Source organism: Xenopus laevis, chromosome 9_10L (genome assembly GCF_017654675.1).
Source record: "Xenopus laevis strain J_2021 chromosome 9_10L, Xenopus_laevis_v10.1, whole genome shotgun sequence".
In the NCBI taxonomy this organism is placed as follows: Eukaryota; Metazoa; Chordata; class Amphibia; order Anura; family Pipidae; genus Xenopus; species Xenopus laevis.
The window spans coordinates 121908277-122039499 of NC_054387.1; the positions used below are offsets into that span (position 1 = coordinate 121908277).

The 131223-nt window shown below is 42.5% G+C and overlaps 6 protein-coding genes across 9 annotated transcripts; 2 read left to right on the top strand and 4 right to left on the bottom strand.

Annotated features, from left to right (window-relative positions):
- Window positions 1-2293: 2293 nt before the first annotated feature.
- On the bottom strand, window positions 2294-30707 carry flii.L (FLII actin remodeling protein L homeolog). The gene is made up of 30 exons (XM_018236617.2): window positions 30562-30707; window positions 22209-22319; window positions 19854-19925; window positions 18434-18514; window positions 17291-17376; window positions 16982-17143; window positions 16128-16231; window positions 15697-15872; window positions 15237-15394; window positions 15071-15155; window positions 14608-14764; window positions 14303-14436; window positions 13948-14160; window positions 13566-13745; window positions 13246-13328; window positions 10214-10288; window positions 10045-10128; window positions 9151-9322; window positions 8952-9056; window positions 8672-8863; window positions 8261-8446; window positions 7967-8106; window positions 7244-7481; window positions 6356-6510; window positions 6202-6262; window positions 5791-5919; window positions 4347-4453; window positions 3605-3710; window positions 3320-3385; window positions 2294-3067 (listed from the first exon to the last, which is right to left on the bottom strand). The coding sequence occupies exons 1-30, from the start codon at window positions 30622-30624 to the stop codon at window positions 2933-2935; spliced, it is 3816 nt and encodes a 1271-aa protein (XP_018092106.1). The 5' UTR covers window positions 30625-30707; the 3' UTR covers window positions 2294-2932.
- A 3084-nt stretch (window positions 30708-33791) lies between these two features.
- On the top strand, window positions 33792-38878 carry mief2.L (mitochondrial elongation factor 2 L homeolog). 2 transcript variants are annotated; one of them, XM_018236619.2, is made up of 4 exons: window positions 33792-34022; window positions 34874-35027; window positions 35150-35336; window positions 36041-38878. In XM_018236619.2, the coding sequence occupies exons 2-4, from the start codon at window positions 34881-34883 to the stop codon at window positions 37090-37092; spliced, it is 1386 nt and encodes a 461-aa protein (XP_018092108.1). In that variant the 5' UTR covers window positions 33792-34022; window positions 34874-34880; the 3' UTR covers window positions 37093-38878. The 2 variants fall into 2 exon arrangements, with proteins under 2 accessions (XP_018092108.1, XP_018092107.1); XM_018236618.2 differs by lacking the exon at window positions 33792-34022 and adding an exon at window positions 34028-34088.
- Window positions 38879-44236: 5358 nt separating this feature from the next.
- On the bottom strand, window positions 44237-69141 carry top3a.L (DNA topoisomerase III alpha L homeolog). 2 transcript variants are annotated; one of them, XM_018234323.2, is made up of 20 exons: window positions 69006-69141; window positions 65367-65641; window positions 63169-63228; window positions 62383-62456; window positions 57176-57251; window positions 56923-57031; window positions 55978-56121; window positions 55712-55882; window positions 55112-55212; window positions 54941-55015; window positions 53793-53875; window positions 53467-53674; window positions 52353-52538; window positions 51850-51979; window positions 50411-50524; window positions 46939-47104; window positions 46676-46819; window positions 46395-46517; window positions 44956-45671; window positions 44237-44687 (listed from the first exon to the last, which is right to left on the bottom strand). In XM_018234323.2, the coding sequence occupies exons 2-20, from the start codon at window positions 65559-65561 to the stop codon at window positions 44494-44496; spliced, it is 3069 nt and encodes a 1022-aa protein (XP_018089812.1). In that variant the 5' UTR covers window positions 65562-65641; window positions 69006-69141; the 3' UTR covers window positions 44237-44493.
- A 96-nt stretch (window positions 69142-69237) lies between these two features.
- smcr8.L (Smith-Magenis syndrome chromosome region, candidate 8 L homeolog) lies at window positions 69238-79459 on the top strand. Its single transcript, XM_018236620.2, has 2 exons — window positions 69238-71816; window positions 72798-79459. Exons 1-2 carry the CDS (start codon window positions 69238-69240, stop codon window positions 73249-73251), a joined length of 3033 nt encoding a protein of 1010 aa, XP_018092109.1. The 3' UTR covers window positions 73252-79459.
- Window positions 79460-82523: 3064 nt separating this feature from the next.
- Window positions 82524-84493, bottom strand: LOC108701681 (E3 ubiquitin/ISG15 ligase TRIM25). Its single transcript, XM_018236621.2, has one exon. It carries the CDS (start codon window positions 84174-84176, stop codon window positions 82608-82610), a length of 1569 nt encoding a protein of 522 aa, XP_018092110.1. The 5' UTR covers window positions 84177-84493; the 3' UTR covers window positions 82524-82607.
- A 5813-nt stretch (window positions 84494-90306) lies between these two features.
- shmt1.L (serine hydroxymethyltransferase 1 (soluble) L homeolog) lies at window positions 90307-115273 on the bottom strand. 2 transcript variants are annotated; one of them, XM_018234089.2, is made up of 12 exons: window positions 115165-115189; window positions 105240-105363; window positions 103250-103395; window positions 100175-100290; window positions 97850-98010; window positions 97490-97571; window positions 95870-96082; window positions 95028-95144; window positions 94696-94818; window positions 93914-94030; window positions 91830-91940; window positions 90307-90674 (listed from the first exon to the last, which is right to left on the bottom strand). In XM_018234089.2, exons 2-12 carry the CDS (start codon window positions 105336-105338, stop codon window positions 90502-90504), a joined length of 1458 nt encoding a protein of 485 aa, XP_018089578.1. In that variant the 5' UTR covers window positions 105339-105363; window positions 115165-115189; the 3' UTR covers window positions 90307-90501.
- Window positions 115274-131223: the final 15950 nt, after the last annotated feature.

The following is a 131223-nucleotide window of genomic DNA, read 5'->3' on the forward strand; positions in this document are numbered from 1 at the left end:
TGTATAGATGCTGGGTTTTCATTTGGACTTGATGGACTTTGTCTTTTTCAACCTTATAACTATGTAATAGCAGACTCGATGACTTGAGGCCTCCTGTATTTTCTCTCCAGTATCTCTTCTTGATCTCCTACATACATACATACATACATACATACATACATACATACATACATACATACATACATACATACATACATACATACATACATACATACATACATAGTGAGAGGATGGTCACAGACATATGAATGTTTGACATGGTTCACACCCCCCACCATCCAATCCCAAAGGTAACGCTCAATCTGTCTACAGGCGCTGGATGACCCAATGGTATGAGGCTTTCTAGAGTTGGTGGTCACTGGACTCTGTTCGTGGCTCCCACGTTGGCTTTAGGGCAGGGTTGTCCAGCTTGGTGTAATAACCTCTATGGGGCATACAAATGGCTTGAGGAGGCAGGTCAAGAGCTTTCCAGATAAAAAGCCTCGCTCATCACTGTCCAGCAGAGATTCTAAAACCTTTCCCTGAGCCACATGCCCTTAGTGACTCTGATGCACAGAAGTGGCGTCAGCTGTCAGAGTTCAATAAATGGGTTTTTTTGTGAATGCTGGTGGCTTTTAGGGCCCAAACAAGCACCTACAGCCACTGGAGAATCTGCTCATCCACAAATAACTAAAGAAAAGATTTACGTGAAGTGCAAATTTATTAAAATGGTATAAAGCTCATACAGTAAATATCCCACAGCTGGAGCTGGACCTCCCCACCCCGTTCCCCTTACCACCATGCTAGACACGGAGCACCCTGAGCCCGGCCGCTCATATTGTTGAGGGATTTAGCTCAGCAGTTGCTGGAGCCCCACAGGGTGTCTAAGGTGTGACCTTGTTATATTGGCCCCAAAACTGCCTGAAAGTAACGATGGCTCCAACACAATCAATTCCTTCAGCAACAGTTGCTGACTCAATAAGAACCTGCTGCTCTCATCTTTATTGGGGTTGTCCGGTCTGACGCCCACAAACCATTGGACTAAATCCCCCGACACCAGCACTAGGCTCAGAATGATGGACATTAAAGGCTGGACCATCAGTTGGGTACAAGCAAAAACAGTCTAAAATAGAAAACACTTGGGGGCAGATTTATCAAGGGTCGAAGTGAAAATTCAAAGTAAAAAATTCAGATTTTGAGCTATTTTTGTGTACTTACAATATCGAAATTTATCATGTACTGTCTCTTTAAAAATTAGACTTTGGCCATTCGCCATCGAAAACCTGCCCAATTGCCGTTTTAGCCTATGGGGGACCTCCTAGAACCGATTTGGAGTCAATTGGCGGACTTTGAAAATTCAAAGTTTGTCTGAAAAAACGTTGAGTTGAATATGGCGTTATTTCGATTCAAACGAATACGTCCTATTCATCCTCAGAAAAGAACTTCGAATTTTCTATTAAATTTCGGTTGGTCTTTTTTTGTTCGAATTTCGATGTTATGGCAGTTCAAAAAAACTTCCATTACTAGAAATTCAACCCTTGATAAATCTGCCCCTTAATATTGTGTGATGCTCTATAAATTATGTTTGCAGACCTACAACTCCCAGGTTCCCCGGTGGTGCGAGCAGCCGGTAGCCCTGTCACTGTCCTAGAACGCTGAATACTAAACCGGAAAGCAAAGGAATTCCACTTCCACCATTGGGGCAATAAGCATCACTGTTATTTCATCTCTTCCTCCTTTTTATACAGAGCGCCCCCTACAGGCAAGTATTTCAGATCCTTATATATAAATATTCATTTGTATAAATAGAGTATAGTGGTGATTTAATATATTTATGGTTCCTCGGCCAACTTGCTGCCCCTCCTTCTATAGAAAGGCAAACGCTTCTCCATGTTGTGACGGAGCCGGCCGAGATTAATGGTCACAACTACAGGTAAGGGGCAGCGGTGAACTTGTGCTTTCGGACGACTGATACTGCAGCAAGAACTGCAGCCCTAGGACAGAGATGGGCAGTCTAACACCACCCTGCAGATGACATTGAAATACAACGGAGTTTAAAGGTTAAGAAAACCTTTAAAATAAGTGAATATGAAATTGACGAGGGTGTGATTCTAAGCACTTTTGTAATTTAACATTCATTATTTATTTTCTTTTTATTCCAAGCTATTAAGGGATACATGAACTGTTACAACAGCACCACCTGCTCGTCATTTTCCCACCAGTCTGGTGGAAGGGAGGGGGGTGATATCACTCCAACTTGCAGTACAGCAGTAAAGAGAGACTGACGTTTATCAGAGCACAAGTCAAGTGACTGGGGGCAGCTGGGAAACTGACAATATGTCTAGCCCCATGTCAGATTTCAAAATTGAATAAAAAAAATAAAAAAATCTGTTTGCTCTTTTGAGAAATGGATTTCAGTGCAGAATTCTGCTGGAGCAGCACTATTAGCGGATGTGTTTTGATAAAAAACATGTTTTCCCATGACAGTATCCCTTTAATATCTTGGAATAAAAAGAAAATAAATAATGAATCTAATTACAAAGTGCTTAGAATAACCCACATTGATTATACATCCACTTATTTTACAGGTTTACTTATCCTTTAAAGTGGGAGTTGAAGCTTAAAGTCATCTGGAGCACCAAGCCTGCCCTATTATAACGCCCGACTCATCCTATCCCAGCAAAGAGCGCCACCTAGTGTAAGAATGTGTTACACACCACCTCTCAATATAAAACCACACGCAGTAGCAGTGAGCGCCAATGCCGTTTGGAGGGTTGGACAATATATAAAATATTTCCCCACTAAGGTGCAGACGCCTTCATGATGAGACCCGACCACTGACCAGAGGTGCCATTTAACTTCCCACGGGTCGAGAACTGGTCACGAGCGTGGGATCATCTTCTTTGGGCACTAGAACAACTTGGTATAAAGTCTTGTGGATGGCGGGACGGATCTAGGCTGGCGGTTTGCGGAAAGCGCCCCAGGCGTGGAAGCAGCGCGTGAAGGCGTGAGGCTCGTTACCTTTGCGGACCAGGCGCAGTTTGCGCGGATGCTCAGTGTCCTTGGCTCTCATGTGCTGAATATAAACCTGGGGAGAAGGAAGAGAATTGCAGCTGTGTAATCAAATAAAGTACTCGGGGGGTACCCTGCCCACACCCCTTGATGATGATGTTGATAAATATGCCCCTCGCGTAGGACTGAGCAGTGTGCCACCTCCTGGACAGTTGCAGAATTGCGCACTGGAACTTGTTAAAATGACGAGCATTTCTTACATGTAAACTGGATCAATCCAAATCATCAGGCAGCACCTAAGGCTCAGGGTCCATGGGAGCAAACATACCTGACAGGCCTTTAAACTCAGCTTGATCTCCACCTGACTGGTCTGTGTTCCCACCCACATGTAAACCTGGAAAAGAGAAGCAACGACATCTCAAAGCGCAAGTCGGGATTGAGCCCAAATATCAAACTGAATGTCCTTCAGCCTTAACCCACCCCTCCTCCCCTGGCAAAGTATGGGCCCCCTCCCCCACACTGAGGCAGAACCACAGGCCTGATTGAGGGTTTCAGGGCACAGTCTATGCACCATAAATATTGGATGAGTCCGTTTTTTCACATTTTATTTTACCTCCCTGCCATTGTCCAGCAACATAATGTCATCATCCGCGAGGTCGTCCTGACAGAAGTCTGAGCACTTCTCCGACACCGAGAAATAGCCCTTCTCATTGGAACACCTGGGGGGAAACAAGATGGGAGGATCAATGGCAGAGGCCGCATGTCGGACACATTGTTATTAGGCTGGAACCAGGCGAGGAGGCAATAGGCCGGCTGTTTCTAGAACTCGCCCACGGAGCCTTTGTCGGGATGTCCGATTAATCATGAGTCTTAAAGGGGGAGTTTAATACAAGGTGTAACGTTTGCTACACATCTAGTAACCCATAACAACCAATCAGCCGCTAGTTATTGGTTAACTGTTAGAAAGTAGGGATGCACCAAATCCAGGATTCGGCCATTTTCAGCAGGATTCGTATTCGGCCAAATCCTTCTGCCCGGCCGAACCAAAACCGAATCCTAATGTGAATATGCAAATTAGGGGCAGGAAGGGAAATCGCATGACTGTCACAAAACAAGGAAGTAAATGTTTTCCCCTTCCCACCCCTAATTTGCATATGCAAATTAGGAATCTGTTCAGTATTCAGCCCAAATCTATCATGAAGGATGCAGGGGTTCGGCCGAATCCAAAATGGTGCATCCCTATTAGAAAGCAAATATCTGGTTGCTATGGGTTACTAGACCCAATCAAACGGTGTTATTCTTTTTATATTACCCCGTAAAAAGGTATCTAGAAGATGGCACAAACAAGCACCTACCTGAAGAGACGGGAATACTTCATGTATTCTGCATCCTCATCATAGGGTTTCTGGCCTCCTATGCCGACCCAGAAAAAATTCTCTGGTTCTTCCCCTTCATTTATCACCTACAAACAGAAATAAAGAAGAAGAAAAAATGATGATAGAAAGATCCAAAGCATCAGAATCCAGCACTGGAGGCCCATTAATCCAGTGGGAGTGGGAGTGGGGACTATGGAGTATAGAAAATCTCTATCTCCAATGGTTGGCTCCATGAACAGGGAGTGATGTTAAACATGGGAGTACTGCCTCGGGTTGAAGATAATTGGCCAATAGCAGGCACATGATTGCCCATCAAGAGGATCTGGACGAATAGGGACGTAGCACAGAGGAAGGAATTTTCTACAATTGAAGTGTGCCGTCTCCTAGTGGTGTAAGCTATAAACAAAGTCTTGTTACTGATACCCCAAAATCACAGCATTCACAGTGTATAAGGAGTATTTTCCACCCTCGTCAGGAGTTACTTTACTCTGTGAGTAGAGCCCTATTTGATTGGCCGCAAACCCTGATGTTCAAACATCCATATGATGCAAAGCGATGTCTGCTTTCTGTTTATAACACAACAGAAGAAGGTAGAGGTCAGAAAGCTGAGACAATGGAAACTTTGGCAAAGCTGAACCTGCAGGCTGAGCCAGTAAAAACCTAAAGGAACAGTTTGGCGTAAAAAATAAAAACTGGGAATATAGATAGACTTTGTAAAATAAAAAATATTTCTATTAGTGTTAGTTAGGCAAAAATGTAATGTATAAAGGCTGGAGTGACTGGATGTCTAACATAATTGCCAGAACACTACTTCCTGCTTTTCAGCTCTCTAACTCTGAGTTAGTCAGTGACTGTAAGGGGAGCCACATGGGACATAACTGTTCAGTGAGTTTGTAATTGATCCTCAGCATTCAGCTCAGATTCAAAAAGCAACAGTTATGTCCAATGTGGTCTCCTTCAAGTCACGGATTGGTTACTGCCTGGTAACCAATCAGTGGAAATCAAGAGAGCTGAAAAGCAGGAAGTAGTGTTCTGGCAATTATGTTACACATCCAGTCACTCCAGCCTTTAGTAGGGATGTACCGAATCCAGGATTCGGTTCGGGATTCGGGCGAATCCTTCTGCCTGGCCGAACCAAATTGGCATATGCAAATTAGGATTCGGATTAGGTTTGGTATTCAGCCGAATCTTTCGCCAAAGATTCGGGGGTTCAGCCGAATCCAAAACAGTGGATTCGGTGCATCCCTAGCCTTTTATACATTACATTTTTGGCTAACTAACTATATTGCACAGCCGATCTATTTACCCAGTTTTTATTTTTATACTAAACTGTTCCTTTAAAACCAAAAGTAAAGACGTTGCAGTGCCAACAGTTGGTGGAAGGAGTAAGAGGTTAACAGGACCAGAACCCTCTCGTTCCAACCTGTTTGCTGTAGGTGTCATCAAACATGTGATTCATGATGTCTTCAGAGAGTTTGGCTTCGTCGGGATCTGCGGCTCTGCCCACCCACGTGTACACGATTCCTTGGTTATCGATGCTCTCGAAGGGCACCTGGAAGATAGAACAGTGATGGGGTTTATGCATTACAGCCACATAGAACAACACACATATGGGTAGTTCTAATATAAAAATGGACAACCAATGGACTTCCAAGGGACTTGAATGGTCAGCTACGTTCTTCATAGACTGCTGTGTATGACATCATCACCTTGATCAAGTATGTCATAGAAACATGTCGTACTGTATATTTCGCCAGCGCTACATCGCGGTACACAGCAGGGATGAACTGTATATGTGAAAGCCAAAATGTAGAACAAGAGAGGACGGACTCACCTTGAGGATGAAGCAGAACTCAGAATTGAGCAGGCTGCAGTCTGTATTAATCTGGATGCACCTAGAGAGAGAGAGAGAGAGGAGAGAGAGAGGGATGAGCAGCTTCAGACTAAGCACAATACAGAGCAGTGATTGGAATATTTCTCAGTCCTACCTGGTGCACAGAGCACTCCCATTGGTGCGCACTTGGTACAGGCTTGGCTGAAGCCCCACGTCCTTTGTTTTCCTCTTCCCCTTGTGGATAATAAACTTCCTCTTAAAGTGTGAGAGGAACTTTGCATTTTCCTGCTGCTGGGTCATCCTGACCACCTAGAAAATGAAAAGTCGGTCTGTTTGTATGTACAGGGCATTTGGGCTCTCCCACTGTATACAGAATAAAATATACAGCAGTCAACAGTAACACCAAAAAAAATTAAAGTGTTTTAAAGGAGACATATAAGATAAATGAAAAAACCCTAAGTGTGTAGGCAATTATGAGTAATATATGGTGTTGCTTTTACATGGTGCTAAAAATTAATATTATCTTTACAAATAGCCCCTTTATTGGAGCTCCCTATAGATGTTCTCTGGTCCCTGTCAGTGTTTTAAATGAGGGGTGGGCGGTCCCTGCCAGAAGCACAGTAGGAGGGGGACAGCCAATCACAGCCCTGCAGTCACACCAGCACAGACAGGCTTCAGTTCCCTATCAGGTCCTGCTAGCTGCTGATTGGTTCCTGTCCTACAGTACAGTGAGCTGAGAGCCGCCGGCTCCCCTGCACAGCCTGGGAATTCAGGGAACAGGAAGTGGAAGAGAAGGGAGGGATTATTAGGGTTTTTGCAGAAATATTCAATAAATCAGCCCTAAACATTACTTTTTAAAGCACAATATCTAAATAAGTATAATGCACAGGTACATTTTTATTTTTTACACAATGTCTCCTTTAAAGTAATGACAATATCATAATAACACAGTGGCCCCAACAATACATGACACAGTGACACCACAGCACCCAAATCACAACAGGGACGAGTGAGCTGGAACTCAGAATTCAATGGGACATACCTCCAGCTTTCCTGGGAACAAGCTTTCAAACTTCTTCTGAAGGCTGAATGTGAAAGTCAACCAGCCCATATTGGAGGCCTCTCTGCCCTGCCAGAAATACACCACACACTGGAAATCTTCTTCTGGCTGCTTGTCTTCCTCATCCTCCTCGTCTTCGTCCTCTTCTCCATCTTGGTGGATTTTCCTCTTCTTGCTGTGCTGCTTCTCCTCTTCATCCTGCTCTATCGGAACCCAATACCTGCAAGTGCCACAATATCAGTACTGCACCTCTGCACAAGACCACATTAGTGATAGGTTGGATACAAGGAAAGACAAGGTGACCAGTCTTAACCAATCACATTCTTCCTTTAAGGGGTATGCACCCCAAATCTTGCTCTGCTCTGCCTAGCCTTCAGGCTGCTCCAGGCACCCCTGGGATGATGGGGGGGGGGGCAGCTCCACAGATTGGGAATTGCTCATCTACATAAAAGATCATAGTCTTATATGGGAAAAGATCACAGCTTAATGTCCACAAAGCAGGTCTGGACTGGCATTTCATATACAGAGACCCAAACAACCCCCCCACCAGCCCAATAAATAGTGACTTACAGCAGCCCCTCATTTGCCAGAATCTACAGATTGCCAGTCTGGGCCACTAATGCAACACCTAAACATCTAGATGCCTAGTTCTGCTAGTAACCGCTACACATGTAACTCATCCTGCCCACCAATTAGATGAGTTACCTGCACAAGAACACATAGCAGTCCTGGGTGTTAAAGTGCCCAAACTCTTCTTCGGGCAGACGGGCAAATTTCTTCCCTTCCAGTACAAAGCCTTCCATTCCATCCAGATCTTCGTTCCACTCCTCCGTCAGCTGCTCTGCCTGTAACATTCCCATGGTAAGTTTTGCTTCACTTTGGGGCAACGACTAAGAGCTAGAGATTCTGTTCCTTATCATAGAATGTACGCTCGTATCTATTTTTATAGCATCAAATTCAGGAACTTGTTATACAGTAAGTCCCAAAGACAATTCTCACCTCAGAAATCGGCATTGGAGGCTGCCGGGGAAGGAAGAGCGCGGTTAGATCGGCCTTCATCTGGTCCTTTTCCACGTCTTTCTTTACCTTGCCTGACAGGCCCTCTTTCTGTACCACACTCTCAGCATTCCTCGTGTAGTCAACCTTCAGAACATCATCCCAATTCCTAAACTTGGACTTGAACACCTGGTTAAAAAATAGGGACACAGATCAGCTGAGCGCAGCTACAAAGATGCAAACGTTTCATGTGAGGTGCAAACAACCCAAGGGTACCCCCACATTTAGTGACCCAAAACTCTATATCACATATATTGAGTATATTATGCATACCCGATATATGTGATAAGCAAATAGAGAAGTTCTCCCTACAAAGAATAATAGTGGGTCGCAGGGCAGCACAGGGCTCATCACCTGGCACTCGGTTCCCTCAAGGTTCCGGATCACTATGGCGTGTTTGGGTCTGTGAAGCATACTGCACAGCTCTTGTCCCAGCTTCAGAGCTGCCGCCCGGACCAGTCGAGAAGATTTTCTGCCGATCCAGATGAAGAGATCAGAGTGGCAATCGAGGATGTAAACGCTATTTGTCTCCAGCAGGGTGTGCAGCTGCAAGGCAGAAAGTAGATCCACGGTATGATATGGAGGAGTGTTATTCAACTTTAATATACAGGACAAGGAGGGTTAAAGGTCTCACCAGCCTCATCTCTGGTATCAAGTCGATCTTGGGCCTCTTCTTGTGCTCCACAGAAATCTTGTAATTGATCTGAGGCAACTCCAGGTAGCCCAGGCCAAGGCCAACCTAGGGGGAAAGCTGTAGTTTAGGAGACAAACCAAGGGGAGCAGATACAAGGCAAACATCCCCCACACACACATCACAGCCTGGATCTTTGTACCTTGTAGAGTTTGGGACGTGGCGGTTGGAAGTCGTCAGGAACACAGGGTTTGATCTCATCGGGCTGCCCGCCCAGCAACTCCCAGAAGTCAGCCGTCTCCATGTCTTGGGTGAGCAGTATGATCTCTGCCTTCCCCTTTCGCTCATTCTTATTGATCTTCTCAGCAAACAGCCTGAAGGAGACAGAAAGGGAGTGAGAGGTCGACCATTGCATAAGGTTAGAGCAAGGAGCGTCCATACTTTACTAATATGAGATCTACTTTTAGTGATGTTGTACCATTATGATCTACATCCATAATATCACTGTTAGCAGTCTGTTCCATGGGAAATATTACTTAAATATTCATTAATAAGAAAATGTATATTGTTATATTTAACAAACAACTATTTCTTATGTATCCTTAGAATAAATATCTGAATGAAAAGCATGAAATAGGAGGGTGATATAGACAAGCTGTTTCTTGACAGTTTCTTGAGATCTACTGATCACCAGCTAAAGGTCTTCTGGTAGACTCTGATCTACCTTTCAGGCACCCCTGGGTTAGAGGCATTTAGGGGAACTATGTAGACAAGAATAGGGGATCAGGGCATCTAGACCTCTTACATGTAAATGCAGGCCTCAAGATCCCCCTGTATAGCTGCATGCAAGCATCCAGGGCCCTCACAGTCTGCTATACTTTAAAGTGCATTTAGACCCTCCAATCACAGCAGAGTATTTATACAAGCTGTTGTGTTAGATCTAGAGATCTGCATGTGCAGTGGTATACACAAGTGCCCCCTTTATAGAACCCATAAAAATCAGCCCTCCGCTCTCACTCATATAAAAGGCTAGTGTGAGCGCTGTAAGTGCAGGAACCCTCCACCCCCTGCGTTACTTCTCTGTGCCGCTCCTTACCTGGCCTTGGTAGTGTTACTCAGAGTGGCCTGAGATCCTCTCCAGATGAAGATTTCCATGCCGTGGTCCAGCAGGTGCACAAACCTGGAGGAGAAGGACAGAGTAAGGCCATGCTTGGTGCTTAACACTTACAATTAGCTCTGGGTTATAATGGGCTGCAGGTACAAACCGAGGGTCCAAGGAGGAGGATTTTAAAGGCATCGGCTCCAGGCGGATATTCTTCTTGCCGTAAATTCTGTACAGCCTGAAAGAAGAGAGGGAAAGGAAGATTTATGTATTATTCATCGTTAAATCCTTTTCTCTCTAGTCGGAAGGGGGACACAGGAACTATGGGGTAAAGGGCTCCTCCCACCAGGAGGTAGGACACTGCAATGATGTCAGAATTGTGACTCCTCCTTCTCTCCTTAACCCCTTGCATGTTGCCCGACAGGCTCAGTTGCTTACAAAGAACTCAAACAGAAACGGTGAACTGGAAACATAACAATTCCACAAGAATGGCTGAACTGTGAACAGAATGGAGTTCCGGGAGAGAAGTCCTGTGTCCCCCTTCCGACTAGAGAGAAAAGGATTTAACGGTGAGTACATAAATCTTCCTTTCTCTTACGTTGGAGGGGGAAACACGAACTATGGGGACATACCAAAGACGTGTGTCTGCAGGGCAAGCTCTTGCAAGAGTTTAACTGCGGTGGTGCAAGGTTTTGGGGCTTGACAAAGGGGCGGAGCCCTGAAACGTTGCACCACCGCAGTAAAACTCTTGCAAGGGCTTGCCCTGCAGACACAAGTCTCGTGTGGTTATTTTCTATGCAGTTCACTGGGAGGTTGCCGTATCCTCCAATCACTGTGCACCGAGCAAACCCGAATATTTACACAACGGGTGTGCGAGTGTCCTCTTCAATTGACATACCAAAGCTGCCCCAAACCAAGGGAGGGAGGAACTCATTTGGAAACTACCGCTTGGAGGATTTTTCGGGCCTACTGCCGCCTTTGCGGAAAGGTAAGTGTTCAGTTGGTAACATTTTGTGAAGGTATGTAAGGAGCCCAAGTGGCCACCCTGCAGACCTGATCAGCAGATGCCAATTGGCGGTGAGCCCAGGAGGCTCCCAATGCTCTGGTAGAGTGGGGACGTAGCGGAATGGAAGGCGTCTCTTTTGCGCCAGGCAGGACTGCCTAATTGGGCCTGAGGGGATGACGAACAAGGTGTCAGTCTCTCTCAAGGGTTTTGTGCGAGTAACATAGGTCCTTGGCGCTAAAAATACATCAAGTTTCTGCAATTTGGCCTCCTTTTCATTCTGTGGATGGTTGCAGAATGATGGAAGAATGATTTCTGAATTTATGTGGAATGAGGAGACCACCTTAGGAAGAAATCCAGGAGCAGTGCGGAGGATAGCTCTGTCTTCCTGGAAGATGAGAAGAGGCGGTGAGCAGGACAGTGCCCCAATTTCGGATATGCGTCTAATGGAGGAAATTTCTACTAGGAAAATCATCTTCCACGTGAGTGCCGGAAGATCCAGTGAGTCCATTGGCTCAAATGGGGCTTCTAGAAGTGCATTGAGCACTAAGTTCAAGTCCCAGGGAGGAACGGGTTGTCGGAAGGGGGTTGCCAGTCGGGAAACCCCCTGTAGAAAAGTACGCACATCCTCTTGTAGAGCAAGTCTTTGTTGGAAAAGAATGGAGAGTGCCGATACTTGGGACTTTAGGGATCCTAGCCGGAGTCCCTTGGTTAGACCGGAATGTAGAAATTTGAGGAATGTTATATTCTCTGAAATCAATGTCGTGCTCTGAACACCATGACCAGTAGCAATTCCAGGTTCCGCGATAGATTTTTGAGGTAGTAGGTTTTCGAGCCCTTATCATGGTCTGTATGACTTGATGTGAAACCCCTTTTTCTTTTAGGATAGAGGCTTCAAGGGCCATCCCATTAATGCAAAGAGCTTGGGATTCCTGTGCCGAAGTGGACCCTGACTCAGAAGATCGCCTCTGAGAGGTAGCATGACTGGTGGTTCCAGGGAGAGAGCTAGTAGGTCTGAATACCATGACCTCCTGGGCCAGCACGGTGCGATTACTATGACCTTGCCTTCTCTGCAAATTTTCTTGAGTACCCGAGAAAGCATGGGAAGAGGAGGGAAGACGTAAGCCAGCTGGAATTGCCATGGCATCTATTCCCGCTGCTAGTGGGTCTCGGCATCGTGAGAAGAAACTGGGAACCTTGCAGTTTTGCCTGGTGGCCATCAAGTCGACTTGAGGTTTTCCCCACTTGTCTACCAGCAGTTGAAAGGCTTCATGGTGGAGTTCCCATTCTCCGGGATCTACTCAGTGTCTGCTTAGGAAGTCCACCTCCACGTTTAACACCCCCGGGATGTGAATCGTGGAATCTTCTGCCCAGGCTAGAATGGGGGTTACCTCTCTGTTTGCTGCCTTATTTCTTGTTTCTCCCTGCCGATTGATATAGGCCACGGCGGTGGCATTGTCTGTCTGTATGCGCACCGGCAGGTGTTTGAGAAGGTCATGCCACCTGTGAAGGGCTAGTCGAATTGCTCCGATTTCTAATAGGTTGATCGGGAGTAGTGCTTCTTCTGCCGACAATGTTCCTTGCACTGATCTTCCTTGGAATGTTGCCCCCCAGCTGTGTAGGCTGGCATTTGTCGTTACGATCTTCCATTCTGGTTCGGCAAACACACGACCCTGGCCTGCTTGTGTAGACTTACCTGTAGTCTATATCCTTAAGGTGCCCGAAGGTACTGTGCAGAGGGGAGGTCACGCAAAGGGGGCTTACGCAGTGAGTACAGACAAGCTGTTGACTCAGGTCTTACCCCTGTTGCCAGTGCTGTATATTGGCCCAAGTTAAGTCCTTGCATAGGGCCTCTCTAGAGGCCAGTCCTGAACCTCCTGTGATGAGGACACGGAAAAAACTGAGCCTGTCAGGCAACATGCAAGGGGTAAATGAGAGAGGGCGGAGTCACAATTCTGACATCACAGCAGTGTCCTACCTCCTGGTGGGAGGAGCCCTTTACCCCATAGTTCCTGTGTCCCCCCTCCGACGTAAGAGAAACACCAGAGTGATACCTGCAGGAAACAAGCTGCTGATAACATTGGATAGTCCTGCACCTCTTATTATTCTACCACACACTTCCTTCTTGTGACTCCATCTTTACTAAATAGTAATCTCTCTACTCCCAATGTAGCAGATTAACAGGATGTTACCTGGTGATGAACTGTGTATCTTCTACTGTATAGAACCCGCTGGCTGTTCCGCCTTCTATGTAAGTGATATCATTGTAAAACACCTACAGGGAAATCAATACAGACAGGCTGTTCCTTGGCAATCCATGTCCCAATGGCAAATCCCATCCACAATGGCACCCATTTCGCCAAACATATTTTTTCATGCATATGCTGCAATACCAACCACTTTGTGTGTCTAGATTCCCCCTTCAGTTGAACACCTTCAAAATCCACCGGGAAGTATTCCATTACATGGCCAGCATTCCCTAACCATTGTGTGCTTTTTTTTTAACCCTCACCTGACTGAACTCCTCACTCTCATCACCCATCTCCTCCCGAATTGTGCGACCTTCAGCCCCCAGACAGTTGCGCAGGTTGACGGAGTGGATGGCAGAACAGGCTTTCTTGTCCAGCGTGGCCTCCTGGCCAATCCAGTAGTAGATCTCCCAGTGAAGAGCCCCATTGCTGTCCAGGAACGTCTGGTTTACAGAGTAATAAAACATATTAGTGGTCAGAGTCTCAGAGCACCCAAAGGTCTTTTGGAGGTAGTAAAATTCATGGCATCAACCAAATAAATTAACTCTTTGTGAATATTTGTTTGTAAGTCGACAATCCCAAACGTGTGCTTTTAGGAGACTCTAAGGGTACAATGTGGCACTACCTATACAGAGTGTTCTTTACCTTTAACACAATGTAGCAGTCAGCCTCATAGAATCTCCCGTGGAAAGTCTCATCCACCAGAGTGGGTATAAAGTTCTCAATCTGCCAGACCGTCACGCCCGGAATCTGCCCAACATCCTCTGTGAAGAATTCAGAATAGTCCAAGTGGGGCTTCTCCAGCCCCTGATCCCAGCGTCTTGCCTTCAGGTCGGTGTATTTCATGTCGCCGTTCTCCTGGTGAGAGAAGAAAGAGACCAGTCTGGAGAGGAACATGGTGCACCCAGGAAAGTTTATCACTTGACAAGGAGATGAGCAGGTGCCAGGCTTGGATACATTACAAGGCTCATTGCTTGTAGGCTTTCTGGTTCCAACCAACCTGTATCTTCTTGTTCTTCTCCTCTGCTACATCTGACATTCCCTTCAGCACTTGCTTGGCCTGATCATCCTGGGAGGAATCTTTCCTTCTGCGCAGGCGCATCTTTCTGGCTGAAGGATCCTTTGTAGCACTGCCTGCATGGAGAAAAGATTAGGAAACAATTAAGGCAGAGGTACAGAGTATATATTGCTGGTAACCAGTCCAGTTCCCAAAGAGGTCCATTGAAGTCTATGCTAAACCCACTGGGTGCAGTGCATTACAAACGGTGCATCAACAAGACAAGATGGGGACACAGTTGTACTTACCCCCAGCAGCAGCGGCGGCGGCAGCAACAGTTGCAGGGGAGGCTCCTGCAAGACGGAGCTGGTTTTGCAATGAGAAGTCTATGTTGTAGAATTCGGATGTGCGGTCAGCTGGTTTCGGCGGCATCACCAAGTTGGGATTTTCTCTGACATCCAGCACCTGCAGAGAAATGTATAAGACTATAATTGGATATTGCTTCTTATTGTTTGTTCTATAGTGTCATTCCTCTTGGATGGGGCGGATCTAACTCCAGCATCAAGCATGTATCAAAATAGGGGTTTATGTTCTACATCACACGTTATTTATCTTATTTAAGTGATGGCTTTGTATGACAACAAAAAGAGTCCTCTAAGATTAATAGATAGGCTTTTCCATCTATCTTTGTGCATAATGTATGTTAAGAGCTAGCACCATCTAGTGGAGGCAGAAAGGCAACAGAATCCCCTGCTGAAGGTGGAAACAAACCTCCAAATCTGTCAAGAAGTGAACGGCCTCGGGCAATGTGACCAGACGGTTCTTATTCAGGACCAACTTCCGCAGCTTGCTGCACCTGTTATGGAGAGAAAGGAGAAGTGATTCCAATGAACTGGGTCTTTTTTTTAAAAAAGTTGATAATGACGACCATTTTTACCTGCACAGGCTCTCAGGGATGAGTTCCAGGTTATTGTTGGCAGCCATAAAGTCCTCCAAGTTGGACAGCTTGCCAATTCCCGAAGGGATACCATCAAAATCCAGCTTGTTGGAGTTAAGATATAGCTTCTTCAGCTTGGCTAGCTTACAGATGGCCGACTAGAAATGGAAAAGAGAAGAATTAGGGAGATGAAACAAAAGCAGGTCCTACCAATGCCACCATGTGCTGCTTCTGCTGGGTTCCTAATCCCAAGATCTACTGTATATATGAAATATCCAGAACCAGTAGAAGTTCTGTGGGGACAGAGACTAATTCAGGACTGACTCATGGATTTCTGAGACAGAGGACTTGGACAACCTGGTTCCAACCCAAGGAACCTACAGGGAGTGAGGTGATATTTAGGCCAATGAACTATAGGAATCTATAGGAAGGAAAGTTAGTTCTAGGCCAGGAGACTTACAGGGAGAGAGGTGAGTTGGTTCCGGGCCAGGTTGAGGGTCTCTAGTTGAGCCCACTGGTCGATGCACAGGGATATCTCGGAGATCTGGTTGCTACTGAGGTTTAGGCGCTTTAGGTTAGGAAGTGTGTAAAGGCACTCAGGGATACGCGTCAGTTCATTCATGGATAGGTCCACGTCTAGAAGGTGTAATAGAGAAGAATGAGCAGGAAAGAAACTTGCAAACTCCAGATTCCTCCAACATTGCTGTTTATATGAGAGTCCTTGGGGTTAAGGACACCCAGCAAAGTTCTATTGCAAGATCCATACAAGAAACTTTAGTTAACAAACATAAAAATATGATTCTCTTTTGGCCTGAGCCATTACCATCACCAATCCATGGCCTATTCCTTCAGATCTAAAGGATATAGGAATCTGCACATTTCCCGGCTCACCTGATAGATTGGTCAGGACTTCCAGTGAAGTAGGCAGATTGCTCTGGGTGCGCTGCGTATTCCTCAGGTGAAGGGTTTCCAAGGCGGTCATTGCAGGGAGTTGCCTGTTAAAAAGACAGGATTGATTTAAAGCAGGGATGCACCAAATCGAGGATTCGGTTCAGTATTTGGCCATGATTCATCCTTTTTCAGCAGGATTCGGCCGAATCCTTGTGCCTAGCTGAACCGAATCCTTAAAATCATGTGACTTTTTGTCACAAAACAAGTGTAAGACACGCCGGGAGATTTGCTGGAGTTCCTACCTCCCGGCGCGTCTCTTCCTGGCTGAGGGGCAGGCGCATCCAGCAATGACGTCACACATATTGAAGTGACGCTTACGGTGGTTCACCCGGTGCTTGACGCTGAGTGTCATGACGTCATATTTCACCGCAGAATTTGAATTTTTGGCGCCAAACATCTTTTAAAATGCCTATATTTCATTTTGACAGTGCCCAAGCTGGCTTCTATTTACATATCCTGCCAAATCTCGGAGCCCCAAAAGGGCGTCCGTGAACACCGGAATCCACAGGGATTCCCTGTGCATGTGAGTCTACCCAACACTGTTCAAGGTTCCAGATAACGTGAACATTACAATATGGGAGTAAAAAAAAAATGTATCTGTTTTTTTTGTCTCCCCACCGTCTTCATTTGATTATGCAAAGTAAGGTTCGCATTTGCGAAAGATTCAGCTGAATACTGAACCAAAGATTTGGGGGTTAAGCAGAATCCAAAATAGTGGATTCGTTGCATCCCTAATTTAAAGCCAGAATCACCTGATCCAAAGCTAGCTCCCATGCCAGTTCCCCAATGCTGACCTGAGCTGGGCATGCAAGAGCGGGTTGTTATTCAGGATGAGGGTCTGTAGGTGCACCAGCCGCCGCATCTGAGGGGGCAAACTGTCCAGCTTGTTATCACTCAGATCCAGATACAGCAGGTCCGTCAGGTTTATGAACAGCTGGTTGGGGATGTTGTCGATGCTATGGAAACACATTGAAAAAGAAAGTGTTAAAAAGCCGAGTCAATAATAAAAGATACCAATAAATAAAAATGCAGGCTCCCCCTGCTGCCTACAAGAACAACATGCAACCTCAGGGTAATAAATCACCTTTGTTTCTGCCTCTTACCTGTTGTGGCTGAGGTTCAGCACCAGCATGTTCTTGGCATTCTCTAGCTCCCGCGGGCACTCGCTCAGCTGATTGTGACTGAGGTCCTATGAAGAGACAATCAATGCCAACAACAGTCTGTAAATGGCTCGTAGCCTCAAAAAAGCGGCTCATGGGCCACTGTAGGACCTCTCCCCACCCCTTCCAGTGATGTCACAAGCTTTTTAAAGGGATTCTGATTTTTATGGTGTTGTTTTTATTTAAATATTACACTGTTTACACTACAAATAATTCACTCTACCATTTAAAATGTCATTCCTGAACCAACAAGAGTTTTTAGGTGTAATATTGGTTTGTAGACGCCATATCTGGTCATTTTGCCTGGTCATGTGCTTTCAGAAAGAGTTTCAGAAAAGTTTATCAGAGCACAAGTCACATGACTGGGGGCTCCTGTGAAACTGACAATATGTCTAGCTCCATCTCAAGAGTTCAAAATTAAATATAAAAAAATCAGTTTGCTCTTTTGAAAAATTGATTTCAGTGCAGATTCTGAGTTTAAATTTGAATGTCTCTGTCTGTGGTGTTTGAGTCTGGCAGCTCAGTAATTCAGGTGCAGATTCTGAACTGTTACAATTTTACATTTAGTTGATCCATTTCTCAGCAGCATCTCTGGAGTATTAGCGACTATTGTATCAATTCTAACAGCTGCCTTTAATGAAAGCCAGAGATTCTGCTCAGCAGGGACAAAGATAAGAAATGTATCAATTTAGAACATTTTACAGGGTCGGCGACCCCCCCTTCCAGAGCTGCTTTAGAAGGTGAAAAATGACACTTTATACTTCAATATTAGAAAACCGGTGACACGTAGAAAACAGAAAGTCATTGGAAAAAGTCGTTATGTTTGTTGATCTATCTGAAACCAACTAGTTGTTTGAAGGTGAACCAACCCCTTTAAGAACTTTTGGGCCACATTTAGCACAGGGTGTGTAAAACGGTGGGTTACGATCATCAGGGTTTACATTAACCCTAAAGGCACAGGGTGGCAAGTAGTCCATTTCCTTTTTTAAAATGGCCTATATCATCCTCTGTTATTGAGAAGTTTATATAGAGTATATAATGACATATGAAAACAGTGACAGGAGACATAAGAGAGAGAGAACTCACCAGCACAGAGAGCTCGTCCAGCTGGAAGATATCATCGGGAATCCCTGAATTTTTAAGGCTGTTGGCTCGTGCCACAATGGCCTGAGAGAGAGGGAAGGAACAGATCAGTCATTGGAACAGGTTTCCTATTTGGGGCACCCAAACATAAGCACCGGCTGTAGAAACCCGAGTGACTGCTGGCTGATTCAGCTTTCAGTTATAATAATAATATTCCAAAACAGTGAAACAGAATTGAACCCTTATTTGCATATTCACATGGGAGAAAGACCTCCCCCAAAAATATTGCATCATAATCTCCTTTGGTTGTTCAGTACCTTAAAGTCACAAGGCTGTTGGGTAGGGATGGACTTAGTCCAGGATTCGTTTCGGGTTTCGCCCTTTTTCAGCAGGATTCGGCCGAATCCTTCTGCCCTGTCGAATCCAATCCGCATCCTCATTTGCATATGCAAATTATGGGCGGGGGAAGTCGAGTGACTTTTTCTCACAAAACAATTAAGAAAAAAACCTGGTTTCCCCTTCCCATCCCTAATTTGCATATGCAAATTTGGATTCGGTATTCAGCCGAATCTTTCGCGAAGGATTCGGGGGTTCAGCCGAAACCAAAATAGTGGATTCGCTGCATCCCTACTGTTGGGGTTCATATTCAGTGTAAATGGCAAGGACGAGGCACCTCCCCTATCCTGTGCAATATTCACCTGTACAAGGTGTCTGGCCCGGAGAAGGGAATAGCAGCCCCATTTAACCACCCCAGGCAGCAACAATTAAAAAACTGTGTGTGTCTATATGAGAGGCCCGGGGGGGGGGGGGAGCTTGCCACTGAAAGTCGGAACACAGCAGTGATGGATATTAGGTATGCAACCTGCACTACCTATACAGCAGAAGGGGAATACATACCAAGTGTTTTCGGATACTTCCCCTTTAACCGCATCCTAAAACCAGCGTTATGTTTGCACAGGGGAGTGAAGGGCTTTGGTATAGTCCCATTAAACACACAATTAGAAGAGTCTGTAGAACAGGTTCTGTGATCTCTGTAGATCGATATGAATGGATCTCTGGGCTGATACTTGTTGCTTTCAAACAACCATTGAACAACAGTTTCCTATGTCAGTAAAGGGCAATCATGTCTGGCCTTCAGTCAGTTGGCACTAGGGTTGCCACCCCTCTGGAAAAAAATACTGCCCTTCCTATATACTTATCTTTTTTCCCTATTTATAACATTTGGATCAGCCATCATTTTTACCAGCCAGGACAGTAAAATACCGGCCAGGTGGCAACCTCAGTTGGGACTGACACACACAACAAAAGCCCCAAAAACAAAACGGGTTTTCCCAGTTGTGGTGAATGAGCAGGGTCCGGCAGGTACATCGTTACTCCTGAATGTCGAGAGAGGAGGGCTGCGGAAATTGCTCCAGGTACTCACCCGCAGGCAAGGGAGGGACGACAGCTCTCCATGTAACGTAGTCAGGCTGTTGTGGCTGACAGATAGGTGCTCCTGGGTGGGAGGAGAGAGAAAGAATTTAAAGGAAAACTATATCTCCTAAACAATGTAGGTCTCTATAAAAAGATATTACACAAAACAGCTCAGATGTAAAACCCTGCTTCATGTAAATTTTCAGAATATACGTTTTAAGTAGTATGTGCCATTGGGTAATCATAAATAGAAAATTGCCATTATAAAAATAAGGGCCGCCCCCTGGGATCGTACAATTCACGGTGCACACAAACAAACCATACATGTTAGGTCACATGAGCCAAAGAATTCTTCGTACAGCACCTTATCGTTAAAAATGCCTTTATTCAAAATTCCATGGCAAACCAGGTAACGTGAGCCAATTAACAGACAGAGTTTTTTGCTTCCACACTTCTTCCTGTTACAGTTAGAGCTGCAGTATTTCTGGTCAGGTGATCTCTGAGGCAGCACACAGACCATCACGAAATGGTGGCTCAAGGCAAGAGATGTAAAAGGGCAATATTTACTTAAATATATTTTCCAGTTTGGTAAGATTCTTTAATATGCCACTTAATATGATGTTAACTGTTGCTCAAGTATTCATTTTGGGGTATAGTTTAGAAAGGAACCCAGATGCATCACGTTGAGAGCGGCTGCTTGTTCCAGGCACCAAATAAATTACCAGAATTCTACCGTTTACTTACCTTTAATTAACCTTTGTGCACAGTAACCTGCTAATTGGGAAGGGTGAAAGTAACTGGATCACAGAGGGGCACCCAGTACAGAGATGGGAACCTCAGAATTAGGGTGCACTCTGCCCAAACAGCCACCAGCGAGGGATCCAGTGCAGCTCAGGGAGTAGGACGACAGGCAAACGGCTGATACATGTAAGAACTCCTACAGCAGCTTTATGCACTGCACCCCCCACCCCCACATATAAAGGATTGGAGTTTGCCCTGTTACAAGATGATTTCTGCTCATGGACCACTGGGGTCTATAGATTACAGGCCGGGGGCTGCCAATCTAGACAGTGAGTGTATGACAAGCGGAAAGCCCCCATGTTGCACCAACTAAGAGTGTATCCCCAAACTCTCCTGATTGGAGAAAATCTCTAGCAAATCAGATTCTGGGAAGATATGAATATTAAAGGAGAACTAACCCCCTAAAAATGAATGTGGCTAAAACTGCCATATTTTATACACTGAACTTATTGCACGAGGCTAAAGTTTCAGCTTGTCAATAGCAGCAATGATCCAGGACTTCAAACTTGTCACAGGGGGGTCACCATCTTGGAAAGTGTCTGTGACACTCACATGCTCAGTGGGCTCTGATTGGCTGTTGAGAAGCTAAGCTTAGGGCTCGTCACTAATTATCCAGCAGAAAATGAGCTTCCCTGGCTGTAATATAAGCTGATTCTACAGGTTTGCTGATTATTAAATTCTGATGCTAATTGCACTGGTTTCTGTGCTGCCATGTAGTAATTATCTGTATTAATTACTAATCAGCCTTATATTGTGACATTTCTATTCTATGTGTACTGTATATTGTGAGTGGGTCCCTAAGCTCAGTAAGTGACAGCAGCACAGAGCATGTGCAGTGAATCAGCAGAAAAGAAGGTGGGGAGCTACTGGGGCATCTTTGGAGAAACAGATCTTTACTGCTAAAGGGCTGTGGTTGCCTTGGGCTGGTACAGAAGTTAAGTTTAGTTAAGTTAAACTTTAGTTCTCCTTTAAAGGACTAATAAAATGGGGGTCACAAAGAAAGATGAAAAGTCTATTCACCCCGGGAAGGGAAGAAATCCACACTGGGGCATTTAGAGACAGAGGGCAGAGGAACAAGGGAGGGGTGGATTATAAGAGACAGAGAGGTTGTGTGGTTCCCGTACAGAGACAATTGTGCAATGAGATTACAACACTGTGCGCCTGCTTCTGTTTATTGTAACGTCTCCTGGAGCCAGCTGTTCAACTCCCAGCAAGCTAAAGACTGTAAGTGGGTTGCTGGGAGTTGGAAATGTAAGTATACTTGGTCTCCTAAAATGTACTTTTTTTTTCTCCGCCATCACTTGCAGGGTCTGAGGCTCAGGTATTGATAGTGAATGCAGGGGCCTGTCCAATAAGAATCTACCTGCACGGGGTGCCCTCCCCACCCTAATGCTGTCAGGTGACTCTGCAGGGGTGGGGCAATGTGAAGTGAATAAGCTCAGTGTCCATGTGAGAGATTAGCCAAAAGGAACAGAGATGTAATGGGAAACTTCCACCCTCTAGTGTTTGTGTATGTGCAGTTAGGGTGCTGGGAGTTGCACCATGTCTCCAGAATGAGCCTCACCAGCTTATGTAGGGAGGACAGCTCCTCCGGCAGGTAACACAGACCCGTCCTGTTGAGCTTCAGCCATCTCAGACTGCTCATAGACTTCACATCCTCCGGGAAATAGCCGCCCTGGTGAGAGAGAGAACATGCAGATTAGCATTAGCCGACATTACATACTGCCACACTAACCCACAGAGCTTGCAATCTACCGAGCAGCAGGGACTGTCATAAATGAGCATACTACTGGTTACCAGTGCCATAGGGTATTGTAATCAGCCTGGTGCTGCCATTATTTCTCTAGCAAGGAAACCATAATGGAACAGCGCATCCTAGTGGCCACATTATCAGGTGCTTGCGTTCGGATTCATCCAGCCACAACAGATGCATCTCGCCAACACAGGGATTATTCAGCTTTTTTTTCAGGACCTAAAAATATGTTTTTTATCATCTATTTTAAAGGAGACATTGTGTGTAAAAAATAAGAATGTACCAGTGCGTTATACTCATTTAGATATAGTAGAATTGTGCTTAAAAAAAGTAGTGTTTCAGGCTGATTTGTTGAATATTTCTGCAAAAACCCTAATAATCCCTCCCTTCTCTTCCACTTCCTGCTCCCTGAATTCCCAGACTGTGCAGGGGAGCCAGCGCTCTCTGCTCACTGAACTGTAGGACAGGAACCAATCAGCAGCTAGCAGGACCTGATAGGGAACTGAAGCCTGTCTGTGCTTGTATGACTGCAGGGCTGCGATTGGCTGTCCCCCTCCTACTGTGCTTCTGGCAGGGACAGTTAGGACACACCCACCCCTTATTTGAAACACAGACAGGGACCAGAGAACATCTATAGGGAGCTCCAATAAAGGGGCTATCTTTAAAGATAATAGACATTTTTAGCACCATGTAAAAGCAACACCATATACAACACCCCTACAAAATTAGGGGTTTTTCATTTATCCTATGTCTTTAAATGACTACAGCAGAAGGAGGTGTCACTGTATTAAAGGATCACGGAGATCCTAATTTGGATTCTAACCCCCGATGCCATAACTTCATTTACTGTTAATTATATAGATAATGAGCTATTATGCAGTCTCTCTAATACAGATGTGTCAACCATGTCTTTGGGGGGGGGGTCTAATGCAACCCTCTCTGTACTATTGAGGGGGGCTCCACTCTTATAATTCAATACACAGAGAATGATGAAGATTGAAGGGTAAAATAACTATTTACATATTAAATGAAGTCTCTGAAACACAATAACACTGCAACAGTATCCTATGTGTCTCTGTATCGCCATGGTTACACGGTGACTGCAGTTACAGCACTGCTGTGCAACGTGGCAGAATAAACATTACCATGATGCATAAGTGGCCACCAATGGACTCTACCGACAAAGGCGGTCTAGAAAATGCATCACTGGACACCCTAAAAATGTGCTGCTACCCCAATTCTACAACATAAACAGTCCCAGAAAGTCACCAAAAGTGCTTATCCGGTGGCCCGCGGTGCACCCTAAGGTGAAATCCACTTGCCTCAGAGGGATTCATATGAAGTTGGCCAGTACAAGCAAATCAGCGGTGATAGGCCGAGTTTAAAAGTGTCACAGCCTATCAAAATGAGCCTAGCCAAATTGCCATTACTCACATCCTAGAGCAGCGCCTCTAAACCTTTTCGCTTTGCTAAAAGGGGGATCATAGATATCCAAGATCAAGTCCCACCCATTAAGTACAAACTCCTATCAGGGCAGAGACACATGCTTAGATTTGGGGAGATTAGTCACCCAGCGACAAATCTCCTCAAATTTGGGGCGAATAATATCCCCAAACTGCCTCTGGCTGGCTAGAATGTAAATCGCCGGCGGGATGGCAATTGTTCGCTCTTCGTTTTCTGAAGTCGCCGAAGTTCCTTTACAAGGAAACTTCGGGCGAATTCGGAAAACGAAGCACTCCAAGTACCATCCCGCCGGCGATTTACATTCTAGACAGCGGGAGGCAAGTTGGGGAGATTAGTCGTCCTGAAGAAGAGTCAATTTATCACCGGGCGACTAAATCTCCCCGAATCTGAGCATATGTCTCTGCCCTAAAGGCAAGGCCTGACAGAGATTGATCGTTTTTCTGCCTGTGATTTCCAGTTCGGCAGGCAGCAAATTGCCATGAATCACCCTTTCATTACTTAAAGGGGTTGTTCACCTTCAAACACCTAGTTGTTTTCAGTTTACCCGAAATAAAGACTTTTTCCAATTACTATTTTCGAATATTGAAGTGTAAAATGTCATGTTTCACCTTCTAAAGCTGCTCTGGGGGGGGGGTCGCTGAACCTGTAAACATTCTAAATGGATACATTTAGTTGCTACATTTCTTATCTTTGTCCCTGCTGAGCAGAATCTCTGGGTTTCATTACAGGCAGCTGTTAGAATTGATACAATAGTAACTAATACCCCAGAGATGCTGCTGAGAAATGGATCAACTAAATGTTGTAAAATTGTAACAGTTCAGAGTCTGCACCTGCATTATTGAGCTGGCAGACTCAAACACTAGAGACAGAGACATTCAAATTTAAACTCCGAATTCTGCACTGAAATCCATTTTTCAAAATCAAACTGATTTTTTTATATTTAATTTTGAAATCTGAGATGGAGCTAGACATATTGTCCGTTTCACAGGAGCCCCCAGTCATGTGACTTGTGCTCTGATAAACTTTTCTGAAACTCTTTCTGAAAGCACATGACCAGGCAAAATGACCTGATATGGCGTCTATGACCTGATATTGTAAGTTCAGAATCTGCACCTGAATTACTGAGCTGCCAGACTCAAACACCAGAGACATTCAACTTTACGCTTAGATTTTGGAAAAAACTGTAAAAAATAACTTGTATACCTGCATCTGACCCACCTACCTGTGATGTAACTGAAGAGGGGGCGGGGCCAGCATGAGGATAAAACTCATAGCAGTTCATTATTGAGGTCTGGGGAGGAGCCTGGCCTATTATCCACCCAGAAAGCAAAGAGCTGGCCCAGAACTGCCCAACAAGCCCACACACCATTATGCAGAATCTCCCTGTGTGCCACTGCCCAAAGCCATTTATTTCAGCCTAAGAGTAGTTAAGTTAAGTTTTAGTATGTTATAGAATGATCAAATCTAAGCAATTTTTCAATTGGCCTTCATTTTATATTTTTTCTAGTTTTTTTTTTTTTTTTTAAATGTATATATTTTCTTCATCTGACTCTTTCCAGTCTTCAAATGGGGGTCACTGACCCCATCTAAAAACAAATGCTCTGTAAGGCTACAGATTTATTGTTACTTTTTATTGCTCATCTTTCTATTCGGGCCTCTCCTATTCATATTCCAGTCTCTTATTCAAATCAATGCATGGTTGCTAAGGTAATTTGGACCCTAGCAACCAGATTGCTGAAATTGCAAACTGGAGAGCTGCTAAATAAAAAGCGAAAATAACTCAAAAACCACAAATAATAAAAACCAATTGCAAATTGTCTCAGAAAATCATCCTCTAAATCATGCTAGAGGGTAGTTTAAAGGTGAACAACCCCTTTTAAGGGATACTGTCATGGGGAAAAAAAATTCAAAATGAATCAGTTAATAGTGCTACTCCAGCAGAATTCTGCGCTGAAATCCATTTCCAAGAGCAAACACATTTTTTTTATATTCAATTTTAAAATATTACATGGGGCTAGACATATTGTCAATTTCCCAGCTGCCCCTGGTCATGTGACTTGTGCCTGCACTTTAGGAGAGAAATGCTTTCTGGCAGGCTGCTGTTTTTCCTTCTCAATGTAACTGAATGTATCTCAGTGGGACATGGGTTTTTACTATTGTGTGTTGTTCTTAGATCTACCAGGCAGCTGTTATCTTGTGTTAGGGAGCTGCTATCTGGTTACCTTCCCATTGTTCTTTTGTTTGGCTGCTGGGGGGGGGTGATATCACTCCAACTTGCAGTACAGCAGTAAAGAGTGATTGAAGATTATCAGAGCAAAAGTCACATGACTTGGGGCAGCTGGGAAATTGACAATATGTCTAGCCCCATGTCAGATTTCAAAATTGAATATAAAAAAAATCTGTTTGCTCTTTTGAGAAATGGATTCAGTGCAGAATTCTGCTGGAGCAGCACTATTAACTGATTCATTTTGAAAAAAAAAGTTTTTTCCCATGACAGTATCCCTTTAACATGACAATCTGAGATTTTAAAAAAAACAAAACACTGACTCAACCCAAACCAGCAATTGCTTTAGGCAAGACACCAAGATACACAGGCCTGGAACACTGAATATGTTGTTAAAGTCGCAATGGAAAATGTGCGGAGAGAGGGATGACTCAAAGGAGGGGTGGTGCCACAAACATCCCCAAGCACCCCGGCCCTGTCATCAACATCACGGCTAATTTTAGAGATGGGAGAAAGCATATTTTGTGCATAGCCCTTACTAGCCATAAGCCTGCTAAAAATACAATGAGAATATTAAAGGGGAACTCAAACTATTTTCTTTTTTACATAATGATAGAAGATATCACTCTAAGCAACTTTCCAATATCCATTTATTAAAAGCTTTCCGTTCTCTCTCAGCCTGACTCTTGAAACAAGGTAGCAGTTCAGTTCTCCTCCTCCGGGTCTATTATATCAGCTGGCTTCTGCTACATTGTTTCAGGTGTGAGAAGCAGCAGTGCGGAGAATAGAAGCAGCCAGACAGATACTGTAGCAGCACTGCTGTTCAGTTACGGAACCTGTTATCCATAATGCTCTGGGGCTTTCTGGATAAGGGATATTCATGTCTTAAGTCTACTAAAAAAAATTGAGGAAACATTAAATAAGCCAATAGGCTGGTTTTGCCTCCAAGGATTAATTATATCTTAGTTTACAAATTCGGATTATTTGGATAAAATGGGAGACAGCATTTCTGTTATTCTGAGCTTTCTGGATAATGGATCCCGTACCTGTACTACACTGCATCCCAGTTATTTTTATTATAGCCAGCAAGTGGCTGCTGGGGGATGGGAAACCCTGCTGCACGTCAGTCACATTCATACATAAGGGCAGAGTTTGGTAGGTACAAAGAACACAGCCGGCATGCATATCTGTATGTACATATCAGTGGGATGAGCCCAGCTGCAAGTCCATATCAAGGAGATAGAATTGGCGGGATATTGCAATATAATACACAAAAGCTATGAATATCTTCTAAATTATATCCTTATAAACAGTGAGTTCTGATGTCATTTCTATCACATGACTCGCTGAAACGTGTGTATAATAGTAAATAAATTACCCCCAGTTGCAAAATATAAGGATATTAGAAGTTACCTAAGAGTTCCATCACCTGTATAAAAACCACTCGTCCTTCGGCCTCGTGTTTTTATATGGTCATGAAACTCCTCGGTAACTTATAATATCCTTATATTTTACAAGAGTGGGTACTTTATTCACTATATATTGCCTGAAGCACTTCTAACAAGAATGAATAGCCAAAGCACTTACTAAAGGGGTGGTTCACCTTTAGGTTAATTTGCCTTCTTTTGACTCTTTCCAGCTTTCAAATGGGGTCACTGACCCCATCTAAGAAACAAATGCTCTGTAAGCCAACACATTTAGGGCAGAGACACTCTGGGAGATTAGTTGCCCGGCGACAAATCGCCTCTTCTTCGAGTGACTAATCTCCCCGAACTGCCTTCCCGCTGTCTAGAATCTAAATCATTGGCGGGATGGCACTCGGAGCGCTTCATTTTCCAAAGTCGCCAGAAGTTGCCCAAAGAAGAGGCGATTTGTCGCCGGGCGAATAAATCTCCCCGATTCTTCACATGTGTCTCTGCCCTTAGGAGGTTAATTACTAAAATCCAAATTTATCTCATATTTTATATTAAAAAAACCACGACCAAACTCCCATGCCCAACTTTAGCTTATTTATTAATAAAATAACCTGAATTCATTGGATTGTGAGAAACCCCAAATCTTTTTTTCGGGGTTTTTTTGCCTGAAACCCCCAAATTTTTCAGAGTATCGGGCTAAAACCACCGCAAACCACTATATCTTCAAATTGGGATAGGTGCCTCTTTGGTTGACTTATACAGGACCTCAACAGGTCTGAGATGGAGGGTTTTCCGATTTGGGTTTTTGCAGCATCGGGGTATAATAAATCTCGAATAAAGTTTTTGTAAAAAAAAAAAAACAAAAAAACATGTTGAGGTTTAGTAAATAACCACCTTATCGTTATTGCTACTTTTTATTACTCCTCTTTCTATTCAGGCCTCTCATATTCACATTCCAGTCTCTTGTTCAAATCAATGCATGGTTGCTAGGGTAATTTGGACCCTAGCAACCAGATTGCTGAAGTTACAAACTGGAGAGCTGCTGAATAAAAAGCTAAATAACTCAAACCCCACAAATAATAAAATTACAACATCATACTAAAAGTTAATTTAAAGGTGAACAACGACTTTAAGATGCTTCTTTTGCATCAAAATCGGTGCATCTTGGGTATTGTACACTGGAACTCTGGCATTGTGGTTAAAATCATGGCAATCCAGAAATTGAACTTCTCACAATGTGCACCTTTCATAAATGAGCCTGACTGTAGCTGTGACACTCCCACGCCCCATACAGTAGTCATACTGCGTGGTGCTCCTCATCCTGCATGCTGTATCTGATATGAATCACCCACACGGCTCTAGCCTCACTGCTTATTTTAATTAAAGGGGATGTAAACCTATAAATAAAAGCATGAAATTACATGTAGGTCAATGAAAGCTTTCCTCTGCACTGCTGGTTCAGACTACTTGAAACAATGTTTACGTAAGCCAGCTGAATTACAGAAATGTGAGGAAGCAAGCAAGACATTGTGGGAATTGGGAGCCCTGTCTGGAAGAGAGTAGTGACTTTGACTGTTTAATAGCCAGAACCAGCAGTGCAGAGGATGTTAAATTGAAATGTGTAATGAATGATATTGTTTAAAATTCCAGCACCTTTCAAAAATGTTGGTTTACATCCCTTTTAAGAGCTATAAAATCCTCTCTTTAAACAACCCGTCCTCACTTATAGCACAATTTACTCGCAGGCACCCTTGTAATGTGGATCCTGGACAAAATCACCGGGACCGGGTTTCAAGGTTCCATTGGGTGCCCGAGCTCCTTGGTCCAACTATGAGCATTAAAGAGACACTGTACATAGAAGATAAACAGTTTTTTTTTATGATTTGGGGGTTTATTTAGCCTTTACACAAGACCTTTTAGGGTCAGGGCACACAGGCAGATTTGGAGAGATTAGTCGCCCGTTGACAAATCTTCTCTTCTTTGGGGAGACTAATCTCCCCCAACTGCCTTCCCGCCAGCTAAAATGAAAATCGGGATGGCACTCTGAGCGATTCATTTTCCGAGGTTGTCCCGAAGTTTTCTCGTGAGGCAATTTTGCTCCGAGCGCCATCCTGCCGGCGATTTACATTTTAGCCGGCACGAAGGCAGTTGGGGGAGATTAGTCGCCCGGAAGAAGAGATTTCTCCCCGAATCTGCCTGAGTGTCCTGACCCGTAAAGGCAGAGCTGAACAGCGGCACCATCAGACATTGCAGTTCTTGGGGTACCCAGCGTGAAAGTAAACAGTGGATGGGACAGATACACCAAGAACTGCCTGTAAGGACTAATATAAATATATTCATAACTGTAACACTCAGAGGGGCGTGGCCAGATTTTGGATGGCGGTGCTCTGCACAGTGTATAGGGCTAAATATATCCAGTACAACAGAGGGGCGGGGGTATTTACCAAACAGATGTCCCTTTACACCGGTGTGGTCTGGCACTTTAATTAGTTTCCCGATTAGAGCAAACTGCTGATTGGTTGCTATGGGATACCGTCCTAGAGTAAAGTTACACCTGTCTTGCAAGCTCCCCTCCCCCCATACAAACACAGGGTCTGACCGATGACTCTATTCTGTGCTATAATGACATGATAACAAGCTGGTGACGTTGACTGAAATACAGAATAGTATAAGCCAATGGTACTTGGACTAGGTGTCACTGCAATCACTTCTGGGATAGTAACACAATGGGATTGTCCCAATACCTGGTCTAAGGCATAACATGAGTTTCTCAATGTAATAGAGGGGCTACACAATACTCATGGGCTCGGCCTGGCCTATTGAGTTCAGGAGATGAGCTCAGACAGACTTGTAGCAGCTTTCCCTCTGTACTACTTGAACTGTAAGTATCAGAATCCTGTGTAAGTCTCAGGCAGCTACTAAGGGACTTCAGGTACAGGTTGAGGGTGTGGGAGATTCCATTTGAAAAGGAACTTTCCACCTCCTTCTGCTTGTCCCTCTAGGCCCCCCAGGAATGGTATAGTCCTCAGCCCCACCGTATTGCCCCACTTTACCCCCTTACCTTAAAGTCATTGCCGCTCAAATCTACCCCTCTGATGAAGGGCAGTACCCCGGTAGCCGCCATGTCCCAGTGCCCGGCTGTTCTCTGTCTGATTAGGGCACTGGCTATAGATAGCAGCAGGAAGCTTCTAGGACACGCCCCCTCCGGACAGACAAACTTGAGGGACCACGCCCTTCAGTCAAAGCTAATCGACAACCAACCCCAACGCAGAATGGACTGTCCGGCCACGCCTTCTTTACCCTTCCCTCGCCAGAAACCAAACACAGGCACTGACACAAGGAGTAGAGGCCGCAGGTCAGAGAGGTGCGACAAAGTGTCAGATCCGGCCGAATTGTGCCAGTACAGGACCTTATTAAAGGCTTAGTTATCTCATCAGTCAGTGACGCTTGTCAGTCACGTGACAGGACTTTTGTGCAGCTTCCAATGCTGGAACATTTAAAATAGCTTTTAGATTGGAAGTTCTTGAGAACAAGAGTCTAGACTTCCCACTTGCTTTTCTGTCACCCAAATTTGTCCTGCATATTATATATTATAAGGGATAATATACCCCCTACTGTAAATGATAAGGATATTAGAAGTCACTGAGGGGTTCTGTGACCATATAAAGGCACAAAGCTGCAGGCTGAGTTATACAGGGAACTCTGAGTATCACTCATGTATTATAAGGGATAATGTAACCCCTACTGTAAATGATAAGGATATTAGAAGTCACTGAGGGGTTCTGTGACCATATAAAGGCACAAGGCTGCAGGCTGAGTTATACAGGGAACTCTGAGTATCACTCATGTATTATAAGGGATAATATACCCCCTACTGTAAATGATAAGGATATTAGAAGTCACTGAGGGGTTCTGTCATACCTCCCAACATTTTAGAAATAAAAAGAGGGACAAAAAACTGTTTTCAGCACGTAGCGCAGCATTTTTTTGACCACACCCCTTTCTGTGGCCACACCCCCTAATTACAAAATTTGGCAGGTTATGAAAGTTTGAAATATTTATCCTTATCTAAACTGTGTTTTTGTGTCTCAAAATTGTTACAAAGTATCTTATTTGCACCTGTTAGCTGTTCTGGGCTCTCTGCTAAAAACCAATTAAGTGAGAAACTTTGTTTCTTTTTCTGGCTGTTCAATGCAGAGAAAAGAGGGACTTTCCAGTACAAATGAGGGACTGCGGGTTGAGCTGTCAAAAGAGGGACTGTCCCTCCGACAAAGGGACAGTTGGGAGGTATGGGTTCTGTGACCATATAAAGGCACAAGGCTGCAGGCTGAGTTATACAGGGATCTCTGAGTATCACTCATGTATTATAAGGGATAATGTACCCCCTACTGTAAATGATAAGGATATTAGAAGTCACTGAGGGGTTGTTCTGTGACCATATAAAGGGACAAGGCTGCAGGCTGAGTTATACAGGGAACTCTGAGTATCACTCATGTATTATAAGGGATAATGTACCCCCTACTGTAAATGATAAGGATATTAGAAGTCACTGAGGGGTTCTGTGACCATATAAAGACACAAGGCTGCAGGCTGAGTTATACAGGGAACTCTGAGTATCACTCGTGTATTATAAGGGATAATGTACCCCCTACTGTAAATGATAAGGATATTAGAAGTCACTGAGGGGTTCTGTGACCATATAAAGACACAAGGCTGCAGGCTGAGTTATACAGGGAACTCTGAGTATCACTCGTGTATTATAAGGGATAATGTACCCTTATTTTATTCTGTTTGCATATTTTACAACAGATGGGACATTATTATTCATAACACACATTTGAGTGAATCACATGACACGTGACATCAGTAAGCAGGGATTATAACGGATGATAACAATAAAAACTGTCACTATGAATACAAATTGCAGGTTATTCATAGCTCTTGAGTATATAATTATGGGTTTATTCCTGCATCCATAACCCGCGTCTATAAAAAATGTAACCAGCACGTTCTTTTTTCTTTATTAAATATGAACCATCATAATTAGTGGGGACTTTGTTACATTTTATCATTGGATCAAAACAATCGCACCCACTGCTGCATGATCCCTTGTTCTAGAAGCTTTCACTCCATATCACTCTATCTCTAGTTGTCCTGTGGTAGCTGTTCCCAACTCTGGGGCTTAGAGCAGTGGGTGTGTGGCTGAGCTTTGGGATTAATTGGGGTGAATACTTCTCACTGTCCTGGTTACATCCTAAATCCAGATTCGGTTCGGCCGGGCAGAAGGATTCGGCCGAATGCGAATCCTGCTGAAAAAGGCCGAATCCCGGTCTAATCCCGAACCGAATCCTGGATTTGGTGCATTCCTAAAAAAAAGAATATGGAATATTAATAGGGGTGGGTCAGAACAGAAAGAAGAGTAATAAAAAGTAACAATAACAATACATCTGTAGCCTTACAGAGCATTTGTTTTTAGATGGGGTCAGTGACCCCTATTTGAAAGGTGGAATGAATCAGAAGAAAAAGGCAAATAAAAAAAACACTTGAAAAAAATATAAATAATGAAGACCACTTGAAAAGTTGCTTAGAATTGGGGACTTAAAAGGGATGTTCATGGCAGAGTTAACTGTTAGTATGATGTAGAGAGTGATTTTCTGAAAAATTTGCAATTGGTTTTCATTTTTTATTATTTGCAGTTTTTGAGTTATTTAGCTTTTTATTCAGCAGCTCTTCAGTTGGCAATTTCAGCAATCTGGTTGCTAGGGTCTAAATTCCCCTAGTAACCATGCATCAATATGAATAAGAGACTGGAATATGAATAGGAGAAGCCTGAATAGAAAGAGGAGTAATAAAAAGCAGCAATAACAATACATTTGTAGCCTTACAGAGCATTTGTTATTTAGATGGGGTCAGTGACCTCCCATTTGAAAGGTGGAAAGAATCAGACGAAAAAGGCAAATAATTTTAAAAAAAACAACAACAAAAAACAAAATAATGAAGACCAATTGGAAAGCTGCTTAGAATTAGCCATTCTTTCACATATTAAAACAAAACCTAAAGGAGACGTTCTTTGGCTTTTCAAGGATTGCTGTAGTAGTGACATTACAACGTCACGTGACCTCTCAGGAGTGGTGCCTTGCTATACAGAGAGAGCCGCTTCCAACAAGCCTCGCAATTTATGTTTTAACACGCAAGTCCTTCCAGCAGCCCAAGAGTTAAATAGAACCTCTTACTTCCGGGGAACGACGTCGTGACGTGTATCCGGACTGTATCGTAGCGGCACGCTGATTGGTTGTTCGCACTATTCTAGGTCGAGTTTTTTTTCCTCCAGAGTTTGTTTTTAACAGAGCGATATATGATTGGCTGAAAACTGTCAACCCATCACCGCTGATTGGTAGAGTGAGATGCTAAGCCTCCCGATTGGCCGATGCTTTGGAAGGCTCTTTCGGATTGGGCAAAAGGGCTGAACTTGTGAAGTCCGGGATATTAGTTGGTGAGGAGCGGCGGCCTAGCCGTGTTGAGGTGAGTTGCGGCTGGGAACAGACATATTTATCAGGAGTTTATCATGTTTCTCGATGTTGCTAACAGGTCAGACTCCATTAGTAGGAGGAATGATGTGTGGGTAACTGATCCCTAAATGACAATTACCGAGGTTGATACTGGGATTGATGTGTGGGACACAAACTGAGGGAAGTTATAGATGAGCAACCATTCTTACTTTTCTTCCATAGTTACTTCTCTTTCCTCATTTCCCCAGGGGTCGCCTGTCCCCCCTCCTTGGGCTGCCGGGGTCGCCTGTCCCCCCTCCTTGGGCTGCCGGGGTCGCCTGTCCCCCCCTCCTTGGGCTGCCGGGGTCGCCTGTCCCCCCCTCCTTGGGCTGCCGGGGTCGCCTGTCCCCCCCTCCTTGGGCTGCCGGGGTCGCCTGTCCCCCCTCCTTGGGCTGCCGGGGTCGCCTGTCCCCCCCTCCTTGGGCTGCCGGGGTCGCCTGTCCCCCCCTCCTTGGGCTGCCGGGGTCGCCTGTCCCCCCCTCCTTGGGCTGCCGGGGTCGCCTGTCCCCCCCTCCTTGGGCTGTCTGGGGTTGCCTGTGAGACCTCTTATATATTGTGTACACAAGCCTGGGTCTGAATCCAGAAAGTCTGGAGATGTCTCCTGTGATCTTTCCCACCCGATTTTATCTTCCATAAAACATCAGGTGGCACCTTCACATACAATCAATAAAATCAAGGGTTTCTTTAGCAGGACGGGATGGGAGAGAGTTATTAAACCATTGACAAAATAAACACTTTTAGGGCCCTTAGTTAAATACATTTGTTTTATAAGACCTGTGGGTGCTGTACTGTTTCCTTTATCCATGTCCCTACCTCCCTGTGCAGGGTGAAGATGGCAGAGCTGCAGCTCCAGAAGAAAGGAAAGAAATCCGGCGATGGTATTGGAACCATGGTTGACTTTTTGTTGGCCAATGCCAGGCTGGTGCTGGGTGTGGGAGGAGCTGCAATTCTCGGTATAGCCACGCTCATTGTTAAACGGGTGAGTAGAGATTTCCTGCTTTATTCTCTGTATTGTTTCCCATACTGTGACTTCCTATAATATTATTATTATTATTACACATTATATAGTAAGTTTTGTGCCTTTTTGTTTTTTTTTTGCAGCTGATTGATCGAGCGACTTCACCCCCCAGCGACAAAGAAGCAGAGGAGAAAGCTGAGCAGAAATCCATAGAGGAGAGCTGGAAAGAGGCTCTGCTACAGAAAGCCTCGCCAGCACTCCGAAGGAAGGAGGAACTCAGGCATCATTGCACTCCTTTATCACTGCCAGATCCCAGCCAGCCAATGCCAGGTCAGATCCATTATAGCGTTTTATATTGTCTGAAACGACTCATTCTTTTCTTGGTGGACCTTTATGGACCGTATCATACTGACCTTTACTAAAAGATTTTGGGAGCTTAAAGGGGACTTAACCAAAAAAAATTAATTTTGCCTATTGCAAATGTAATTCTAAGTATCTTTCCAATATAGTGGCTCTGTGTGTGCTTAGTACAGGGAATACCTATGCTGCCATAGTTTTATGTTATCTCTTTGTACAGACTATGAGCAAATTTAGGGGCTGTTCCTGCTGAATTGTGCTTAGTACAGAGGAATACCTATGCTGCCATAGTTTTATGTTATCTCTCTGTACAGACTATGAGCAAACTTTGGGGACTGTTCCTGCAGAATTGTGCTTAGTACAGGGAATACCTATGCTGCCATAGTTTTATGGGATCTCTCTGTACAGACTATGAGCAAACTTAGGGAACTGTTCCTGAAAAATTGTGCTTAGTACAGGGAATACCTATGCTGCCATATAGTTTTATGGGATCTCTCTGTACAGACTATGAGCAAACTTAGGGGGCTGTTTCTGCAGAATTGTGCTTAGTACAGGGGAATACCTATGCTGCCATAGTTTTATGGGATCTCTCTGTACAGACTATGAGCAAACTTAAGGGGACTGTTATTCGCACGCACTTCTATTCAATTTTCATCTATTTCTGTTCATGCCTACAGAGGCTGCTGGCACATCGCAGGTTAAAGCCCCCGATGAGATTAAGAAGATTCCCATTTGCTTCACTCTGCAAGAGCGGCTGCTGAACTATCACGCTCATCATGCCAGTGTCCCTGAAGCGCAGATGGAGGAGGCCAGACAGCTGCTGCTGGAAATAAAGAAAGAGCTGCAGGAGTTTCTACGCGCCAAGCTCCCTGAGATTCCCTTCCTTGCTTTGCAGCTTGGCGGTTCTTTGGGTGACAGACTCCCCGTGTCGTGTTTGGATCACGCCTGCCTGATAATTCCTTTGGTTCTGGAGTCGGATCTGTGGTGCGTCATTCCAGGACAGCAAACTATTCTCAGCGACCCAAACTTCTGCATGGTGAAGAGGACTGACCTAGAATACACGGCACGGGGGAGTAGCCCCTGGGACAGGTTTCTGGTGGGTGCCTACCTCTCATCCCAGACCATGGTACAGTCCTTGCACAAGACAGTAGTCGGCTCCATCAACTGGCAGGCAATAGGAACAGTGCTGGACTGTACCATTAAACCAAACATAGCCACTGATGAACTCAAGCTGGAGGTAGTGCACCCCTACTTTCACATGATCATTAGGATCCTACCGATGGCCGTCATTAAAGATGGCGACTTTCTCGCTCATTGCTGCGCCGGAGCCCCCGCCGATAACCTTTGGCAGCAGAGTTTCTACAAGGAGGAAGTTTCCCGCCTTCAGGAACTGGACAATTCTGATTCGGGCATCAGGCTAAAGTGCTTCCAGATACTAAAGGGTGTCTGTAGAGACTGTCCTTCCCTATCTCATCTCAACTCCACCCACCTCAGACACACCCTCTTACACCTCAGCACAGAGTCATCTGATTGGACAGAGACCGCTCTGGCTGACAGATTCCTTCGAGTACTAGAGGAGCTGATTGGTTCCTTGGATAAAGGTTTCCTTCCTTCTTATTTCAACGACAAATTAAACTTGTTTTCTTCTCTGAGGGCCGAGGACATCGACGAACTGGGGTACGGCCTGTACCAAGTATTTTCAGAGCCCGACGACCTGTTAAATAGATGAGATGTGCTTGAATCATTACAATCTATGTTGGCTTTGAAGAGGCCCTGATGGATACCAGGAAGGTGTCGGAGTCATCAGGATCTGAGTTTGATTTCACTACTTACGATGGGGTCGTTTCATGTCGTCTTAACGTGTTCTGCCCATGTGTGTAATCTGCAGAGCGCCTTCCATTAACGTGTTCTGCTTGTGTGTGATCTGCAGAGTGCCTTCCATTAACGTGTTCTGCCCATGTGTGTAATCTGCAGAGCGCCTTCAATTAACGTGTTCTGCCCATGTGTGTAATCTGCAGAGCGCCTTCCATTAACGTGTTCTGCTTGTGTGTGATCTGCAGAGTGCCTTCAATTAACGTGTTCTGCCCATGTGTGTAATCTGCAGAGCGCCTTCCATTAACGTGTTCTGCCCATGTGTGTAATCTGCAGAGCGCCTTCCATTAACGTGTTACTCCACTCAGCGTGCAAGGGAGGAGTCCAGCACTGTGATTTAAAGGGCTGGTATCAGTACACAGTTGAAATACTGTTTCCTAGATCAGTTAGTCTCTGATTCGCTGCCAAATGTAATCACCAGCTTGCCATCACTTGTGCCAATGCCATGGTCAGTTCCGTGCCATAATACTCCATCCCTCACCTGCATCAAGTTGCTTACTGGACCCTGCTGTGCGCTGTGCCAGGGATACTACTGAGATTATTTGTGTTGACCCTGATAGATGATAGGGTAACATTGCCCCCAGCGAGCATTCATTTCACTTACAAGTGATATAAATACAAATGTTTTTTTTTTTAAATTGAAACAGGATTTCTTGTGGGGGTAGTGATGTGTGGGCCGCCCGATACCCGCGGGTCGGTGGGTTTAGGCCAACCTCGCACTCTTCTTTGCGGATGGCCACCATCAAATGCTGGCTTCCGGCTTTATAGCTGCGCCCCTGCTGGCCCCGCCCCTTTGTGATGTCGTCAGCGGGGCTGGTCAGCGCGGGTCTATAAAAAGAAGCCGAGAGTCGGGGGTTGCGCAGGCGCGAATGGAAAGAGGGTGGGTTAGGGTCGGGGCAGTTTACTAGTGGGAGGAATACAGACAGCTATAGGTAATACAGGACTTTTTTGGGGGGGATATGGGCAGCTATAGGTACCACAGATCTCTCTCGTTTTTATTTTGTTTGTCACAAGTCGGACACTGGGACTGTAGCCCTTTAAAGTTAACTTTTGGGAAGGCTGATGTTCTGGGGCTTATTTGCTATTACAGGTGCTCAATGAAACCAGTGCTCATACCTGCAGCAACCAATCAAATCTCTTGATTTCATTCCCTGACTGATTAGCACTTGCTGTTGATTGGTTACTAATTTAGCACCTATAATATTAATTGAGCCCCTCTTTATCTTTACTATAGGAAGTATTCTTACTGGATCTGCACAAACCTACTGGGATTAAACTGGACTTCGCACCTTCTTGTTAATAAGAAATGCACCTTTTAAGTTAAATAAAGCAATTATGTCTTTGTATTTTTAACCTAGGCGGCACTTTACCCCCCCACCCGGATTTTGATTGGCTGTACCCATCCCCCTGTTAGAATGTTACCAGTTTGCCGGTAACAACCCTTTTATGTGTGAATAAGATGCCAAGCAAAATACCAAACACTCGTATTCTGCAGACAGGGTAGGGATATACAGCTGAACAGAGAAAGTATATAGCACAGCTGTACCGTGCCACGGGCATAGGACTGTGAATGCTGCTTCAAATTCTGTATTTTTTTTAAAATAAAAAAGTGAATTGTAATAATAAAACATCTTATTTTGGAAGACTGAGTGATGTTTGTTAGCCTCTCTCTGCGGCAGCATGGTGCATAGATCTGTTTTTATTCCACACTGCTCCAGTTTTCAGTTTGAGCTATCTGGTTGCTCGGCTCCAAATAACCCTAGCAACCCTGCATTCATTTGAATATGAGACTGGAATATGAATAGGAGAGGCCTAAATAATAAAAAGTAACAATAAATGTATAGCCTTACAGAGCATTTGTTTTTAGATGAGGTCAGTGACCCCACATTTGAAAGCTGAAAAGAGTCAGAAGAAAAAGGCAAATGCTATAAAAATGAAGACCAATTGAAGCCATTCTGTAACATACTAAAAGTTAACTTGAAGGTGAACCATCGCTTTAATCATGTTGTCATTGGACTAGGCATATTGTAACACTGATGTAGCCAACTTGGAGGCTCGTGGGCTGAATGCAGCTCCCCAAATAACTTTTATATCTGCATTAGCTCCATAGATTTGCTCATGTATCTTTAATCAGTGTGTCCTTTAAGTCTGTGGGGCAGGAGAGTATGACGTGGATAATGTTCACTTAGCGGATACATAATAAAAATATATATATATAGTGAATAAAGTACCCCCTCTTGTAAATGATAAGGATATAATACACAAAAGCCATGAATATCCTGTAAATTATATCCTTATAAACGGTGAGTTCTGATGTCATCAGTTATAAACGGTGAGTTCTGATGTCATTTCTGTCACATGACTCACTGAAACTTGTGTATTATAATAAATAAAGTACCCGCAGTTGCAAAATATGAGGATATTATAAGTTACCTCGGAGTTCCATAACCTGTATAAAAACACTTGGTTTTCGGCCTTGTGTTTTATATGGTCATGAAACTCCTTGGTGACTTATAATATCCTTATATTTTACAAGAGGGGGTACTTTATTCACTATATAATACACTAAAGCCATGAATATCTTGTAAATTATATCGTTATAAACTGTGTGTTCTGATGTCATCAGTTATAAACAGTGAGTAGTGATGTATTTTTTCACTTTATTTCAGAAATGACATCACGACTCACCGTTTATAACTGATGACATCACTAGTCACCGTTTATAAGGATATCATTTACAAGATATTCATGGCTTTTGTGTATTTTATCCTGATAAACAGTGAGTAGTGATGTCATTTTTTTGTCCTCATGACTCACTAAAACTTGTGTATTATATTTTATATATATATAATATATATATATATAACACAATCCATCACATAAGATCCACACTCACAGGTCTTAAAAAACATAAAATATTTTTTTATCATTTTTTTTTTTTACCAGGGCCAGCTATCTGGTTACCTTCCCATTGTTCTTTTGTTTGGCTGCTGGGGAGGAAATGGGAGGGGGTGATATCCACTATAACTTGCAGTACAGCAGTAAAGAGTGACTGAAGTTTATCGGAGCACAAGTCACATGACTAGGGACAGCTGGGAAATTGACAAAATGTCTAGCTCCATGTCAGATTTCAAAATATAAAAAAATCTGTTTGCTCTTTTGAGAAATGGATTTCAGTGCAGAATTCTGCTAGAGTAGCACTATTAACTGATTCATTTTGAAAATCAGTGACAGTATCCCTTTAAGGATAGAACAGATCTTCAAGGGAAATGGTCAGCCCAAAGAGATCAAGCTGTATGTTTTACTATGTAGATAAAACAATGACAAGAAGCATGCAGCTGCCTCTATGTTAAACCATTTTTGAATTCCCTACTGTATTTAAAGAAAATTAATAAAAAATTAAATATTTAAAAAAAAAACAAAAAACTGTTTGCTCTTTTGAGAGATTTCAGTGGCAGAATTCTGCTGGAGCAGCGCTTTAACTGGTGCGTTTGGAAAGAAAAAAAACAATTCCCATGACAGTATCCCTTTAAATAGTTACAATTGTATATTTTTTTATCTGAAATAGTTACAAATGTATCTATGTGCAGCTGCCGCATATTCTGGGCTCTGCCAAATGTATTTAATTACATTCCCGAAACTCTGTATCTTGTTCTGGCTGTTCAGTGCAGGAGATCAAAGAGAAACAAACGCTGAACATTTCAATATCAATCTGGGACTGCGGGATGAGCTGTTAAAATCTGGACTGTCCCGCGAAAAACGAGACAGTTGGGAGGTATGCTAAAATGTCCTCTACCAAAACAGGGACTATTTGGTCACACATAACATTATCAAGCCTCATTGCTTCGTCTGGGCCAGGGGTCTCCATGTCCTTGCCCCTTGTTTCAATGAGAAATCCAAAATGTAACAATAAGATTTACTGTATATGGTTTATATATGCTATTTATATGGGGTGCTATGTATATGGGTACTATTTATATGGGTGCTTTACATATGGGGTGCTCTTTATATGGGTGCTATTTATATGGGTGCTGTATACATGGGTGCTTTAGATATGGGGTGCTATTTATATGGGTGCTTTTTATATGGGGTGTTCTTTATATGGGTGCTATTTATATGGGTGCTTTACATATGGGGTGCTATTTATATGGGTGCTATTTATATGGGTGCTTTACATATGGGGTGCTATTTATATGGGGTGCTATGTATATGGGGTGCTCTTTATATGGAATGCTCTTTATATGGGTGCTATTTATATGGGGTGCTTTTTATATGGGGTGCTCTTTATATGGGGTGATATTTATTTGGGTGATATTTATATGGGGTGCTTTACATATGGGGTGCTATTAATATGGGGTGCTCTTTATATGGGTGCTATTTATATGGCTATGACATCTCCCGCAGGGCTCCTGTTTTTGGGTTCAGGGGTGTGGCATGATACCACCAGGAGGTGTGTCCGCTCTCTTTCGCACTCTCCATGGCAGGATAGGGATACTTCCTAAAACATTTTAATTCTATGTAACCCTGAGTCGTGTGCCTCTTTGCAAATCAACAGGTTATTCCTCTGGGGGGACCGGAGGTACAGTAAATAGTTAGGGCCAACCATATGGGGTTTACCTTGATGTGGTATAGTGGTAACTAGTGATGTGCAGGTCGGGACTTCCCTAACCCACACCCAACCCTAACCCGCGCTGCCGATGACATCACAAAAGGGGCGGGACAAGCAGTAGCAGCGTCTATAAAAGACAAACCCAGAAGTCGGCATTTGACGGTGGCGAGCAAAGAAGAGTGTGGGGTCGGCCTAGATATGCCCGACCCGCTGGTATCGGGCCGGCCTGCACATCACTAGTGGTTACCAATTTTACGATCATAACTGTGTAACTAAAAAACTTCTGTTTTTGTAAACACATGCACTTGTGTAGATACTGGATTACTTCTAAACCCGGGCCCAGGGAATGTGCATTGATCAATCCCCCCCCCCCGTTTTTTATAGGCCAGTGGGGTAACCCACTTATTCCCGATACATTTGTTGTCACTCCCCATGGCAGGGACCCCTCTTCTGATGTAGCTTTTATAGACATGTGCCTTCAATTCATGACATTATGGGGCAGATTTATCAATTTACAGTATATGATACATAGGATACGAATGCCCCACAAAGGCAGTTTTTGGAACTGTTTAAAGAAAATAGGGTTAATCCCCCATCAACTTTTGATGGTAATAGGGTGGGGTTAACAGGGTTTAAATTCTGTTTGGAACATGCTGGATGTGACTATGACTAAGTGCTGGAGGGTACGAAACGCATAAAGGTGGGCCATGTTGGGTTCAGTATGTATCTAACTTTAACATGAATACTAATAAATGATTTATTTTTACTTATGGAAAGCCTTGGGACTTGTATCTTTTGATATAACATTTTTTTTGCAGATTTATCAAGGGTTGAATTTTCGAGGTTTTTTTTGGCCAAAACTGTAAAATTCGGCTAGGGAGTTATCCAAATTTGATTTGAGTTTGATTTGATTTCAACATTCAACATACTCTGGTCCTTTAAGAACTCAAATTCGACTATTCACCACATAAAACCTACTGAATTGCTGTTTTAAGTCAATGGGAGACGTCCAGGGATCAATTTGGAGTTATTTGCAGCCTTCCTGACATTCGATCTTGTTGGAGAAAAAACTCGAATCGTCTTTTTAAAACTCTTATTCAATTAGAAAATTAGATTTTTATAATTTCCAGTTCATGGGAGTTTAAAAAAAAAAACTCACATGAATTCAAAATTCAACCCTGGATAAATGTGCCTCTATAGGGGTTTCCCCTGTAGTAATTCTGCAAGGATATATATTATATATAATATGGGCCATGCAGTGTGGATTCTATAGGAGGCGTATAACAAATATGAAAAAGGGAGGGACTAAAGCTGAGGCTCAGTATCCCGGTTGCTAATGTGATTGTAGGGTAGGATTGTTATTTAGGCCTAGTGTGTAGCAAGTGGGATGTTAAATATAGACCCAAATCTCCTGCTGAGTCAGAGCTCAGTTCAGTCTTTTATCCCACGTCAGCTCATGTTACCCCCATGCCTTGTGTTCTGTTCAATCTCTTGGCCAGTGATATATTTAGTCTGTAGCCTGTTTATATTATAAAGGCCATTCCAACGTGACTGGGGCAGAGAACTGTGCTCAACTACCCCTTTGTATGAAAAGTGGGCACAAGGCTGCAGGCTGAGTTATACAGGGAACTCTGAGTATCACTCATGTATTATAAGGGATAATGTACCCCCTACTGTAAATGATAAGGATATTAGAAGTCACTGAGGGGTTCTGTGACCATATAAAGACACAAGGCTGCAGGCTGAATTATACAGGGAACTCTGAGTATCACTCATGTATTATAAGGGATACTGTACCCCCTACTGTAAATGATAAGGATATTAGAAGTCACTGAGGGGTTCTGTGACCATATAAAGACACAAGGCTGCAGGCTGAGTTATACAGGGAACTCTGAGTATCACTCATGTATTATAAGGGATACTGTACCCCCTACTGTAAATGATAAGGATATTAGAAGTCACTGAGGGGTTCTGTGACCATATAAAGGCACAAGGCTGCAGGCTGAGTTATACAGGGAACTCTGAGTATCACTCATGTATTATAAGGGATAATGTACCCCTACTGTAAATGATAAGGATATTAGAAGTCAGTGAGGGGTTGTTCTGTGACCATATAAAGGCACAAGGCTGCAGGCTGAGTTATACAGGGAACTCTGAGTATCACTCATGTATTATAAGGGATAATGTACCCCCTACTGTAAATGATAAGGATATTAGAAGTCACTGAGGGGTTGTTCTGTGACCATATAAAGGCACAAGGCTGCAGGCTGAGTTATACAGGGAACTCTGAGTATCACTCATGTATTATAAGGGATAATGTACCCCCTACTGTAAATGATAAGGATATTTGAAATAATGTTACATTGTTTAATTCAACTACAGAGCAATCAGCTATAAAAATGTATGTTTAATAGAACATATCTCAACACAAGTATATTATAAAATAATTCCTCCATTCAACGTATAAAATATACAAACAGGTTACAAAAAATATTTTACATTTTAATGTACACATTGAATTTGCACTGCTGAAAAGTGGGATGAATGGTGTTCTGGTATCAGGTGAGGATATAAAAGATTGTTGCTGGAACATAACGTTTCTAGACATTTCCACTGTAAAATGTTCTAATAAAAACAAGTCTTGGTTTTTCATCTGTTCTGTGGGCAGTTGGTTCTGTTGTGTCCAGGCTGGTGGCAGATCCCACAAGATCTCGGCTTCTTTGCTGTTGGGCCCGAAAAACTGTTCTCAGATCTTTTATTTTTCTTGCCAGAGTTGCGTTGGGCCCCAGATCCGCCGCTGAATGAACTTCCACCGGAGGATCCGGAAAATCCGCTGGAAGAGCCTGGAAGGAAAGTTACTGCTTTAGAGAGTTCATTAGATTATACGACTGCCCATAATAGAGCTGAGCAATTAGATAAGAAACAGGAGAAATAGGGGCCAGTAAGGAACAATAAGGGAAGGAGCATCTGAAGGTTACTGGGACCAAAAAATATTTTCTTGTGGTCCCACCTGATTCTTCTACCAAAGGATAATCTGCTCTGACCACAACTGGTCCCCTGTAGAATGGATGTAGTTATTTGAGCAGCGGAATCTTACTGGCTTTGTCTTACCTGGAGGAACATTCTCATCTGCCCACTGGAAGTAGCCGCACTGCTGCTCTCTGGGTTTGGAGCAGGTATGAAACTGTCGTCCTTTGTTGGCTCCGTCTTTCTGCACAGTACGTGTGACAGCTGGTTGGTTGCACATACACACTACTGCCTGCCCTTCCGATCCTGGGTCATTGCTTCCTCCTCCAGACCTAAAACTATCAGGTGCCCTAGAGTTGTTGAAGGCATTGGAAGGACGTCCTGTAGAGGGCCCAGCTGGAGCATTCTGACCACCTCCATCCTCCTGATCTGCCCACAGGAAAAAGTTGCAGGCTCCGCCATTGCACTTGTAGAAGGGTCGGCCTTGGTTGGGTCCTTCCTTGCGGACAGTGAGCTGCACTGCTGCTACTCCACAGTTACAAACCACTTCATTGCTCTCACTGTTGCCGGGGATGGGCGGAGCTCCTCTGGAAGTCGAAGGTTTCACCACAGGAGGCTTCAGAGTTTTAGTCTGTGGCTGGCGCCCTCGCCCATCCCCGCTGTTTCCCATGCGATTACTTGTCTGGTTCACCTGCAAGTGGTTGCTCTCGCGTGGGGCTGCCTGGGGGGGCCTGTTACCTCCGTGCAGATATTTCAGGTCCAGGATCTCCCGAAGTGTTTCATCGCAACCTCCAATGCAGCCAACAAATTCCAAGGGCATGAGGGGTGGGATACTTCCCCGCTTAAACTTCAACTTTAGCCTGAGAGAGAGGGAGCAGGAAAGGGAGGGAGGGGGAGGGAGCAGGAAAGAGAGGGAGCATGAATGAGAGAGATGGAGCAGGAAAGGGAGAGGGAGGGAGCAGGAAAGGGAGGGAGCAGGAAAGGAAGGGAGGGAGCAGGAAAGAGAGAGAGAAAGAGGGAGCAGGAAAGGGTGGGAGGGGGGGAAAGAGGGAGCAGGAAAGGGTGGGAGGGGGGGAGAGAGGGAGCAGGAAAGGGTGGGGGGGGGAGAGAGGGAGCAGGAAAGGGTGGGGGGGAGAGAGGGAGCAGGAAAGGGAGGGAGGGGGAGCAGGAAAGGAAGGGAGGGGGAGCAGGAAAGGGAGAGAGAGGGAGCAGGAAAGGGAGGGAGAGAGAGAGGGAGCAGGAAAGGGAGGGAGAGAGAGAGAGAAGGAAACGGAGGGAGAGAGAGAGAGAGAGAGAGAGAGAGAGAGAGAGAAGGAAAGGGAGGGGGAGAGAGAGATAGAAGGAAAGGGAGAGAGAGAGAGAGAAGGAAAGGGAGAGAGAGAGAAGGAAAGGGAGAGAGAAGGAAAGGGAGAGAGAAAGAGGGAGCAGGAAAGGGAGGGAGGGGGAGAGAGAGGGAGAAATGTTAAGGCTTTTTTGTCACAGTTTCCTGGAAGACAGGCAAAACTCCCTATGTGCCATTGGCTAAGAGAAGACGTATGTAACAAACAGGCACCACCCACTGGGGTCCCTTACGGATTACTCACTTGTGCACTGGGTGGGGTCTGCAAGTGCTGCAGATACTTTCATCTCTTGACACTTCCAAGACAGAGCTGGGGAACCAGACGGATGATTTACAGCTGGGATACCCCACACAGGAAAGGAAGAACCTTGGCAGAGGGAAGAAGCAGATGAAGTGAATCAATAACAGCTTCAGGTGCAAGATGGCTGCTTCCCCTTTTAAAGCTCTCTATCACAAGACCTACTATAATACAACCTGTGAATGATGTGGTGTATTGTATAGCTGACCAGGTAATAAATCACTTACCCTCCATCCCTCTTGGTCTTCAGCACCATGTCCCGGTTGCACTGAGGGCATTTCCGTACAGGAAGGGGAGTTTCCGCATAGATTTCCTGTTGTGGCACGGCCTCTGCTGCTTGGCCAAAATACTGAGACAAGGCCTCATCTAACCTAATAAGAGACACGCCAGAAGAGGAAAGGCTGAGATCTGTAGTTATTCCGTTATTCTTACACAAACTCTATCTTGTCTGACAGTGAAGCCCAAGAGGTAAGAATCCAGCGGAACTTACTTGGTGGCTTTGGCCGCTGCCTCAACAAAGACCTGCTTGTACTTCTGTATCTGCAACCTCAGGACTGTGAATTTATCCTTCTTCCCTTCACAGATCAACTTCAGGTCAGACTCCAGCTCAGCTCGTAAGTCTGGTTTGGACATCTGGAAGCCCATAGAGTCATATCCTGCAGAGCACAAGCCACAGAGTCCACGGGTAAAGATTCATCTCCATTTGCTCTTTCCATTTTGGTTTTTCCCCCTTTTATGATAGTAGTCGAACACTGCTAAAATCAAGCCTGTGTATAACTACTGCCCCCTACTGCTCTGGACAGATCTCGAGAAGCTGAAGTTACTGATGCAGGAAGCATCTCATGATCCTTCCCAGCTCACTTCTATCCCTATTGTCATATTAGGAGATTGGTCTGGTGAGAAAAAGATCGATCTACTGGTGTGTTAAGTAGATTGATTAAAAAAGGGATCTGACTTCCGTCAGTATGTTAAAAATTGCAGATTAGAAAAAAAAGAGATATCCCTTCTTTATCAATTATAACGGATTCACAATTAACTGGAGGATCTAAAAAACGGCTTCTTCAAAAGAAACTGGATGGTTACACCACGTACTAATATGAAAGATATTATTGTATTGTTAGTGTCAAAAGGAGACCCACATAAGCAGTGCTTAATTAGATAATTAGATAATGGCGCAATAGATTAATTAAGTTCATTGACTTCCCCTCTTAATACTTAAAGTGGCTTAGTGCTGAGTTAATAAACGATCTTAAAAACTTTGATTGTAGGCTCTTAAATCCTTAAAGGGATACTGTCATAGGAAAACATGTTTTTTTCCAAAACACATCAGTTAATAGTGCTGCTCCAGCAGAATTCTGCACTGAAATCCATTTCTCAAAAGAGCAAACAGATTTTTTTATATTCAATTTTGAAATCTGACATGGGGCTAGACATATTGTCAGTTTCCCAGCTGCCCCCAGTCATGTGACTTGTGCCTGCACTTTAGGATGGAACTGCTTTCTGGCAGGCTGTTATTTCTCCTGAATGTGTCTTATTGGGACCTGGCAGCTGTTATCTTGTGTTAGGGAGCTGCTATCTGGTTACCTTCCCATTGTTCTGTTGTTAGGCTGCTGGGGGGAAAAGGGAGGGGGTGATATCAATCCAACTTGCAGTACAGCAGAAAAAAAGAGTGACTGAAGTTTATCAGAGCACAAGTCACATGACTGGGGGCAGCTGGGAAACTCACAATATGTCTAATTTCAAAATTGAATATAACAAAATCTATTTGCTCTTTTGAGAAATGGATTTCAGAGCAGAATTCTGCTGGAGCAGCACTACTAACTGATGCGTTTTGAAAAAAACATGTTTTTCCCTGACAGTATCCCTTCAATAATTAATTCTCACTCACTGTTGCGTACACATTCAGTCTATGACGGGATAAATAAGTATCCAATTAATAAATTATATCTATGCAAAATGTAAGATTCCCAATTCATCCAGCAAAATTCATGTAATTGCTCAGATTTCATGGATAAGTAGGAAAAGGAAATAATAGAGGGTGGAGAAGTCCCGTTGTGACCGTCTTATATTTTGCTATCTTCGGGACCCCACAAAGGTGGAGAAGTCAGAGCTTGTGGGACTGTGGTCTGAAGGCTACCTTATCTAACTTATATGGAGAGCTAGCTTTCCTGCAAAAACACAAATCCCAGAGAGCTTAGTAGAGAGAAACAGATTGGTAAGATTGTTAGTTAGATTACGGAGCAGGAGAAATGAAAAAAAAAAAAACGTTTCCAAGAAAATTTCTAATAACCCCCCTAGCTTCAATTAAAAATGGTATGAACCAAAAAGTTAATAAAAACAAATTTAAAAAAAAAAAAAAAAAAAAAAAAATGGTATGAACCAGAAGTATAAAATAAGGTGTCCATGCGCATTTCCCAAATAGCTTTTTCACAGGCACAGTTTTGACACTAAAAATACAATAATATCTTTCATATTAGTATGTGGTGTAACCATCCAGTTTCTTTTGAAGAATCCGGTTTTTAGATCCTCCAGTTAAGTTACGAAACAAGCCGACGTCCCGAAGTGGCGAAAAGACCCGAAGCCACGGAAAAAGCAGAAGTCACAAAGTGGCGAAAAGACCCGAAGTCACAAAAACAGACGAAGTTCCAAAGCGGCGAAAAGACCTGAAACCATGAATAAAACCAAAGTCTCAAAGCGGCGAAAAGACCCGAAGTCACGAAAACAGCCGAAATTGTGAAGTCCTGAAGCCACGAGTTCAATTCCTCTGAACACCAATGTGTTTTTTGTTTTTTTAATCCCCTGGCCACCAATGTATTATTTTAATACTCTATAGGCCCCTGCCACCAATGTTTTTTAAAAACATTCTTTCAAGCCCCATTTTTTTTTTTAACTTGTAAGGGGGGCCCTGGCACCAATGCTTTTTTTAAAAAAAAAAACTTTTGTGGGGGGCTCTGGCACCAGTATTTGTTTTTTAACTTATAGGGGGGCCCTGGTCCCCAATAGCTTTTTATAACTTGTGTGTGTGTGTGTGGGGGGGGGATTACTTTTTTTTTTAGCACTGATGGCTGTGTGGTCTTTTAACTGTGAGAGGCAGAGCCCGGAGGGACCCAAAAATGTTGTTCTACGGGCCCCGTGATTTTTAACGGCGGGCCTGGCAGTGGTGCATCAATTACACTTCTACATGACCCTTTGAGCTTAGCAGAAAGTCTTGCACAACTCTTAGATCCAATATGTAAGAAGACCTCTCGTTACCATCAGATACCAACCCCTTACGAAGCACATACCTGAAAGCAAAGATAAGGTTCAACTTCTTTCCCTGCAGAAGGACCATAAATACAGATAGACAGAAGGTCACCACACCCACTTTCTATACATTGTAGAAGGATGGGGCAGCGCTGAGCCAAGTACAGTGTCCAACCCTGCAGCAGTGCATGGCAAGGCACAGTCTAGTTCCAAAAAAATTTAAAGGAGGAACAAAACCCTTGTTAAAAAAACCCTACCCCACATAGAACCCCTCCCTCCTTACCCCCAGCCTAGCTGCTACCCCAGGGAAATGCCCCATACTTGTTACTTACCCCTCGTGCAGATTCAGGGATCGGAGTTCACGGCAGCCATCTTCCAGGTCTTCGTGTCTTTTTTTACGGCGCTTCGGCTATTTCCATCCATTTCGGCGCACGCGCAGTTGTCACAAACCGGAAAGTTGATCCAACTGCACATGTGCCGCTCCGCCGGTCTCAGATTACCGAAGACCTGGAAGATGGCTGCCGTGAACTCCGATCCTTGAATCTGCACCGAGGGGTAAGTTAGGGGCATTGGCACGGGGTAGCAGCTAGGCTGGGGGGGGTTAGGTTTTTTTTTTTTAATAAGGGGGTTATTTCTCCTTTAACCAAGTACCTGCTCATACTTAACCACCAACATTCCCCTAAAAACTTTGAACATCAGAACTTTGTCCAGTCGCTTACCTTCCACAAGCCCCATTCCAAGCTCTCCGGGAAGAAACCTCTGCTCTGGGGTGAGACCCACATACATGCGAGACTTGATGGTCTCAATGTGCTCAGCGTGTGTCGCATCAGTACCTACAGGGGAGGCACAGAAAGAAAATTATATTTCATATTTATCATGTAGATGGACAGATAAAAAAATATTAAAGGGGTTGTTCACCGTTAAACAACTAGTTGTTTTCAGATTGTTCACCAGAAATAACGACTTTTTCCAATTACTTTCTATTTTCTGTGTGTCACCGTTTTTCTAATATTGTAAAGAAGGGATGCACCGAATCCTTTGCTGAAGATTCGGCCGAATACTGAACCGAATCAGAATTTGTATATGCAAATTAGGGGTGGGAAGGGGGAACATTTTTAACTTCCTTGGTTTGGGACAAAACGCCACGCAATTTCCTTCCCCGTCCCTAATTTGCATATGCAAATTAGGATTCGGTTCGGCGGGCAGAAGGATTCGGCTGAATCCTGGATTTGGTGCATCCCTAGTGTAAAGTGTTGTTTTTCACCTTCGAAAGCAGCTCCGGGGGGGGGGTCACTGACCCTGTAAACTGTTCTAAATTGATTCATTAAGTTGATACATTTCTTATCTTTGTCCCTGCTGAGCAGAATCTCTGGGTTTCATTACAGGCAGCTGTTAGAATTGATACAATAGTTGCTAATACTCCAGAGATGCTGCTGAGAAATGTATCAACTAAATGTTGCAAAACTGTAACAGTTCAGAATCTGCACCTGAATTACTGAGCTGTCAGACTCAAACACCAGAGACATTCAACTTTACACTTAGATTTTGGAAAAACAGTCAAAAATAAATAATGGAAAGTCTATTTCTGGGGAACAATCTGAAAACAATTGAACTGAAATGAGTGTTTGGAAGGTGAACAACCTCTTTTATCCAGAATTAAACCAGAGTTGCTCATTAAAACATACATTAACACGAACACACACTCAAATAACGGATTCAAGTACAAACAAAATAACTGCCTTTTGCACAAATTCTGCATGTAGAGAGACATGATGTCTGGTGATTTTAATAGAGTGAGCTCTAATACATCTTCTAGGCAAAAGAAGCCCCACTATAAGATATATTGGATCATTCATCTGACACCCAACTGTGACCAAACCCCCGAATCCTTCATGAAAGATTTGGCCGAATACTGAACCGAATCTGACTCCTAATTTGCATATGCATATTAGGGGTGGGAAGGGGAAAACATTTTTTACTTCCTCGTTTTGTGACAAAAAGTCACGAGATTTCCCTCCCTGCCCCTAATTTGCATACGCAAATAAGGATTCGGATTCAGCCGGGCAGAAGGATTCGGGCGAATCCGATTCCTGCCGAAAAAGGACGAATCCTGGATTCGGTGCATCCCTAATTCAAACCGTAAGCAAGACTCACTCACCAATCCCATGCTTTTCCATCAGGGCAATGAGATCGGCTTCTGTTAGAAGCTGCGGGGGGCTGGTCTCCCCATCCACCATCTCCACTGTGGTTGGCTGGAACTGGGCGCCCATCTCATACACAGGGATAATCTATGGAAACAGAAACATGCAGTGGACATTGCCCTTTCGCTTTAAAAAGCATATAGTAGATGCAAATTGCCTGTAAATCAGAGAATTCTAATGCACATAAAACACATTGGGGTATATTTATCAAAAAGTGAAGTTAGAGATCGCCACAGTCCTCTAGAGTGAAATTCAGTCATTTCTATGGGATTTTTAAAGGCACATTTATCAAAGGGTGAAAGTAAAAGTATGTCCTTTGATAAATACGCCTTTAAAAATCCCATGGTTGAATGGGGAGTGGCGGAATTTCACTCTAGCAGACTGTGGCGATCTCTAACTTCCCTTTTTGATAAATATACCCCATTATCTGGAAACATTTCTCCCCTAAACCTTCTGTCACCTTTGTATTCCACTTGTCATAAGGATAGACGTCCAGATAGTTCCTAGCGATGATCATCAACCCGTGAGCCACAAATCTCTCAGCAGCAATGTCAATTTCCACCGTGGTCTCTTGACCCTGTGCATCTTGGGAGCAACATGCCAAGAAGTGGCGCACGATAAACTCGTAGATCCGCTGCTCATTTCCCTGAAACCCAAAAGGGACAGATCATCTTTACAATGTTTAGCAGTTGTATTAGAAGAGATATTGACAACAGAAAGACCACCGATGAGACCTGTTTGGCTGGGCTTAGCCTACAGAAACATATTAAAAGGGTGGTTCACCTTCAAGTTAACTTTTAGTAAGGCCAATTCTAAGCAACTTTTCAATTGGTCCTTTTTTTTATAATAGTTTTTGAATTAATCGCTGTCTTCTTCTGACTCTCTCCAGATTTCAAATGGGATCACTGACCTTATTTAAACAACAAATGCTCACCTCCTCCCTTCTCTTGTGGTACATTCCTTCTATCTCTCTCTCTCTCTATTTCTTGTTTTCTTTTAAAATTTTTGTGGTTTTTGAAAAAATGTAAAATAAAAATCTTTTAAAAAAAAAAATGCTCTAAAAGGCTACAAATGTATTGTTATTGCTCCTTTTTATTACTCATCTTTCTATTCAGGCCCCTCCTATTCCCATGCCAGGCCCTCATTTAAATCAGTGCATGGTTGCTAGGATTATTTGGATCCTAGCAATCAGATTGCTGAAATTGCACTCTGGAGAGCTGCTGAATATATAATGTAATATAAATCATACTACATCATACTAAAAGTTAATGTGACACGGCAACATCAATATTACTCAGCAGCAAAAGAGGCACAAAAATTAGAAGCACTTGATTGGCAGACAGGATGGAACAGCTGGATTACAATTCGGGTCACAAGCATTGTTCATCTAATCGTGCCCTTAATAAGGCTTACAACTGGGAAAACAAGTATGCAATCATGATTTCTATTGGATAAACCATACCTATACATGCAACAGTGTTTTTTAGCACAGCACTGCCACTTATGGGGCATGTTTTAACACAAATAACATGGGCAGGCTCTGCACAACACTGATGTAGCATATCTGTGCTCACCTGCAGATTGTTTGTGTATTTAGTGGGATGGATGGGAGGGTGAGCCTGATCTGTCTTGTTCCCGTTCCGTGGGGTCGGCCCACCCCTCTCCAAGATTCGCTGTGCAAACCCACCCCACTGGGGATCGTGTGTCTGCTGCTCAACCAAAGATGTCAGATTAAGATCCTTGGGGAAAATGTTTGTTTCTGTACGTGGATAACTGATGAAACTAGAAAATAAATGGAGCATGAAATAGTTAATTGGTGAAACATGTATCCCAAAGTGATATAGATAAGTTTCTCCCATGGTTCCCTAATAAAATGGGTGTATAGACAACACAGAATTACCCTTGAGTATAAAGCTTCTCCGCAGTTTTCATGGTTTCCTTGGCTCCAATTTTCAGCTTGCGGGACGCCAGCTTTTCCAGCTCCTGCGGAGCATCAACAGGGACATGAGAACACTACAGAGCGTTCATTTATCCACTTATCATACATCCTAACAATGTAGCTAATGGTGTAGAACTTCAAACTAATATAGCTAGAACTTCAAAATAATGTTGGTAATGTTGTAGAACTTCAAAATAATGTAGCCAACGTTGTGGAACTTCAAAATAATGTAGCTAACGTTGTGGAACTTCAAAATAATGTAGCGAACGTTGTGGAACTTCAAAATAATGTAGCGAACGTTGTGGAACTTCAAAATAATGTAGCGAACGTTGTGGAACTTCAAAATAATGTAGCGAACGTTGTGGAACTTCAAAATAATGTAGTTACTGTTGTAGAATTTCAAAATAATTAACTAATGTTGTAGAGTTTCAAAATAATGTAACGAATGTTGAACTTCAAAATAATGTAACTAATGTTGAACTTCAAATTAATGTAGCTAATGCTGTAGAACTTTACAATAATGCAGCTAACATTCTAGAACTTCAAAATAATGTAGCTAATGTTGTAGAACTTCAAAATGATGTAGGTAACGAAGAACTTTACAATAATGTATCTAATGTTGTAGAAGTGTTCTAGAACTTCTAAATAATGTAGCTAGTGTTCTAGAACTTTAAAATAATGAAGCTAATGTTGTAGAACTTCAAAATGATGTAACTAATGTTGTAGAACTTCAACATAATGTAGGTAACATTGAAGAACTTTACAATAATGTATCTAACGTTGTAGAAGTGTAAATAATGTAGCTAGTGTTCTAGATCTTCAAAATAATGTAGCTAGTGTTCTAGAAAAATGCTTCTTCCTGTCGTGGGCTGATCATATTATAAATAACATGGCCAGGGACCAGTCTATTGAAACTATGGCATCATATAAAGGAAGCTATGAAACCCATTGGCAGACAAGGGGCCTTAAAATGTATTTTAGGGCCATACACAGCCACAGGTCCCCGTTTGGACAAAGACCAGTGGTCTAAGGACCACATTTCTGGATACATATAAAAAAGCTTTAGGACATCTGTTGGATTGTACAAAACAGTCCTCAAAGTTACATACCACGGTGTCTAGAGCCACAGGTCTCCACTTGCTCTTTGGTTTGCTTCCCACCTCCATCACCGTAGCCATAGGGTCCTACATGCACAATGCAATTTGGATGTTTTAATAAATGAATAACCGTCTACAATTTTATCTCACTCTCCTATAAATTTATATATATTAGTCCTGTACCTCCATACAGATCTGATAGAGAACCAGACAAGCCGTGTGGTTAAAGAGACGGTTCCGCTTCCAGCTAAACTCCACCAGTCCATCTTCGTGTTCATGTGTCACTAAGTAAGCAAGAGAACTAGGATAATAATAAAGCGCTAAGACGAGAAGTCAAGGCAGGGTTATTACACTGGGAACCCTACATGTGTCCAGATTTACAGTGACATACAGTTGCCATTATTCCTAGGGTGAAGTGCCTCAATGGGAAGACACAGGAAAATAAAAAGAGCTGAAGCCTAATTTTATTAAGGGGTCAGCGATCTGTGAATTTGTAATGAATACATTTCTTTCTCTATGGATCGAAGGCTTCTGTTTTTCTGGAAAATTTATTGTCACATAACTGCTGATATATAATAAAATATCTGCTGTTGGCTGGCAAAGCACGATGGGAGCTTCATGCCAAACTCAACTGGATACCTTTAACATGCCCACTATTATTAAAGACTTTACAAAATGACTAGTGGTATAAAGGGCAGGATAATTCGCTCTCTCATGAACACTTCTTTTGCTTCCTAGAACTGAATGAGAAGATGGACCAAGACAAGACCCACGAGTGAGCACCTTTGATCTTGTAGAAGGTTTCAGGAATAAAAGCCTGGATGGCTTTAAACCTCTCCACCACAAAGCCCAAGGTTGGGAACTGACAGCTGCCATAGCTAATGAGCTGATTGGACAGCACAGAAGGAAATATCTTCTGAAGTCGGAGGGTTTGGAACCGTGTGAAAGCAGCACCTGCATTAACAATCCAGAAAAAGATACAAGAATGAATATATCAGTGGGCCATGGAGTTCTCTTTCTAAGAGACAGAACTGACGGCTAGTTCTCACCAATCCGCAGGTCAAGCTCCGTTCGTACATCGACAGCGTCGTTGATGTTCTGGTCAGGTTGTACCAGGTGTTCACAAGCCATCCGGATGGAACGAGGAGTGATCTCAGAGAAGCGGGCCCGGAAAACCTGCAAGCTTGGCTTGACTAGAGCAGAATGAGAAAAGACACAACTGAGCAAAGGCGAAGCCAATGGACGCCAAGCTCCAAATATAGTGAATGTGTCTAGAACTTTACGACCACCCATCTTGTCCATCATGAATAAACAACTGTCAGGACTGTATGGCAGCAAAAGCTAAAGATGCTTATACCCAGACAGACAGATAAGCACAGTCACGTTCTACCCTGCACTGATCTCATACATTGTAATGCAGAGGAAGACTAAGGGGGCTGTTGGCTGGGACACAGTTTAAAGGAAAACTATACCGCCAAACAATGTAGGTCTCTATAAAAAGATATTGCATAAAACAGCTCATATGTAAAACCCTGCTCCATGTAAATGAACCATTTTCATAATAATATACTTTTCTAGTAGTATGTGCCATTGGGTAATCATAAATAGAAAACTGCCATTTTAAAAAATAAGGGCCGCCCCCTGGGATCATAGGATTCACTGTGCACACAAACAAACCAACAAACCATACAAGTTAGGTCACATGAGCCAATTAACAGACAATGTTGTGTCTTTTGCTTCCACACTTTTTCCTGTTACAGTTAGTGTTGTAGTATTTCTGGTCAGGTGATCTCTGAGACAGCACACAGACCATCACGAAATGGGGGTTCAAGGCAAGAGATGTAAAAGGGCAAGATTTACTTAAATATATATTCCAGTTTGGTAAGATTCTTTAATATGCCACTTAATATGATATGAACTATCTGTTGCTTAAGTGTTCATTTTGGGGGTATAGTTTTCCTTTAATAGTTAGCCATGCCTGTATAGCAGCTTACTTGATTTGCAGACATGGATGATCTCAAAGCCAATGTTTTCTCCCTCTCTGTCACAATCCGTCCATATTATGAGAGCCTGACATTGTCGCACCTCCCGCTCCAGGGTCCGCTGGAATCAATAGGACAGATGTATATGTAATTGTAATGTAATTCTCATTAGAGAGGAAAAGTCCAAACACTTCCCCGATGGCAGCCCTGGGTGGGGACCGTATGATACAGTGTCTAACATATGCATGACACCATTTCTGTGTACCTTGATGTTTACAAAGTCATCAGGACAGTATTTCTGTACTTCTGCCTCAAACAGAGACACCGGGTTGCAGCTGTGCCTGGGAAGAAAAGGAAAGAGAGACATTACTAATTCTAATGAGCAAGGTAACCAGCTTGGGCAATGTTACACCAAGCCTTGTATTAGCAAGGACAGGAATAAATATATATTTTTTTGAGACAACATATAAACAATACAACATTGGTTCTACAAACATGTTTGTTTGTGTCTTCAAGGGGTTGTTTACTTTTGAGTTATGATGTAGAGTGGGATATTCTGAGAATTTGCAGTTGGTTTTCATTTTTTATTGTTGTGGTTTTTGAGTTATTTAGCATTTTATTCAGCAGCTCTCCAGTTTGCACTTTCACAAATCTGGTTGCTAGGGTCAGAATTACCCTAGAAACCATGCATTGATATGAATAAGAGACTGGAAAATAAATAGGAGAGAGGCCTGAATAGAAATAGAAGTAATAAAAAGTAGCAATAACAATACAATTACAGCCTTACAGAGCAATTGTAAAACAAAAATAAATAATGAAGAACAACTGAAAAGTTGCTTAGAAATGACTGTTCTACAGCATAATAAAGGTTAACATAAAGGTGAACCATCCCTTTTAAATTAATTATGCTAAAGTTACCTGTTAGAGAAAAAGGGGGGCTTCTCAGTGGAGGGAGGGGCTATAGTCTCAGAGGGTTATCGATATAGTGTTAGTCTATAGCTTCAGCCCATTCTCTCCGTATCTTGTCATATTTTTGGGGGCACCCCCTTGTAGCGTGGACGCACACTAAAAGACTTGCTCTGTCCTTCAGACACTAGACCCAAACACAATAAATTCAGAGGCAAACCCAAACATGGCGCATATCCCTGTTTGGGATGTAACGGTTTTTCCTCATTAATAAAAGGTTCTAAAATAAACCATCTGACAAAGGGATTTGAAATCAACCTCAAATGTCATGCAACTTGTAATTCAACCTATGTTGTATACCTATTAAAATGCCTGTGCGGTATGGGCTATGAAGGTCAAACAAAACGAGAGGTTAAAAAAAGAATCCAGGAAAACAGAGTATATATTAGAAACTTTAAAATAAACACACCAACAGACACACAGGTTTCTAGACACTTTAATGAGTTTAAGCACAATCCGATCTTAAAGGGATACTGTCATGGGAAAAATTTTTTTTTCAAAATGAATCAGTTAATAGTGCTGCTCCAGCAGAATTCTGCACTGAAATCCATTTCTCAAAAGAGCAAACAGATTTTTTTATATTCAATTTTGAAATCTGACATGGGGCTAGACATTTTGTCAATTTCCCAGCTGCCCCAAGTCATGTGACTTGTGCCTGCACTTTAGGAGAGAAATGCTTTCTGGCAGGCTGCTGTTTTTCCTTCTCAATGTAACTGAATGTGTCTCAGTGGGACATGGGTTTTTACTATTGAGTGTTGTTCTTAGATCTACCAGGCAGCCGTTATCTTGTGTTAGGGAGCTGTTATCTGGTTACCTTACCATTGTTCTTTTGTTTGTCTGCTGAGGGGGAAAAGGGAGGGGGGTGATACCACTCCAACTTGCAGTACAGCAGTAAAGAGTGATTGAAGTTTATCAGAGCACAAGTCACATGACTTGGGGCAGCTGGGAAATTGACAATATGTCTAGCCCCATGTCAGATTTCAAAATTGAATATAAAAAAATCTGTTTGCTCTTTTGAGAAATGGATTTCAGTGCAGAATTCTGCTGGAGCAGCACTGTTAACTGATTCATTTTGAAAAATTCTGTTTTTCCCATGACAGTATCCCTTAAAGGAATAGTTCAGTGTGAAAATAAAAACTGTGTAAATAGATAGGCTGTGCAAAATAAAAAATGTATCTAATATAGTTAGTAAGCCAAAAATGTAATATATAAAGACTGGAGTGAACATATGTCTAATAAAACAGCCAGAATCCAACTTCCTGCTTTTCAGCTCTATAACTCTGAGTTAGTCAGCGACTTGAAGGGGGGCCACATGGTACATTTCTGTTCAGTGAGTTTGCAATTGATCCTCAGCATTCAGCTCAGGTTCAAAAGCAACAGATATGACCCATGTGGCCCCCCTCAAGTCTCTGATTGTTACTGCCTGGTAACCAGGGTAACCAGTCAGTGTAAACCAAGAGAGCTGAAAAGCAGTAAGTAGTGCTCTGACTGACTTGTTATACATCAAATCACTCCAGCCAATACATTTTTGGCTAACTAACTATATTAGATACATGTTTTATTTTGCACAGCCTATTTACCCAGTTTTTATTTTTACACTGAACAATTCCTTTAAGGTGGTGTGTACTGGAAGAAATTGAATTAGATAGAAGGGATGGTGATAGACTCAGGAAATTGTTACAAGCAGAAGGAAAATGGATTAAAAAAACTTAATACACTTGTCCCAGAAGGATTGAATGATTTCTGGAGCCTCAAACCTTTCCTAAAATAAATTTAATGATGCATAACACTCATTATTATTCTTCGCCCTTGTTTGCAGGACTTGAATGTAGCAATCACCAGCGACATAGCTGAATAAAGGTACAACTAATTAATAAAAGTAGTAACGCTGGTGCCAAAAAAATACATATTCTACAGTATATATGCCTTAATGGTTAAATAGAAAATTCGCCTGTTTCGGCCTGAGTAGGCACATCGATATGTGCAGTACTAAAATAATCCTTTTTCCCTTGGGATTACATATGGTGAGTATTTTTTTTGGCTATTTTTAGACAACTGTGACAAGGTTACTGAATTACTATAATGATTGTCTTATCATGATAACCTGTTACTTTGTTTTAAATGTATCACTTGTAAGATAAGGCATTGCTACGCATGTAAAATGTGGTTTGTAACACAATGAAGCACTTTTAGCAAATGTATTTTTTATTGTTTCTAGCAAATTATTTTTTTCTGGCTAATACATGGACTTTTGGGAAAAAGACTTGGTTCTTTGCCGAATATAAAGACATGGACACACCTGATGACTTTAATAATCCACTTGGTGGGGGGACAGAATGGGTGTGTTTAAAAGATTTCACGTTCTTCCTGGGGTCACATTTGAGAAAGGGCAAGGCCCGAAACATGTTGTGTGATTTGTAGTCTTTGAATAAATCTTCACAGCAGAAACTGCTTCTGAGTGCTCTCCTCTAACAATTGATTTATTGTCAGAAACACTACTATAGTTTATATAAACAAGCTGCTGTGTAGCCATGGTAGAAATTTGAAAAAAGTCTATACGGCACAGGTTAAATAGTGGATAACAGATAACACCATTATGTTCTACAGAGTTTATCTGCTGTGTAACCTGAGCCTTTTCTCCTTTGAATGGCTGCCCCCATGGCTACACAGCAGCTTATATACAGTCATATGAAAAAGTTTGGGAACCCCTCTTAATTCTTTGGAGTTTTGTTGATCATTGGCTGAGCTTTCAAAGTAACAACTTCCTATTAATATAGAACATGCCTTATGGAAACAGTAGTATTTCAGGCGTGACAAAGTTTATTGGATTAACAGAAAATATGCATCATAACACTATTATCCAGGCACATAAATTTGGGCACCCCAACAGAGATATTACATCAATACTTAGTTGAGCCTCCTTTTGCCTCTAGACGCCTCCTATAGCCTTAAGTCTTTTAAGTTTTCAATATCAAAAAATGTATCAGGGGTACAGAAGATGAAGAAGGGGGGGGATATGGATGGCGGTATTTTTGACCATTCATCCATACAAAATCTCTCCAGTTCAGTTAAATTTGATGGCTGCAGAGCATGGACAGTCTGCTTCAAATCATCCCATAGATTTTCCATGATATTCAAGTCGGGGGACTGTGACGGCCATTCCAGAATATTGTACTTCTCCTTCTGCATAAATGTCTTTGCAGATTTCCAGTGTGTTTAGGGTCATTGTCTTGTTGGAATATCCAACCCCTGCGTAACTTCAACTTTGTGACTGATGCTTGAACATTATCCTGAAGAATTTGTTGATATTGGGTTGAATTCATCCGACCCTCGACTTTAACAAGGGCCCCAGTCCCTGAACTAGTCACACAGCCCCACAGCATGATGGAACCTCCACCAAATGTGACAGTAGGTAGCAGAGGTTTTTCTTGGAATGCGGTGTTCTTCTTCCGCCATGCAAAGTGCTTTTTGTTATGACCAAATAACTCAATTTTTGTCTTCAAAATGACTGTGGCTTGTCTAAATGAGCTTTTGCATACAACAAGCGACTCTGTTTGTGGTGTTAGTGCAGAAAGAGGAACTTCCCCTTAGCTTTTAGCCTTCAACACTTCCCAGAGTATGTAATCCCTAGCAACCAGCTCTGGATTGGGAAAGAAAATAGGCCCTGGCATTTCAAGTATACAGAGGCCCAAACAGCTCCCACAAGCCCACTTTATAGCATCTTGTCTAAGGCATCTGTGGGTTAATTTGCCAGAACCCACAGATTGCCAGTTTGGGCCTGCTAGCCAACTCACTGACATAAGGGCTAAATCCTCCAGCTCCCCTCCCTCGGTGACCTGTTTGTAAAAATGTTAACTATTTGAAAGTCAAAATAAATCATCTGTCCATCCACCTATAGCAAATTTTCAATGTATTCATATAGGGCATATACAAATATAAGCATAAAAAGGGACCCAGGAGCATTCACTCCTTATTGTGGCTTATTAATAGTGACCAATTTACATATGTAGAGATAGATATAGATATAGATATATAGATAGATAGAGATATATAGATAGATAGATAGATAGATAGATAGATATATATATATATATATAAAAAAAACAGAAGATCAGCACTCTCTGTAGTTTAGTGAAAATGTGTTGATTTATTTATCAAAATATCACATCTTATCCATGGATAAGATTGATATTTTGATAAATAAATCAACACATAGTTAGTTAGTATAGGTATGGGTATATAGAATTTTAATTAAAAGTAGGGAGGGGTGTGTGTATGGATGCTGGGTTTTCATTTGGAGGGGTTGAACTTGATGGACTTTGTCTTTTTTCAACCCAATTTAACTATGTAACTATGTAACTATGTAACATTTTCACTAAACTACAGAAAGTGCTGATCTTCTGTTCATATATTATCCATATATATATATATATATATATATATAGTTACACATACAAGTGAAGTGAATCTTAACTTCTGCCTTTCCAGGTACATTTTTATACCAACCATTTTTTCATATGGTCCATGAACTCGAGGGCTAACAGATGTCCTGATACAGAAGTCATCACCACAGTCACGTCCTGAGCAGAAGGGGAAAGACACGCATGTGATTAGCAAAGTGTTAGTAGCAACAGAGCAACCATTCAGGGCCGTGGTGAATCTCAGTCAGATGTGCCGGCTACATGATAAATATTATAAGAGAGTATTTAAAGGGGTGGCTCCCATTAAGTTAACTTTTAGTATGGTATAGGATGGCTAAGTCTAAGCTTCAATTTGTCTTCATGCTTTTCTTTTTTTTTATAGTGTCTTTTTCTTTTGACTCTTTCCAGCTTTTAAATGGGGTTCACAGACCCCCATCTAAAAACAAATGCTCTGTAAGGCTACAAATGTATTCTTATTGCTCCTTTATTTGTGTCAAATTCTCTTGTCATTTTGTATATTGCAACAATACAAACATTCAACAATTGCATTTTGTCAAGCAAGTTCCCTTGGCTATTCCGTCTGTCGATATTGTTACTTTTTATTACTCCTCTTTCCATTCAGTCCCTCTCCTATTCACATTTTAGTCTATTATTCAAATCAATGCATGGTTGCTAGGGTAATCTGGACCCTAGCAACCAGATTTCTGAAATTGCAACCGCTGCTGAATAAAAAGCTACATTACTCAAAAAACACAAATGATAAAACATTAAAACCAATTGCCAATTGTCTAAGAATATCACTCTCTACGTCATACTAAAAGTTAATGTAAATGCGAACAGCTCGTTAAAGGAGTAGTCATGTGATCTTTACCTTTCCAAACAAATGATATTCATATTCATAAATCTTGTTAAACTTGGAGAAACCTTCCCTCTGCAAACAAACAAGAACAATTAGAAGAGAAGACAAATGGGCACTCAATAAAACCATTTAGTATAGTACATTGACAGAAGGTTAGCACATACATCTGCCTGATCTCCCAGCAGAACCAATGGCACATCTAACATCACTATAACAGACACCACTTTTTTCCCCCGAAGTGCCAACTGAGCTGCCAGCAAACTATAACTTCAAGCACCCACAGCCACACGACATTGTAGTTGTGCAACAGACAGAGGTCCCAAGTTGCACTTCCCAAAATAGAACACATGAATAGTAAATAGAACACATGAATAGTAAATAAACACTGCTGAGCATAACAACATCACAAGGACGCTATTAAACGGGCAGTGGCTGTGAACCTAGAAATACTTTTTGTGCAAGGATATTAAAGGGGACCTGTCGCCCAAAAAAATTATTCCAAATCCTATTTTATGACATTAGTCCAGCAAAATAAACTTTAATTACACTATATAAATTATTTGAATCTTGTCTCCTTTAGTCTGGGAAGTTGTAATTATAGCAAGCAGGCAGGAGCCATTTTGTGGACACTGTTATTAAGACAAGCCTTGCCTCGAGCTTTCACTTTAAAGGACAAGTAAACCTATAAAATATAAAAGTGAATGTAAAATTAATTAGGGTGCTATTCTAAGCACTTTTTGTAATTTATATTCATTATTTATTTTGTGTTATTTCAAGATATTAAGGGATACATGTACTGTTAATATGAATTAATATGTTACAACAGCGCCACCTGCTGGTCATTTTCGCACCAGTCTGACCACCAAGTAGTCAAGGAAGTTGTCAGGAGAAAGAAAGAGGCTGCTCTGATGTTCTTCTGTTTAGGAATAAAATTAGAAACATTTCTCAAATCTTTCCTAGGCAAAGACTGGCCAAGTTGGGGATGTTCACACTGGAAAAGTGGTGATATAATAACTATGTATAAATATATAAGGGGATCATATGATAATCTCTCTAATGCTTTATTTATGCTAATGCAGCTGACACGAGGTCATCCATTCCGATTAGAAGAAAGGAGGTTTCGCCTAAATATTGGGAAGGGGTTTTTTAAAGCGAGAATTGTGAAGATGTGGAATTCTCTCCATGAATAAGTCGTACAGGCTGATACATTTAAAGTGATACGGACACTAAAAAATTCCTCTTCAAAATATGAATGTACATTAATAGTTACCTATAGGTCATGTTGATGACCAGCAGGTGTCACTGTTGTAACAAAATTCATTCATATTAGTAAACGTATCCTTAAATATCTTGGTATTAAAAAATAAATAAATAATGAATGTACATTGCAAACGTGCTTAGAATAGCCCCCTGATCAATTTTGCCCCCAGGCTACCTGAGACGATTTGTAAGCGGAGACTGAGCTATAAAAATTAAAAGATGATTTTCTGCTTCGTTGTTCCTAGTTAACCAGTGAGAGGTCTTATGTTTAGAACTGGTAACTCCACGAGTCCAGATTAACAAGCATACTAGCAGCCATTACCTCTTAAAGGAGAAGGAAACCCCCTGGGCACGAAAATCCTTCCCTCCTCCACCCTGGCCTACCAGTCACCCCGGGCAAATGCCCCTAACTTGTTACTCACCCCTCTGCGCAGGTCCTGTCCACAGTTCACAGGCGCCATCTTCTCCCAAACGGTCTTCTTCCTGGATTAATCGGCATTTACTGGTATGGATCTACTGCGCATGCGCCATAGACTTTTGGCGCATGCGCAGTAGATCCGTACCGGTAAATGCTCCTACTGCGCATGCGCCAAAAACGCCGGTCAAAGCAGGAAGAAGACCGCTTGGGAGAAGATGGTGCCTGTGAACTCCGTGGACAGGACCTGCGCAGAGGGGTGAGTAACACGTTAGGGGCATTTGCCTGGGGGGACAGGTAGGCCAGGGGGGAGGAGGGAGTGGGGGCAACACAGGGGAGGGGGGAGGGTTTTTGCGCCCAGGGAATTTCCTTCTCCTTTAAGCCACAATGATCACCCGCTGGGTGATGCTCAGAGTTGCAGAACTCACCAGCTAGCAGACAAAAGCAATTGGAGTCCTTAAAGAATGCTGGCTATTTCTATATAAAGTTTCCAACAAGAGTAGAGGAAATAAAACCTGGGGAAAAAAAATCTCACCCTTCTCATCCTGCTATTGGACATGAGATCTGCAATCCCTTTGGCAGCATCGTTCTTCTCTGCTACACAAAGAACTTTCTGAACCGGGATCCTCAAAGCCATTTCCGCTGCCGTACGGTGAGAGCAGAAACGAACTGCGGGACGAAGCACAACTTTAAACTTGCTGAGGGCTAGGACCCTGCTCAGGATAACCATCACCGGAGCACAGAGACGTTTCCATTCCCTTCAGGAATCATGCCTGGGAGCAGCGATATCCCACGGAACAGCTCATACACCTGTGAGGGCAAAACAGGAGTTGTTTTATTAACTGTACAATTCCTATCATAGTTAAACAATTCTCAGCTTGTAAGTGCAAATGTGGCCAAAAACTGACACAAGGGAAGACGGATGGTGTTCAATCCAGCACCTGCATCACCAAAATGAGCCCGAGAGCATCAGACACGGGTACTTTGTGGGTGCAGCGAAGCACAGGTCTCCATCCATCTCACCATTCTCTGTATAGGCCCCAAGCTTTTTCTTTTATTTAAAGGAATACTTGGAAAGTATGTTTTTTTCCCCCAAAATGAATCAGTTATTAGTGCTGCTCCAGCAGAATTCTGCACTGAAATCAATTTCTCTAAAGAGCAAACAGATTTTTTTTTATATGTAATTTTGAAATTGGACATGGGGCTAGACATATTGTCAGTTTCCCAGCTGCCACCAGTGATTTGATTCCCCCCAAGCAGCCAAACAACAGACCAATGGGAAGGTAACCAGATAACAGCTGCCTGGTAGATCTAAGAACAGCACTCAATAGTAAAATCCAGGTTCCACTGCGACACATTCAGTTACATTGAGTAGGAGAAACAACAGCCTGCCAGAAAGCAGTTCCATCCTAAAGTGCTGGCTCTTTCTGAAATCACATGACCAGGCAAAATGACCTGAGATTCACCTACACACCAATATTACAACTAAAAAATATATTCTTGTTGGTTCAGGAATTACATTTTATATTGTACAGTGAATTATTTGCAGTGTAAGTGTAATTTAGAAATAAAAACAACACAATCCTGACAGAATCCTAGGAAAGGCATTCTGCACTTGGGGGTGCCAAATGTTTGACACCCCCAAGTGATTGTATTGACTTACCTGAAACCCCAGGCCGGTGCTCCGGCCCGGGGGTTTATACCAGTGAGCACTACGGAACAATCCACTTCCGGCTTCTTCTTGCTTCAAATTTCCCTGGGCAGACGCATGCGCATTTGAACGAAATACCCGACTTTTTAGTTAAAGTTCGACTTATCGTTCTACTGCGCATGCGCAGCCTCGTGAAGACCGAGGAAGACGGAAGAGAAGTGCTTGGTGCTCACTGGTATAACCAGGGCTGGACTGAGAATTAAACTAGGCCCTGGCATTTCAGGTATACAGAGGCCCACATCAGCCCACACAGAGGCCCAAACAGCCCACACCAGCCCACTAAATACTGACTTTCTATGGCACCTTATAGCAGCCCCTCTGGCATTTGCCGGAACCCACACATTGCCAGTCTGGGCCTGGGTATAACCCCGGGCCGGTTATTCTATCAGCAGAAAACTGCACTGGCCCGGGGTTTCAGGTAAGTTAATACAATCACTTGGGGGTGCCTAACATTTGGCACCCCCAAGTGCAGGATGCCTTTCCTTCTCCTTTAACGTCAATTGGTAAATTGTTTCTCCAACCAACTCTGCAGGGCTGCATGGAGTCTCCGTCAAAACAGAATTTCAAGTGACCCTTGAAATACAATTTCACACTGGAAAATATCTTACCCTTTAATAACCAGAGCTGAATTAAAAATATCATTATAAGTGCACATGGCAACTAAGGGTCACATGACAAAGATGGATTTGATTTTCAGATGGGCAAATGTGCAGGGGCTTAATGACAAGAGGAAGCAAACCCTACTACTGCTGCTGGGGGTTATAGGGGGCCACTGTAGGTTCAATATAGGTTTATGAAATATTATTCTTTGAATCTGTACATCTTTTCACACTGCTCTCTGGGCCCTTTAGGAGATTAAAACAAAAGGATGTTGGTCCGACTGTAGTGCAATGTTATTGGCACTTTGAACACAGATTTTTTAGAAAAGTTTAGGATAATTTCATACAAGCAGAAGTTCAGCTGTAGGTGTCTATATGTCTATATATTGATAAGTAAATGCTGGTGCACACAAGGATTTTTTCTTCAGAATCTATCTTTATTCAATCGACGTTTCTATCCACAGGCGTGGATCGTTTTGTCGACTGAATAGAGAGATTCTGATGAAAAAATCCCTGTGTGCCCCAGCATTTACTTATCTATATTGTGGAACTTCTGGGAGCACCAGGGTATGTGGCTGAACTACAAGTGTGTGTAGTAGCCTTGGAATATATATATATATATTCCAAGGCTACTACATATATATTAGGGATGCACCGAATCCACTATTTTGGATTCGGCCGAACCCTTCACGAAAGATTCGGCCGAATACCGAGCCCTAATTTGCATATGCAAATTAGGGGTGGGAAGGGGGGGGTTTACTTCCTTGTTTTCTGACAAAAAGTCACGCAATTTCCCTCTGCACCCCTAATTTGCATATGCAAATTAGGATTTGGATTCGGTTCGGCTGGGGAGAAGGATTCGGCGAATCTGAATCCTGCTGAAAAAGGCCGAATCCTAGCCGAATCACGAATCCTGGATTCGGTGCATCTCTAATATATATTAGGGAAGCACCAAATCTACTATTTTGGATTCGGACGATTGTATTTCACCCTTTGTGAAAGATTGGCCGAATACTGAACCGAATCCTAATTTGTATATGCAAATTAGGGGTGGGAAGGGGAAAGCATTTTTTACTTCCTTGTTTTGTGACAAAAAAGTCACGCGATTTCTCTCCCCGCATATGCAAATTAGGATTCCGTTTGGCCGGGCAGAAGGATTCGGCCAAATCCGAATCCTGCTGAAAAAGGGTGAAACCCGAACCGAATCCTGGATTCGGTGCATTCCTAATATATATATATTTTTGCCAGAAGATATCGCAACTCACAGGACTTATAGTGAAAAAATGAAAATAATTGAATATCAACAACTTCAGAGGCGCATCTAAAGTTTCGGCTGACTCCTTAGCCTTTCTCAAAGTTGAGAAAAAGACTGAGTCAGTCAAAACGTTAGATGCGCCTCTGAAGTTGTTGATATTAAATTATTTTCATTTTTTCACTATAAGTCCTGTGAGTGCGATTTCATCTGGCAACTATTACTACTATCAACGAGATTGACACCCAGGCAAAATATACAGCGATGTTGTGAGTGCTGGTTGCCAGTCTGGTATATATATAGATATATATATATAATAAATATTTGATCAGTTGTTGCTGGATGGTTGCTAGGCTTACAAAGCCCTAGCAACCACATCATGGCAGTTGGCATTCCATGTGTGAAACTTTCAGAACATGAATATATATATTTCAATTTCTACGCAAAAAACAGAAGAATTGTGTCTCATAACCCTGCTGTTAATTGCAAGTCCCCTGGCCTGTCCCAGCAGTTGTCAGCTATGTAACATGACTGAGAATCCTGTATAACATGACAGAGGTGAGCTAATAATGATAAAGAACGTGTTGGCGGCAGTAATGTCGTTCTACTTACCGGCAGTGCTGATCTCTGTGGGACTATATCACTAAAAAACACTAAGAAACGATCCTATTATTTCCCGCGTTGCTTTTCACACTCTCGTTCTCTCTGACCTTCTCGCTTTCCGTAATGCGCCAGCGTCAGGTGACTTTGCCGCCGGAACTACAATCCCCACGATGCATCGCTTCTCTGTTTTGAAACTCTACGCGGCTTTCTTGCTGCGAAGACGCAGCAGCGGTTCATATTTATGCGGAAGATACGCATCACATCTGCCGCTAGCTATTTTCCCTTGGTTTGGGTAGGTAAGAATGGGACTATTATTGAATTCGCTTCGGGCGTGACGTCACATGACCATCACGTGTCCCGCCTTCCAAGATGGCTTCCTCCCTGTGAGGTGTTTTTTTTGAGAATACATATCACTTGGCGTCCGGGGGGGAAATCCACCGGCACTCCCCCGGCTGAGAGGATGATAGGCTCTCCGGACCTGATGCCTTTTACAATGGAGGAGGAATATGAAGATCCATTTCAGGGTTCCTCTGGGCTGCCAGAAGAATACTCGGTGCCTCTGTTCCCTTTTTCTCAAAACAACAGCAGTCCCTGGTCCAGGCTGTCTGGTGCCAAATTCAGCAGGGACTTTATTCTCATCTCCGAGTTCTCTGAGCAAGTGGGTCCCCAGCCTCTTCTCACCATCCCCGATGATCAGCGTATTTGTGGCGAGTTCGACCTCAACTACTTCTCCCTGCGCATTATGTCGGTGGACTACCAGGCGTCCTTCGTGGGCCACCCCCCGGGGTCATCCTATCCTAAGCTCAATTTTGTAGAGGACTCTAAGGTTGTCTTGGGAGACTCTAAAGAAGGAGCGTTTGCATATGTCCACCACTTGACCCTGTACGACTTGGAGGCGCGAGGCTTTGTCAGGCCCTTTTGCATGGCCTACATTTCCATGGATGAGGAAAAGATCATGAGACAGTATATGGAACTCTCCAGTGATTTCTCGAAAGCGTCCGACTGCCTGAAAACTGGCAATAGGAAGGCGTTTGCTAATGAACTGGAAAAGAAGCTCAGAGACCTTGATTACACCCGGACAGTTCTACAGACAGAGATGGAAGAACAGATGAAGGCTAACGACAAGGGATTTTACACAACACAAACCATAGATAAAGCCAATGAACTTGCCAGCGTGGAGAAATCCATTATAGAGCATCAAGACTTACTGAAGCAGATCCAGTTGTACCCATACAGGAAAATAAAAGAGCCGGATTTTCAGCCATATGAGCCAGAAAGTTTTCAAGAGTTGGACGTTCCCGATGAATCTGAGCAACCGTTGGCCCCTTCTGACCCAGAAGAGAGCCTGGTGGAAGAGGAGACCAGTGGTTGTCATCCCAGGTCATCCTACACCCCTAAATTCATAAAGGCAAAGTCGTCAAAATGTTTTGATAAAAAATTAAAAACATTGGAGGAATTGGTTGATACTTATTTCTTTACGCAAACAATAGACCTACTTACTAGTGTAGAAAAGAGATACCGGGGTGACTTGAGCTATCTTCTAATGAAGCAACTTGAAAAGGGACTTTTAGAGCAACAGATGGTTTCAAATTTCTTGTTTGAAGACATTGCAACTTGGGATACAAAGCAATCCAGTGTGCACTGCGCTAATATTTTGGCACTTGCTCAGGCTTTGCATATTCCTAAATTTTTGGAAGAACCGGGAAATCTTAAAAATTCTGCAAGTCTGGAATCATACAAATCAAGTGTAGAATCTGTCCCTATTAAAATTAAACAGGAACAGTTTGAAGAAGAGAGTCATCAAGAGACGGAGGAGCTGAGTGTCTCTGGCACACCAGATAACTGTGAATATAATGATGTGCATATTAAAGGGAGCGTTAGTAGCAGTGAAAGTATTGAAGTCTTGAGAACAGAGAAGTCAGTTGCTTTGCTCACTCATTCTGAAAGCCAACCATGTTTAAGGGTTAGCCCACAGATACCCAGGAAAAAGGTAGGTAGCAGAAGAACCATTAGTGAGGACAGTATTGAAGTTCTAAGCATGTGTCCTTCTGAAAGTCTAATTCCTGAGGATTTTAGACCAGCATATCAATTTGCTATTCATGAAGAGGAACCTGATGAAGTAGATGTGGATGGAGAGCAGCCCTGTAATTCCACTATTAATGACGAGAATGAACCCTCTGCAAATGATTTATCAGGAGACCCAGCTTGTTGCATTGTGACGAAAAGTTCTGGACTTTTAGAGCAGACTGGAAATGTGACCTCTGTACCCAATGTTGATGATGGTAGTACAGTGGTTAGTGTTCCACCACAGTCATACAGACCTATGGATCATGCTTTTCAAGGCAAGTTCTCAGTGGATGGGGCTGATAACCATTCTGACAAAATGAGCCCCCTTGGCCTCTCTAGTCCTGAAGCAGAGTCAACATATTTAATGAGTAGCGGAGAGTCTGTGAGACTAAGTATTGAGGAGTATTCAGACTCTACAAGTTACAGAAGCAGTACATCGACTTGTTCTGATAGGACCCCTTCCCCAGCCCCATGTGTCAGTGGACTTTCTGAACGACATAAAAGAAAAGCCGGACAAAATGCACTAATGTTCATTAGACAGTACCCATTTTCCCACCCTGCCATTTATTCTCTTCTCTGTGGAAGAACTCTCATTGTACTGGGTGAGGAGGAAGCATTTGTCAGAAGGCTTGTGACAGCACTATCAATATTTGTGCCCAATCATGGACATGTTGCCAAACCCGTCAACACATGGTTGACTTCGCCACTGCACATAATGGATTTTCAGAAGTGGAAACTAATTGGACTTCAACGGTAAAGTGCTTGCCCTAAATACATGTCTTTTGTATCTATATCTGTGTTCACCTTTTCTCTACGCGTTTATTGCTTTTTCCCTCATATTCTTATACCACTTCTTTTTTTCATTTCCTTTTTGTAAATTCCCATTTTTCTTCTTTAAACTTAGTTTCTATATTACTTGATTCCAGTAATTTCTCTTCTTGTTTGTGTCTGTTGTAGGCAATATAACCACCAATGCTGCATCTTTATGTTGTTGCCTTTCAAGTGGATGTTGAAACTAAAGGCAAATTGTTCTGCTTGATACCCCCGGCAGAGGTATTCTCTGCCAAACTAATGCCACCCGTTTGTTGTCATTGAAAATTGTTCTCCTATATTTATGGTCTCTATGGAGTGAAGGAATATGGAGTCTTGCAGGCCAAGCCTTTAAATCACAGAAGCGCATTTCATTTTTATTCCTAGCTGGTTCAGTATAGCTTTTAGTTATGTGCGGATCATCAGTCAGTCGTCACTAACCCATACCCACGATTTCCTATAACTTATTTAGTAAACCCTGCTTTTCAGAGTTTGGGTGAATACCAAATCTGAGCCCCTCTTTTGTGCCGGAAGAGCTAGTGCACGAGTAGATTTTTTACAGCGATTTTTTTAAAAGTTCTTTCTACCACCCCCCCCCCATATAAAGTAGGCGACAAGCAAGAGTTCTTGGTTTTCAAAGATAATTTTGAAGTCGTTGGTTTAAAGATTTAGGACTGAGTTTGCTCAAGAGAACTGACCTGAATAACCTCGAATGCAACATTTTTATTTATTAGGGAAGCACAAATTTGCATATTTAAATCTGATAAAATCTAGAAAATTGTATTGTGAACAAAAAAATGTTGTATTATTTGTCCAGAGCTTTAAAGTCTCATGACATTAAGAGTTCCAATTTGGTTCAATAATGGGCATGTCAGTTTGGTGATGAAATGTTATACGAATAAGTATTATGTTTTCTTGTTATAGAGGGGGTTCTCCTTCCAGTACCAACATCCTGCACTCCTTGAACCGCTACAGCCGATACGCCAGTGTGTTGGACGCAGACCATAAAACACTACGCTGCCCTGTTTATAAAGGAGCCTTCCTGCAGCGACTGGCTGATCATCGCACACAGATCAGACGGGGCAGTACCTTCTACATGCATGTGCAAAGTATGTTGACTCAGCTTAGTTCTAAGGCTTTCCTCTTCACCTTTTGTCACCATGTGCACCTTCCTATCCAGGAAAAAGAAAGTGAGGAGTCCATAGCCCAGCGTAGAGTTGCCTTCCTTCACCAGCTGCTTGGTCTCTCTGAAGAGGACAGCAAGATAGTGGAATATCTCTCAGAGCTTCTAAAAATGCATTATCTGAGGGAATCAGGGACCCAGTTAATCCCAGTGCTCAGGTTTGACTATATCCCCAACTTTTTATACAAGATCTAACCCCTGGGAGCCTTCATTCCTATGTAGAGAGGCTGCCGTTGACTTGAGAATGTAACCGTAGCTGAAGGATGACAACTGCTGCTCCTCAGACTGGGAAATGTTTTTGGGAATATCTTCTTAGTGTTTTGTTGGCTTACTGTCAATGTCATGTGGTTGTGTACATGTGTATTTTTGTTTTATACCAGCCTTCTTAAACCATGAGACTACTGAGCAACCGCCCTGTTCTCATCCCCGCATGTTAAATATACAGGAAAATTTTGTAGTGTTAGGAAGCTGTAAGTAGGAAACAGCTGTGATCTTTATGAAAATTGGCCTCAACAGCAAAGTCATGCTCACAAAGCCTTCTAAGATGCGCAAGAGTAACCAACTTGTTTTGTATGTGCAAATATCAATGTAGAATACGTACCTGCCTTCTCAGTAGTGCAGGTGGCATCCTACCCCAAACACAACAGCCATTAATGTTCCTTATCTGATTGCAATGAGCAATGTAATGAGCAGTATTTACAAGATGTCTTGTTAACTGTGGGTGATGAGTTTCAAGCACTAATTATCCTAATAGCTTTACCTCCAGATTATATTCACTTATTTGCTGTGATCACATTGCCCTTGGGTCAATGTTGTGCTGCTACAGTCAGTATAAGGTTAGAAATTACCTTGCAGGTGATACGACTCACAAACCAAAGGGTGGTAATGTAATACCAGTTTTTCCTGATCCATGTTAGCATAGTGCTGAATCTCTATTACATAACCCAGTTTTTCCTAGGCCTTACAGACTGTGATGGGGTAAACCATGGTTATTTTTGTATCTCGGATTACTAGATAATGTGTTTTTCTAATCAATAACTGACCCAAAGTTTGTGTAGGACTGACCTATTGTAGCATCAGTAGTTGTGCTTGTGCACTATGATATACAACATTGATCAGACCCACTGCAATACTGGGAAATCGGATGGGCCCCTACTGATCCAGGCCTGTTCACCAGATAGGTGCACAGTGGGCTGATGTTTGTGATGGGAGAAGCTGGTAGGGAGGGCACATTGGTAGCTGTGGAATCCTTGAGGTCAGCTCCTCTGATGGGCCTTGGGATCTCCAGTCTGATGCTGATAGTGTACTGAGTTAACCGGGTAAAATTCACTGTGCTGGTATTACACAATTCATTGCTCCTCTGTATTCTTCACTGCTTCATAATCTCATTTGCCTCTGACTGGGATTTGCCTGTGCCTGCCTTGGCCATCTTAGATTTCCAAAGCTACTAGGTAGCTCTTCCATGTACTTCCTTATGACTTACCAGATAAATCATAAAAGATTCTGTATACAGTAAGTGTGATACTAACTGAAAGCCATATTACTGCAATGATACGCCTGACGTGTAATTACAGGAGGGACTCCAAGCTGTAGTCATGTCACTCATCGAGAAAATTAGGTTGCATAGTTTCATTATGAGTCGCACAATTTGCTATGCAGCTTTTCTTTTGAATATGCAAACTGGCCATAGGGTATTTCTGATTTTATGGAATATCTTTCTTCCAGAAATATGTTTCAGTGCACTACTAAGGGTGTAGGTGGACCTAGAACACCTCTTGGATGGATGGTTAATGTCGTTCTGAATTAGACTTATTAATCGTAAAAATGATCATGTTTATTTTTGGTGAAGTTGCCAAAGAACGCTATAAGATATAGATTATAATTAGATGATTCAGCTGTGAACCAACTAGGTGCATGTCCAATTTATTTGATGTCTGTTCTGTTGTCCACATGATGACCTTAAAGTTTCAATCCCCTAATTCTTGATTGGTTTTTATTGTTCTTGACTTTCTACCTTATTAGCAGCACTGTATTTAGGTCTAGTGCCACCCTAGGCTATGAGTGACGTTACTCCGGCAAAAATTACCTACCCCAAGCTCAGGTGGTGTTTGGGGTGGATTTCTTACCCTGTTGTTAAACTGGTAACACGGGATGTTTTTTGTGATCAGCTTGTTTAGCCAGTAGACCAAAACTAATGGATCATAGGCAATTGAGCCATGTAAATCAATTGGACACCAATTTGCCCAGCAGGCCAACAAGTGGATGTTAAGAGAAGTGTAGAAGTGGTAATTTTTTGTTTGGTGGGACAAGATGGAATTCAATGACATTTAGCTGAATTGGATTTTGGATTTTTCAACTGTTTATTCAAAAATTATGCAATCCTTTGATTTTGTTGCCACAATTTGATAAAAATATTTGCTAAAAGTGTTACACAGGCAGTATTCAATAAGTTCAGGTTAGTAGGTTTTCTGGAATTTTTAGTTTTGTTTTATAAAGTGATTTATAGGCACCTTTACAAATACGTCCATTGGGTGAAGCTTTGAGTTTGTTTTATATGTTATTTTGCACTAGCTTGATATCAAGATATGAAGAAATTCCCCATCCTGTATTAATAAGATGAGTCAAACTCAGATCTAGGATGTGATTAATAGCAACGATTTGGGATTCGCTGAATCTATCAATTATGGATCTAATGAAATACTGAACAAAATAATATTAAATTAAATATTGTTTAGATTTGAGCACAACTGACAAACAGCATGAACAATGAAGATGCACTGACTCTGGGACTTGGTTTGAGATTCGACCAAACCTTTTCTCAGGACTTCGATTTGGACGAGTCCTATGTTACATATTTATTATAATTTGAATTCAAGGGGGAAAAATGCAGATTGGAATATTGTCAAATTTGAGTTTTCCGAACTCACATTTTTGAGAATTAGCAAGAGAACTAGCAGCTAAAACCTGACAAGCTGCAACATTCAAATTATTTTATAAGAGTTTTTAATCCCTGTAAAGGAATGTAATCAAGGTTTTCCAGTTTGAGGTCAAGAAAAAATTGGATTGTATTTGGAAAAACTCAAATTTGAAAATTAGCAAATCAGTCTCCCCATGTCCAGTGTGACTTTAAAGGCTCTGAAAATCTGAAGGCACAAACTGTTTGACTAAGCAAATGGCTATTAGTGGAGGATTAGTATTTGCCCAAATCTAAAAATGATGGATTCAGCACTTTCTTAATTGTCTGTGCCTGTGCTTTTCATAATACTGACTTGTGATTTGCATACCGGCCCCAAAGGGTCAGGTGGGTTTGAGGTGACATCACTTTTTTAGTGGGTCCCAGGAAACTGATCCTCTTTCGTCCGCCTGTATTTCTCTGTTATGCCTGTATTTCTCTGTGATATACTTGTGCCTGCCCTGTGACATCAAAGATAAGTCCGAGGTGGATATATAAAGAGTAAAACTGGCCATATATTGGGAGATCCGCTTGTTTGGCGACGACCTTGAGGTGGGCAATATTGGGCTGATCCGATCGTGGGTCCTAGAGAATAGTAGGGCGGTCGGATCCAGGACCGCATCAACAAACCGATGAAGACCATGATCCAACAGAGTTTTTCAACCCGCCTGATCGACATCTGGCCTTCCCGCCGGCTGTACTGAAAAATCGCCAGCGGGTTGCCACACGCTGCACTTCGGTAGGCAACTTCGGAAAATGAAGAGCCGCGAGTGCCATCCCGCTGGCGATTTTTCATTATAGCTGGCGGGAAGGCAGTTCAGGAGAACTGTGGCCCCGAAGAAGAGGCGATTTGTCGCCAGGGGCGACTGATCTCCTTGAATCTGCCTGTGTGCCCTTACCCTAAATGTTGTGTCAGAACAGTCTCCCGAGTCCCTCTCATTCCCTGCATACATTTAATTAGTTAAAGGGGCAAATATACAGGCTTATTTTTGTGTTGTACAGATGGGAGAGCATTAGCAAGGGTAGAAACAAATCAATGTTTAACACATCTATATTGCCCTTTAACTGGCCACTGTTTGTTACAAGTTGCCATTCTATACCGTCACTAAGCACCCTGCAGCACCCATGCTCCTTGTAGATGTCATGGTGACAGTCAATGTTCCACTGACAATAAACATGCACTTTGTATTTTGATTTGCACATTTCTTTTAATATAGAATAGTTTACCATCAAATCTTAGTTTAGTTATTTTATACTGACCAAAGGGATTTGTAAAGAATACGTTGAAATTTTCGTTCTTTTTGTTTGTTTGTTTCTTTTTTCATATGCCCGCATGGAGCCGAATAAAAATCTTAGATACTATTAAAATATTAATGGTGAATGGTAGGCTTCTGCAGCACTTGCTGAACATCTGATTCAATATATGTCTTGTTCCTATTATCGGTGTATCTGGTTGCACGGCAGAATGTGAGTTTGACTGTCATGAGTCAGTACAGATTCCATGCAACTTCTACGGATTTGGAGTTCAGAGCAGGTTTTAAGGCCATTCATGGAATTTTATCCAATTTGTCCTCTCGTGTTCTGGGCCAAATCAGGCAGATCCAATGGTTTGATCCCAGGTCAACAGTTGGTTTATAATGGAGAATAATGCAGACTGAGAACACCCAAATAGTGTGCCATATGTATATAAGCTTTTGTGTATGTAGCCTACTCCTTTCCCCTTTTGGTTTGTTTAGAGCTAAATGGAGGGAACTGTTAAGATGAGGAATACAAAAGAGTTGAAAAAGCAAGATGGTGGGTTGAGTTTATGTTTAAATCAGTCTATGATCAACATCTTCTGTGTACACTAGGAAATACTCTTTTATCCCCTTTGCTGTCTAACGTACACATACAGAGACATGTAGTACAAATATTGGTACATGTATGGTGTCCAACCAAGCCTGACTGATATCCTTGCACTGGGCGTATCAGTCAGTACCAGAATCGGGCAGCTTAGACACTTTCATTGCTGATGCAACATGTTGACCAATAAATGGTGAACTGGGAGACGAGGAAGTGGCTTTCTGCTGTTCCAATTATCCATGTCCTGTACATGAACGACCAAAACCATATGAAGGAGGTGATACCATTAGTGGCTCATCATAGTGTCTAAACGACTGTTCGGCGTGAGGGTTGTCTTTATTTTTGTAAATGCACTGCCTGCTTCCGTATCTGAAAAATTATTTCTCCTACTTTTTTGCCTATGTGACTGGATGTGCTCTCTATTGTGTTGAATGGTGCCGGTGTATTGAAATTATCTTAGAACTATAATAGAAAACTGGAAACTATATTTATGATTTAAGGTATTCACGTGAAACTTGTAGATCACACCCCCCCCACACACACACGACTCTCAGCAGATCTACAAGTGTTCCAGGTTCTCCAGCAGGAGGTAGTACAGCCATACGACACATCCCATCTCTGGTTGACTCGGCCTTGAATTAAGATTTCACTAATTCCCTGTACAATACGACATCTTGTTTAACATGTGACTTATTTAATATATGAATCAATGTGAATTATTCTTGATTTTTGTTAATCTGTGAAACTGCCTATAAAACCCAGAATCCTCAGTCCTACGCATATGACGTACTCTTGAGAACCCTTTTTTCTTTCCCTCTAATACCCACCTCAAAGTATATGTATACCATGATCTTTTGGTTTAACTCAGCTGCAGTATTAAGTAATTGTCTTTATTAACGCCCCGTCCCCCACATGTGCAATATAGCCCGAGCTTGCTGATGCGGTCTCTTATTAACGACAAGGCCATTCCTCCATTGTCTTTATTTGGCAGGGACATGTTATATCTGCTGCTGGTTTAGTTTCACTGGTGCCCATTGGCTCAGTCAAGGACTTGATTGGACACCCAACATGTATGATGATTTATCTGTGTGGTGCCCATGGGCCAATCAATCATCATTATGGGCTTCCATCTAACACTCACCAGCAGAAGGAGGTCTAGAAGGAGCACACTTTGGGTTCACTTCAATGGAAGAAGGTGTTGAATTGATGTACTCTTGAGGCAAACTCTTATCTTTATTTTGCTTTATCCTCCCCCCTCCATGTCACCATCATGATTGCACCTTTTTCCACCAAAGTTGAATGCAGTTGAGTTTGCTCCACCTGTAAAACATTGCACCATCTGTAAGATCTCCTATGTGTACGTGACATTAGACTCATAACACTCAGGGTTTACGTTGCAGTGAAAATACTAAGGGGTGAAGCAATACAATACTTTAATTATTACTGTCTCTGTAGCCTTTATCTTGTTATTGTTATCTGACGTGGAGGACATAAGGTGCATGTGCAGCTCCACCTCTCGGTGATCACTTGATGCTGCATGAACTTAAAAGTGGTGTCTAATTCTGTGTCGAACTGACGCTCCAAATGAATAAAGAATGATACAGCCTCCTCCGTTTCCTTTCCTTATCATATGCACCATTCACAAATGTTTATCAAGGAAGTAGAATGAAGTAGAACTGGAACACATGGCTTTTTAGACTTTGCGGTGAGGGTGAGACGTGTAAGCAAGTGTCTTCGGTCCCACCAGAAACCCTGGGCTCACTTACACACAACGAGATACAGATATTGCTAGATTGTACACATTTTTATAAAGGCCCGATAAAGGATGGGCTGATGGGAATTGTTCTAGGCTAGGGCCCACCAGGAGATCGTCTGGTTTTCTTTTAAGCCAGTGAGGGGTAAACGCAGAATTGAGGAACATGCTAAGATCTTCTGTATATAGAGGCATACAGGGTCGGACTGAGGGGGTGTGGGCCCACTGGGACTGACACATCAGGGCCCTGCCACCACCCCTGTAGAATGGTGGCCCCCGCTACACCAGTCGCCAGGCTCCCTCTGTTTCACCCCGCCGGTGCGGTACCAGCTTTGTGCATATCGTGCCTTCCTCACTAGGGGAGGGGAGGACAGTAGCACCACCTATGTCTACCGGGTCTAGGCCGGCAGGGCCCACGGGGTTTTTTCCCGGTGTCCCGCCAACCCAGTCCAACGCTGGATGCACAAACCTGATATTTTATATGCAGTCACCCTCCATTACACTGAGAGAAAAAGTGCCACTGATCAGATGTTCCCTTTAAAGGTGTCTATAAAAGTAAATTGCATAAAACAGCACATATGTAAAACACTTGTATAATATGTACAAAGCCTTTTTATGAAAAATATACATTTTTTAATAGCATGTGCCTTTGGATTATACCAAATAGAAAAAATGTCTAAGCTCCATCCTCTGACTTGATTTACCGTGATCACACAGAAACCAAGCGCACACATACTGCACATGCTTGGTTACATCGGCCAATAGACAGAGCTGTGTCTTTTACTCCCACCCTTTTTCCTGTTAGAGCTGCGTTATTTCCTGTCAGGTGATCTCAGAGGGAGCACACAGACCAAAATGGTGGCTCAAGGAAAAAGATACAATTGGGTGTGTATATATATATATATATATATATATATCCCTTTGCATCCCTGGAGCCACCATTTTACCTGGGTTAAATGTTCATTCTGAAGGTAAAGTTTTCCTTTCTGCAGTGAATAAAAGAACACAGTAAAAATTAAAAGACATTGATGTTATTTTATCCAATTCAATTCTTGAAAACAAACATGCGCTTACACACGAGATTACCAATAAAAACGTCTAAATACACATTGCTTTTGGTCAGATTGGAGACAGTGAAAATACATGTTTTTTGCTAGGATGCAAACACAGAAAAGCCAACACTAAAACATATCTTAATAATATACTTTCTTCCAGTACAGAGAACTCATTCTAAAAAGAAATATAGCTAGAAATGCTGTATTTTATCTAGTGAGGTTCAACAGCCCTATAACAATAATGAGCCAGGGTCTTCAATGTTGTGCACGGCAGTTCCCCATCTTGGATCGTGTTAGACATCTTTGGTGTGTCAGTGGCTCTGCACATGCTCAGTGTGCTCTGGGCTGCTGCTAAGAAGCTAAGCTTAGGGGGTGTAGGAAGCATTGAAACAGAAAAAAATGTTCATATGGTATAGTGGATGCTTCATGGCTAATTATTAAATTCTACTGCTAATAAAGCACGCCGTGTACTAATAATCTGAATTAATTTGCTAATCAGCCATATATTGTGACATTTGGGGGCACATTTACTAGGGTCCAATATTGAGGGTTAATAAACCCTCGAATTCGACCCTCGAGGTAAAATCCTATGAATTTGCATATCGAATTCGTAGGATTTACCGCAAATCCTACGATCGAACGATCGAAGGAAAAATCCTTCAATCAAAAAAACCTTAGTAAAGTAATGAGGAAGGTCCCCATAGGCTAACATTGTACCTCGGTAGGTTTAAACTACCGAAGTATGTAGTTGAAGTTTTCTTTTAAAGAGACAGTACTTCGACTATCAAATGGTCGAAAAGTCGAACGTTTTTTAGTTCGAATCAAAGTCGTAGTCGAAGGTCGTAGTAGGCTATTCGATGGTCGAAGTACCAAAAAAAACCTTCAAAATTCAAAGTTTTTTCACTTCAAATCCTTCACTCAAGCTTAGTAAATGTGAGTCAATAAGCTCAGTAAGTGACAGCAGCACAGAACATGTGCAGTGATCAACAGAAAAGAAGATGGGGAGCTACTGGGGCATCTTTGATAGAGGGCTGCAGTTGCCCTTGGCAACGTTTCTAGCCTACTTCATTATTAAGCTTTATTCTCCTTTACAGGTGTGGAGTGGATTCAAAATTGGGTTGGACTTTATTTTGTTTGCACATTGAGATTATTTTCGGGCATGACCACAGATGATGATAAATATTTATGCTCTGTTCTTTATATATCAGACAAAAGGAAACCGTTGAGAATCAAGGCTCTACAAATAAGATATTTGGTTTGCTGAATGTATGAGTTGTCCACCAGCAGAGAAAATTCCAATATAGCCGATACCGCCAGGGCAGGCTGCAGTTGAAGTCAATGGCAACCACCGGTCATTGTTGATTTCAGCCTGAATTGCCTTGTGTGCATTTTCGGGTTGGCACTTGGTTGTACAACAGTTCAAGACTATTTTCTCGAGGACTGAGTTCAATAAACGACTGATAAAGTCACTAGGCATAGATGGCTGGATGCAGGGCAGCCATCAGGGGGGGGGACAGGGGGGAGAGTTGTAGGGGGCCCTGAGGGTAAGGGGGCCCGGCCACACCACACTTACTTGATTAGCCCGGAGAGCTGCTGACTTCGGGAAGGCATGGACGTTTAAGGGGCCCGGGCCACCAATTTAGGCCACCAATTTTTTTTTCTCATGTGGGGTCCTAGCCACCAATATTTTTTAATGGGGGGGCCCTGGCCACAAATGTTTTTTTTATGGGGGGCCCTGACCACCAATATCTTTATTTTTTATTAACACGTGGGAACCCTAGCCACCAATATTTTTTTTGTTTTTTTACTGTGTGGAGGGGGGCGGACCTGTAGGTGCAGTGGGCGCAGCCCAGGGGGCCCAGGAAATTTTGTCGTATGGGGCCCTGTGATTTCTGATGGCGGTCCTGGCTGGATGACAATATAAAATTGCATTTGTAAGGAACCTCGCCTAACTCTTTATCATGATACTTTCTTCCTTATCAATAAAGAAAGCTGCATGGAGGGGCTCTGTGAAGGTTGCCGTGAAAGAGTGTAAGTGTTCGATGGGAAAACTAACCTTGTAAAAGGAGAGAAGCCCAGCGTCATAATCTAGGTAAATTCCAATTGGTCCATTTTGGAAATTACTATCTATAGAGGTTGTGCTGGAGTTAAACATGGCCGTCAGGTCCTTGCCAGACATGCACACGCACCAGGACTTTTCATTTAGCCCTAAACAAGCATCAATGCCCCTCCTCTGTAAACTGGGATAGGCAACACCAACACTCCAGCCTCTTGACTGACTGGACTCCACTTCCCAGTAATGTTGGCCTCCAGCAAAGGATTTGGTACTTAGAATCTGATTGTTGGTGAATCTGTCGGCCGTGCATGGGCGGCTTTGTCTTTCATTACAATAAAAAGCCGTTTTTAGGTTATCAGATACAGATATATGATTGCTAGCTGTGCCAACGTCAAAAAGCACATCTGTCTCCTTATGAACGGAAAAGCCTCTTTTTGCCTTCAAACCTGATATGATATCAGTTAAATTCTGAAGGTTCCTCTGCAAAGTGATTGATATAGCCGTATCATCCATATGTCCCGCGGAGAGGATATCAACATCTTGTTTTTCACCATCAACTTCCTCCCCATGACATATCGGCTGACCTTCTCTCAGTACAGTCAGGGGATCGGTCGCGCTACAAACGTCCTCAAGGTGGCGCATTTTTTCACATAGATCAGCTTTCTTTTTTTCCAGCTGTTGGATTAGCTTAGAAATGTGGAGTAACGCCTTGTCTTCATGCATGCTTACCTCTAGCTGGAGTTGACTCTCTAGGCCTTGCAGATGTTCTCTGAGATCCCCAAAAAAGGCAGTGATTCTATCTGCAACACTTGCTGATCCATCCTCAATGTCTCTCATTCGCTCATTTAGGGTCTCGATGTTCTTTACAACCTCCTCCCTCATGGTTGTCATCTTGTAAAGAATAATTGCCAGCTTCTTCTTTGTTATCTCAGAGGTCTCATGGAGCTGCTCCACCTGATGACCTCTGTGTTCTCCGACCAGGCAGCAGGACGTGCAGATGCAGACGCCATGTTCCAAGCAATAATACTTTAGCAGCTCCTTATGGATGGGGCATTTTCGGCTATCCAGGGATGTGGTTGGTTCACATAGGATGTGCTCTGGTGACCTGGTGTGCTTCTTGAGGTGGCTTTCACACAAAGAAGCTTCACAGTGCAGACATGTTTTTACAGCAGGGACAGGAGAGTGGCAGTAGGAGCACATAATCCCAGTGTCGTCCTGAGAAGAATGAAAATATTCCGCAATGTTACTCAGCTTCCGGTTTCTACATACGGCAGGACGGCCCTTGAACTTCACTCTGCATTCCGGGCAGGTGTACACTCCAGTGTTCCCCTGGGAAGCCAACACGGATTTGATGCAGCTCAGGCAGAAGTTATGGCCACACGGTAGCATTACAGGATCGGTATAGATATCCAGACAAACGGAACAGTTCAGCTCGTCCCTCAGATCTGCAGCTGCTGCCATCTTTGAGGTTAAGGAGACGTTTAGAGGCTTGGCGGCTGCAAGAAATGAAACTGAAAGTCGTTCATCGCCCTGGGCAAAGGTTGACTTGTTGTTATCTCTAGTTCCTGTGGGAAGATGATAGGCGGTTAGGAGAACAATGCAGCCTGTGGGTGGTTTAACTCCTTAGTTATATAAAGGGATACAGATTTGAATTGCAGAAACTTTAGCAAAGTTTATTTAGTTGATTTTGTGATTTATACAGTCATTATGCATTATGTTTTAACTTGACTATACCTCCCAACATTTTGGAAAATAGAAAGAGGGACAGAAAGATTTGCTGCATGGAGCAAGACTAATTTTTTGACCACACCCCCTAATTACCATGTCCCTTTTACAAAATTTATTATGAAAATAATTCTGTGGTTTTTATGTGTTATTACAGTTTTGCTAATGAAGGTGAATTGCCCTTTAAACTGTGAGTTTAAGTTCTCCCGAGACCTGCTTATCTTAAATTGTTACAAAAGTATCTATTCTGGGCTCTCTGCCAAAAGCCAAATAAGTTAGAAACTTTGTATCTTTTTCTAGCTGTTCAGTGCAGGAGATCAAAGAGAAAGTCTAGACATTTCAGTAACAAGCCCAGGACTGCAGGTTGAGCTGTCAAAATCGGGCTGCCCCGTGAAAAACGGAACAGTTGGGAGGTATGCATACTCAGCTGTGCCTTAAAGGAGAAACAAGACGTTTACCAAAAAAAACCCTACCCCCACCCCATGTAGACCCCCCCATCCCCCAGCCATCTGGGTATTCGTGGGTATTCGTGTCTTCTTCCGGTGCTTCGGCAATTTCCGTCCATTTCGGCGCATTCGCAGTTGTCACAAACCGGTATATTGCTCCAACTGTGCATGCGATGCTTCACCAGTCTCCATCTCAGCTTACCGAAGACCCGGAAGATGGCTGCAGTGAACTCTGATGCTGTGACTCTGCTCTGAGAAGTAAGCAAAAAGTTAGGGCCATTTCCCCGGGTATGCAGCTAGGCTGGGGGGAGGAGGGTCTACGTGGAGTGGGCGGGGTAAGGGTTTTTTGGTAAAGGGTTTGTTTCTCCTTTAAAGTGGCCATAGACATCCGCTCGTTTGTCGATGTCGCCAAACGAGCCGATGTCTCCCCGATATGCCCATATTGAAGAGGGCGATATAGGGCTGACCCGATTGTCGGCCCTAGGGTGCAGCTGCAATCCGACGGGATTTTTTAACCTGCCCGATCCAGATTTGGCCGACTTTCGCCAGATATCAATTGGGAAAGCCTGTCGGAGGGCCCAAAACAAAGGCCAATAAGCTGCCGACTCGGTCTGTCGGCAGCATTTAATGACCCATGTATGGGGGCCTTTACAGTAAATGTTTAATAATGTAAGTGACCTGCAGAGTAGCAGCACAGCCTCCGTTGCTCCTTGCATGAACACCCACCTCTGTCCATTCTGTGAATGAGGTTTAGGAGAAGTCCTGAAGCACAAAAAATGCAACTCTTAATGTGTCTTAGTTGATGAAGTCCTCGTCCCATCTTTGGCCATTGCCACAGTTTTACTCCAATCATTTGGCCCTAGGGCCAAACTATCGGATTAGAGCAATATCGCCCTGCCTTTGGTGGGAATATTGGGAAAAGATCCACTTGCTTGGCAACCTCACCAAACAAGCGGAAGAGCCTGCACCCGTAGGCTCCTGGTCACAAATATAGCAAATGTGGGTGAATATCCAGGTTCCATGTGACATGTATATTTTTGTAAATCTATAGGGGAAATGTATAAGAAACGTTTTTACCTGTTCTTCCCAGGAAATCCTAGGATCAAAAGTGCATCCTTATTCCTCTGTATATCACACCAGCAAGGTTATAATATTCTAGACCCCAATCCCCTTTATCATCAGAAAAGATAAAAGTTTTTGCATATATATTTTTTTTTTTTGGACAGATTCCCTTTTTTGAGATATTGAATAGTTACCAGACTGTCCACTTATCAATGTAAAAGGACAAGGGAAGGCAGAGTGAGTTAATTTGTTAGGTACCCCTAGTGACTCTAACCTAGTCTCCTCTTCTGTAAAAAAATGGATCAGCCCTGGGTAGTTTCCATCAGGAAAGGCTGCCACCATGTTCCCCCAGCAAACATTAGACTTGGTGCATAGTGGAACAAAAAATCTAATTTGACAAGTTCAGCCAGTTCTTGCAAGTACACACATAGACATTGATACACTCTATGCCAGGGGTCCCCAACCTCTTTTACCCGTGAGCCACATTCAAATGTAACAAGAGTTGGGGAGCAACACAAGTATTAAAAAGTCCCTTGGGTGCCAAATAACGGCCCGTATGTGGACTGGCAGCCTACAAAAGGCTCTACTTGGCACTATACTTAGTTGTTATGCAATTAAAACTTCCTTTCAAGCTTGGAATTCAAAAATAAGCACTTGCTTTTAGAACCATGAGAGCAACATCCAAGGGGTTGGACAGCAACATGTTGCTCACGAGCTACTGGTTGGGGATCACTGCTCTCTGCAATACCACATTTCTGGGTTCAGCTGCCTCCCCTTGACCTTGATGCTTTTTTTTTCTTTTACCAGTGGTCCCTCCTCCATATATTTTCATTTGTCTTAGAGGCAAAGTTGTAGTGAATTAGGCTATCCCTTTAATACCTAAGTTAGGCTACTTGTTGGGCAGGGATACTTGAGTCTATATGGGCGTTCCAATGGCGCCAGATTCGGATGTATTTGAGCATCTGTACTCTTTTGTCCAGTATAATCCTTTCTAGGGTTGCCAAGTTCTCCATGGCTTTTATCCATTCCTGGAATGAGGGTGGAGTTCGGTCTTTCCAATGTAGTGTGAGCAGTCGCCACAACAGTCGAAAGCTTTAGTAATGAATTGCTTTGTATGTACATCGATTGTGTCGCCCAGGTCAATCGTTATCAAGCAGTTCCTGACATCCCCTTTCCCCTACTCTGGAGTAGTAGTGGACAGTCAAGAATGTGATGTCCTTCCATTATTGTTCCACTTTAGGACACCCCCACAGCACGTGGAGTAGGGTAGATGTTTCTACTCTGCACTTTGGGCACAGGGGAGAAGGCAGTATTTTCATGGCATGCAGTCTTTGTACCGTATATAAGCTCTATGTATTGAGTACAGCTGGAGTAAGTTGTGTCTATTTGAACGAGCCACTACCTTGGGGGTACTCAACACCCACTCCCATTGTTTCCAGGTCCTGCTCCCAGGCTCCTTGTATTTCACGATCTACATATAGTGGTTTGCTTAATTGTTGTACAGGGTGGATGTTTTCCTTTTGTAGTTGGTTTCTAGCAGGGTATCTATGACTGGGGAGTTAAAGGAGAAGGCACCCCAAGTGATTGTATTGACTTACCTGAAACCTCGGGCTGGTGCTCCTATCAGCAGAAAACTGCACCGGCCCGGGGTTATATCAGTGAGCACCATGGATTGATCCACTTCCATCTTCCTCTTTCCTTCACGTGGTTGCGCATGCGCAGTAGACCAAAAAGCTGAACTTTAATTAAAAAGTCGCTATTTCGTTCAACTGTGCATGCGTTTGCCCTGGAAAATTTGAAGACAGAAGTGGATCGATCCATGGTGCTCACTGGTATAACCCCGGTGCAGTTTTCTGCTGATAGGAGTACTGGCCCATAGTGATGTGTGGGTCGGGATTTCCTCCATTAGTCTACGCCCACCCACATCCGTATTGCTTTTATAGACGTGCGATGACCCGCCCTGCCGATGTCTATAAAAGACAAACCTGGAAGTCGGAAGCCAGCATTTGACGGTGGCGGGCGGGGAGAGCAGGAAAAGAGCTCAACTCGCACCCGAAGAAGCGTGTGAGGTCGGCCCAAACACGCCTGACCACACGGGTAAACCTGCGGGTATCGGGTTTCCTTCGCCTTTAAACACAAACTGGCCAGGGTGTTGGAAAAACTCTGTCAGAACTGTGGTTCGCTTGTACCAACCACTGCGTGAGATGGAGTTCCCTGTTGTTGTGTAGTTGTTGCAGTGGTATAGCCTGGTCCGCTTCCCATACATCTGCTATAGTCACTAACTTAAGTGTATACCAAATTCTGGGTGGGGCCAGGGTTACCAGCTCTGGGAACTCAGGGTTGCCCCAAATTGGTGTCTACGGTGCGTTTGTTGTATCCCACCAGTTTGTATGCAAGTCACATGATATTGCTCTGTAAAAGAAGCAGGGGCACCTTGGGTTTACAGGGTTTCTTGACCTGTGAGTGCAGAACAAGGTGTGCCTGGATTGTCTGCTGTCTCAGCCCAGAGCCGGTATAGTGGGAAGTTATGTTGTGGTGTATCATCAGCAGGATATGTGTAGCTGTGTTGCTAGAAAGTATACATATAAGTCCAAGAGTGCCATGCCCCCTCCCTCCCTAGGTCTCATCAATGTGGACAGGTGCAGTCGTGGCCTTCGGGAGCCCCATATAAACTGGCTGATCAAGCTGTGTACCCCAGTAAAAAGCTTTTTTGGTATAAAAACAGGGTAATTCCAGAGCGTATTCAGCCTGCGTATTTATACATTAATTTTCTTTCATCTGAAACACTTGCACTTGCATGCAGTCACGCAGCGGAGCAAAGGTTTTGCGAAAGGAACGCAACGGCCGACTGAACTCCGCTGCGTGTGACTGCATGCAAACAGATCCGATTCAGATCAATGGAGATGGGGCACAAAGCGGATCCACTGAAAAATATGCAGACTGAAAGCAGCTCGTGCCCTTAGAGATTAGTCACTGTTGGGCACCTAAAAAATTGTAACCTCCAATGAACTCCTTTTGTACTTTAAGACCAGAAAGTGAGTTGATGACCCCTAGCTGACTGCTACTGCTGCTGCTGCTTGCTTCTTCTCTACTCATTTCTATTTGGCTGAAGTTACCGGGTTAAAGGGGAAGGAAACCTAGTTGGCGCAAACTAGGTTAGCTTCCCCTTTAAACTGTTGTGCTGCTGCATGAAGTTGGCTGGACTTACATGAAGGCTTCCTAGTGCCTCCCACGAGGGACAGACTTTGCAGCAAATGCAATTTGTACAATGACTGTTTAATCAGTTATTAAAATAGGTGTAGATTTTTCTTTTCTGTCAAAGTGCAATACAGTAATCACAAAGATTCAGCAATCCCCCAGGTCACGGTGCAGCTCTAAAGATACAGACTGAACATGTCGAAGAATTTTACAAAATACATTTTCTTCACGGTTTAGAGGGACTGAAATATGTCAAAACCCTATTTACTAAAGTGACTGAGCAACTAACCGTTTCCTTTGTTACAAAGTAGATAATGGAAATTACGCTTCTACAGGACCTTCCGCCTGTGTGTGCCGGATAATTCATCCCCAGACTGATGGATTGGATTGCAGCAAGTGATATGGACAAACAAGTATATGGTGTAAATGCTCGGAAATGCAAGTGGGAGGGATGTGGAGAACAAGAAACAAACTGACCAATTATCGGGGGGGGGGGGAAGAGAGAGTGTGTGTGTGTGTGTGTGTCTATGAAGGCAAAATCGAATACACCCTGCCCATAACCAAAGTAGATAAGGCACAAAGGACTACAGTAGGGGTGCAACTTAAAGGAGAACTAACCCCCCCAATAAGAAAAGTCTACTACCCTTGATAGCCCCCCTCCCTGCATAGTGGAAAATACCCCTAACACAGTACTCGCGTATTGGTGCTGCGTAAGTGCAGAGAAGCTCATGGCTGCCATCTTCCGGCTCTTTGGTATTCTTCCTTAAAGGAGAACTAAACCCTTAATTAAAAAAAAAAACGTACCCCCCTAACCTACATAGATCCCCCCCCCCCCCAGCCTAGCTGTTACCCCCGGAAAATGCCCCTAACTCTTTACTTACCCCTCGGTGTAGATTCAGGGCATCAGAGTTCATGGTATACTAACGAATTTTTTTTATTGATGTTACCGGTCCTTTAAGCTACTAGAAAATGTCTTACCCTTTAAACAAAACAAGGATTGTTTGTCCATATATTGCAATATATTGAAGCTGGCCAATTACATCAAAGTCATCCCAGGTCATTAAAATAAAATTTAACATTTTTTTTTTGATGTTACTGGTCCTTTAAGGCACAAAATGTCTCAATGTCCTAAATATATTGATAATGGGTTGAGTGCAGAGGACTCTTGTATTTGTTTATTATTCAGAGCACCAGCAAAAAGCCACAGGGGTGTATAGTGAAATGAGGTGGGTGTCTGTTTTCTAACCGTTACAAAACATCAGTCACAGTATAACAGGATCCAGTCTAGAGTTCACGATTAACAGCAGTGTAAATTAAGACGATCAAAACACTACGGAACATCCCAAATATTACATTCACAGATCGGGAAGTCCAGGGATAGGGAAAGTACCAGCAAATTTCTCCACCTCGGCCCTCAGGGCCAAGATTTTTGGGGTGTGGACATCTTGAGAGGCCAATTTCTCCTTGAAATCCTTCAGTGTGGCTCCAGGATTCATTGACTTCTGAATCTCCAGGGTCAGCTCAATGCCTGGAATACAGAAGGTTGTAGGATTGAAGTGGATAGGGCCAAAGTGCAGCCGTTCTCTCTGACAGCAGAGATGTGAGTGTCACACTGCAGTAAAGCATGAAAAGTAGAAACCTCCCCAGTAGTGACACTTATTCACCTGAAAGGGTCAACTACAGCTTGAGAACCACCAGCACTGGTTATTGTACAACGTTTGCATTGCAGTTAATGAGAAAAGAAGGGGATGTCCCTTGTGTCTTAACCCTTAGGGTAACTTATTAAAGGATAAGTAAACCTTTGAAATAAGTGAGTGTAAAATTGATGAGGGGGACTATTCTAAGCGCTTTTGTCATTTACATTCATTATTTATTTCTCTTTAATTCCACCTTTCCTAATCAGAAGAACATCAGCGCTGCCTTTTTTTTTCTCCTGACCAATTCCTTGACTACTTAATGGTCAGAAAATGACCAGCAAGTGGCGCTGTTGTAACAATCCATTCATATTAACAGTACGGGGCCCATTTACTTAGCTCGAGTGAAGGAATAGAAGAAAAAAAACTTCGAATTTCGAATGTTTTTGTTTTGGCTACTTCGACCTTCCACTACGACTTTGAATCGAACGATCGTTCGACTATTTGACCATTCGATAGTCTAAGTACTTTTTCTTTAAAAAAAAAAAACTTCGACCCCCTACTTCGCCAGCTAAAACCTACCTAGGTGCCATGTTAGCCTATGGGGAAATCGTTTGATCGATGGATTAAAATCCTTCGAATCGAACGATTCAAAGGATTTTATCGTTCGATCAAACTATTTGCAGTAAATCCTTCGACTTCGATACTCGATGTCGAAGGATTTACATTCGGCAGTCGAATATCGAAGGTTAATTAACCCTCGATATTTGACCCTATGTAAATCTGCCCCTACATGTATCACTTAATATCTTAAATAAATGAATGTAAATTAAAAGCGTGCTTAGAATAAGCACTCGCATTAATTTTACACTCACTTATTTTAAAGGTTTACTTATCCTTTAAAGTTGTAAAGTTATTAAAGCTGTACAGCTGAAAGCCCACTGGCCAGATGTGGCCCTCCCAAGTGAAATTCAGGGCCCCCGCTTGCTCAGTGTACCCACACTCTGCTCAGGACAGTCAGTTAGAATGTATAGGAGCATTGGGCTCACCTCTATGAATAAACTGGGCCACTTTCTTGAAGTCTTCCTCATTGAATCCACGAGAGGTCAGGGCTGGAGTCCCAAGCCGCAATCCACTGGGCCGCAAAGCGCTCTTGTCACCTGCCATTAAATATGCACATAATGAGGTTTCCCAATTCAGACTACAATTTGTAATACTTTGCAAGTGTTCTCCCCAGAAGAAGCGGAGCACGAAAAAAAAAAAAAAAATGGTGAGGAAAAATAAATGCTTGTGAACCCCCCCTTCCCTGCGCTAAAATAACTGGTTTTAATGTACGGCCATAGGACTGTGCGATTTAACAAACACATCAGCCCAAAAACACTGCAAGTAATCTTATTCTTTATTTATATGATACAGGTATGGGATCTGTTATATGGAAACCCGTTATCCAGAAAGCATAGACTCCATTATAATCACATAATCCAAATTTTTAAAAATGATTTCCCTTTTCTCTGTAATAATAAAACAGTTGCTTGTACTTGATCCCAACTAAGATATAATTAAAGGAGAACCAAACTCTAAAAATCAATGTCTAAAAATGCCGTGTTCTATAAACTGTACTTATTGCACGAGGCTAAAGTTTGAGCTTGTCAATAGCAGCAATGATCCAGGACTTCAAACTTGTCACAGGGGGTCACCATCTTGGAAAGTGTCTGTGACACTCACATGCTCAGTGGGCTCTGATTGGCTGTTGAGAAGCTAAGCTTAGGGCTCGTCACTAATTATCCAGCAGAAAATGAGCTTCCCCTGTAATATAAGCTGATGCTACAGGTTTGCTGATTATTAAATTCTGATGCTAATTGCACTGGTTTCTGTGCTGCCATGTAGTAATTATCTTTATTAATTACTAATCAGCCTTATATTGTGACATTTCTATTCTATGTGTACTGTATATTGTGAGTGGCTCCCTAAGCTCAGTAAGTGACAGCAGCACAGAGCATGTGCAGTGAATCAGCAGAAAAGAAGATGGGGAGCTACTGGGGCATCTTTGGAGACACAGATCTTTGCTGCTAAAGGGCTGTGGTTATCTTGGGCTGGTACAGAAGCACAAAGCATAATGTACAACATTTCTAGCTACTTCTTTAGTTAGGCTTTAGTTTTCTTTTTATCCTTATTGGAGGCAAAACCAGCCTATTGGTTAAGTAGACTTGAGACATGAAGATCCCTTATCCGGAAAGCCCCAGATCCTAAGCATTCTGGATAACAGATCCTATACCTGTACAGACATCTACCACTAAAGAGGAAGTGCCCTAGTGAGCTTACAATCGAAACTTTTTATGACTTTCACGCAACACACAAACAAGCTAACATACCAGTATGATATTGGGGTGTAGGAGGAAACAAATCACCTTTTGGAAACACAAGCAAACAATAGGAAGGCATAAAAACTCCTCAAAGGCTGTGGAATAAACCCAAAAAAATAAACCCAAGACTCCAGTTCTGCAAGGCAGCAATGCTACTCGCATATGAATAAAACTGAAACTAAATGTCTGGTTGTTATGCGATACTGCACTGGTTCAAAACAGAGAGGGTGACCTTCAACAGTCTATGTAGGGTGACTATTGAGTTGTAAAATACAGCCCTGATGATTGTGTCTAATTCCTCCCTATACAGCAAGTGCAGGTATTGGATCTGTTATCCAGAATGCTCAGGATCGGGCTTGTGTCTAATTCCTCCCTATACAGCAAGTGCAGGTATTGGATCTGTTATGCAGAATGCGCAGGACAAGGGATCTTTCTATAATTTGGATCTCCATAAACATAAGTCTACTAAAAAATAATTAATCATATCTTAGTGAGGATCAAGTAGAACATACTTGTTTCATTATTAGAGAGAAAAAGGAAATATTTTAAAATTAGAATGATTTGATTTAAATAGAGCCTATGGGAAATGGCCTTCCCGTAATTGAGAGCTTAATAGATCCCATACCGGTGCCTTAAATTTCTGCAATACACTGCACTCCTCTATCAGATTTCCTTTGCCAGACAGAAGGTTCTATCTTGCACTGAATTTTTGCGAGATAATTTTCCTCCCAGTCTTGATGGAGCATAACAGCCCCCACTCCATTACTCACCTGGACAGGTGTTCTTGTTGCAGGCAATGGAGCAAGCTTCAAGCACCTTCTCGGCCCTGCCTCCATCAGTCTTCTTATCACGAAGGTTAACTAGAATTAGGTGATTGTCAGATCCACCTGCAAAGGCAATAGCCAATGAGAATGCCAGCCCTCATACTGACCACAGCAATAGCCAACAGGAATACATTCCTTTCCCTCCAGTCAAAAACAAGTGCAGACTTAAAGGAGAATTCAACCCGTAATAAAAAAAAAAAACCCTGCCCCCCCCCTGGGTAAACCCCCATCCTCCCGCCCCCCTCCTGGGCAAATGCCCCTAATTTTTTACACACCCCTCCGTGCATATCCTGACCTCGGAGTTCACGGGAGCCATCTTCTTTCTTCTGTCTTTTCCGGAATTTTTGGCACATGCGCAGTTGGCTAAGTCTCCGGTCCCGAAACCACTGCGCATATGGCGAAAGTTACGAAAATTTCTGAAAAACTTTCAGACGTGACTTTCAGCACATGCGCAGTTGTTTGGGATTGGAAATTTACTCCAACTGAGCAAGCGCAGAAAATGCTGTCAAGACACGAAGATTACCGGAGAAGAAGAAGATGGCTGCCGTAAACTCCGAGGCCAGAATCTGCACGGAGGGTGAGTAAAAAATTAGGGGAATTTGCCCGGAGGGGGGCAGGTCGGCTGGGGGGGTCTACCCAGGGTAGGGAGGGGTTTTTTTTGTATTACGGGTTGAATTCTCCTTTAATGTTTGATTACAAAGAATTCCAATTAAACAGGCACTCCTCACCTGTTACAACATGGTAGCCCAGCTCTTCAATAGCCAACGACAAGGCCTTGCAATTGGAAACAACTTGTTTTTGGTAGAGTTTGAATTCTGGGGATAGAGCTTGTTTCAGGGCGACGGCGACTCCTAAAAGAGGGCAAAGCGACAGGTAAGCAACCGAACTTTAAAGGAGAACGATAGGGAAATTACACTTGGGGTGCCAAAAGTTAGGAGCACCGGCCCAGGGTGTCTGGCAACCCCCAGTGATTATATTTACTTACCTAACCCCAATGTAAATTGCCTTTCCTTCTTCTTTAATATGGGACAGGACATACCTGGTCTGGTCACCTGCTTACCTGCAATGGCGTGATTATGGGGTCCTCCCTGCAGGCCGGGAAACACAGCCTGATTAATCAAGCTCTCATAGTTATAGAGCGTTTCCTTTCCGGTCTTTGGATCCACACTGCGGACTCCTGGAATATAAAAAGACATACACAATTCATTTATGCTGGTTTTAAGGTTGAATATTATACTTAAAGGGATTCCATCATGATTTTTTATGATGCAGTTTTTATGTCTAAATTACAGTTTACACTGCAAATAATTCACTCTAGAATATAGAATCTCATTCCTGAACCAACAAGTGTATTTTTTTAGTTGTAATATTGGTGTGTAGGTGCATCTCAGGTCATTTTGCCTGGTCATGTGCTTTCAGAAAGAGCCAGCACTTTAGGATGGAACTGCTTTCTGGCAGGCTGTTTCTCCTACTCAATGTAACTGAATGTGTCACAGTGGGACCTCGATTTTACTATTGAGTGTTGTTCTTAGATCTACCAGGCAGCTGTTATCTTGTGTTAGGGAGCTGCTATCTGGTTACCTTTCCATTGTTCTGTTGTTAGGCTGCTGGGGGGGGGGGAGGAAGGGGGTTGATATCACTCCAACTTGCAGTACAGCAATAAAGAGTGAATGAAGTCCATCAGAGCACAAGTCACATGACTGGGGGCACCTGGGAAACTGACAATATGTCTAGCCCCATGTCAGATTTCATATTAAATATAAAAAAAAACTGTTTGCTCTTTTGAGAAATGGATTTCAGTGCAATTCTGCTGGAGCAGCACTTTTAACTGATGTGTTTTGAAAAAAATACATTTTTTATACAACCAGACTCCTGTATTATTGTGCCCTGACATGCACACACCTTTCCGGTAGAAGATCATGCCAGACCGGCAGCCGCGCAGAGTCTTATGGGTGGTGGTGGATACAACATCGCAGTGTTCAAATGGGGAAGGAACAACCCCGGCTGCTACGAGCCCGCTAATGTGCGCCATGTCAGCCATGAGAACGGCGTTATTCTCATCTGCAATACGTCGCATCCGAGCGTAATCCAAGTTACGGGAGTAACAGCTAACACCTGTAAATGCAGATGGATTTAGTGGAGACAAAGCCTAAAGGCTCATTAGGCTAACACTTAAAGTTAATTGAAAGATGAACAACTCCTTTTAGTTTGATGTAGAGAATGATATTTTGAGGCAATTTGCAGTTGGTTTTCTTTATGTGCGGTTTTTTGAGTTATTTAGCTTTTTATTCAGCAGCTCTCCGGTTTGCAATTTGAGCAATCTGGTTGCTAGGGTCCAACTTACCCTAGCAACCATGCATTGAATGTGTATATATGAATAGGAGAGGCCTGAAAAGAAAGAGGAGTAATAAAAAGTAGCAATAACAATACATTTGTAGCCTTACAGAGCATTTGTTTTTTTTAGATGTGGGTCAGTGACCTCCATTTGAAAGGTGGAAAGAGTCAGGATAAAAAGGCAAATAATTCAAAAATTATAAAAAAAAAAAAAAAAAAGACCAATTGCAAAGTTGCTTAGAATGAACCATTCTATAACATACTAAAAAGTAACTTAAAGGTGAACCACCCCTTTAATTAGTCTTTCCTCTTTGGTTAAAACGACCAGCACAATGGTTTGTAAGTCAAAGATTTGAACTTAAAGGAGTAATTCGCTTTAAGTTAGCTTTTAGTATGTTATAGACTGACCTATCTTTAGCAACTTTGCGATTGGTCTTCATTATTTATAGTTTTTTAATTATTTGTTTTCTTTTGCCTCTTTCCAGCTTTCAAACGGGAGTCACTGTCCCTGGCAGGCAAAAAAACTAGTGCTCTCTGAGGCTGGAATTATATTGTTATTACTTTTTATTGTTTAACTTCCTATTCAGTCCCTCAACTATTCATATTCCAGTCTCTCATTCAAACTACTGCCTGGTTGCTAGCATAAATAAGGCCGTAGCAACCAAATAGTTGCTGAAAAACCAAACTGGAGAGCAGCTAAACAGAAACCTATATAACAAAAAAAAATGAAGCCCAATTGCAAATTGCCTCAGAATATCAAGCATTAAATCATATTAAAAATTTTAAGTTGAACAACACTTAACTAGGGATGCACCAAATCCACTACTTTGGATTTGGCCGAACCCCTGAATCCTTTGCGAAAGATTTGGCCGAATACCGAACCTGAATTTGCATATGCAAATTAGGGGTGGGAAGGGGAAAACATTTTTTACTTCCTTGTTTTATGACAAAAAAAGTCACCCAATTTCCCTCCCCACCCCTAATTAGCATATGCAAATTAGGATTTGGTTCGACCGGGCAGAAGGATTCGGCCGTATCTAAATCCTGCTGAAAGAGGCCGAATCCCGAACTGAATCCTGGACTCAGTGCATCCGTACTTTTAACAAAAACTTTCAAGACGATCTCCCCCATTTGGAATAATCCATTTACCGATCATTAGTAATATTTCAACTGTAACTCTGTACTTACCTGCAATAATCATCTTGGGGTGAAACAAACGGGCATTCTCCTCCAGCCTGTCATAGTCAATATAACCTGTTTCAGGGTGAACCTTAAAAAGAAAGGGGGTCACTAAACCAGGGGAATATTTGAAGGTGCGGGGAGTACAAATATCTTGGGCATTAATGTGATGTTACAAGCGGTTCTTTAGTACAATGGTTCCTTCTGGCTTCCCTTAAAACTAACAATTTGGTATGTGTATCTTCCCATTATTAAAGCATGAAATACAGATAGGTGGCACTACCGTTTTCAGGGCCTCTAGTCACCTCCCACCATTTTTTTTTGTCAAACTTCACGTGTTCAGAATGAAGTTACGGTCAACCATCTCACCTTGTAAGGCATGGACTCAAAAAATATTGACGTGGCTGAGATTTTCTTCTTGTCAGTCATGAAGCCGTGGGTCAGATGTCCCCCGTCTGGAAGGTCCAAACCCATAATCCTCCCGTGAGGCTCCACCAGGGCGGTATAAATTGCAAAGTTAGCAGGAGACCCTGCAGCAGAGAAAGTAAAAAGTGAATTTACTAATGACCAGGCCCTTGTACATCTGCATGATCTACTAGCAGCAACCACTAACTAACCAACAATGTATCAATGGAGAGTAAACTGCCGTTCAAAGGTTTTCCTACACAGGTCTGGACTAGTAGTCAAAATAGGCCTTGGCATTTCAATTACAGGAAGGCCTAAACAGCCCCCCACCAGCCCACTAAATAGTGACTGTCTACGGCATCTTATAGCAGCCCCTCTGGTATTTGCCAGAACCCACAGATTGCCAGTCCGGGTCCTACAGAAAGCACAATTTGGGGTGTGCATTGTGAAGCCTCTTTTGTCCCACAACCCTTTATACGCCCACTTAGCTAAACCACTACAGGAATACCAGTCACTCCTTTGCTATGGGTAAGCTGTTGCCATAGAATCCCAGACCAGGACTGAGCCTTGTAATCTACAGTCATGCCAACATCCTTACAAAAATACAGTAATTTCCATGACATCCAGGCCTGGACTGGCAATATGTGCTCTTGGGCAAATGCCTGATGGGCCACTGTATTTACAGGTGAGATGGGCCACTTGTGCAGTTAATCTCTAACCAGGCGCAGCTGGTGGCACCAGTAGCCTGTAATCTTTCTGGCTGCTAACTTTCTCAAGTCTCCCTGACTGTCATTCTCCCTGCTAACACTGGCCACAGAATGTTATTTATATTTAAAACAGGTTAAATATAGATATCTTTTAACAGAGTGCTCCTCTTCTTCATTGCTGTTAGAGTAAGGTCACACCTGAAGATTCAGGGAGACTTAGTAGCCAGATGACTAATCGCCTCTTCTTTGGGGGGCGACTTAACCTCCCGAACTGCCTCCCCCCTGTCCCCTACTATTTTTTCATTATAGTAGGTGGAAGACGGGGGAAGACATTCGGGGAGATTAGTCGCCCCAAAGAAGAGGCGATTAGTCGCCAGGCAACTAAATCTCCCTGAATCTCCAGGTGTGACCTTACCCTTATGGTTGCCACCTTTTCTGGAAAAAAATACCAGCATTCCTATATATTTATCTTTTTTCCATTGGGATCAACCATCATTTTTACCGGCCAGGCCGGTAAAATACCGGCCAAGTGGCAACCCTAATTGCAGTGCGTGCAGCACGAGTGGACAGTTTGCATAGTATTGAACTTTGAACCTCTGTGCTAACCGTCCAGTAGCACATAAGACCAGCACTGTGTAAGGAAGAGGAGCTCACCATTAGAAGATAAGATATCGTTAACCCATTTTAAATGTAAATAACATTCTGTGGCCAGCGTTAGCAGGGAGAATACCAGCAAGGGAGACTTGAGAAAGTATGGGGCAAGTTTGCAAAGAAAAATGAATAAAAAGATATTGGGGCTAAATAAGGCATTAATGAGGGAACACAAAGAGAAATAAAGAGAGGAGAAAGAAGAAAGGAAAAGCACAGAAATAGAGAGAAGTAGACAACTTCTGTTAACTCTTAGTATGTTCAAGAATGCCCTATCTATTTTTACCCACTTTATTTATTGCTTTTTGATCTGTTTAAATAGTGTTGTAAAACATTGGTACATTTCTAGCAAAGACATTGGTCTTTAAAATGGTGGTCACTGACACAGGCAGCAAATTGTATTTGTTTTTTTTAAATTAATTTATCTGTATGGTGTATGATGCATGGATTTATTGGCTAACCTTATTATTAAAATTGCCACTAGCATCTTGCTTTAATTAATACATTGGGAATTGCACCAGATTGGTTCCCCATAACAGCCATTTCCTTTAATTTTCAAGCTGTTGGTTGATTTATTAAGGCAACTGCACAGATGAATTATAGCACCTATGCCATTCATCAGTACTGCTATTTTTATGATTTTAAGTATTTTGAGGATTATTTTTGACTGCATGCATGGAAGGTGGACAACACCCACTAAGTGGACACTACTATATAAGTTTTAGCCCAATATATAAGTGTGGCTGAGTGCAAGACCATTGAGTTTTTACATGTGGGCTGCTTTGATATTTTTTTATTTTTTTTTGCCTGGGCTGCTTTTTACTCCTAGTCCGGCTCTGATGACACCCCTACAGTTGGGGCTGACTTACATCCGTCTCATTACATAAACCCATTTCATATTTGCAGATTTCTCTATAGACTATAACTCACATACCAGAGTACGGCTGTACGTTGACGCCCCATTTTTGTGGTTCCAGACCATACACTTCAAGAGCCCTCTTCTGGCAAAGACGTTCCATCTCATCCACAAACTCTGTTCCGCCATAGTACCTGGCACAACACCATCACAGAATATTATAAGTCTTGTCTATTATAATAACCATGCTGGAAAATGTGGCAAAAGCTACCTTACTTATTTAGATCTCTCAGAAAGTAATCAGAGAGTGGGCACAGTTTATCATAGGATTTACATTTTGCGATTTAGCTAGACTAATTTGTTGGGTGTCCAACGTTCATCTGCTGTGGTCATATAAAGGTCTGGAGAAATAATACTTTAGAGGGCCACACGTAGTCTACCAATTTGACAGCCCCAGTCCCTGGAGTCCCAAGAAGGACTAGGGCTATATAAATACAGTGAAACCTCGATTTTAAAGTGGACCTGTCATCCAGACATAAAAATTTTTTTAAAATTAAACATGAAATCCAAATTATTTTTTTATTAATGTATTCATAGCTGTTGTAAACTTGTTTAAAAATCTCAGTTGTCAATCATATATTGCCTGTCCAGCCTCTATGCCAATTACTTTCACTTTCCATTCAGCACTTCCTAGATGTCACTGCTCTCCCCATGTTCCCCCAGTTCTCTTAACCATTTAATTGTGTAGCCAGTACATGGGGATGGACATCAGGTCCCCCATTCTGGTGCACAAACAAGATTCTGAGATGATACAAGGCTTGTCTTAATAACAGTGTCCACAATATGTCTCCTGCCTGTTTGCTATAATTATGAATTCCCAGACTGAAGGAAACAAGATTCAAATACTTTATACAGTGTAATTAAAGTTTATTTTGCTTGACTAATGTCATAAAATAGGATTTGGAATATTTTTTTCAGGTGACAGGTCCCCTTTAAGTCCCCTGATTTTAGGTTTTCCCGCATTTTAAATTTTTTTTTTTTATTTGTGGTCCCACCAATTTATAATGCATTTCAATGGGTGCATTTCCATGATTTTAAGTAATGTTTTCAAGGATTTTACATAAAAAATGTGTCCTGATGTTCCCAAAACTGCTTTTTTCCTCTATGAATGTTATTATTTGTGAAACAAAGAGGTTTAAAATACTAACCAGATGTATATTGTGCCATGGTTCTGCAATTCCACTTATACAGTCCTGCACAAATCACTTATTGCTTTAGGTTGTGTATGTGACTGACAGAGTCTTGCACATGTCCCCCATAGTGTAACATTAACCCTGCAATGTTTAACCCTTGTTATTAACACACTAAATATTGTATCTCAAAGTAAAACAGACTCCTGTGTTTAGCCTTTCAGTACTTGAAGAAAAAGTTACTTTAACACATTTCCCTGATTTTACATAATTTTTTCCTGGTCCCCTAAACTTAAAATGGGGGTTCTACTGTAGTCCCCTTTTCACAAAAATAAGACGACAAGCCAGAAATGTTAAAATAATAGGGGTGCAATCCTTTTAATCATTATGGAAATCTTCATTACTAAAGTCTCACTTCTGGCTCCCAGGTAAGTGATGTATCAAGTAGAACATTCTTATTCGGTTATTCACAGTCCTGCATTCCTCTGCATCTCTCTATATATCTGCCCTCTTCTCCTCATTCACTCCCCTCCTGGTCCTTACGCTGAGCATGTGACAATGTAATGAGCGTACACAGTTCACCAATGGACCCGACTCCCACACAAACCTACTCTCCCTAAATGCCACACGAGCTCCCATGCTAGCTCTAAACCTTCGAATGCCGCGCAAGCTCCCATGCTAGCTCTAAACCTCTGAATGCCGCACAAGCTGCCATGCTAGCTCTAAACCTCCAAATGCCATAGGGTCTGCCATGCTAGCTCTAAACCTCCAAATGCCGTAGGGGCTGCCATGCTAGCTCTAAACCTTCGAAATGCCGCGCAAGCTCCGATGCTAGCTCTAAACCTCCGAATGCCGCACAAGCTCCCATGCTAGCTCTAAACCTCTGAATGCCGTACGGGCTGCCATGCTAGCTCTAAACCTTCGAATGCCGCGCAAGCTCCCATGCTAGCTCTAAACCTCCTTAAAGGGGTTGTTCACCTTCAAAGAACTGTTTTCAGATAGATCACCAGAAATAACGACTTTTTCCAATTACTTTCTATTTTCTATGTGTCACCGTTTTTCTAATATAAAGTTATATTATAAAATTATATAATATATAATATAAAGTGTAAAGTGTAATTTTTCACCTTCTAAAGCAGCTCTGGAAGGGGGGGGGGTCGCCGACTGTAAACTGTTCTAAATTGATACGTTTAGTTGATACATTTCTTATCTTTGTCCCTGCTGAGCAGAATCTCTGGGTTTCATTACAGGCAGCTGTTAGAATTGATACAATAGTTGCTAATACTCCAGAGATGCTGCTGAGAAATGGATCAACTAATGGTGCAAAATTGTAACAGTTTAAAGTCTGCTCCTGAATTGATGAGCTGCCAGACTCAAACATTAAACTTTGATTTTGGGAAAACAGTAAAAAATAAATAATGGAAAGTAAGTGAAAAAAATTCTTTATTTCTGGGGAACATTCCGAAAACAACTGAACTGAAAAACTGTTTGGAAGGTGAACAACTCCTTTAAGAGTCACCAGAGAAAGTATTTATCTACAGCAATAAACCCCTAACTAACTTGTGCCCCTTCCCATTTTCTGTCTCTGTTTCTTCCTTCTAGAGTGTAAGCTCCTTAGCAAATTCTGTGTACTGCAACACCTATCACTTTCATATGTATTCTCACTACTGAATTTATAACTACCCTCCTGTCTTCTCAGCCACCAATCAATGAATGAATCCTTCCCCACATCTCACATGTTCAATACTCACAAAAACAAGGAATGACTTTTCTAACCGTGGCAGTACAACACAACCTTTCATCACCCTCCTTCCACATCATTAGGAAAGAGGCTCATATCAAGCAACTTTTTTTTATCTTGTAGGTAACCTTTAACCTATAATGATACAGAATATCTTAGCAGGCTGCTTGTGTACCATGTTGAGTAAATAGAGCTCATAAATGAACAGCCTGCATCTCTCACCTCTGCCCGGGATAGCCCTCGGAATACTTGTTATTCAAACAGGAGCCCAGAGCCTGCAGAACAGCACAGCTTGCAAAGTTCTCTGAAGCGATGAGTTCCAGGCCGTACCGCTGCCTGTGCTTCTCTTTTCGGATGATCTCATACACCTTGATGAGATAATGTTGGATAGATTGAGTATCAAGAATTAAATATTACAGAGTTAAACTTTGTATTTTTGCTAGACAGGTCAGAGCTTAACAAAAAACCGACTTGTAGCAGTAATATGCCAGAAAATTGTGTCGGATGGACAGAGTTCATACAGAAAGACAACACATGGTATGGCCATTCATTCAAAACATACAAAAGTACAAACAGCTGGAAATAAAGAACAGCTACGACTCCCCTTCTCTTCTTCCTCTGCTGATGTGTCAACTTTGGCTGACATGGAGCACAAGCAGCTGAAAAATACAAACCTGTCCGTTCAGCATGCATGCACACATAATCTTATTAAACTTTGTTTCATACAATAAAGTAGAACCCCAGTTTTACATTTGTCAGGGGACCATGTGTAACATTGTAAAGTCCAGGAAAAGTCAAATCTGGGGAAGAAAGGGACTGCATCAAAACAGTCAATTTCGTGAAACCATAAAATCTGGGGATGTAAAATCTAGGTTCTACTGTATTGCATGTGCATACAGCCATTTCCGATGTGACATTACCACCAATCATAAGTAATAGGATTTCAGCCATAGACATTTGCACTATAAGGGGCTGATTCATTAAGGGTCGAATATCGAGGGTTAATTAACCCTCGATATTTGACTAGGAATTGAAATCCTTCGACTTCGAATATCGAAGGATTTAGCGCAAATTCTGCGATCGTACGATCGAAGGATTATTCCTTCGACCTAACGATAAAATCCTTTGAATCGAACGATTCGAAGGATTTTAATCCAACAATCGCAGGAATATCCTTCGATCAAAAAAAACTTAGGAAAGCCTATGGGGAAGGTCCCCATAGGCTAACATTGACTTCGGTAGCTTTTAGCTGCCGAACTAGGGGGTTGAAGTTTTTTTTAAAGAGACAGTACTTCGACTATCGAATGGTCGAATAGTCAAACGATTTTTACTACGAATCCTTCGATTCAAAGTCGTAGTCGAAGGTCGAAGTAGCCCATTCGATGGTCGAAGTAGCCCAACAAATACTTCGAAATTCAAAGTTTTTTTACTTCGAATCCTTCACTCGAATTTAGTGAATCGGCCCCCATGTGTAAAGCTGGCCATAGACGCAAAGATCTGATCGTACAATTCCTCAATTTTCGGACTGTGTGTGGAGTGCCCCGACATTTTTCGTCCGGCGGATATCGGTCGATCGGACAGGTTAAAATATTTCGGTCGGCTGCAGGTAATATCTCTGCATGTATTGCCAATCGTAGGATTTTCAGTGGGAGACTGTCACCAGCTTTGGTCAGACATAACTTTCGTACGATTGCTGTCAGGGGCAGAACATCGGCTCATCTGTTCTTTTTCTACTTTATTTGATCTGAATGGTTAGTGGCAGTTCGGGAGATGGGATGGTCCGATCGTACAATGATTCGTGCGATAGGATCGTTGCGTCTATGGCCAGCTTTAGGTCACACTGGGAGATTCGGGGAGATTTAGTCACTCAGCGACTAATCTCCCCCGAACTGCTTCCCCGTCTTCCGCCTGCTAGAATGAAAAAAATGCTTGTGGCTTGGCACTCACAACGCTTCGTTTTCCAAAGTTGCCTGAAGTTCCTCACGAGGAAACTTCGGAAAACAAAGTGCTGCAAGTGCCATGCCGCAGGTGTTTTTTCATTCTAGCAGGCGGAAGACAGGGGGAAGCACTTCTGGGAGATTAGTCGCTGGGCGACTAAATCTTCCCGAATTTCCCAGTGTGACCTTACCCTAAGAAGAAAAAGGGATCCAATTACAAGGGTGGGATGAATCAATATTGAAGTTTATTGTACACTACAGGCTGGACCACTCACCTCTGGATCATTGGTGTCAAGTGGTTCCAGTACCATCTTGTTGTGAGATTCCCATGTTTCCTGGAGTGTGTGGCCATTGATCTCAGTGGAATCTGCCATTGTGCTGCTCTCAGTTCAGCTGGATCTGAAGAAATAATACCCAACAATTGAGAAAATGGCAACAAACATGTACACAGCCCACTGTTGAGAGCTATTTCCAATATCTTCCACTTATCTCCCTTTAAACCTAACAATGTGTACTACAACTTTAAAGGAAAACGATACCCCCAAAATTACTACTTGAACAACATGGTTTGCCTTGAATCACCATTTTGTGATGGTCTGTGTGCTGCCTCAGAGATCACCTGACCAGAAATACTGCAGCTCTAACTAACAGGAAGAAGTGTGGAAGCAAAAGACAGAACTCATCTGTTAATTGGCTCATTAACTTGACAAAGAGCTAAGCTCGAAACATGTAGTGTTCAATAAAAGCACTTATTTTGCAGCAACCCACTGCGTTTGACTAAAGTTCATCACCTCTTTTCCTATGTACTAAAAAAGTATATTATTATGAAAATGGTTTATTTACATGAAGGGTTTTACATATGAGCTGTTTTATGCAATATCTTTTAAGAGACCTACATTGTTTGAGGGGTATAGTTTTCCTTTAAGGGTGGTGGCACACAGGGAGATTAGTCGCCAAATCGACAAATCTTCCCTACTGTGAGCAAATAATCTCACTGAAATGCCTACAAATTGCAAAGAGAAGGAAAGGCAGAATTAATTGTGGCTGCCAAGCTGTTAGGCACCCCCTAACAACTTGGCATTTTACAATGAATTTTCCTTTATATACTGAAGAAATTTCACTTACAGTATGAGACTATTACTGTAGCTGTTATGCTGTAAACATCTGCGTGCATTTCCTGTAAATTCGTGTGATTCTACACCTGCATATCACTAGGCCACACTTTCCCAAATGTGGTGGTGGGGTGGGGGGGGTTAAAAACAGTAGAAACGTCAGACTGATTTTATCACTAATTAAAGGGGTGGTTCACCTTCAAACAACTAGTTGTTTTCAGATAGATCACCAGACATAACTTTTTCCAATGACTTTCTATTTTCTAATACTGAAGTGTAAATGTTTTGGGTTTTTTTCACCTTCCAAAGCAGCCCTGGGAAGGGGGGGTCACCGACCCTGTAAACTGTTCTTAATGGATACATTTAGTTGATACATTTCTTATCTTTGTCCCTGCTGAGCAGAATCTCTGGGTTTCATTAAAGGCAACTGTGATACAATAGTTGCTAAAACTCCAGAGATGCTGCTGAGAAATGGATCAACTAAATGTTGTAAAACTGTAACAGTTCAGAATCTGCACCTGAATTACTGAGCTGCCAGACTCAAACACCAGAGACACCAACATTCAACTTTGGAAAAACAGTACAAAATAAATAATGGAAAGTAATTGAAAAGAGTCTTTATTTCTGGAGGACAATCTAAAAACCAACTAAATTGAAAAAAAAAAAAAAAAAAAAAAAAGAAGTGTTTTGAAGGTGAGCAACCCCTTTAAAGGGGAACTATTGCTAATATTTAATAAGCTTCCTCATACTGAAGTTTCTAAAAATTCTGCATTGTTTCTGAAATAATCAAGTTTATATTCACTATCCCTCTCTCTGCATCCAATTATCTTTATTCTGTCTTCATGCAGCAGTTGGGTGTCAGATAAATGATCCAATATATCTTATAGAGGGGCTTCCTTTCCTAGTAGAGGAGCTCACTCAAATAACTGATTCCAGTACAAACAAAATAACTGCCTTTTGCACAAATCCTGCATGTAGAGAGACATGATGTATGGTGATTTTAATACATCTTCTAGGCAAAAGGAGCCCCCCTATAAGATATATTGGAAGTAACGGTCAATGAATATCTGACACCCAACTGCTGCATGAAGACTAAATGTAGAGAAACAGATGATGAGAGAGGGATAGTGAACATAAACTTGATTATTTCAGAAACGGTTCAGAAGTTTGAATTGTTTGTATTTAGAAAGTTTCTTATTACGTATGTTGAAGCGAATATTACATTTTCATTTTCGCGATAGTTCCCCTTTAAGCTTAATTAAGCCACAATGAATAAATATATATTTTTATTATGCATAATACATCAATAATAACAAGGTAACATGTTAAAATGTATGTATATCTGCATATACAAGAGAGACCTGACAATGACTTCCTTTAGATTCTAGAATCCCAGGGAGTACCCCCTTCATAATACTTATATTAAATGCACATACCAGCTAAAGGGAGCCTCAACAAGTGTCATATCTTGAATTATATATCATTGAATAACTCTGCTTAAACCCTTTATATGACATCCCATGCAGCACCTATGGTGCCAGCTTAAAAGTACCATATTTTCTCTTTGATCAGTAAAGCCTCCAAAACATAATTCTTTTTTTTTTTTAAAAAAAAAAAAAAAATGAAACACCAATAATAAAAAGAAAGGCGATCAACACAGCCATGTATAGACTTACATTGAGTATGAAGCCTCAGAATAGCTGCTCTCCTTTTCTATAATTAGCCCAGCTTAATGCCTTCACTGCTACAAGTGGTTCTCATCATGTTCTACATTTGGTTACATGTTTAGAACACATGGAGGTACTCACGATAGCTGGTTGCTCCCGAGCAGTTCCAATGCCGAGCAGACTGTTTAAAGGAACAGTAACACCAACAAATTAAAGTGTTTTAAAGTAATGAAAATATAATGTTATGATGCCCTGCTCTGGTAAAACTGGTGTGCTTACTGTAGTTTATATAAATAAGCTGATGTGTAGCCATGGGGGCAGCCATTAAAAGCTGAGAAAAGGCACATGACACACCGCAGATAAGCTCTGTAGTATACAATGGGATTCTTCAGAACTTATCTGTTATCTACTGTGTATCCTGTGCTTGAATGGCTGCCCCCATGGCTACACAGCAGCTTATTTATATAAACTATAGTAGTACTTATCTGTTATCTACTGTGTATCCTGTGCTTGAATGGCTGCCCCCATGGCTACACAGCAGCTTGTTTATATAATCTATAGTAGTACTTATCTGTTATCTACTGTGTATCCTGTGCTTGAATGGCTGCCCCCATGGCTACACAGCAGCTTGTTTATATAAACTATAGTAGTACTTATCTGTTATCTACTGTGTATCCTGTGCTTGAATGGCTGCCCCCATGGCTACACAGCAGCTTGTTTATATAAACTATAGTAATACTGATCTGTTATCTACTGTGTATCCTGTGCTTGAATGGCTGCCCCCATGGCTACACAGCAGCTTGTTTATATAAACTATAGTAGTACTTATCTGTTATCTACTGTGTATCCTGTGCTTGAATGGCTGCCCCCATGGCTACACAGCAACTTGCTTATATAAACTATAGTAGTACTTATCTGTTATCTACTGTGTATCCTGTGCTTGAATGGCTGCCCCCATGGCTACACAGCAGCTTGTTTATATAAACGATAGTAGTGTTTATGAAGCAAACACATCAGTTTTACCAGTGCAGGGCAACATTACTTTATATTGTCATTCCTTTAAAACAAACACTTTAATTTTTTGGTGTCACTGTTCCTTTAAGTCAGCCTCCCTTCAAGAAAGGGTAAACTGGCCTCTTAGGTCAGTGTAACTCAGGGCTATTTTCCAGCGCAAAATTTTTAGCTACTTGCCATGCAGCATTTGGTTCATAAAATAAGCAGGCTGTAGGATTAGGCCCTCAGTTCTAGCTGCCTTTGGCAGACAAGTGACATAAGTGAGTGGAGTAGGAAACAACTACCTTTTCAGACTAATCTCTTGAGACAAGCACTGGCATTTGTCAGGCAAATTCAGATTAAGCCTATGGAATGGTTGGGTCAGGGACTTTAAAGGATCAGTAACATCAATTTTTTTTTTTTTAAATTGTTTGTATACGGAAAAAAAAAAAAAAAAAAATTAAAAGTGGACCTGTTACCTAGATATTAAAAACTGTATAATAAAAGTCCTTTTCAAATTAAACATGAAATCCACATTCTTTTTTTTTATTAAAGCGTTCATAGCTGTTGTAAACTCATTTTAAAAAAAAATCTCAGCTGTCAATCAACTATTGCCTGCCCCTCCTCTATGCCTAGGCATAGAGGCGGGGAAAGCAATTACTTTCACTTTCCATTCAGCACTTCCCAGATGTCACTGCTCTCCCCACATTCCCCCAGTTCTCTCAACCATTTAATTGTGCAGCCAGGGCATGGGGATGGACATCAGGTCCCCCATTCTGGTGCACCAACAAGATTCTGAGATGACACAAGGCTTGTCTTAATAACAGTGTCCACAAAATGGCTCCTGCCTGCTTGCTATAATTATGAATTCCCAGACTGATGGAAACAAGATTCAAATAATTTACACAATGTAATTAAAGTTAATTTTGCTTGACTTGCATGATAAAATAAGATTTGGAATAATTTTTTTGGGCGATGGGTCCCCTTTAAACTTTAAAATCGCAAAGTCTTTATTTAGAAATAACTTAATCTCTGCTTGTGCTCCTCTTCAGAAAAGGTGATTGGGTGATCCATTGCGCGGCTCTCGATTTCTCCTCCTTCCTTATAGGAGATAGCCAGGGAGGAGAAATGGAGCACCGCATGATGGATTGTCGCCCTGTCGCCTTTTCTGAAGAGGAGCACAAGCGGAGATTTGGTAACTTAATTTGCGTTGGTGGGTTATATTTTTCGTAGTATACAATTTTTTTTTACATTTTTTTGGATGTTACTGGTCCTTTAAAGACTTTTTTAAAGTTACTAGAGTAATGATGCTCTCTATGGCCAAACGCCTGAAAATACCCTTGTATATAGAATCAATACTCCCCATGTGTCATTGCCCTTAAACAAAAAAAAAAAAAAGAAGTGTTTAAAGAACCTGAAGCAGCCCCATGCTACAGAGTTCCAGTATTTATCCACTCTTCCATCTACTCTTTAGACTCATTAGCAACTGTTCTGCTGAAGGCAGGTATAAACGAGAGCTTAATCCTACAGCCTGCCTCACTTTGGACCTGTTCAGGTGCCTCCAGTTACTTATACAATTCTGTCCCTGAGCAGGGAGCCATCACATTATAAAATTCATGTCACAGATGCACTTACTATTAAGACACTCCCTTATTAACTCTCAATTTCCTTTGTGTGCATCTTGTGTGCAAGAGAGTTGAAAATCAAAAAATTCATCTGAAAACCTGTTGGAAAACCCCAAAGAGATAGGTGTCCTAAATAACTACTAGTGAAGGGCTTACACAGCTAGTTACATTATCACCTGCCCTCTGCCCTTGTGAGATGGCTCAAAGCACCTTAATCAGAGGAACACGTTTAATTCCTATAATTTAATTCCTAGTAACACAGATAAAGCAACGATATAGTCAGACCGCGTGTGGAATAATTGTACCGATATTTCTCGTACCATGGCGATCAGTCATTTAGAAGATTTCTATCTCTCCATGTTATGCCTATCTGATAATATCAATGGGTGACTGTCACTACTATTTCTCAGATATAACTTTCTTACAATTGTTGTCTTGGCAATTAATTGCCAGAATATTGTCTTAATTGTTCTTATTACAGGTATGACAGGACCGGTTATCCAGAATGCTCGGGACCTGGGGCTTCCAGATAAGATCTAGATCTTTCCGTAATTTGGATCTTCATTGTTCACCTTCCAAACACTTTTTTCAGATTGTTCCCCAGACTTTTTTCAATTACTTTCCATTATTTATTTTTTACCGTTTTTCCCAAAATCTAAGTTTACATTTTTCCAAAATGTTCGTGTCTCTTGAGTTTGAGTCTGGCAGCTCAGTAATCCAGGTGCAGACTCTGAACTGTTACAATTTTGCAACATTTAGTTGAAACATTTCTCAGCAGCATCTCTGGAGTATTAGCAACAGTTGTATCAAGTCTAACAGCTGCCTGTAACGAAACCCACAGATTTTTCTCAGCAGGGACAAAGATAAGAAATGTATCAACTAAATGTATCAATTTAGAACACCTTCTAAAGCAGCCCCCCCCGAGCTGCTTTAGAAGGTGAAAACTTAAACTTCAATATTAGAAAACGGTAACACATAGAAAATTCAAAGTCATTGGAAAAAGTCGTTATTTCTGGTGATCTGAAAAAAGCACCCCTTTAAGTCTACTAGAAAATCATGTAAACATTAAATAAACCCAATAGGCTGGTTTTGCTTCCAATAAGGATTAATTATATTTTAGTTTTAATCAAGTACAAACTATTGTTTTATTATTACAGAGAAAAAGGAAATCATTTTTTAAAATTTGGATTATTTGGATAAAAACGTACAGTAGAATAGCACACACAGTATTAATATTAGGTTAAACAGCAGCCACAACAAGAAAACAAGTCTTAAATATTAACTTTCCAAGGGCAGCCCATGGCTCAGAGAACAACTCGAGTGCAACCAAAATATCAAAGGTCTGATGTGATGGTGCAAAACGTTTATTATTGATTAGCAGGCTGCATGCTGGTAAGAACAGCCGACAGCAAGTAACCACACTATTAACCCAGTTTGCTTGTTTCACGTGTACACATTTGGCCAGGGCCGCCGTTAGAAATCACGGGGTTCCGTACAACAAAATTTTTGGCCCACCCCAGGATCCTGTCCAATGCCATCATGTCCAACCCACATCACAGTAAAAAGACCACACACACACACACACATCAGTGTTAAAAAAGGTAACCCCCCACACACAAGTTATAAAAAGCTATTGGGACCAGGGCCCCCCCTAAAAGTTTTTTTTAAAAAGCATTGGTGCCAGGGCCCCCCTTACAAATTAAAAAAACAAAATTGGGGCCCCAAAGAATATTTTTTAAAAATACATTGGTGGCCAGGGGATTAAAAAAATAGAAAAACACATATTGGTGTTCAGTAGAATTTAACTTGTGGCTTCAGGACTTCAACTTCGCCTCCTTTCATGACCCGGGGTCTTTTCAGTGCTTCAATTTGGCTGTTTCCGTGAATCCGGGTCTTTTCGGCACTTCAGGACTTCAATTTCAGCTGTTTCTGTGACACCGGGTATTTTAAGAGTTTCAGGACTTCATTTTCGGCTGTTTACATGACTCCAGGTCGTTTCAGTGCTTCAATTTCGGCTGTTTCCATGACCCGGGGTCTTTTCAGCGCTTCAGGACTTCAATTTCGGCTGTTTCCGTGACTCCGGGTCTTTTCAGCTCTTCAAGACTTCAATTTCGGCTGTTTCCATGACTCCGGGTCTTTTCAGTGCTTCAATTTGGCTGTTTCCGTGAATCCGGGTCTTTTCGGCACTTCAGGACTTCAATTTCGGCTGTTTCCATGACTCCAGGTCGTTTCAGTGCTTCAACTGTTTTTGTGATTTCTGGTCTTTTCGCCGCTTCGGTACTTCAGCTGTTCGGCTTTTTCGACACTTCCGCATTTCGGCTGTTCGGGATTTCGGGAAGGAGGCGGCACAACTTCGGCGCTGTCAAGTGGGGCCCTGCTCTTTCGAAAAGTTCAGCACTGCCAGGCCCCCCTTCAGGCCCGGGCCCAGTAAACTTGTACCCCCTATGCCCCCCTGATGGCGCCCTGCGTTTGGCACATGTTACATGGGGGGGGGATATAATGTTTACCAGGTGACCATACACTTGCATAGAACACAAATTTGTCATATGTGATAAGCAAGAATCCCATTTATTTAACCTCAGAATGAAAGCACTGGAGCCCGTGGTCTGGGGAAGAACAGCGAAATGAATCTAGGGAAAGTGACTGCATCCTGAAAGGCTGAACCAATCACTGGAGGGCAGATTTTGTCTCGGAGACACGTGTCCTTCTACAGGACCTCAGCATCAACCTTTAAAACACATACACCATCGTCCCTAAATTTCTTATTGGCTTTCTCCGTTAGAAGCCCTGATTGTCTGCATGTGGATCTGTAGGGCGATTATCATTTGCTCTGTGAGGAATAACCAACACAAGTTAGAAAGAATGTGTGCGTTGATGACTCTGACCAGATCCTTCAGAGTCTGAAGATTAAGGTAAAGGTACGACAATTTGGCTTTGAAGAGGGGCTGATTGAAGTATGGGATAATTTCGAACCTGTCATTATAGTAATGCCTTTGGGAAATAGGATGTCTTTAAGGGGGTTATTTAAGGTCGAATTTTAGTTATGTGAACATTTTAAACCTCGAATGAACTCACAACTCAAATTGTTTCCAATTTAAGAAAAAACTCGAATCAGAGAGTTTAGGGATTACAACATGAAAACTTGAATCGATTAGAAGTTTTCGAGCAAAACCATCAAAAAATATTTAAAGTATTTTCAGATTTGAGTCAGGGTCAGGTTATTAAAAAATCTTGAAAAATGTGAGTTTTTTTTTTTTTTTTTACCCAGAAACAATTGATTTTTGACCAAAAAAATGGAAAATACAACTCGACCCTTAATAAATCTGCCCCTAAATGTAATGAATACACTTCCTCCTTCAACATCAGGATGGACAGGGAAGATTTTATCTTGAAGTGCCCCTTAACTGCGCAAAATAGGTAAATCAATAACACTAAATGCAGATGCAGTTTAGGTAGCAAATAGGCTTCTTCGCCTACCACTGCACTCTGTCTACCCATGGATAACGGCACCTTCTAACCCCCGCGCCTTCTCGATCTATACGCTACTTTGGTGAATGGCCCTGGTTCCAACACAGGGAACATTCAGAAACAGGAGAGTACTTCTGACACGCACGTTAGTGATGTGGGATTCCTTCCACCCGTGCCTGCCCAAGTCCGTCTTCCATTCATAGACCTGCCCCGCCGAAGACGTCACAAAAGGGGCGGGATGAGCCGGACGCATGTCTATAAAAAAGGAAGGTGGAAGTCGGAAGCCAGCTGTGAAAGGTGGTGGGTGGGGAGAGCAGGAAGAAGAGCTCAAGCCGGAACCGCCCGCCACCCGCAAATGGGGGTGCAAGGTCGGCCCCAACCTGCCACGGGTAAACCCGCAGGTCCCGCGGGTATCGGGCCAGCCCACACATCACTACCGCACGTGGATGGCCATATTTCAACGCCAACCTGCTCAACATGTACATCGCTACTGTTGGGCTGTGAAGAAAGTCAAAAGGTGCCATGTGGATCTAATTCAGAAAAGCTAATCTGCCACATGCAGTAACCCATAGCAACCAGTTATTGTTCTCCTGCCCACAAGCATCCCATTGTGATTGCAAGCTCATAGGGACAAGAGCACCCCTTTAAAAAAAGTACACATACTACTAGGGATGCTATCATAGATATACAGGTATAATGGCAATCTGTGGATTCTGGTATTTGCCAGAGGGGCTGCTGTAAGTTGCCATAGACAGTCACTGTTTATTGGGCTAGTGGGGGGCTGCTTGGAATGCCAGGGCCTATTGTGAACCCCATTTAGGACCTGGCTGTGGGCACTACCGATACCCTTATACGGGGCACTACCAATACCCTTATACAGGGCCTACAGGTGGGTTTCTGAGGGCAGCCCTGAATATCAAATACACACCCTGCATATATTACTAGCAGCTAATTTAGGTGCTTGCTGCAGACTGCACTGATTTCTATGCAACCATGCAGCCTGCCCTTATATGTACAGCTAAAGATACAGCAGCATTCCCAGTGTTACATCAGGGGGATGGAGTGGCATGTTGTGGGCATATGCCCGCTCTGCCTTTTCCCACAATGCTTTGCGGCTGAACCTGACTGCACATGTGATGAGCACGAGACTGTTACATAAACAGAGCACTGGTATCGCTGGGAATAAAGGAACATATTATATAAGCACATGTACACGGACTACACTTTGTACCCTTATACTGCAACACGTGCTCACAGACATGGCCCACCCACTCGCACACGTGTAGCCCACCGCCTACACAACCCCTGGCCGCCCTCACAGCCCCTATCACTCACCAGCCTGCACTTCAGCCCCGCTGATCCCACACTCACCTCACAAATCCTGTAGCGGTCTCACTCAACTCAATGGCACTTTGCTCCTCTCGGTCCGACTTCCACGGCGCCAGGTTAGACAAACAGCCAATAGGGAACGAGTAGCGCTCCGTCAGATAGCCAATCGGCGAGAGACCCTGCCCCTCGAACAACTAATCAGCGACTTGCAGGATTTCCCGCGCACTGATTGACAGACCTGTTGCAGGAGACGTCAGACGACTCTCTTGGGTCTACTGTGCTGCCTGAGGGAGAAAGTCTCTCAGAAAAATGTCCACGTTACCAATATTATAATCTAACTGAGAATTACGAACAATAATAAAGTAACACTTTCGCTACTTTTGGCTCTCGAGAGTGAAGTGTTTAAATGGGGAACAGTCACATAGGTCTGACAAGGAAATCATAAAAGCATATTAGTTCTAAGTGTTTATTTATAATTTTTTATAAAAAAAGAACCTAATTTTTGACCTTTAAACCTGCACTAACTAACACATTTATTTTATTAACCCATCCCTTCCTCTTGGCAACTGTGGATGCCATCACCAGAGGGGTGATAACCACAATATTTTGTCTCTCTAAAAATACCTTTTAATAATAATAAAATACTTGTGCAATAGGGGTGGATTGAGGCAGCCTTGGACCAGCAATGTGGACACTCCATACACCGGTGCTTTATATCGGGCCTACCAATGGCTGTTTGCAGCGGCGATCCTGGTAATTTTGCCGCCTGAGGCGACCTTCCTTTTGCTGCCCCCACCCCTCTCCATGGCATTCACCTCTTTAGTGCCCGAGGGGGTCGGGGGCGGTCCACGTTGCACCGGAGGGGTCGGGGTGGTCTACGTTGCTAGTGCAGAGGACGCAATTGTGCTCTCTGCACTAGAAGAGCCGAATTTCTGGGTTGAAAAGCGGAAATTTGGCTCTTAGTTACCAGGAGAGCAATTTTTGCTGCCCCTGGCAAACAGGGGGGCGCTGCCGCCTGAGGTGAGTGCCTCAACTCGCCTCATTGGTGAAGTGCCCCTGGCTGTTTGGGCCTTTGTGCGCTTGAAATTCTAGAGCCTATTTTGAGTATCAGTTGATACAGTGATAGAGAAGGATCCTGGTGCTGGACATTGTGCCCCAGAAAGAAAAGGCAGTTATCTTGGCAGGCTTTATAAATGCCAGGCCCGGACTGGCAATCTGTAGATTCTGGTAAATGTCAGAAATGCTGCTGTAAGAATGATGCCACAGACATAACACGAATCAGAGTCCACACACAGAAGCCATTCAACACAGAATCCCCTGTGGATTATTGTGTCAAGCAGAATACACAACATTTTAAGAGATGTGCCCCTTTTTCAGGTGTACTAGTAAGATTCCATAGACAGTCACTATTTAACATGTTGAAAGGGACAAGTCTTCTATTATACCTGCAGTGAAGGAACATTTGGCTTTTCCTTTTTTTTTTTTTTTTTGAAAATAATCTTTATTCAATTTTCAAGGAAATACAGAAAGCAAAAAAAAGGCAATGGAAAGAGAAAAAAAAATGACAGTTGGCAATATGACAATATCCAACAAAATGCAGTATAAACAGGGATACACATTACATCAGTACAGAGTCAGCATATCAAGTCAACATAGCCATAATGGAACAATTGCCCTAAGAAACTTCCCATGCCATGGAAAGAAGAAAGAAAACAAGGGACAGTAAAGATAGAGAGAAAAAAAAGAGAAAGGCAAGGGAGAAAAAAACAAAAGAAAAAAAAACCAAAATATAGTCTCAACTCTTACAGCGAACCATCTCAAAGTAGTTTGGCTTTTCCTTTTTTAAAGATTTTCTTTTTCTCATTCTATAAGAACATAAAATAACAACAGATACATAAAAGATGAAAGAGAGTAAGAAAGATAGAAAAATGGAGAGAAAAGAAGAATGAGTCTCAAGGACTATTTACGGTAAAGTTAAGTGACTTACACATCCACGTGTCGGAATACTTATAGTGTATCATATTCTCATCTTTGTGCAGCTCCAAGTGCCCCATACTGTATTAAAAATGTTTGGGCAGCCTCCGGCCTTATATGTTAGCTTCTGCTTAGAAAGAGAATCATTAATTAACTTTTTCCAGAAATTGAGTGAAGGAGCTGCCATAGACTTCCAATGAAGTAGAAGTAGCATAGTGCATCAATTGCAAGTAACATACAGTAGTCTCATACATGAATCCATAGTGTTATCATTTGTGATTCCAAGGAGACAGATTAGGGGAGAATGTATGTCGGGCAGGTTGAGCTCTGCTGCAATACTGTATATTGTATAACCTCAGCCCAAAACTTCTCGATTACTGTACACTCCGAGAATACATGTGAAAAAGGTTCCTACCAGGTTTAAACCTGTCCTTCATAGACATAGTCACTTCAGGAACTTGTTTTAGAGCATCTCTCCACATATCATCCTCCAATTCAGGGATGTCTCTTACCCATTTTTGCTTGGGCTTTCCAACGTATCAGGGCCTGCCTGCAGAAGTATTGTTTAGCATAGTGAAAGTGGTTTTTGCAGACCTGGTTTGAGCAGGTATTTTTCTCAGGTGGTTTCTTTGGTCAATACTGGTCTAACAGGGAATAGTGATAGGAATGCGTGGTTTAAGATGGAGATAGCGAAACACCATGTTAAGGGGGAGGTTAAACGCTTGTTGTAAGATTGGGAATTGTTTCATTTCCCCTCCTACAGTAATATCTTTTAAAATTTTAATGTCATAATTGGCCCAACAGCTGACTTCTGGTATGAGTTGAAAGTGAGGTAGGTAAAGTTAGCACTCCCTGTTTAATACAGTAAAACCTCAATTTTACATCCCCTAATTTTGAGTTTTCCCTCATTTTGCATTGTTTTTTTGTGATCCACTATTCCATGTTTATTTTATGCATTATAAATTTCCCAATTCTGGTCCCGTGAAAACGTAGAATGAGGGTTCTACTGTAATAATTATTGGGAAATGCTCTGCACGGATTTGAGAAGATTTTTATTGGGGTTTATAAGGCCTTAGTTTTAAGGGCTTGAGAAAAGGCAAGCAGGACCTGAAACACGTTGGCAGCGCCGGGCCAGGCCGACCAGGTGCCCTAGTCAATCTGGCCGGTAGCAGCGCTCAATAGTTGCATGCATGTGCCAAAAGGACACGTGCATAAAAAGGACACGTGCGAAAAAAGGACAAGTGCGAGCACGAAAAGGACGCAAGCACATGCGCAACAAGGACATGCACACCAGCAAGAGGGGACCGGACTAGGCAGTGACGTAACTAGATTACTGGGCCCCACAGCAAATTATTTTTCAGGCCCTGTCTAGAGGTTGACCTGTTTTACCAATAATTATTGAAATTGTATATGAGTTAGGGCCTCGTGGGGTCCTATACCTCCTGGGCCCCCCTGCAGTCACAGGGCCTGCTTCCTCTGTAGTTACGCCCCTGGGACTAGGCAGAGAAGGTACGTGCCTGGTGCCCCCAAGCTTTGCTCCCTAGGCACGTGCCTACTTTGTCTACCCCTAGTTCCGGCCCTGCATGTTGTTTTAGCTTATAATAAAGTTGAATCACTGCAGCCAGACTGCTAAAGGAGTGCTCTCCTCATTTCTCTATTTTTTGTGGTCATATATCAGAATAGTGGTATGCCTGTATGAGGATTGATGCACTATATAATTGCCTGTTGAGGCACTGCGCTACCACATCTACCTATGTGCTTATTTGGGATTGTCTTACTATAGTTCTTTGTAATATGTGTCTCATTTCACCTACTCTCTCTGTAATATCTACTTGTTGTAATACTGTTAACCATCACCTTGCTTCATTATGTTTGGCCAACTATACATGTTTTTGTGCAGTAGCTGGTCAATTATGTTCCTCAATAATTTTTGCCAGTGTGTGTATGCTTTAAGTGACGAATAGTTACCCTGGTGGGCTAGTAGCTTACCCTTGCCTTCAGCGGGGATGCCCGCCGCATTCCTCCTGTCCCAATCAGTGCCAGTACTCCTATGGCGAGGGCGGCTGCGCGCTTCCGGGTTTATGCGCCAGTGTGATGATGTCATCCTGCAATGGCGCGAGATTCAGAGTATTTAAAGGGACTTTGAATGAAAGCTCATTGCCCGTTGTTATTTTAAATTTAGTTTGTTCCTGATGCTATTTCTAAGTGAATCCTATTGATCTTTTGGTTATTGACCCTTGCCTTGCCTGACTAATTCTGAACTCTGTATCCTGACCCTTGCCTGCCTGTTTATTCTGACCTCTCCAAGCTGATCATTGCCTGTCTGATTATTCTACATTCTCCATTCCTGATTCCGGCCTGTCTGACTATTCTATGCTCTCCAATCCTGATTCTGGCCTGTTTGACTATTTTTAACTCTGCGTGTGCTGGCCTGGCCTGCCCGTCCACGCTGCATTGTCTGGTCTGTCTTCCAAGCTGTGTTTCTTCCATCCAGTATCCTTGGTGAAATGATCGTGCCCCTTTGCTCATTCAGAACCTTTAGCTATGCTCCTCTCTAAGTAAGACCTGGCAGCATCCAATTTGCTGAGGGCTCCTCCCAAGGTGAAAGGTGGCTGTTAAAGGCAGAAGCAAAAGCCGAGACCAGGGAGCCTAGCATTGGTTCTGGAGTTAGGGTGCCGAAAGTGACACTTTCTTGTTATAATACTGTATCTCTTTAGCCTTGATTATTAGGGGCATATATTAGGTACAAACCCTTAACCAGCCCTGGCCAGCTATAGGTCTGAGGATTGCAAATTATAATCACTGTGGGGTGCCTGACAAATTGACATAACCCCAGTTATTAAGCCTTTATTTGTCCTTTAATGGCAGAGTAAAAAAGTTGCAGGTAGCTATTAAGTATGAAATGCTGATTCACTACAACAGGTTTTAATGATGTTGCAGTAAGTTAACCATTAGCAAGTTTTAATAATGTGTTTTTCTAAAGTATTTATATTTGATCAAATTTAATCATTAAAGCATGTTCAAATTCTGTTCAACTAGCTTTGAAGCAATAAAGCTCATCTAAATAGTTTATTTTGAGTGTGTTTTTAATTTTTCCTAGTAAGATGATTTGTTTTCCAAAAAAGTTGTTTGGTATTTTTGGGTGACATGTACAGGATAAATATTCTGGTTTAAAGGAGTAGGAAGAAAGAGGGGGGGGGTTGGAGGATCATTTTGAGGGTAATGGGAGAGATGGAGGTTGAGGGAATTAGATATTGGGATAATAAGGACATGGGTAAGGATAGGGCCACCATCTGAGCAGGGGTCAGTCGAGAGTTTTGTCAGTGGGGTGGGTGCTGGACTGCCCCAGAAGGAGTAGGTGTGTTGCAAAAATAGGCTGAATTAGGGCAGATCAAGGGCTTGTTTGACCATAGCAGGGCATGGCTGGGTTATAGTCAGTCAAATGTATTGGCTCCCATGATATCTGAAGGCAGCCCAGAGAAAGGTATGGGGAAAGGAATAGGAGGAGGGGTAGGTAGGGAGGGAGGGTGATAGGTAAAGAGGAGGCTGGAATCTCTTATTGTGAAGTCTGTGTTGACAACCTTGTACAATGCCATATTTGATGTAACTGTAAATAATTCCTGGGTACTGTAATGTTGTTACCTGAACAAGGTATTTTGGCTTAAAAAGGCAAAAATACCAACTAGTAGCATAGAACATGGGTTACATTGGACTCTCTTTCTGCAGGATTAGCCTTCACTAGGTTCAATGAGCATGTGTGGGTGTTGTTGATCTACACCTCTATACTGCCAAAGGTGTAAAAATAAATAAAAATAGACACAGGGGGTTCTTTGCAAACAACAAAACAGGCTTTATTCAATATAATACTCACAGTACATGAGGTAGTTGCAATCAGAATTAAAATAGGCCCTAGCATTTTAGGTACACAGAGGCCCAATCAGCCCACATAGAGGCCCAAACAGCCCTCAAAGAGGCCCAAACAGCCCTCACCAGCCCACTAAATACCGACTTTCAATGGGACCTTATAGCAGCCCCTCTGGCATTTGCCAGAACCCACAGATTGCCAGTCCGGGCCTGGTTGCAATAATTGCCAGGTACGATCACAGGTGTAGCATGTACAGTACAGCACCACTGAAGAAATAGCAGGGGGAGTTGAAAATATACACCACCAGGTTGTCAGTACCTCATGTGGTTCAGATCCCTACAATAGACATAGATCAGGGATAGAACAATAACCTATTTCCCTTGTCAGTACTGAGATCTCTTTACTTCAGGCAAACAGAGCCTGGGGGAGAGTTACTCCCATCTATCCTCCTTGGTGGAGCTCAAAGTTGCTCTTGCTAACTAAGGCTCACTGACTCATTCCTAGAGAGTGCTATAATATTTGCTATCCTGCACACTAGCTAACCTCTTTCACAGGGTTCCTGTATCCCCGACTTCTCTAAATGGGTTGTTCCTTAATGGTCTAACCAGGGCCGGATTTACCCTTCCTGCCCCCCTAGGCCCAGCTACTGTTCCACCGCCCCCCCCCCCGCGAATTTCTAGAAGTGAATCTTTATCCAATCAGGACATTTATGCAAAATAAAATAACGCAGACAATAAAATGGAAATAATTGTATATTAAACCCTAAATAACTATTTTAAATATAACCAATATGTATATCAGTAAATACAGTAACAAATAACACACAATTATCTGTAGATCTGACAAAATCTGAAAACTTTAGGATTAACAAAGCCTTTCAGAACGAACTTTTATCTTTGCAAACCTATCACTGATGCTGTCAGAACAAAACTTACTGACAATCTCAGCTTCAATTGCAAGTAGAGCAAAGCTGTTTAGCCTTTCTTCATTAAGAGAAGATTTCAGGTAGTTTTTCACTCTTTTTACATAGTAACATAGTAACATAGTAACATAGTAAGTAAGGTTGAAAAAAGACACATGTCCATCGAGTTCAACCTTTTTGTTTTTTGTTTTTTTGTTTATTAACTACCTATCTGCCAGTTGATCCAGAGGAAGGCAAAAAACCCATCTGAAGCCTCTCCAATTTGCCTTAGAGGGGGAAAAATTCCTTCCTGACTCCAAAATGGCAATCGGACTAGTCCCTGGATCAACTTGGACTATGAGCTATTTCCCATAACCCTGTATTCCCTCACTTGCTAAAAAGCCATCCAACCCCTTCTTAAAGCTATCTAATGTATCAGCCTGTACAACTGATTCAGGGAGAGAATTCCACATCTTCACAGCTCTCACTGTAAAAAACCCCTTCCGAATATTTAGGCGGAACCTCTTTTCTTCTAATCGGAATGGGTGACCTCGTGTCAGCTGGAAAGACCTACTGGTAAATAAAGCATTAGAGAGATTGTTATATGATCCCCTTATATATTTATACATAGTCATCATATCACCCCTTAAGCGCCTCTTCTCCAGCGTGAACATCCCCAATTTTTAAGCAAGAAAAGGATCTTTCAGCACTGCAGTTTGTTGCCAGTGAGTCTCCAACAATGGTTTTCAGCAGCTGATTAGAAGAAAAGAGGTTCCTACTAAGTATTCGGAAGGAGTTTTTTACAGCTGTGAAGATGTGGAATTGTCTCCCTGAATCAGTGGTACAGGCTGATACATTAGATAGGTATAAGAAGGGGTTGGATGGCTTTTAAGCAAGTGAGGGAATACAGGGTTGTGGGAGATAGCTCATAGTACAAGTTGATCCAGGGACTAGTCCCACTGGAGTCAGGAGGGAATTTTCCCCCTCTGTGGCAAATTGGAGAGGCTTCAGATGGGGGTTTTTGCCTTCCTCTGGATCAACTGGCAGTTAGGCAGGTTATATATAGACTTAAAAGGTTGAACTTAATGGACGTGTGTCTTTTTTCAACCTAACTTACTATGTTACTATATTTTTTACAGTGAGAGCTGAAGATGTGGAATTCTCTCCCTGAATCAGTGGTACAGACTGATACATTAGATAGCTTTAAGAAGGGGTTGGATGGCTTTTAGCAAGTGAGGGAATACAGGGTTATGGAAGATAGCTCATAGTACAGGTTTATCCAGGGACTGGTCTGACACAGCACTATTATTTATATAGTTAATTAACTTTTTAACCTACCTTAACTATAAGCATTGCAAGAATTAAAAAGTACAGGTCAGTTCTGCAGCTGCCATCCACAGTCACCTGTAGCTGATGATTTTGCAGCCTGCCAAATTCACATGCAGCTCCTGTCCTGTCTGTGCACGCCAGTCCACGTGACGTTTCTTGTGCTCTGCACTCAGGCAGCTCCCTAAGAATCAGGCTGGCACCGTGCCCGCATTGAGTGACGCGCACATGCGCAGTCGCGTGGTGACGTCACCATGCGCAGGCAAAGAGGAGATCCGATCAGCACAGACTGCGCGCTCTCTCTGTCGGAATGAAGACAGAGCTGAGTAGAACACCGCGCACAGCAGCCAGGACTGGAGCCCGGGTTGGGGTGGCTTAGACACATGGTAACGGCGGCCCTTATCAGTAACATTCCATTCACAATACACAAGCAGCAATGTGGGCGAACGATTGCTCTTCTTTGGAATTTGGGATGGACCATTTTACCATAAGTTATAGAGAAGATGGTAGGGGCACCTGCACCCTAACATTTTGCCGCCCTAGGCCCGGGCCTAGGTGGCCTCTGCCCAAATCCGGGCCTGGGTCTAACACTTCTGGAGTCTTCTTTACTCCAGGCTCAATGGGCATCCACCCAGATCAACTGTTACAGGCCAAAAAGCAAAGCGCTATGTTACAGAGATGCAGGCTATGGTCATCAACCATGGGGGCCAATGAACTGGGTATATAGATAAGTACAAACAGTTACATGGTTTTTAATCCAGCAACAAGGAAATGAGGCACAGGTAGGGCAATGAAACCATAGGGGCCATTAAACCTATGGGTCCCTACAGAATGTATTTGATTCAGGGTAACTATTGTCTTTCAAATCTAGTGCAAGTAATATGGATTAATACAACTTAACCTGGAGGCCAGAATGACTAGTTGAATGATGTACAAGTTAGGAAAGGGATCCTCAACCTTTTTCACCTGTGAGCCACATTCAAATGTAAGAAGGCTTGGGGAGCAACATAAGCATGAAAATAGTTCCTGCGGATGCCAACAAAAGGCTGTGATTGACTATTTGGTAGCCCCTATGTGAACTGGCAGCCTACAGGAGGCTCTGTTTGGCAACACAACTAGTTTTTATGCAACCAAAAATTTCCTCCAAGCCTGGAATTCAAAAATAAGCACCTGCTTTGAAGCCATTCAGAGCAACATCCAAGGGGTTGGGGAGCAACATGTGGCTCACAAGCTACTGGTTGGGGACCACTGAGTTAGGGGATGGCAAATCCTTGTACAGTTTTCATTTTTGAGAATCTTTGTCAGGGTAATCCAGAAAGTATAAAAGCATCAATTGACTGCTACTGATATTATCAAAATATTGCCATTTCGGAAAATACAGAAAAAGTATAATTGCAAAATGAATAAAAGCGCCTGACTGATACTAAACAAAATTATATCCACCCCCACACACACATATACAGATATAAAAAACAAAACAAATGACCAGTACATAATAATAATTCCAGTCATTGAAATTATGCATTCATATTACTGCACACCTCTATTATTAAACTGATGAAAAATCAAATATATAATATCCAGTGGTTCCTGGGAAAATGTTACAAGGACATGAGAAGAGAGAGTGGCACACAGAGGGTGAGAAGACAGAGGGCGAGAGAATGACACTCAGAGGGTAAGAGGGTAGAAGAAGAGAGAGAGAATGGCACACAGAGGGTGAAAGGATAGAAGGTGAGAGAATGACACTCAGAGGGTAAGAGGGTAGAAGAAGAGAGAGAGAATGGCACACAGAGGGTGAAAGGATAGAAGGTGAGAGAATGGCACTCAAATGGTGAGAGGGTAGAAGAAGAGAGAATGGCACACAGAGGGTGAGAGGGTAATCTTTGTCAGGTTAATCCAGAAAATATAAAACCAATCAGGAATTCAGCATCAATTGACTGCTACTGATGTTATCAAAATATTGCCATTTTGGAAAATATGCAAGAGACAGAATGGCACACAGAGGGTGAGAGGATAGAAGGAGAGAGAATGGCACACAGAGGGGCAAATTCACTAAAGCGCGAAGCGCCGAACGCTAGCGTTAATTCGCTAGCGTTAATTCGCTAGCGTTGGCCATTTTCGGTACTGCGCAAATTCACTAACGAACGCTGGCGTAGTTTCGCTAGTGTTACTTCGCAACCTTACGCCAGGCGAATCTTCGCTAGCGACGAAACTACGCAAATTCACTAACTTGCGCAGTGTAGCGAACGCTACCTTTTACGCTAGACTTCCTTCGCCACCTCAGACCTGGCGAAGCGCAATAGAGTAGATAGGGATTGTTTCAAAAAAAGTCAAAATTTTTTCTAAGTCCCAAAAAACGCTGGCGTGTTTTCTACATGACATGGCAGCCTACAGGAGGCTCTGTTTGGCAACACAACTAGTTTTTATGCAACCAAAAGTTTCCTCCAAGCCTGGAATTCAAAAATAAGCACCTGCTTTGAAGCCATTCAGAGCAACATCCAAGGGGTTGGGGAGCAACATGTTGCTCACGAGCTACTGGTTGGGGATCACTGAGGGGATGGCAAATCCTTGTACAGTTTTCATTTTTGAGAATCTTTGTCAGGGTAATCCAGAAAGTATAAAACCAATCAGGAATTCAGCATCAATTGACTGCTACTGATATTATCAAAATATTGCCATTTCGGAAAATACAGAAAAAGTATAATTGCAAAATGAATAAAAGCGCCTGACTGATACTAAACAAAATTATATCCACCCCCACACACACATATACAGATATAAAAAACAAAACAAATGACCAGTACATAATAATAATTCCAGTCATTGAAATTATGCATTCATATTACTGCACACCTCTATTATTAAACTGATGAAAAATCAAATATATAATATCCAGTGGTTCCTGGGAAAATGTTACAAGGACATGAGAAGAGAGAGTGGCACACAGAGGGTGAGAAGACAGAGGGCGAGAGAATGACACTCAGAGGGTAAGAGGGTAAAGGAAGAGAGAGAGAATGGCACACAGAGGGTGAAAGGATAGAAGGCGAGAGAATGGCACTCAAATGGTGAGAGGGTAGAAGAAGAGAGAATGGCACACAGAGGGTGAGAGGGTTAATCCAGAAAATATAAAACCAATCAGGAATTCAGCATCAATTGACTGCTACTGATGTTATCAAAATATTGCCATTTTGGAAAATATGCAAGAGACAGAATGGCACACAGAGGGTGAGAGGATAGAAGGAGAGAGGATGGCACATAGAGGGGCAAATTCACTAAAGCGCGAAGCGCCGAACGCTAGCGTTAATTCGCTAGCGTTGGCCATTTTCGCTACTGCGCAAATTCACTAACGAACGCTGGCGTAGTTTCGCTAGTGTTACTTCGCAACCTTACGCCAGGCGAATCTTCGCTAGCGACGAAACTACGCAAATTCACTAACTTGCGCAGTGTAGCGAACGCTACCTTTTACGCTAGACTTCCTTCGCCACCTCAGACCTGGCGAAGCGCAATAGAGTAGATAGGGATTGTTTCAAAAAAAGTCAAAATTTTTTCTAAGTCCCAAAAAACGCTGGCGTGTTTTCTACATGACGGGTGATAGGCTGAAAAAGATCAAAACATTTTTGGGGCTCCCCTTCCCCCCCCTACATTTCCTGACTCATGGCAACTTACCTAGACAGTGGGCACATGTGTAGGGCAAAATAAAAATTTTATTTGCAGATTTGAAGGTTTTCTAGGCATTTGTAGTGCAGATACGTGTTCCTCCATTGAAATTTGAATTTCGCGCCGTATGCAAATTAGCCTTCGCTAGCGCAACTTCGCTTTATATAGCGAAACAACGCTAGCGCAACTCCGCAACCTTACGCTACCCCTGTGCGCAACTTCGGATTTTAGTGAATTTGCGAACCGCTGGCGAAACTACGCCTGGCGAAGTGCGGCGAAGTGCGGCGAAGTTGCGCCTGGCACAACTTCGCATCTTAGTGAATTTGCCCCAGAGGGTGTGAGGGAAGAAGGAGAGAGTGTGGCACACAGAGGGTGAGAGGGTAATCTTTGTCAGGTTAATCCAGAAAATATAAAACCAATCAGGAATTCAGCATCAATTGACTGCTACTGATGTTATCAAAATATTGCCATTTTGGAAAATATACAACTCTATTTCATTAGAAAGTTGTTTAAAAAATGTACTATGCAATTGGCTATGGAAGCCAGTAGATGGGGCTAGATTAGAGTAGATGAAAACTAAAATCGAATGTTTATTTAGAGAGAAACGAGCAGACAAGTCCTGTGGTAGAGGAGAGCAGCGCTTTGTGGTAATCCTAAATGTGATAGAGCAGTCACCATCCTTTAAGAGGTATTTGTAACAGTGAGTGGGGCAACTTTGTGTAATCCTAATTTGGCTAGGCAGACCAAAAAGGGGTTAATGTCCAGCTAGTGATAGGAGCATGGGTTACATGTGACTCAACACTTCAGGCTAGGGCCTTCGCTAAGTGGAAGATTTCAGGAATCATGTTGTGCAACTACAACTCTCAGGCTACTTTGCAATAAAAATAGGATGCCAGCAAGGAGATTCTTATGATTCTTATGATGAAACATAAGATTAAAAGTTTATTTGTACACGACAAATGCTCTCAGGTTTACTTACAGTCATATGAGGTATATGCAAATGGTATTAGCAGCGCTGAGACATGCAAAGGATGATACAGCTGAGGACTCCCATTGACTCCCATAGGCATTGTAGTCAAGTAGTAATAGGAATCCCAGGCAGATGTACCTTAAAGTGGTCTGGATCCCACCCAGTGGAGTGGTCAGGGAGAAGATGTCTAAGCCTGACACCCTATACACTGTGGTCCCTTCACTAAAGGCAAACTAGGAGCCTCGTGAAGCTACTCCCTGCTACAGATCCTCGATGGATCACTATGCTGCTCTTGTTATCTGTATTCTCTATCTTACTCTCTTACTCTCCTAGAGAGTCTATAACAGATATAACCCTGTCTCTAGCTAACCTCGTTCACAGGGTTCCCTGGTCCCTGACTCTAAAGGTACTGGTCCCTTTAGGGCAATGGCTTTACTGGGCCTTGATGTACCCAGGCTCAATGGGCACATTCAGATGGTTAGGACACCAGCAGCCGAAGAGGAAGAACTTTCCAAACACTATATTGAAGTGTGGTAGGAAGTGGTCTTTACACCTCTTGGCCAATAACTGAATAGGTGAAATGTAAACTAGATGCATGGGCTTTTGCCCAGCAACTAGGGAAAAGGAGGAAGGGTAGGAATTTAAAGCCATAGGGGCAATTTATTGGAGGAACATGTACATGAGCAGCAGCCATTATAATCTCTGTTGGGCTGTGCCACTTGGGTCCAGGACTAGGGCTCACCTGGAATTTTGCTGCTACCCCTGTCCCCTTGCTGTTTATGGTCAACATTCCTAATACACTATATGGCCAAAACTACCAATTGTATTCCCTAATGGAATTACTATAAAGTTGTTCCTCCCTTTGCAGCCTCTAATCTTATGGGCTTCCTTTAGAGATGATGGAACATTGTTGGTGGGATTGTCTTCAATTCAGCCTCAAGATCATTAGTACGGTTGTGCACTGATGTTGTGGATCAGGCTTGGCTTGCAGTTTGTATTCCAATTCATCCCATAGGTGGTCAGTTGGGTTGAGGTCAAGTTCTTCCACTCCCATCTCTGCACACCCATTCTGTATGAATCTCACTTCATCCACGGGGGCATTACTGTGGTAAAATAGGAAAAATAAACAAAGTTGGAAGCATATAATTGTCACAAACATCTTTGTACACTGTAGCCTTAGGGGTTGGAACCAGGGGCCCAAGCTGAAACCATGGAAAACAGCCCCAGTTCATTATTCCTCCTCCACCATATTTTAAGTCATGTAGTGTTCGCATTACATCCCCCAATGCCATTTTTCATTTGGGGCCTCTACATGTTACACACAATAGTAATCCTATGCCTATTGGGCATCAGATTGTTCAGCAGACCCCTGGGATCCCCCTGAGGACAAGTTATTGTATAGGGGCTTTTTGTAGCTCAAGAGCTTTACACTGAGAATGGTTTAATACAAAATTTATATCTACAGGGGACGCAGGTTGGAATTCCCAGAATCATATGGAATCTTCCAACATTTAATGTTTCACTATTTGCAGCGAGTCCTTGTGCCATTATGTGGTGGGAAGGGCCCAAGGTTTTTTTTCATACATTTTAACAGCAACCCTATTAGGAAATGTTTATGGTCTGTTCATGTTATTGCTATGCAGCACTGCTGACATTAGAGGACGGCCTCTACAGCAGAGTGAGAGTGGAACAAGACTTTACAACAGCAAGCTACAACGATCATCATTAAAGGAAAAGTAACACCAAAAAATTAAAGTGTTTTAAAGTAATGAAAATATCATGTAGTGTTGCCTTACATTGGTAAAACTGATGTGTTTGCTTCAGAAACACTACTATAGTTCATATAAACAAGCTGCTGTATAGCAATGGTGGAAATTGAAAAAAATCTATATGGCACAGGTTAAATAGTGGATAACAGATAACATTATGTTCTACAGAGCATATCTGCTGTGTAACGTGAGCCTTTTCTCCTTTGAATGGCTGCCCCCATTGCTGCACAACAGCTTATTTATATGAACAATAGTAGTGTTTCTGAAGCAAACACAACAGTTTTACTAGTGCAGAGCAAAACTATATTATATTTTTATTACTTTTTGATGTTACTGGTCCTTTAAGTGATGCACTTAACATCCACATTATCAAAAAGACAGTGAGCAGCTTTGGCGAGAGGGAAGTGATGTGTTTAATCGTCCCATGACAAGAAGGGCTCACTGTGCGCCCCCCCTCATTTAGAACCACAGGGGCTAATCACCAGCAGTATCCTGATTTAGCAATATAAATATATTTTTAAAGGCAGTGTATTTTATTTTGTAATTTGGTTTGGTAATTCCAAACTTCAAATTCACTTTATACAGTAACTATATTTTGTGGCCACAAAATGGCTATATGAACCCTAGTCCTCAAACCTTTTAGCTTCCTCATACATAGGAGGTTATTTTTCAAAGGTTGAGTTTGTGAGGTTTTTTTCTACCTCGTATAAACTCAGAACTGGAATGTTTGTTTATTTATGAAAAAAAAACCAAAAGTAAAAAAAAACTTGATTAAAAGCATACTGAATACTCAGTTTATAAATGCAAACCAGCATAAAAAACATGAAATCATTAAGGCAAAAAACCTCTTCAAATGGTTAAAGTGACCTCTGCCATTGACTTCTACTGTACATTACCTCGATAGGTTTTAGCTGGAGTATTTTTGGATTTGGGCTTTTAGCAGCTTCTGAGCATAATAAATCTCCAAAAAAAATATTGTACCTGAAAAATATGAGTTTTAAGTGAAACTACTCTTGAAAAACTCACATTTTTTGAGAAAGCACAACTTGACCTTTGATAAATAACCCCCTAAATATCCCATTTACAATCTGTGCCTGGCTGCTCCAGTCACTGACCCTGGCAAACACACAGTCTGGAAGATAAATTGGAGACAAGAGAGTGCAAAGGCATATAATCCCACCCAATATGTAAATATATCATATATATAATTAATAAATTGATCACTTAGGGGCATGTTTACTAACATTGGAGATAAAGATTTCTGGAGATGTTGCCCCTGGCAGCTAAGCAGCAATTAGATTTAAATATCTCCAAAGATCTCCGGAGATATTTATCTCTAATTTTAGTAAACATGCCCCTTAAGGGCTATTCCACACGGGGAGATAGCGACGCGTTTGCGGTCGCGGCGACAAAGCGCCGCGACAGTCGCCGCGACCGGCGCAGGCGACAGTTTTGTATGGGCGCCTATGTAAAAACGCCTGTGCTAACCACACGAGGCGATGCGCTTTTCAACAGTCGCCTGAAAATGCCTCGCCAGGCTTTTTCAGGCGACTGTTGAAAAGCGCATCGCCTCGTGTGGTTAGCACAGGCGTTTTTACATAGG

Coding starts and splice junctions, on each gene's coding strand:
- flii.L (XM_018236617.2), bottom strand. CDS start 30,624: ATGGCGGCTACCGGGGTACTGCCCTTCATCAGAGGGGTAGATTTGAGC. Junction 15,395..15,696: donor ACCAACTCACCTCTCTCCCT/GTAAGTCTCCTG, acceptor TTCCATTTCTAG/TCGGCCATCTGTAAGCTAGC. Junction 10,129..10,213: donor TCCTCCTCCTTGGACCCTCG/GTTTGTACCTGC, acceptor CTTCTCCTCCAG/GTTTGTGCACCTGCTGGACC.
- LOC108701681 (XM_018236621.2), bottom strand. CDS start 84,176: ATGGCAGCAGCTGCAGATCTGAGGGACGAGCTGAACTGTTCCGTTTGT.
- mief2.L (XM_018236618.2), top strand. CDS start 34,066: ATGTTTCTCGATGTTGCTAACAG. Junction 34,089..34,873: donor TTTCTCGATGTTGCTAACAG/GTCAGACTCCAT, acceptor CTCCCTGTGCAG/GGTGAAGATGGCAGAGCTGC. Junction 35,337..36,040: donor TCCCAGCCAGCCAATGCCAG/GTCAGATCCATT, acceptor TCATGCCTACAG/AGGCTGCTGGCACATCGCAG.
- shmt1.L (XM_018234089.2), bottom strand. CDS start 105,338: ATGGCAGATTCCACTGAGATCAATGGCCACACACTCCAGGAAACATGG. Junction 98,011..100,174: donor CAACGTACAGCCGTACTCTG/GTATGTGAGTTA, acceptor TCTCTGCTGCAG/GGTCTCCTGCTAACTTTGCA. Junction 95,145..95,869: donor CATGATCTTCTACCGGAAAG/GTGTGTGCATGT, acceptor TTTATATTCCAG/GAGTCCGCAGTGTGGATCCA.
- top3a.L (XM_018234323.2), bottom strand. CDS start 65,561: ATGGTTATCCTGAGCAGGGTCCTAGCCCTCAGCAAGTTTAAAGTTGTG. Junction 55,016..55,111: donor TCTATCAGATCTGTATGGAG/GTACAGGACTAA, acceptor TTGTGCATGTAG/GACCCTATGGCTACGGTGAT. Junction 46,518..46,675: donor AAGACCAAGAGGGATGGAGG/GTAAGTGATTTA, acceptor CCCTCTGCCAAG/GTTCTTCCTTTCCTGTGTGG.
- smcr8.L (XM_018236620.2), top strand. CDS start 69,238: ATGCGGAAGATACGCATCACATCTGCCGCTAGCTATTTTCCCTTGGTT. Junction 71,817..72,797: donor AAACTAATTGGACTTCAACG/GTAAAGTGCTTG, acceptor TTCTTGTTATAG/AGGGGGTTCTCCTTCCAGTA.